The 144,179-nt window shown below is 38.8% G+C and overlaps 5 protein-coding genes across 12 annotated transcripts in view; 3 read left to right on the top strand and 2 right to left on the bottom strand.

Annotated features, from left to right (window-relative positions):
- Nucleotides 1-24,930: 24,930 nt before the first annotated feature.
- Nucleotides 24,931-42,445, top strand: NMU (neuromedin U; the record flags this gene model as incomplete). The annotated part of the gene is made up of 9 exons (XM_082051250.1): nt 24,931-25,069; nt 28,344-28,402; nt 32,188-32,235; nt 32,334-32,393; nt 32,936-32,965; nt 33,072-33,122; nt 37,101-37,175; nt 41,072-41,125; nt 42,410-42,445. 9 exons carry the CDS (start codon nt 24,931-24,933, stop codon nt 42,443-42,445), a joined length of 552 nt encoding a protein of 183 aa, XP_081907376.1.
- Nucleotides 42,446-47,714: 5,269 nt separating this feature from the next.
- PDCL2 (phosducin like 2) lies at nt 47,715-52,120 on the top strand (the record flags this gene model as incomplete). Its single annotated transcript, XM_082052173.1, has 6 exons — nt 47,715-47,720; nt 47,848-47,968; nt 48,462-48,552; nt 49,942-50,085; nt 51,372-51,580; nt 51,927-52,120. 6 exons carry the CDS (start codon nt 47,715-47,717, stop codon nt 52,118-52,120), a joined length of 765 nt encoding a protein of 254 aa, XP_081908299.1.
- Nucleotides 52,121-56,678: 4,558 nt separating this feature from the next.
- On the top strand, nt 56,679-121,269 carry CLOCK (clock circadian regulator). 7 transcript variants are annotated; one of them, XM_082051774.1, is made up of 26 exons: nt 56,679-56,809; nt 67,718-67,819; nt 71,190-71,277; nt 76,281-76,339; nt 78,431-78,503; nt 85,144-85,260; nt 87,231-87,321; nt 88,855-88,914; nt 89,322-89,470; nt 93,755-93,846; nt 95,307-95,396; nt 96,854-96,974; nt 97,822-97,935; nt 100,428-100,546; nt 104,312-104,394; nt 104,611-104,717; nt 105,361-105,508; nt 105,731-105,806; nt 106,836-106,977; nt 107,378-107,478; nt 108,371-108,460; nt 109,288-109,446; nt 111,370-111,576; nt 112,767-112,975; nt 113,274-113,538; nt 115,732-121,269. In XM_082051774.1, exons 7-26 carry the CDS (start codon nt 87,275-87,277, stop codon nt 115,915-115,917), a joined length of 2,565 nt encoding a protein of 854 aa, XP_081907900.1. In that variant the 5' UTR covers nt 56,679-56,809; nt 67,718-67,819; nt 71,190-71,277; nt 76,281-76,339; nt 78,431-78,503; nt 85,144-85,260; nt 87,231-87,274; the 3' UTR covers nt 115,918-121,269. The 7 variants fall into 7 exon arrangements, with proteins under 7 accessions (XP_081907900.1, XP_081907899.1, XP_081907904.1 ...); XM_082051773.1 differs by lacking the exon at nt 78,431-78,503; XM_082051778.1 differs by lacking the exon at nt 78,431-78,503 and having other exon boundaries at nt 111,418-111,576.
- Nucleotides 121,270-126,261: 4,992 nt separating this feature from the next.
- On the bottom strand, nt 126,262-137,455 carry TMEM165 (transmembrane protein 165). Its single transcript, XM_082051505.1, has 6 exons — nt 137,156-137,455; nt 135,481-135,706; nt 132,808-132,983; nt 131,781-131,963; nt 128,628-128,733; nt 126,262-127,188 (listed from the first exon to the last, which is right to left on the bottom strand). The coding sequence occupies exons 1-6, from the start codon at nt 137,330-137,332 to the stop codon at nt 127,112-127,114; spliced, it is 945 nt and encodes a 314-aa protein (XP_081907631.1). The 5' UTR covers nt 137,333-137,455; the 3' UTR covers nt 126,262-127,111.
- A 247-nt stretch (nt 137,456-137,702) lies between these two features.
- Nucleotides 137,703-144,179, bottom strand: part of SRD5A3 (steroid 5 alpha-reductase 3) — a 7,179-nt gene continuing 702 nt past the window's right edge. Inside the window, exons 2-6 of one of the 2 annotated variants that reach the window (XM_082050577.1) lie at nt 141,649-141,800; nt 141,051-141,245; nt 139,640-139,762; nt 139,217-139,337; nt 138,980-139,114 (exon numbers count right to left, since the gene is read on the bottom strand). In XM_082050577.1, coding sequence (XP_081906703.1) covers nt 139,246-139,337; nt 139,640-139,762; nt 141,051-141,245; nt 141,649-141,800 — 562 coding nt within the window. In that variant the 3' untranslated portion in view covers nt 138,980-139,114; nt 139,217-139,245. Of the gene's footprint in view, nt 139,115-139,216; nt 139,338-139,639; nt 139,763-141,050; nt 141,246-141,648; nt 141,801-144,179 lie in introns of both variants that reach the window. The other variant, XM_082050576.1, reaches the window with a different exon arrangement.

Genomic DNA, 144,179 nt, shown 5'->3' on the forward strand with positions numbered 1-144,179 from the left:
ATAGAGTAGTGAGGTGGGTTGCAAACTGGCTTAGGGAGAGAAGCCAGAGAGTGGTAGTCAATGGTGCGGAGTCTAGTTGGAGGCCAGTATCTAGTGGAGTGCCTCAGGGGTCAGTGCTGGGGCCAATATTATTCAATATATTCATTAACGATTTGGACGAGGGAATTGAGTGTACTATCAGCAAGTTTGCTGATGACACCAAGCTGGGAGGAGTGGCTGACACGCCGGAGGGCTGTGCTGCCATCCAGCGGGACCTGGACAGGCTGGAGAGTTGGGCGGGGAATAACCTAATGAAATTTAACAAGGGCAAGTGTAGAGTCCTGCACCTGGGCAGGAACAACCCCAGGTTCCAGTATAGGTTGGGAGATTACATATTAGAGAGCAGTATAGGGGAAAGGGACCTGGGGGTCCTGGTGGACAGCAGGATGACCATGAGCCAGCACTGTGCCCTTGTGGCCAGGAAGGCCAATGGCATCCTGGGGTGTATTAGAAGGGGGGTGGTTAGTAGATCGAGAGAGGTCCTCCTTCCCCTCTACTCCGCCCTGGTGAGACCACATCTGGAATATTGTGTCCAGTTCTGGGCCCCTCAGTTCAAGAAGGACAGGGAACTGCTGGAGAGGGTCCAGCGTAGGGCAACCAAGATGATTAAGGGAGTGGAGCACCTCCCTTATGAGGAAAGGCTGAGGGAGCTGGGTCTCTTTAGTTTGGAGAAGAGGAGACTAAGGGGGGACCTTATTAATGTTTATAAATATATAAAGGGTGAGTGCCATGGGGATGGAGCCAGGCTCTTCTCAGTGGCAAACAATGATAGGACAAGGGGTAATGGGATCAAGCTGGAACACAAGAGGTTCCACTTAAATTTGAGAAGAAACTTCTTCTCAGTAAGGGTGACAGAGCACTGGAACAGGCTGCCCAGGGAAGTGGTGGAGTCTCCTTCTCTGGAGACATTCAAAACCCGCCTGGACATGTTCCTGTGCGACCTCACCTAGGTGTTCCTGCTCCAGCAGGGGGATTGGACTAGATGATCTTTTGAGGTCCCTTCCAATCCCAAACATACTGTGATACTGTGATACTGTGATATAAGGAGACTTGTTTCTGTAATAAATGGCTTAGCGTGATTCACATTGAATCGACTGGTTTTGCTGAGTCCTTATCTCGCTCTAACAAATGGTGACCCCGACGTGATACTCTGAATGGCGTACCACTGAAGTTGGGGAAAAGCCTTAGAGCGGCCCAGCCGGAGGCGGATCAGCTGGACTGAAAACCGGGCGGAGTGTACGGACGCTCCGCGTTAATTGAAGAAGTCACCGTAAAGGGTGAGCGGCTGGGAGCGGGAGGAGGGGAGAGTGAAGTTATGGGGCAAAATATATCCTCGAGGAAGAAGCTATAGTTAAACTCCTCCTGCTTATTCTCTCTATGAGAGGACTTAAATAAGAAGAAAGTAACATATGTAGACTATTAATTCAGTACAGAATTAATGGCTACCCGGGAGAAAACGAGAAGGCTTTTAAACGTTAACTTTGGGATGATAAAGGGCAGAAATTATGGAATAAGGTCAACAATGGAGATTATAAAGAAACTAAATCATTAGTGACTACATAGAAGCTTAAAATTTCCACCTTAAAAGACTTTAAGGCCGAGCGGGCTACCGTTGCCAGAATTTTTCCAGCGTTGCAGCCTGATAACAAACCTAAAAATGACTGTGAAGTTTACCCGGATCGTGTCTTTTGACCCCCTCCCCACTCCATCCCCTGTTGTGCTGTCGGCAACCCCAATAATACAGCAGTCTGGGGCGGGGGGAGGAAAAATGCCGAGCGGGTGGCCTCCTGTACCGTCATCTAACCCTGGTGAGAACAGCAAGTCCAGAGGATTGGAGTCAGACAACTTGCTCAAAGAACCTGTGACAGATGAGAATGCTAAAGTCGTAAACAAGTGTACTATCAGTCCTTTTACCAATTTTACCAATCTGCTTTTACTGTCTTTCAACCCTCTAACTCCTACGAAAGAGCAGAAGGAGTCGCCGGATTAGAACTGGGCAAAAGAACTCTGTGAAATGTAACAGCTATAGATCATCTAGGACAGAACAATGCGGATTCTTTGAAAGGGGCAGGTATCCCACAACTCCTGGAAGAGACACTAATTGACACACTGCAACTACAGACACGATAAATTTCTGAAATCCTGAGGTAGTCAACAGATCTTGCATATTAAGCTATGAGAGAGGTGTCTGAAACCAACAAAACAGCCAAATAATTTGCAACTGTTAATCAGGGTCCCAATGAGAATTACATGCAATTTATTGACTATCTTCAAGAGGCCATCAGTAAGCAGGTCGAAAACTTAGAAGCTAAGGAAGCATTGGTGTTTAAATTAGCAGTAGAGAATGCTAATGTTTGCTATCAACATGTTATTTGTGAGTTTTACAGTACATATTATGTGCTCCTGTGTATTGCCTCTCTGAAAATCAAGCAGCTTGTCAGGAATGTGAGTTAATTGTTTTCAAGCAGACCTGTGCGTTCCCCCCCTCCCCCTCCTTCCCTCCCTCCCTCTTCTCGAGGTTTTTACTTGCAAGATGGGGTCAGGAATAATTGTTTTCAGTTGTGTTCCTAAAAAATCACTATTGGGAGGTGTTTTAAAACTTGGGAAAGCACTCGGAATTATAAGGAAGGAAGATCTTGTTAAATATTGAAATCAGTGTTGGCTGCTAAGTGTCCGGAGAATAGAATCTTGTTGCAATTAATGTTGTTTTTGAGGCCAGCAGAGCAGGACAAAATAAATCTCTACAAGAAATCATTAAATCATTTCAGACAGTTTTACAGGCGGGGCGATTTGAACTTCAACAAGCTGAGAGAGTTAACTGATAACACACAGGTCACAGCAAACTTGTTAGAGTCTGCAAGATGCTTTCCTTATTAACCTGTTTTCTTTGTGGGTATCTGTTTAAGTATGTTGCAATTTTGGTAGGTCTGTGCTATATGGTATGATAAGTTCACAGCCTGTTAAATCATGAGAATCCGTTGACTCAAAATGTGCATTTTGTGATAATTCAGAAGATCATGAGTAATTTAGTTCTTTACTGCGTGAATGTGATCGTAAAATTTTGCGTGTGGTAGCTGTTATTTTTCTCTCCAGCATGCTAGCTTTATTCCAGCATTCAGACTTGCGCAGCTCTATGACAGGCTGTCTCTCATGTCGGTGCACTAAATTTGGCTTTTTCGTATGCACATCAAGTAAAGAATCCAGGTTTTGGAATAACAGTTGTAGCGCACCAGATGAGACACTGAAAACAAAACAAAGCAAAAAAGAAGGCCTTGCTCAGTCCGGCAGGGGGGCTGATGGAGCTTCAGCGCGCACTGACCTTTTTTTGTCAGGGAGACCCAGAGGTACCTCCACCTGGCTGAGCAGTGAGCTGCCCAAAGGTGCAATGCAAAAATTGAGATATTGTCTTAAATTAGTGTGACTGTGATCCATCTGCATATTTGAACTGGGTATTTGGTTTTTACATCTGAGCTCAGTATTTTGGTTTGCATATTCATATTTGGTACCAAAAGAATCTTTTCTGGGGAGATAATTACAAAATGGGAACCGGTTCCACTGCTAAAATTCCACCTTGCTCCCCCTTAGGATGCATCCTTACATATTACAGTAATTGCTTATATTGTTAGAAAAGCATTTAAATTGTTAAAATGCTATGATAGATGTGAATTTAGAAGAGGTTGTATTTAAAAGTTGCTAGAATATTAACTGATTTAGATTTAGGAAAATAGAATAATGGATTGATGTTTATTATACTGGTTTATACTGGTTTTTGACATCTCTAATTTGTAAAAGGTAAATGGAGCTAAGGAATGTAACTATTGCTGAGCTACTTGAAATTGCATATAAAGTGTATTATGGCTGGAATGAAATGGGAAAACAAAAGACCAAAACATCCCAGGCCTGTGTGCAGCTCATTGTAACTGAGAAGTTTCCCAGAGCCTCCCACTTCGTACCAGCCATGATGCCAGCTGCGTGACCTTGGTTATCTCTAAACTGCAGCACGAAGAGAAAGAAAAACAAAAATGGAAAAACCTGGCTGCCTGCTTTTAAAGCAGTGAAAGGGGGGTTCTCTCTCCCCCCCCACTGCAGCGATGTAATACTGAATGGAGCAGTCCAAGGGTGAAGTTTAAAGGCATCCTTAGTAAACCTATAGTTCTAATGAAACTGGAGAATTAAACCAAAAATTTGTTGATAGACTTATTCTGTGGTAATTAGTTGTAAGAGACTTTTTAGTAAATTCACCATGCTAGTTTTTGAGGTCATAGGAGAGAACGAAAGAAAGGCCATTTTTTGAGAGCAATGGAATGCCAAATTTGGAACAAAGTTTTAATACATGAATTCTTATAGTTGCCAGAAAGTCCTATAGCTCTCTTAGGTTAAGATTTGTTAAGTAAATTAAGCTCAAATAATGTTTTCTGAGAATTCTGTTTAGTTGCATGGCCTATAAGAAGATGCTGGGATGGTGCAGATCTGCTTGCTGCAAGTGAGAAATCTCCAAGGAAATTTCAAATGCTGTATTTCCACTAGTATTAACAGCCAATGTTTCGATAAAGCAAATTCTACACTGATAGATCTGAAACAGGACTTCGATCCGGTAAGGGAAAACAATATCCAATAAATATGACAGCCAAAATGGAGTTAGACACTTTGAGGAATGAATTTATGACAACCTTACAAGCTGGCTGCATTCGATTGGACTTGCAGATTTGTCTATAGCTACAACATAGAAACAACCTGTGGCTATTGTGGGACAGTATGATGAGATTGCTAGCAAACTGATATACCGACTGTTATATACCAATTGTCACTCTGATCAAGAAAATGCAGAGAATGAATTTAAGTCTTAATAGGCCATGATCCTTTTGTCATATATGTACCATTTGTGAAATTTAATTCTGATTTTTTTCTTTGTAACCTATGTCTTTATAAATTGCACTAGCTGGTTTTCTTAACAGCACAGCTTTTGCCTAAATGTAAATTGCTGCAGAACCTGCAAGTCTTTAACATCAGGTCATAGGCCATACTTGTATTTGGTCTGATCTTACATACTTGCAAAGTTTTTGTTGATGGTTCTGGGAAGTCTCATAAAGCTGTAGTGGTTTGGTGTGGAGATAACAATTGACATCATTCTGAAAAAATTATTGAAGGTTCAACCCAATTAGCAGAACTTGGCACAGCTTTAAATTACTTAGAGCTTTTTAAGGAGGAACCTCTAAATTTGATTTGTGACTTTGAGTACGTAATCGGGATCTAACACACGTATCTGGTTCTGAACTTTTTGTTTGTTTGTTTGTTTTTATAAAAAAAAGGGGGGAAGTAGGGGAAACACCACAAAACCAATTGTCAAAAGCATTGTATGTGATGAAATACTTTGCAAGTATGACCCAAAACCATGCTAAATCAGAAAGAACCTACATTAGTTATGGTCAAATCACTAGTCAATGGAAAAGGCCACATCAATTGATAACCTGGGGAAAAGGTTATGTTTGTGTCATTACAGGCCGAGGATTGAAGTGGATTCAACAAAGATTCAACGGATGCAGATGGACAGGAGGGAGATAAGTTGTGAGGACTGTTTCAGATGTAAACCATGGATCCTAATTCAGTGTTACAGATGCTCGCAGACCTGGTGGTCTAGAAGCCTATTAGCAAGCAGGTGGTGTACCTTCTGTGGAGAATGGCAATTTGAACAATCAGCAGGAGATCCAAAAGGGTGATATTATGATTAGATAGTTAATGCATAGATAAGGTAAAATTATGAGATATCTCTACCATAGTAATCTAAGTTTAGCAACTGATAAAGTTTTAGAAGGGTTATTAAGGTTAAGCTATTGATCTTTTAAATAGGTTAAGATAACTTTTAAGATATTAATTCAATTATTAGTATATGCTGATGATATTAAGTATGTTACCCTATAAACTGCACAGTTATAAATCTTTTAGGAATTTAAGAGAATATATTGTATTAACTTGTCTGGTTATTTTGAATCTATTAAAATAGTGTGTTAATAAGGTTGCCATAGTAGAATTAAGGTTTTAAGAATAGGCAGGTAGTAGTTTGATCTTATTAAGTAAGGTTTAACTGCATTATATGTAATTGTAATTATGTTGTTAATCACGTGTTCTATGTTGCAGTATATTTCAAAAATGATGCACCATGCGGTTTAAGGGGCCTGACTAATTCAGGAAAAGAAAGGGGGAAGTGTGGAGGGGTCTTGATAGATAAAGACCTGTTGCTGAATTAGTCAGGCTCAAAGGAATCTCAAGGCCTATTCAAGAAGCTGAGATCAGAGTCTGCTGTGAGAAAGAGGGGCGTTCCACAATCACCGGGGTCCTGGCGTGGCGTGAATCATCAAACGTATCATCAGTGAGACTCCAGAGCACGGACAGCCCACGATACTCATTTAGCAAATCCATGCCTGGAGCGTGGACGTGTGATTAGAATATAGTTACGTATATAAGGAGACTTGTTTCTGTAATAAATGGCTTAGCGTGATTCACATTGAATCGACTGGTTTTGCTGAGTCCTTATCTCGCTCTAACAGTTAGGTGTCATAAAAGGGGAGAACGTTAGTCTGGGGAATCATAATTACAGTTTTGAGCCGTTCTTTAGTGTCTTGTAGTTCCAGTTGCAACAACTTAAATTGCTAAAAATGTAAATGGATTATTGTTCAAATTCAAATGATTTGTTGGTATTATGAAATAAAGGAATTCAAAGCAGGCTGAAAATGGTTATTAGCTCTATTTAAATAAATTTTTAGTACTACTAAGTTCTACAAACAGCCAAACTGACAGTCACTTCAGCATTTGTGCTGCCATACCTGCTTTGCAAATCTTCTCCTAACTAAGCAAGGTAAAGCACATGTACCTTTCCTTTCCTTGGAAGTTAATTGAAAGCCACCATGAAGCCTTGTAATGGAAAATTCTTGCTTGCAGCATATCCTTTTGTGACATTTGGTAAGAAAAGAGAGGCAAAACAAGGTTTGCTAGAGAACAAAGAAAGCTGTCCTAGCAACACAAAGTTATTCACCTTTAAAGTGTCTTTTTTCAGCACAACATGTGCAGTGTAGGCTGATATTCTTCAGTGTCCTCCATTTAGATGCTGATTAAAGTGAAGTAACAACTGCAGTCCCAAGGTACCAGAAGAACAGTGCAGGAACAGTGCAGTCTCTGCAGCACAGTCAGAGCTGATGCACGTTGGTCTTTGTCAAGGGTTTTGATTGTGGGGTGACAATAAAACCCTGGCAGATGTATTGTTAACCTCCTCTCCCCACCCCCACATCCCCCTTTTGACCCTCCCTCTCTCCCCCTTTCCAGTAAGGACAGGTGATCAGGAGGAAAAGAAGGACAGAGAGAAGAGAGTTGGAAAAATTAAAGATGTTTTACTAATTCTACTAATAAGACTAGAGAAAATAATACAAAATATACAAAACCAATCTTCAAAGTCTCATCAACTACAGAGCTGGCACCCAAAGTCCTGGATTGGACTCTGCAGCCAACTGGAGCTGGATTCAGTCTGTCACTAGGCCTCAATTTGCAGGGATAACTAGCAAGGTCCTCTCCTAATGTCAGCCATAAGCAGAGGGAAAAAAGAGCTGAGATCCTCATGATCTCCCACTTTTATATGAAGTATTCACATGAATGGAATGTTATACACAGTCGGTCAGTTTCTTGGCCACCTGTTTCTCATTGCCCCTCTTGCGAGATGTGAATCTGTCCTTATCAATAACTTCAAATTCCATTACTATGTTTACCAAAACATGTATCTGGTTCTCCAGGAAAATGCAGCTAATATGAAGCTTTAGCTGACAGGCAAATTCACTAAAAGAGAAACTTGTTTTTTAACAAAACCAGGACAGTCTTGTACTGGTGACCAGCATCAGCATCGCATTTCTTAGCAGCAAGAGGGAGAAGGGCTCACCTCGCAACTTCACCTGCCTCTGTTTACTTATGCTGACAACAGTTGCTGAATGCAGGATTTTGAACTCAAGGGCTTATTTGACAACAAATTTACTCCTTTAATTGCAGAGATGCTTCACCTCTCACTATGTCTAATTTCTACTTGCAGAGTAAAAAACAGATTGCATGTATGTATGTTACTCAAGTTCCCATTTGTTTGATTTGGCTTTCTGCAGTCCAGACCCTTGGCTCATATTGCTGGCATCACACCAGCTGTGGTGTCTTAGGAAATGATTTGGTGTGAAAGTGCAAGATTATGGGGCAGTGTTAATAAAAAAAAAAAAATAAAATTTTGCTTTGACAATGGACTACATATGGGTCTGCTATAAAGATATAAAAATGAAAATTGGGGTATCAGCTTACTCCATGCATAAATTTAGATCAATGGCTCAAGTTTTTTCTTACTATAATATTTTTCTTTTCAATAATAATGCAGCTTCCTGGAAGTCAGATACTTTCACACACTGCTGTCGTGAACATTGTTGCCTAAAAACTGCTTTCTTAACATCTTAAACATTTATCTGTTATTTCAACAGCAAATATGGGCAAAATGCTGAGGTTTTCTAACATTCATCTGATTTTGGAGGGAGCAGCAGGGAAATCTGTAAAATTAATTCAAATCAACAAGCTTTTGCAATCAACAGGAATGTTTTTCCTAATTTTCTTCCTTCACAAAAATGATTCCTATTTCTTAAAATCCATTTGATTTTAGCAAAAAAAAAAAATCTTGTTTTGAAGATATTGGCAATAAAGAGACCTCATCAGACATTGCTTTTTGAAAGCTCACTGAATTGTTTCCTTAGAACTATATTGAGAATAGGAAATAAAACAGCTTTTTGTTTGTAATAGGTGTGTGGGGTGACTCTCTAAACTGAAGTAAAAAGATCATACTCATTTAACAATGTATCTGCCTATTTTCATCAGCCAAATTTCCAACTATTTCTCCCACAGGTATTCCTCACCTATCTGAAAATACAACTGAAGTTAAAAATCTCAACTTAGAGCCCTAGTGCAACATGACAAGCCTATGGACCTTGCTTTTTAAACAGCTTGAACACAACATTATACTCCAGGTCCTTGGGTTTGAACTATTAATGTCGCACTGTCTCCTTGACCACAGGAGGAGTTTTGAGCAATGTCCTGCAGTCAGAAAGCAGAGCCACAGTGGCAGAAGTTGCAGCCCTTATAAAAGGCATTTCAAAGACTTAGACCTGCCCAGAGAAGAGCGACATCAATTCATGCTTGACTTTTAGCATTGGCTGAGTTCAGGGGCATTATTTTTTAAGCTTCTTTTTTTTTTTTTTTCCTTTTTTGGGGGGGTGGGGGGTGATGGGGAGGGAGAAGCACGGAATGGAGATGTTGCACAAGTAACCTAATCATGCCACACGTCTGCAGTAGCAGAAGAAGAAAGATGTGCTTTCACATTGTTACTGCAAGATCAAAAAATGCTCTTGAGTAATTAGAGATGATGGGAAAGTAATAGACTTGTTAGAAAACTGTGGTGGTTTGACTGAAAATGAGTTAATTTTCTTCGTTCAGTTAGAAACCTTCCTTTTTCATAGCAAGCGCGGTCATTATTTGGATTTAGTTTGAGAACAAGAGATAACACCCCAGCACAGAGCTAATGTTTTTAATTGCTCCGCTCTAAGAGCCAAGGACAGCCTGAGCGCTCTGCCCACAGGTGTGAAGCATCAAGGAAGGAGGGCGGAGATGGGGCAGAGCTTGACTGATATCCAGACTGATCAATAAGAGTATTCCATCCCATTAGCATCATGCTTTATATTTAAGGAGAGTTGAGATATTTCAGTCTTTCTCTCTCTTGAGCATTTCTTGCTCTTGCTCTCGGGCATTTAGTTTGAGATGTTTAGTTTGGCCTTTTGCCATTTTCCAGAGGCCTCTGAGCTTTTCTGCCTCTTTGCTTTTCTTTCTCTCTCTGGCTCTTCAGGACCAGGTGCTGCTTCCTGGGACTGGCTGCTCAGTTGTGGACAGAGTTCGTGAGGAATTGCTCTGAGTATTTTTTATTTAATATTCTATTTCTATTATATATATGTAAGTTGGGGAAAGACCTATTAGATAGCAGTGTAGGGGAAAGGGACCTGGGGATCCTGGTGGACAGCAGGATGACCATGAGCCAGCACTGTGCCCTTGTGGCCAGGAAGGCCAATGGCATCCTGGGGTGTATTAGAAGGGGGGTGGTTAGTAGGTCCAGAGAGGTTCTTCTCCCCTTTTACTCTGCCCTGGTGAGATCGCATCTGGAATATTATGTCCAGTTCTGGGCCCCTCAGTTCAAGAAGAACAGGGAACTGCTGGAGAGAGTCCAGCGCAGAGCAACAAAGATGATTGCGGGAGTGGAGCATCTCCCTTATGAGGAAAGGCTGAGGGATCTGGGTCTCTTTAGCTCGGAGGAGACTGGGGGATGACCTCGTTAATGTTTATAAATATTTAAAGGGTGAGTATCACAAGGATGGAGCCAGGCTCTTCTCGGTGACAACCAATGATAGGACAAGGGGCAATGGGTACAAACTGCAACACAGAAGGTTCCACTTAAATATGAAAAGAAATTTCTTCTCAGTGAGGGTGACAGAACAGGCTGCCCAGGGAGGTTGTGGAGTCTCCTCCTCTGGAGACATTCAAAACCCGCCTGGACACATTCCTGTGTAGCCTCATCTGGGTGTTCCTGCTCCGGCAGGAGGACTGGACTAGATGATCTTTTGAGGTCCCTTCCAATCCCTAACATTCTGTGATTTACTAGTAGTGTATTAGTAATTTTGTTATTTTATTAAACTGTGTTTATCTCAATCCAAGTTTCACCCTTCCCTTTTGATTCTCTCTCCTGTTTTGGGGTTTGAGGGGGGTGGGGGGTGGGGCGTGTTTCGGCCGTGAGTGAGCGGCTGTTGTGGTTGTATTGCTAGTTCAGGTTAAACCATGACAAAAACCTAACCTAATTTTTCAGATTCCTGGGTACACTTATTTTAAGACTGTTCTTCTAAACAAAGTTTGTCTTCAGATAGTGAAAATCATTATGTAATGCTTAATGTAAGATGAATTATAATTCAGGATGAACCAGGATTTGTAAACTGAAACAGGTAAAGAGGTTGCACAGATCTCTCAAAGCTACTACCTGCAATGTTTGGGAAACAGTTTGCAGCCACAGAAGACTGTAGCTGGGGACATTTCAAAGCATCATACATAGCCGGGGACACATCAAGGAATCCCAAAGAGAAGCCATGTGTGTTTGGGACTGCAGAAAGGGATGCTGCCAAAATAGGGGAACAGATGGGAATGAAAAAAATCTAGGTAAGGAAACTTTATTCTCAAAGAGGGAATGTATCATAAAACAGTATTCCTAGTTTCAGGTACTCTACCCATTGCACAGGTATAACACACATATTGCTGTTGCTTTATGACAGTTATCAATATATAGATTTTAAAAAAGGAAAAAATGTTAGAGTTTGAGTCACCCACAGTGTATGGAATTAACCCCATTTGAGCATTAAAACTTTATAAGTGTCCTTCAGCTGGGAAAGGCTGTAAATCTGCCTAACATGCAGAAGCATTTACAGTTTTTCAGAACTTTGATATGGAAACGTGCTATGTGATATGAATCAATTCAAAATGTCTGGAGTGGATCATTTTTTGTGGAAGATAATATCCAAACTGCCACTTCTGAATCAAACTTTAAAAAAAAATTCAGAAAAAAGTAGCACTTCAATCCCAAGACAGACCAGAAGATTAAGATTGACAGTCATGAAATCATGCCCATTGAAAAGGGAAAATTGTAAATGACGATGATCAGTCATTCTGCAGAGGCAGCCAGGGCATATTAATCACTTGATGTTACCAGGAATTTCTCCAAGTGCTGCCTCCCTTCCAAACCCTTTTAGAAGCAGCACAGATACAGGTCCACTCTGCTGTCCCACGTAGTAGCCTCCTGACTGTGCACAGAGCCTTGTACCAGTGGAAGGAAGGAGCTTTTCATTCCTTGCCTCTTTTTTGCTTGCTTGTTAGCTACAGCAAACTAACGTAGAGTGTGTGTCGTAGTTCGTGTCTTCTCTTTTTGTCAACTAGGGGAAGGGAATATGCTTGTATATTTTGAAAAAAAGAGCCAAGGAATTCAAGCCATGGCTGTACTTCTTTGCCTTTGACAAATAATTTCCAGCTTCATTTTCCATCTTTGAAAAAAGTAAATAGTATCTATTTTGTTTACCTTTCTGCTTAGGGGACACTAGGAGTAATTAACCTTTTTAAGTATCTGTTGCTGTAAAAGGACTATCCTGTACAAACATGTTTGTCTATGGGGCTGGAAAATGCTCACAAATCTTCAAAACCATGTAGTCCAGAAAAGGAAGAAGGGAATGACAGTGTGTCCTTACCTTTTCTTTGAGTACATTTGGGTTAAAACAGCATTTCTGCTTAAGTAATATGTTGTTAATAAAGCTCATAAAACTGTTGAATGTGTAACCGTGGTTCCTTTATAAAGGGTTGCTCTTAGCCTTCCCTCAAATACACACCATCATCACTACCCAAACCCTGTTCCCCATGTTCGACTGCTCTTTGTAGGCTGATACCAACTTTCTTCTGCTTTAGGTGGAGCTTAAGGAAAGAAAAGGAATTAACTTGCAACTTCTCGTGAGGGTCCACTGCCAGCTTGTCGGGTGGAGGAAAAGCAGAGCCTTGCCGCCATGTTATGGGTGAGTGGATAGAAGTTTGCAAATGTTTGAGGCATGTGGCCCCATACTGCACCTGTGCATGGGCTGAGGGCAGAGGGGAGAGGAGACCAGATGACTCTCTGTTTTGCATCCTCCTTTGGGGCCTGAACACCAGCTGACAGGCAGAGAGCCCTGTAAATATCTCTTGAGCTGCTTCAGTCAGTGCACTAGTGTTATTTGAGTCTTAACTGTATTTGTAATCTTTTAATTAGAAGATTAGATTTACAAATGAAGAAGAATTTAATAAAAATGGATAGTTGATTGGACAATTAGACTAGGGAGTATTTCTATGCAGCTTCTTTGGCATTTCACTGATACTTCGGTCAGTGAAAAATAATACTTTGAATTTCAGCTTCACAAATTTGGTTTGTTAGCATATTATATCATCCTGTACACGGCAGATGACTGCATAACTAAAGGAGTGTTTCACAACGCAGGGCAATTCACCCTGTAGCTGTCCCTGCCCTCAGCTATCTGACCAACACCAGCCCGAGATGTCAAAGCTGGCGCCGGCTGCTAAGGAAAATCAGTCCTGGTGCTCCTTTGCCTTGCTGCACCAGCTCAAAAATTTCTGCATCTAATTGGGAGGAAAATGGAGAAAATTTTATATGCAATATTCTATGTAAAATTCTACAAAAAGAAAAAAAAAACTGTACAAAAACTCTATATGCAGCATAAAATATTGTATACGCACATAGAGAAAAACTTGACATAGATCATTGTATATAGAGCTCAGCCCTGAGTTATGAGGCATGAAGACTGTCTGGAGCAAAACTTCAGCTAGTGTAAATCAGATAACTTCAGTGGTACCTCTCATTAGTGTAACTGTGTGGTTCATGCCAACAGAGCACCTGAAAAATTTTTCTCATTTAAATATTTTCAAAAGTCAGAAACTGTCTCTAGATTCAGAGCGCTCATCACAAACGACTAGCATCAGGACCTGTCAGGTCACGTATGTCTACAGAAATGTCTGGGCATATGTTAGCTCGCCAACCCTGACATACACTGAAGCAGTAGCTGTAAAATAAAAATTTCTGGAACAGAATATCTTAACAACTAGTTGGGCTTCATCATCTGTTATATCAGTTTAAGGTTAGTGTAACTCAATTATTTCACTGCTCCACCTGTGTCAAACCAGAGTAACAGAGCAGCAGATATTTTTTCACCAGGGACTGATTGACTGATAAACTGGTGCACATATCCTATGTCTGTCTTCTTAGATATTCAACTATTCAAGTGGAAATTGCATTTCCATTAAAAAGTCTATTACTATGTTATAGTGCAATAAATATATTTTCATTAATTGCAATCCTCAGTCTCTTTCTTTCACTCCTATTGCTATTTCTTTGGTGACATTTTTTCTTGTCATGGAAAGGTCATGACATTTGAAGGTGTTCACTTCCTGAAGCATGATTCCTTGAAGTAATGAGATTCAGCTGATCTGTCAGTAAAAATCTGCCACGAGTGAAAACAAGCCCAGCAAAGGCAAAGCTCAGAAGCATTGACTCGTGGTGGCTCCTGATATGGCTGTTGGCTGCTCATGTTCTCCGAGTTATTACAAGATTGTCCAGAAAGGAGAAGAGAAACATGCTCACATGTCACTGAGCACTGTTAATATTTGAACCTCTGTTTTCAAGCGTCCTGTTAATTTACATAGTGATTCAAACTAAGACAAACTTTGTTTTAACCTTAAACAACATTGCATCAAAAATTGTTGCAAAGAGATTTTCAGTTCCTTAGCGAGTATAAATAGATTTCAGACTACATATGTTAGTCTGAACTTTCCCAACTGAATTTTTTACATCTTTTTATGGGTTGTTGTTATTCAGGAGAACAATACTGAGAACTTCAATCTCAAAGGTAGGTCCTTTTAATGCTGTTATCTCCAGAATGTAAAAGCATAGCATGGCAGTTTAAAAGTAGATTTCGGCTTGATACAAAAAGTTGGTTGTTTTCTGTCCCAACTTTCTTATTGCAGAAAAAAATGCATAGGGTTTCCATTTTGATTTAGCTTTTCACCTGGGAAAGTCTACATCACATTATTCTGCAAAACTGTGCTCAGCCCAGGGCAAGTCTGAAACTAACATTTACACCTCCCCTTTGTGCTAATATACACAGAAGTGGTAAACCATCTTCTGGAGAGACAAGTATGCTCTAGCCCTTTTAACCCCTACCCTCAAAAGAGGGTATTTTAAGGACCCAAAAGGGTATAGGTGGGCATTTGGTATAGCAGCTGTGGACACTGAGAAAATTGAACAGCTGTCTGATTTGCGTGGTCTTTCAGATGGTCCTTCTGTTGTAGGACTGCTGATGGTTGACGATCAGCAGGTGCCAATTGCTACCACGACGGTGCATCACCGGCAATATCGCACCAATCGAGACTCTTTGATTCCTATCCAGAAGTTGATCCGTCAATTGGAAAGCCAGGGTGTGATCAGTAAGACTTGCTCACCTTTTAACAGCCCAATCTGGCCAGTGCGTAAGTCTAGTGATGAGTGGAGACTAACTGTGGACTATCGTGGCCTGAATGAAGTTACGCCACCACTGAGTGCTGCTGTGCCTGACATGCTAGAACTGCAATTTGAACTGGAGTCAAAGGCAGCTAAGTGGTATGCTACAACTGACATTGCTAATGCATTTTTCTCTATTCCTGTAGCAGCAGAGTGCAGGCCGCAGTTTGCTTTCACCTGGAGAGGCATCCAGTACACGTGGAATCGCTTGCCCCAGGGGTGGAAACACAGTCCTACCATCTGCCATGGACTGATCCAGACCACGCTGGAGCAAGGTAAAGCTCCAGAACACTTGCAATATATTGATGACATCATCGTATGGGGCGACACAGCGAAAGAAGTCTTCGAGAAAGGTGAGAGAATAATTCAGATTCTTTTGGATGCTGGTTTTGCCATAAAACGAAGCAAGGTCAAGGGACCTGCACGAGAGATCCAGTTTTTAGGAATAAAATGGCAAGATGGCCGTCGTCAGATCCCAATGGATGTGATCAACAAAATTGCTGCAATGTCTCCACCTACTAATAAAAAGGAGACACAGACTTTCTTGGGCGTTGTAGGTTTTTGGAGAATGCATATTCCTGACTACAGCCACATTGTGAGCCCTCTCTATCGAGTGACTCGTAAAAAGAACCAATTTGAGTGGGGCCCTGAACAACGACAAGCCTTCGAACAAATTAAGCATGAGATAACTCATGCGGTGGCCCTTGGACCAGTTCGGACTGGACTAGATGTTAAAAATGTGCTCTACACCGCAGCCGGAGATAATGGACTTACCTGGAGCCTCTGGCAGAAAGCACCAGGAGAAACCCGAGGTCGACCCTTAGGTTTTTGGAGTCGAGGATACAAAGGATCTGAGGCCAACTATACTCCAACTGAAAAAGAGATACTAGCAGCATATGAAGGAGTTCGAGCTGCTTCAGAAGTGATCGGTACTGAAGCACAGCTCCTCCTGGCACCGCGACTGCCGGTGCTGAGCTGGATGTTCAAAGGGACGGTTCCCTCTCCACATCATGCAACCGAAGTTACGTGGAGTAAATGGATTGCACTGATCACGCAACGAGCTCGAATTGGAAGTCCCAATCGCCCAGGGATCTTAGAAGTGATTACAGACTGGCCAGAAAGCAAAGACTTTGGGATGTCTCCAGATGAGGAAGTAAAACGTGCTGAAGAAGCACCACCGTATAATACTCTTTCAGAGACCGATAAGCAGTATGCACTGTTCACAGATGGATCCTGTCGTCTTGTAGGAAAACATCGAAGGTGGAAAGCTGCTGTGTGGAGTCCCATACGACAAGTTACAGAAGCCACTGAAGGACAAGGTGAATCTAGTCAGTTTGCAGAAGTGAAAGCCATCCAGCTGGCTTTGGACATTGCTGAACGAGAGAAGTGGCCCATACTTTATCTCTATACTGACTCATGGATGGTAGCAAATGCCTTGTGGGGGTGGCTACAGCAATGGAAGAAAAGCAACTGGCAGTGTAGAGGTAAACCCATTTGGGCTGCCACACTGTGGCAAGACATTGCTGCTCGGCTAGAGAGCCTGCCTGTGAAAGTTCGTCATGTAGATGCTCATGTGCCTAAAAGTCGAGCCACCGAGGAACATCTAAACAATCAACGAGCGGATCAAGCTGCTAAGATTAAAGTAGCTGAGGTGGACTTGGACTGGCAACATAAAGGTGAACTTTTCCTAGCTCGGTGGGCCCATGATGCTTCAGGGCATCAAGGTAGAGATGCAACATATAAATGGGCTCGCGATCGAGGGGTGGATTTAACTATGGACACTATTTCACAGGTTATTCATGAATGTGAAACTTGCGCCGAAATCAAACAAGCGAAACGGTTAAAGCCTGTATGGTATGGGGGGCGATGGTTAAAGTATAAGTATGGAGAAGCTTGGCAGATTGATTATATTACACTTCCACAAACACGTCAAGGTAAGCGTTATGTACTTACAATGGTGGAAGCAACCACTGGATGGTTGGAAACATATGCTGTACCTCATGCTACAGCCCGAAATACTATCTTGGGCCTTGAAAAGCAAGTCCTTTGGCGACACGGTACGCCAGAAAGAATTGAATCAGACAATGGTACTCATTTCAAAAACAGTCTTATAGACAATTGGGCCAAAGAACATGGTATTGAGTGGGTATATCATATTCCATATCATGCACCAGCCTCTGGGAGAATTGAAAGGTACAATGGTTTGCTAAAAACTACACTAAAGGCACTTGGTGGTGGAACCTTTAAAAACTGGGATTCACATTTAGCAAAAGCCACTTGGTTGGTCAACACCAGGGGATCAACCAATCGAGCCGGGCCTGCCCAATCAGAAATTCTACGGACTGTAGAAGGAGATAAAGTCCCTGTAGTACACATGAAAAACATGTTAGGAAAGGCAGTCTGGGTTACTCCTGCCTCAGGCAAAGGCAAGCCCATTCGTGGGATTGTTTTTGCCCAGGGACCTGGCAGCACCTGGTGGGTGATGCTTAAGGATGGAGAAGTTCGGTGTGTACCTCAAGGGGATTTGAGTTTAGGTGAAAATATGCAATACTGAACTGCATGATGTGAATTGCCATACTAACAGTATTTAATAAGTGTCTTTCAGATCAAGACAGTGATGATGAAACCAGAGCTAGCTTCTTCGAGTGGCGCCTAACAAATTCCTCGAAGTTGATGTCTTTAACCCACAAACAGTGGTCATGAGATGCACTTGTACCATTTTTTCCTGCCCTGGGAGACTGTTGTGACAAAATGAACTTAATGAACTTTTTAAAGCATTGGTCCACTGATTAATTACTCCTGTGTATATATGTATATATATATATATAGTAGTAGTGATTAATTAGATTGTGTTGATAGATTGTATTGATAAGGTTTAAGTATTCAGTGAATGGCATATTATAAGGGGTGGAATGTCCTGGTTTTGCTAAAAACAAGTTTCTCTTTCAGTGAATTTTGCCTGTCAGCTAAAGCCTTCATATTAACTGCATTTTCCTGGAGAACCAGACCCATGTTTTGGTAAACCTAGCAATGGAATGCAAACATATTGATAAGCATGGATGGACATCTCGCGAGAGGGGCGACGAGAAACAAGTGACCAAGAAACTGACCAACTGTGTATAACATTCCATTCACGTGAATACTTCATATAAAAGTGGGAGATCACAAGGATCTCGTCCCTTTTCCCTTTTCCTTATGGCCGACCTTAGGAGAGGATCTAGCTGGTCGTCCCTGAGAACTGAGGCCTAGTGAGAGACTGAATCCAGCTCCACTTGGTTGCAGAGTCTAATCCAGGACTTTGGCTGCCGGCTCTGCAGTTGCTGAGACTTTCAAGATTGGTTTTGTATATTTTGTATTATTTTCTCTATTCTTATTAGTAGCATTAGTAAAACATCTTTAATTTTTCCAACTCTCTTCTCTCTGTCCTTCTTTCCCTCCCGATCGCCTGTCCTGAGTGGGAAGGGGGGAGAGGGAGGGGCAAAAAGGGGGAAGTGGGGGGGAGAGGGGGTTAACAATACATCTGCCAGGGTTTTATTGTCACCCCGCAATCTTAACCCTCGACACCTGCTATCTAATAATATTTGCTAAATAATCCTTGCAGAGAATTTCATTGTGTCTTCTCAAATAATAAAATAAATCTGTATTTTTAAGCATGCACTGCTTGAATTATTTTGTTACTTTGTCTTGGAGCTCCCAATGTCATAGTTTGATTGGAGTTGTTCTGACATCCTTGCTTTCTGCAGCCTTTATTTTTTATATTCACCAAGAGAAACAAATAATAACTTTTAACAGATCTCATGTCCCCAGTAAAACTGGTTTTTTATGTAGATTGTATGTGTATTTGGGGAGTTCTGAGAAGAAAGCAATACAAAATCAGAAGTCAAAGAATTTAGGAAGGAAATTTTTTTGTTTGTATAAGGTTTTAGTAATTTCTGAGTTGCTGGTTACCATTATAAAATCACTGAAAAGTTCATGGGGCAGATCATGCTGTCTGGGAGTAGATAGGTAAGACATTACAAAATTCTGCTTATGATACTGTTCAAGATATTGCTATGTAGGCTTAAGACTGTAATGCAGTTGATCTCAAGCAAAGCCAACAGAAGAATTTGCCTTCCCAAGTCCAGCTTTGCAGAGGAAAATGTATTATCTAATAAACTTCAGAGTTAGCACTAGCAATCTCAACTCCAAAATTTAAGAACTACACAAAGAGCAATTTCTTCAGTTTTGAGATTTGGAGGGCAGGGCTAAAGACTCTACTGATGATTTTTAGCATTCTTCTGCATTTGGTGGTTGGTATAATAAAAAAACAGTTGCAGGTTGTGTCCAGGAAGAATATCCTGTCAGGTAAGCTGCATCACATGGTAAGAGCGGCTTCGTGGTAATGGGAGAAAAATGAAGGGATTGATGGAACTGATTTTTGTTTACCATTATTTTGACATGAGAAAATACATTAATTATTCATCTGTTGCCTGCTCTATTAATAAATATGATTTCTAAGTATAATTGCTGTCTACTGAGTGTTCTGGTCTCAGGAGGACAGTGAACAGATCAGCAGGCCAAGCAGCAGACTGCTGCGATCCCACTGCTGAACACTTTAGACAGAGAATCTCTGACAATTCAGGCTGGAAGAGACTAAAGGGGTTTTAGTCCATTTTTACAAAATATTTCCTTATGGTCTTTCCCTCCAGACTAGCAAGGGAATGCTTACGTGTTGCATCTATGCGAAGAAATTTCCTGCAGTTGACATTAGTTGTACCTCACTAGCAAGCTGGGAGGAAACCAATAGTGACTTTGAGAATTTTCTCAGCTAAGGTTCAAAAATAAACCAAAACATTCAAAAGTGCTTGCATCCCTTCATCTTCCCTCTTTTTGTCTCCCCAGAGAAATATAAAGAGTTTAGACAATATATTGAATTCAGCCCCAGATTGTAATTTTTTCTGAAGCCAATGGGAGTTCAAAACTTTTGGCAAAATATATTGGAGTTTATAAGCAATATTTCCAGGATGCCTCCCTTCCCACTGGATTTATGTACCTGTTGTGAGTAGATTAGACTAAACCACTGCTAGGTTACAGCATAGGTTTGTCTCTCTTTAAAAAGAAATGATCCCATTGTAAAATCAACACAGCTCACAGATGTGTGGAAGGCAGGATGACATTTTCTAAGTGTCAGTAGTCATCCACCTTTGCTTTTTTTCTTTCTCACTTAAGGTCTTTTTAGTTATAAGACCTGTAGATTCTGAAAGCAATATTGAGGTTTTATTATTTTATGTGTCAACAATCAACAGGCTGCTCAAAGTCCTCTGTTTCCAGGTACATCTAATCACGCTGGTTTTGAAATAATCATCAGAGCTGTTGATGTGCTTTGGTGTGTATTAGAGAAAAGTGAGCTGGAAGTACTGTGAAAATTAGCCTTTTCTCAAACAATTTATGTGAACATACCCCTTACACAGGAATGACAGTAGATGATTATTGCTTTTCTTTGGATTATTATTCAGTTGAATAATATTGAGGTCAACTAAATAATATAGAATTATTATTTTGGATTATTGCTTTTCTTTAGCTTTTTTATATAGTCATCAGGACTTCATAAAACAAATAAACTGGTTTGTTTCCAGTCTCATATCTTTTACAGAACTAATGAGGAATGTTGGTGGAAAAATTGTAAAATGGTGTAAGCAGGATGGGAAATGTTTATCATCTGTGACCAGTTCTGCCACTAAGACAAACACAAGTCCACAAAAATTATATACTTCAGTTGAGTGTATTTCTTACAAAATCTGCTTACTCCGAAGGTGGAGATTAAATGTTATGGACTAGGCAAGGGATGTCTAATGCAAAGCTTTTTATTTCCATGGGACTGATTTAGAAACATCTCAGGATTAATAAATGAGGCCATGGAGTCATGGCTTCCAGGTCTTATTCTAAGAACTGGTTAAAAGTAATTCTTCAACTTCTTTTACATAGTTACCAGCATGTATGTTTATAGACCTATACTGTATCCCTCCTAGTTTCAGCTTTCCACACTGAAGAGTCCTAGTCTTGTCAAACTTACCTTATACTGAACTTACTACAGTTCTCTGCATTTTCATCTGGAAGGAGCAATGGGATCATAATTGCAGTAATCCACAAGCGGAAGCTCTAGGGGCTTGAGTAAAGGCTGAGTAATGGTTTTTATCTTGAGGTTTTTATCTTTTTTTTTTTTTCTTTTGTGTATTTATAATTATGATAGCAGTAATAGTACTTCTTTCATAGTGATTCATAACAGCCTATATCACTTTTTTATATAACTTACCTGGGAAGTGTAGAAAGTTCCATGGTGATTCCAGCATCTCTTTCCTACATGATGGTGGCTAATGTACTGCCTATTGCATAGGTACAATAAGGGTTATTGTTCTCCACATGCATTACTTTTCACATAGGAACACTGATCTTTCTGCTGAGACTACAAACAGTGCAAAGAGGAAATTCAGAGATCTATTCTACCTCTAAGAATTCCTCCAAGCTAAAGGAATGAGGAAATGAAACAGGTTATGCCCATGCTCTGTGTCTGTGAACAGGAGACTTCAGCCTCACCGTACACACTGGGCCAAACCCAGCCCTAATTTAAACAGGTACCCACTAGTTTGGAAAGATTATTATGTTTTTGCTGAATTTGCTCACTATCGTCTGTTGACAAAGTTTTCTCTAGTCATTAAAGATCTCAGCCATCTCTCTTTTATGCAAGAACATTTTATTCAAAACATTCTGGGATTTTGAAGAGAGCCCTGAACATTTGCTGCAATCAGTCCCATCACTGTCCCCAGTGAAGTCTCTCTCAGCCCTGGGGGCTGGAGTTTCTCTGCTCATTTCCAGTAGTTCAGACAAATTCCCCTCACTAGTTTGTTGGGGGCTCCTATGGTCATTTAAATTTTACTTATTCATAAAGGAATAGCTGAGGCATTATCTTGGATAAAATTAACAAAAAATATTCTGAGAAAATACGGGGCCTATCATGCCTTATATGGCTTGGTGTGGTTTTTTTTGATATGTTTTTGGTTTTGTTTATTTTTTTGTTTTGTTTTGTTTTTTCTGTTTGTGGGGAGATATCCCTAAAGACTTTGACTGAGTGAATTTCTTTTTGTGTTAAGTCAACACTGTAATAAAAGCCCATTCAGAGATGCCGATTCTTTAATTGAGTCTCCAGTGACTTTTCTTTGTGGATCTTCTTCTGTTCTGATACAAGCTTTCTATGCATTATTAGTCAGTAATGTATGGAGATAATACCTTGAAGAAGTGCTATATCCAAGCAGGCATGAATCAGTTATTGAGACTTGCCTCAATGAAGTTTAATTCCCTAGAAGATAAACAAGTAAGAAGAAAATCCATGTACACAACTTGTTCATTGCACAGAAAGGAAAGAAATTAATGAACCCATCTGAAGCCATAAGAGACATCAGCATGGTTGCACACCCTGACCCGTTTCAAGCACTCTTCAATAAGTTTGGAATATATTGGTAAAGAAAGTACAGTATGGATAAAAGCTCTCTTGGTGCTTATGTTCAGATGTAGGTGGAATGATTTCTCATCATTTTTATTGAAGTCATAGTAAATACAGTGTGCATTGACCTCTTCTCAGTCTGCGTGTGCATGTATGCAGCAAGGGAGTGGATTCAGTGACATATCTCCTGACCTCATCTTCACTGAAGACAGAGAAGATGATGCTTTAACATCATCAGCTGTTTGATTTCCTTTCCACTAGCCATAATTAACATTTATTCAGGCAACATTAGGAAGAACATAAATATTTCAAAGCAGCTAATTACAGCATCGAAAACATCCTCCAAGCTATTCGTTTAATGAGGATGTGCTTTGTTCCTGCAATAGTGTAACATTAATCTCATCAAGCAATTAAACAAAACAAAAACAGATACAACAGAGAAATATGTATTTTTTTTTCTCCCATTTACAAGAATGTTCACTTGCACTTCAGTAAGTTCCTTCTGACCATCATAAGCTATCTAAACCTCCTATAAACTGAGATTCAAACTTGAAGAACATACTCTGTGAAAATTTGCAGATTTCAGTAGAAATATTGTTTTGGTATAAACGTGAGTTTGGGCTATAATGCAAATCTACATTTTAGTTAAAAGTTATATTGTTTCTTTCTAGTATGTGACTAGGAGAATTACAGTTATGCCCAAATGAGTTTACCTCATCCATATATCAGGAAATGCAAAACTACACTGATGCTCATAGTAAAAAGGCGTAATCTAAAATTGATACTGGGCTGGAAGTACTGGAAGAGAGTAGCCTGCTAGGATTCAGACAATGTATCTGTTGGCGCAAATAGGATTGTGTGTTTAACGGCTACTGCTTTTGCCTATTAACAGGAATCTGCTGTAAACAAAATTTACATTTCAGATGTAAGATTATGGAGTAATACACATCCAAGCATACAGGGAAGATTTTTTTTTTTGCTTGTTTGTTAGTTTTGTTTTGTTTTCTGGTTAATGGAAGACCAGAATTTTTCTGTCTGGAAATATATCTCTTCATCTTCAAAATCTCTTTTAATACATTCTTGTGCAAGCAGACTCATCAAAATGTTTTCAGTCTGCAGTATTAAAACACATTGCACGAAAATGCAATTTGTGGACTAATCAGAGTACTTTCAACTGAAAATGAAGTTTTATTTGAGATGTATCTTTTTTTTTCACTTTTCTTAAAACACTCTGCATCTGCGTGGGTACAGAATGTTTACAGGTATCTCACTGTTGAATTATTAAAGACGGCAGTTTATTTTATTTCACAATCTATTAAATATTTAACAAGAAATTAATAATAAAAATGAATAACAAATTAAATCTTTCCTTAAGCCAAGGCTCGGAACACTGATTCATTTGAATCAAGACAGTTGAGGGGGTTACCTTGCAGTGCTGATTACTTCCCATTTATGATAATGTCTTCTAAATAACTGTCTTCTGCTTCTGTTAACAGAAAAAAAATGCAGTTCCTCGATTTGGATTGTTTTAAAACAACTCTTTTAATGAGGTAAGCATAAATACGACAATACATACAAAATACAGGCTTCTTTAATTTATGTACTGATCTGATAACTGGTTTTCCACTGACAAAAGGGTTGGCTCTGTCCCCAGCCATATTAAGACAAGTTTTACTACTGAATCTGATAGAGAAGATACTTCTATTACTAAGAAAATTTGATACCATCTTAGCATGCTGCTTGACAAAGCTTTCAAAGTTTTGATGGCCTGTCAAAACGTTCGGGGTGGCAGAGCACAATTTGTAGCACCACAAGTGATAAGGGTGAAGGCAAAGAGCAGATAGCAACGCCGTAGGGATAACTCAAAGTTTTCTTTGATCTCACAGTAACAGCCACCGCTCTTGTCAGGTAGCTTTACTCCAGCACCCACCGTTCACCCCCCGGTCAAAACCCACTGCAACCGTCAAAAACTGCCCAGCAGGGGCACCCACCGCCCCAGCAAGGGTCATACGTGGATCTGCCGCCCGGGGTGCGAGTGGGGCTGAGTCACGCGGGGGAGGTGGTGGGGGTCTGGACAGGGGCGGCCGGTGGGCGGCGGGCAGGGCGGCTGACGCGCCCTCCCTGACTCAGGCTGATGCTCGTCCACGTGTCAGGGAGATGTTAAAAGTTTGGGCAGGGAGGGGGGCATGCCCAGAAGAGCTTCTGGCAGGGTGGCAGCGCAGGGGACACCGCGGCCATGGGAAACCTCTGCCACCAGCAGCCCCCCGCAGCCCCTCCACGGCGAAGCCCGAGGAAGGCAGGGGACGGCGCGGCGCTGCCGGGCTCCCCGCTGCTTCTCCTCCTCCTCCTCGCCTCCTCGATGTCTGCTTGCAAAGGTGAGCAGCATCTCTCTCGCAACCCAGCCCCGCATTTTTTTTTTGGGGGGGGAGGGGGTGTCCCCAGCAGTCTGCCAGCCCCGCCAGGGTCTGCACAGCGGGGGGCTGCTGCGTGCCGCCGCCTGGCGCCCGGCGGGGCTGGGAGCGGGGCAGGGACGTGCAGGAGGCAGCAACTGCCTGAGCACGGCTTCGGGGGTTGGTGTTGGGGGTTTCCCTCGCGTATCCCGGCAGGATTACTTTGTCCTGACAACTGTGCACTCCAGAGAAGTGGGGACGTGGGTTTCGTTAAAAGGGATTTCATTTCATACAATTTACTCTGGTTTAAAAGCTAAGAAAAGGGAAACGAGGTGTATCGCTGAATTGTAGGAAAATTTAGGACCCTCTGGGAATCCCTTAACCAAACCTGAAGCAAGATTTATTGCGTGAGGAATGCCTGGAGGAAGGGTTAAGTGGGAGAGGATAGAGCCGCTGAGTGGCTTAAAGCATAGAGCTTGATTATCTCGATTTAATTTGAAACGTTGTCTTGCACCTGAAAACTGCTGGTTTTGTAGCAGAGTGCTTGTGGAACGAGCACAGCTAATGGGCTTTTTAACGAAACATACTGTCTTTTCTATTCTGTTTTCCCAGTCCAGATAGATTAACCACTCACACCTCGTGAGGTAACACTACAAAATAAGTTACTGTGCAAGGAATAGTTCTGCTTTGTTTGTATTATATGGTATGAGTGTGTGAGTTGCTTTCATTAGGAGCTTTTCTTCTGATTTGTTGTGGGGTGTTTTTTGTTTGGTTGGGTTGGTTTTTTTGGTGTTTGTTTGTTTGTTTGTTTGTTTCCATATCAAGAATCAAAGAAAATCAAAGTACACCATACATGACATTCTGTTAAAAATAAATTCTGGAGATATGGAAGAGAGGAGGGAAGGAAAAGGATGGCAAAGAGGTGCAATGGCACACAGTATTTCATCATTGTTCTTAAAAATATTATTGCCTGGATCTCCTGTAGGGAGAGCAGTGGAGGGAAGAGAAGATTTAAGAAGTGAATCCCAGGTTGAAAGCTGAATGAAGTTGTGCATCTGGCATTCTGCTGCCTTGGAAGAAGCTGAGTTTTTATAAGTCATCAGACTATATCGTAGACCGTCAGTTTTGTAGGACTTCCTCCTATATGCTCCTTTTGAATAGGATTGTTTTCCTCAATAGCACTCTTTTATTTATTTTCCCGTCATATGGGTATTTTGTGTATATTACAAGATAACTTACTGTTTCCCTGTGTGTGCTGTTGTGTGTAAATGACTGAAGTCCCAAGGGCTGCAGCACTGTTCTGGATGGGGTGATGAAGGGACACTGCTCAGCACTGGGGGGCACATAGTCCCAGGTGTGAGCACAAAACAGATGGGACTGCACATGAAATAGGAGTTTTGTGAATGAGTTAAGAAGAGTAAAGGAAAGTTGTGAGCTAGTGAAATAATTACATCTCCTCTGTCCAAAAGTTTATGCTCTGGACAACAATGACAACAACAAAGTGCAGGCTCTAATATTTAGGCTTTATTGCCTGTTTCCTTAAGCTTTACAGGCTATGGGATTTCTTCTGCTCACCCTGGAAAGCCTTGGGAAACAGACAATGGTAGAAACAGTGTTCAGTGACAGGCAGACAAAGTTTTAGTGGGTAAGGTGTGTTAATTTGAAGTGTCGCCCAGTCCCACTTTTGGCAACCAGGATACCAGTCCCAGGCAATACTTCTTCAATTTTAACATATTAGTTTAAAAATTGGGAACAAATGAAGAGAATTCTAGCACCTTTAATTTATTTGGTGTTTTATTTGGTGTTCTTTCTTGAACAAAAACAAACATCCAATAAAGCAAATTTTAACTGAAAAGCAGTTTTCTTGTTATGTTATCCCACTTCTACATAATGTAAAATTAGAATGCTTTTTTTTTTTTTTTTTTTTGAAGCATCCAGAATTATTACTCATCTTAAATCTGCGCCAGTAGCAAAATGTGGTTTTGAAATCCACCCCTAAATGCCTGGAACTAGCTACTGTTGCAATTATTGTTATTAGTGGTACATGCAAAACCAATTGAGATGATGGGCATTCATACACTGCTAACCTGGCCATTCTAGCTAAGTCTGCCTTCACCTCTTTGTTTAATTTGGTTCGATTCTTTGAAAAAAAAAGTGACCACAGGTAATTATAGACTGTTTGGGAGGTTATAAAATCTCTATTGACCTGAGGTCTTTAAGAACAGCGTATAAAAGCGTCAGGCATGGGTAATGGGCAGCAGCTTTGGGCAGGGGGATAAACTGAATGACTTTCCAGGGTTTCCTGCAGTGCTCGGACTGTAGAGATAAAGCACCAGTCTCCACCCCAGTGAGTTACAACACATCCTCTCACCAATGTGCTTGTGTGGCGTCTACTGTACTCACAATTCAGTGATGCTCATTTCTATTATTTAGAGAGACTCTACTAATACACCGCTAATAGAAATATATGTCCAGATAAAATAACAATATGGAAAGGTGGGTATTCTGGGCACTGAGTTGGGAGGGACATTACCAGGTCTGCAGCCTCGGTAGGCAGAGATGGAGAAAGGAGCTGCCCCCAAGCCAAGCATGGCATCACTGCAGCACTACGCAATTAATAACATATTTAATCTTCTAAGGGACTGAGCTTTTCCACATTACATATACCAGGCAAAGGAAAAAAAAGCCATTTACGCATATAGTGTTTTTGAGAAGGTACATCCTTATAATTTCTATTATTCATATGCAAGTGTACATTACATAGCACTTGTTTAATTGTAACATACAACAAAGCAGAAGGTACAATCCAGATTCTCAACTTGTTGGAGGTGAGCTGAGTTTTTGGAAAGCTTGAGGCTGTAGCTGCTGGAGTGTGTTTTCCTGAGCAGGTCGTAGCATCTGAGAGCTGTCCCACAAGTTTTCTTGCCTTCTACTTATTGCTGAGAATGGACTAATGTTAGCCTGACCCTTGCTGAAAGCTGGGTAACTTCCACACTAGGAGATGTGAGCAACTGTATCTGCTTTGAGCTTGTGAAGAAGCTTCCTGCTGCAGTGCTGCAGGCAGGAAGCACCGGACAAATCCCACGACACCTGGGGCCACAGGCCTCCTTAGACCATACAGCTCTCAGACCTCCCAGTTAATAATGAGTGTGCTGGGTATCATATTGTGGTCAAAGTTTTTATTGAAATCACTGACATGGGATAATTGTACAAATGGCCTTTGCTGTACAGCATTGCTAAGCACGGTTTGTGGTTCCAGGTGCACCAATGCCACCCCAAGCACTCGAGGCAGATCAGGATTTGCAGCTGTGGAAAGAGGTAAGCAGGATCGGCCCTATGGCAGACTCTCATTTCTGCTGTGTACATCCTTGCTACAGTCACACCTCAATCTCCAGCACTTCTCTTGCACGTAGTTCAGGTGCTGCTTCTTTCAGTCCTTCTTCTCCTGCACTTCTCCTATCCTGACATCAACAAAGAGGTGAAACATCTTATTTTCCAGGTTTTCTGAACAGTTGTTCTAGGAAGATGTTGAAGCTGCGTGTTGAGATGTTGTTTGGAGAACTACATTTGATAACTGTTGTCGTAAAACTGTCAGTGACCAGGCAGTCACTGTCCCTGAAAGCAACACTGTGTCCCGCCTGGTATTTTCATAGTCTGTACAGGATATACAGTAATTTTTTCCCAACTCATCCAATCTTCTTGCTTCTTCCATTCCACACACAGGGCTGGGATGCTGTATTTAACTCTTTCCTGGCCTCTCAGTTTACTAGGTAAGGGATAATGTACTGTGTCAATTAGCCCCTCTAACTTTTTGCTACTGATTGCTATCATAACTTCCACTGTCATCTTTGAAATGAACATTTGTTTTGACTTTAGGATGTGACACATGTGTTAACAAGGGCTCTGCATAACATGCAGAGAGTGTCTAGCCAGCACCTTGCATGCCCTGGCATTGCTGTAACCTTTAAGTATTCTGTTGACATTTAGTTTTGTCTAATAGCTTCTGATAATAATAAAAAGCAAGTGACTCACCAGGGATACAGATACAGAGAGTAAATTTCTTCCTATTGTGGCCACTGCAGGAGACACATCCCTTGCCGCCAGTTCCCCTGAACTCATTTCAGAAGCCTCAAACACCAACATATTTCTAGACTGGCACTTGAACAAGCCCTGGTGATATTTATATCTTGGGCGAAAGTGTTTTTTTGGGAAGTAAGGTCCTGATAGCTTTTAGGAGTTCATGAAAAGGAGTTATTTACATTCTGGATTGAAAAATGCTATTCTGTACATTTCTGCATTTATTGCTAAGATTCACTGGTTGTAACACAAGGATTTGTCCCTACACCAAGTGTAAGGCAACGTTTTCATTGATTTTGGTGAACAAAAAAGTATGCATAAGATACTAAATTCCATGTAAGATTGTGTAATGTAAGCAATATAAAACTTACCATTACAACAAGAATCATGCAGGACTGGGGAGGGTCTAAGGAAAAAAGGATTAGTTGCATTGTTATATAACCGGAATCAACCTGATTACAGAATCATACTGGTTCACCAGAGTTTCTTGGAGTGAAAAGAATCAGCTCTTCCCCGTTTGTTACTTTATTAGTGGACCATTCAGGAGAAGTTGTGTCTCTAAATTAACCTAGTATTTCCCAGGAATGACTCTGAGTGTATAAATATGGGAACTCTGTAACTAAGTGTTGTGTTCCTTTCCTCTCTCTCACATCCTTTTGTTTCTTTGTTATTTAACCAATCCCAAACAATTCACAAGTTCCCACCCTCAGGCCACATTTCTGAGATAGGAGAGAAAATTACTAAGAAGATGCATCAAGGATGATAGAAACTATTACATTTTTATTTTTATTTTCTGTGGCTTTTCCTCAGCCCTTGCTTCATCCATGCAGGTTTTAGCTGAGGGAGACTTTGCCTTGCACTGTGCCCAACACAAAGCAGTCTCTGGCTTGTCCTGCTACTGAATGATGGTAGTTGTCTAAGAGTCACCTCCAGCTACAAATCAAGCACATATATGAACAAACAAAACCAAAACAAAACAAGACAAAAAAAAAAAAAACCTTCACCAAGAGGAAACAGCAAAGTTTTAACTTAGGCTACCAAAATGACTTCAGCTTGTTTTGTCATTCGCTGCTGATTTCTCCTTCTACATTTTCTTACTCTGAAAGTAGTGAAGCTGAACTAATATACCCAGAGATAAAAAACTGCAAGATGAAGGGAAATGAGAATGGAAAATATGTGTTACCAACAAAAACTATCTGAAAGGGGAATTCTGTGAGCTATTAGCTTTCCCACTATCTCTGCTAATGCTTTCTCATGGATTGTCTCTAGAGAAATGAATCATCTCTTGTCTTGAAGTACTCAGATATGCACTATTTGTTTATTGCTTTTTTCATTTAATGTTTTCAATGCTAAAGAGTGTTGTTTAGGGCTTTTTACCTATAATGAAATAATAAGAGTCATTGCATTGCCTACTCTTTATTAAAAACAAAAACAAAAAACAAAAACCAACCAACCAACAACAACAACAAAAATGCAAAACAAAACACCAAACCCAACACATTGCTTTATGCAGTCTGTGAACTAGATGATTGGCAATGCTTTTTGGCACCTAGACAAACAGTATCAAATATTCAATGGAAGAAATGGTGCATAACAATGCAGGCTGCTATTGATACAATTTTAAAGTTATATAATGAAAAGTTAAGCCTCTTCTTTCATTATTATTAAATCTTCAGTTGGAGTACTGGCAATTTTTTCTTTTCCTTGCAGGATCCTCTGAGATTTCAGCACTGACAATATTACTTCCATAAATTCAAATACCCATAATTCCATTTATTCTTCCTCCCCCATGAATAACTTAAAAATATTCAGTGTTATGGGACTCCTAGAATGCCATATTAGAAAAGAGACAACAGGAGGATGTAATTAATTGTCTACACAAGGTTGTGAACAGAAGGGAGACAATGGGTAGGAATTCATTACTTCTCCCAAGACAAGATGGTGATAGCACCGCATGAAGCTGGTTTGGAAAAGACTGATCCAGACAAACACAAGGGGTATTTCGCACAGTGTTTAGGAGACCCTCACCACAAGACATTGTGGATGCTGAAAGTTTACAATGCTTCAGAGAGAGATTGCTCAAATTCACAGCACAGAAATCCTGTGTTTGGAGAGCATGGACTTTACTAGACCACTGGTCTCTTTTTAAGCTCTTCCTGGGTGGCAGTGCATGGCCATTTTTGGAGATAAGATGCAGAGCTAAGTGGACATTTATTTTGATCCAGCTGAAGTGGCTGGTGGGGGGTGGGTCTTTTTAGTTTGTTTTGTGGATTTGTTTGTGTTTTTTTTGCGTCCATGTGTGTAACATTCCGTACCGTGCCGACATGTTTAAGTTCAACAGCAGTGACTTCTTCCACAGTGCTCTTTGAGTTTAGATCCCTTGAAATATATCAAATATATCTCTTAGTAGCACTGTGATTTGGGAACCACCTCCTTTGAACAAAATCTTGTAAGGGTCCTCATTTGCCTAAGAAAACAGTGCAGACCTCAGGTGTTGGCTGCTTGGTGACTCACATAAATTGGCTGGCATGCATAAGTTGTGCTGGCACATATCATAATAACTTAAGACTTGTGTGTGTCATATACCTGCAGGGATGGAGGAGTTGTGTTTGAGGACTGCTCACTGAATCACTTGCTTTACTTTTGTCATTTTCTTTGCAGTTTTGTATAACCCAGTGATATCACAGAAGATATTTTATTTCATAGCCCATATCCCACATGCTTAAAATAATAATTTGAAATATGACTTAGTTTGAGAAGGTTACAAATAAGAGGGGCATGAGGCAGATATAAGAATAAAGGACACAAATATGTATGTGTTTGTTCAGCTCAAGCAAGTATGAAGATTTTTACCTTGTAAAGGGCTTTTTCTCCCTCTTGAAGGCAAAATATTTAATTAATGTACCTATAAAGATTCCTTATGGTGGACAACCTTTAGCTCCACTGAACTGTTTCTGAAAATACACATATTTCACTTATTTTTATTAATCTGACTTTTTAAAAAAGGACTGTGTGAACTTTTACAGATAGACGATGCATGTTCTGCCTACCTGTCCAGAGATTCTCAGCCTCAGGTGAGTCACACTGAGGTTACTTTGCTATTTTGATACTATTTGCTATATGCAGTAAGATTGGAAGTGTGATACCTGAATTCATGTTTTCTTTGCATTAGGCATCCAGTGCACTGGAAGAACTTTGTTTTATGGTCATGGGATTTCTCCAGAAACCAGAGGTAACACACTCAAAAGACTACTTAGCATTTCTGAAGCCTGATCTCTCAGTGTGCCAGAGTCTACAATGAATTCTAAGGACTCAATATCTGAAGTGTCACTTGGTGCTGGAAGTAATACTATCGGTTCTTACTCTGAAATGCTATGTGTCCTAATCCAACACCTGTTAGAAATAATGAGGAGACTTCAATGTTTGGAAAATAATGTCCAGGTTGGATATAAGGCTTTCTGTGTTTTTATTGCTCTAGATTAGAAGAATGATGAGCTCTCAATTGAGAAATGAATTTACTAAGGAAAGTATAGGGATATACAAAGAAGCAACCACCAAACCCATCAACTCTTCTGGAGAGTAATCAATGCTCTCTAAAGAGTTTGAAAAGAGCAGTCACATTGATAAGCAAAGACACGTAATAGATCTGTCAAGGAAGGATGATATTCTAATCCAGTACTGAAAAGTTTATAGTGTAATCAAAATTGCCCATTGCTTTTTTTTTCTTTTTTTTTTAATAAATAAAAGCTTCTCTACTGATTATTATTCCTACAGGGTTTAGATGAAAAAGACAACACCAAAAGGGTAAGATTTCTATGTATGTTTTATGATCACACTAAAATTGTCAAGAAAATAATAACACCCTTGCCCTGTTTTGTAGTAAAACCCCACTTTTAATTTTTTTGAACAGTTCTTATTTCATTATTCTAAGACTCATGACTCAGGCAACTCAGACAGCATGGTAAGTGGCACAGCATCTCCTTGTGAGTACACATGTGCTTTTGTGTAAAAACAAGGTAATGTTCCTTTCTCCAGTAGTCTCTCCAACCATATAGCAAGCTCAGAACTGGGAGCTTTGTGTTTGAGATATACGATGTGTTTTAATAACATGGGAGAGGATCATCAATACTGGCCAAGTGTGCAAAAAACCAACCAAACACCCATAGAATCCAAACTGCATCTTAATCTTGTAGTTACAACATTTAAGAATCAGATCAAATGCTTATTTTTGGTACTGGAACATAACATATGCAGTGAAACTGTGGATTTATAGAAGCAGAGAACATGACCATAAAGATAAAGAATTATTAATGATTTTTATTAATTATTAATTAAACTTTGTGTATTTATTTGTGCATGTCAAATATGTATCAGGCAAAATAAGTCAGACTTTGGATTATATTTCAAATGAAAAGTATGATTTTAAAAATAGCCTAGAATTGTTGCTATAAAAATATTCTCATAAGCCAACAATATAATCCAAAGTATGTGTGACCCATTCTTCCTTTTATAGTGCAAACATAATTCGTTATTTCTGTGTATCTATGTGTTTTTATATGTACAATAGGATTTTGAGAAAGTTAAACATATTCATCACTGTAGGGAGGAAATTCACACTGTCAAAGCTCAATTAGAACTGAAGCTGGCCAATACTGTGAAGGACAATAAAAAAAGGCTTTTTAAAATATATTAATGGCAAAAGGCAAACTGGAAGTAACATTGGCCCATTACTTGATGAGCATGGTCACCTTATTAACAGGGACATAAACAAAGCTGAGACATTTAATGCTTTTTTCACCTGGGTCTTCAACACTGGTGATGGACTTAGGAACCCACATAACCCAGGGTTGGAAAACCATGACTGCGAGAATGATAAATTCCCAATTAATCCAGAACTTGTATGGGATTCATCACTCCAGCTGAATTCCTACAAGTTGATGGAGCCTGACCGGATTCATCCAAGGGTGCTTAAAGAGCTGTCCAACATCATAGCGAGACCTCTCTCCATGATTTTTCAATGCTCCTGGGAATCTGGAGAAGTTCCAGTTGACTGGAAGCTGGCAAACGTCCCAGTCTACAAGAAGGGCAACAGAAATGACCCTGTCAGCCTCACTTCAGTGCCTGCCAAAATCATGGAGAAGATTGTTCTGGGAGTTTTTGAAAAACATCTGAATGACAACGCAATCATTGGTCCAAGACAGCACGGCTTCATGAGGGGAAAGTCCTGCTTAACAAACTTAATTTCATTCTACGATAAGGTTACCCACCTAGTTGACCAATGGAAGAAGTTCAACGTGATCTTTTCGGATTTCAGTAAAGCCTTTGAGACTGTCTCTCACAGTATCCTCCTGTACAAGATGTCCAGCATTCAGCTGGGTAAACACACAATGCAGTGAGTGAGCAATTGGCTGACGGGCCAGTCTCAAAGCGCTCTAGTAAATGGGGTTATGTCAGGCTGGAGACCAGTCACTAGCGGAGTTCCACAGGGATCCATCTTAGGGCCAGAGCCCTTCCATGTCTTTATAAATGACTTAGACTGAGGACTTGAGGGAATACTTAGCAAGTTTGCCGATGACACAAAATTAGGAGGAGTTGTCAATACTCTCAAGGGCAGAGAGGCCCTGTAGAGGGTTCTGGACAAATTGGAGAACTAGGTGATCACCAACTGCATGAAGTTCAACAAGGGCGAGTACCGGATTTTGCACCTGGGACACGGCAACCCTGGCTGTACATACAGACTGGGGAATGAGATGGTGCAAAGCAGCTCCACAGAGAGGGATCTGGGGGTTCTGGTTGATGGCAAGTTGAACATGAGCCAGCAGGGTGCCCTGGAAGTCACAAGGGCCAACTGTGTCCTGGGTGCATCAAGCACAGCATTGCCAGCCGGGCAGGGAGGTGATTGTCCTGCTCTGCTCTGCACTGGTGCGGCCTCACCTGGAGCACTGTGTGCAGTTCTGGGCACTACAGGATAAAAAAGATATTAAGCTACTAGAAAGTGTCCAGAAGAGGGCTATGAAGTTGGTGAAGAGTTTGGAGAGGAAGCTGTATGAGGAGTGGCTGAAGTCATTTGGTTTGTTCAGCCTGGAGAAGAGGAGACTAAGAGAAGACCTCACTGCAGTCTACAGCTTCCTCACAAGGGGAGGAGGAAAGGCAGGTGTGGAACTATTCTCTCTGGTGACCAATGACAAAACCCAAGGGAACGGCAGGAAGATGTGCCAGGGGAGGTTTAGGTTGGACATTAGGAAAAGGTTCTTCACCCAGAGGGTGGTGGAGCACTGGAACAGGCTCCCCAGGGAGGTGTCACAGCCCCAAGCCTGACAGTGTTCAAGAAGAGTCTGGACAATGCCCTCAGACACATGGTGTGAACTGTGGGTTTGTCATATGCAAGGACAGGAGTTGGACTTCATGGTCCTTGTGGGTCCCTTCCAACTCAGGACATCCTATGATTCTATATTAATTTTTTCTCATTTCTTAACAATCATTAATGTCCATTCTTGCCTTGTTCTTTACATTTCTTCAGAAATATGTGGTATATTTCCTAGAAAGTGATATTGGTGGCATTGGGGTCAATGTTTTCATGATAGAGCAGCTCTGGAGGTTTTAATGGTGATCAAGGCACAGTGAAATGGACTATTTCTGCTGCTGCTCCTGCTCCAGAGGTTATTGCACCCCCTTCATCCCCATCCCCAATACCTTTACCCCTGCCTGCCTCCAGAGATCACTGCTTTCTCACTTCTTCTGCTTAGCTGTTCAGGTGACTATTTTCTAGCCCAGTTCTCAGAGACCCTAACTTAGGTGAGACCCATCATTGTTTGGCTTTATTAACTTTTCTCTACTAACTGCAAGACAGATCCCAAGTGGCCAGCTGGGGTGACCTTTTAACTCCTCCGCTACACATCAGACCTCTACTTTTCAGCTATTCTGATGCCACACTGCCTACCTTAAGCAGACATTGCAAAATTGGGTCCAAGTGGGCAAGCTTATTTTATCTATTAAATATATTATCAGTTCAGTAACTCTAATTATTCCAGAAATTCTATTTGCCTTTATCACTTTTCTAAGAAGAGTTGTATAAAAAAAAAAGGGATTATTTTAAAATTATGTTTATATGAGCTGAAAGTTGAAATTGGTTGACAGAACATGGGTTTTCTACTTTACTTCTCTCTGTGGACCTCTCTCCACAAGCCCACATGGTTGTGTTTTGCCAGGGCGGCACTTACATTTCACACTATGCCACTGTGCTTAACCAGCCTGCGTGCAAGCATAAAGTCTTGTTGAAATCAAGGAATTTTAGGATTTGAGCTTGTCTTTTAGGTAGAGTAACCAGTGCCATGGTTACAAATTTTACTTGAGAATTGATCCCTCCTGCAAACTATTTTCTTGTAAAAAACAAACAAAAACAAAAATCAAAACAATAACCACAACAAAACACAAACAAAAACAACCAACCAAACAACCCACAAAAAACCAAAACCCAACATTTGTCTTGCTGCAATTTAAGTTACTTTGAAGTAAAATCAACTTTTCAGTACAATGGAGATCAAAGCTGCTAACTTCCATTGGCAGATAATAATAGAAGTGCTAGTAGGAGTGGTGTATTTCTCTGTACCAATCGAAGAGGTGGACCAAAGTCTGAATAATTGCAATTGCCTGGGCAAGAAGTCTGTAAACAGTTCTGAGCTTTCAGTGAGTCAAGGTGAGGACACATAGCTTTTCCCGTCATTGCTGTTTGAGTCCCATTCATAGTGTAAATATAAATGTTGGTTCCTGTTTGTTGTCAAGTCAGAATGTTTAAAATTATGTTTCTCAATTAACATCTTCAGTTCTTTTTTGGTGCCTCTTTGGTCCATAAGTCAATATTGCGGGAAGAGACTTTTTTTCTGCATCATAAGGTCTGAATTTCATTGTTGCTCATGTGTCTGTGTTCGTGTCCTCTCAGTCGTCTGTCCTGCATCCCTTGCTGCAACTTGTTCCCCAGCTAAATGAGAGAAGACTGAAGAGATATGAAGAAGACGTATGTATCTTGAACTCTGCATGCTTGCTTTCTCACACTTTGTGATTCATCAGCTCTTCTAAACATGTCCTTGTAGACCTTTCTGCTCATAACATTTTTTATTTTCATGATTTAAAAGTAACTCTATAGTGTTTGGGAATGAGTCCAGGGTGGGCAGATATAACTTTGTGGCAAAAGGCAAGCATTTTATCAAGCTACTTTTGGAAGTTATATTATTTTCATCAAATTTTTAAAGTAGAAATGAATGAATGAATGACTATGAGTATTACATGTTTCCTTAGTAATTTTTTCAAGTGGCTGATTTTTAAAAGTCCTGTCACTTATGATTTGTATTATTGTACTCATAACTAGTAGTACATGGAAATATCAACAGTTAGAATTCCAGCCATAACTGCTGTGATAACCAGCAGTCTTCAATTTGCAATCATGACGTGACACTTATGTTTACATGTTAACCCACCTACACACAGAAGCAAGTGCGTAACTAAGGTTGTTATTTCAGTGGGACTGTTCACATGCTCAGTGACAGGCTCTTGGCTACGTAAGAATCATAGTTCCACCTAAAAGTTTGAATGCAGAATTTGTGGCACTTTCAACTCCCATGTTGAGTAACAGTAACCCATATTTTGTGAATTACAGATACAGGAATCTTCTAGAATAGTCAGTGCTATCATAGGTAATTGGATTAAAGTAGATGGTGCAAAAACTTCATCAATCCTTAAGCAGAATAAGGGTTGTAGTCTGACTAGGATTTGTTTGAAAAGGAATGGAATACAGTCACAGTTGTATAATAGTAACATTTTTAAGAAAGAAGGTGTAATAACAAATGCCTCACTAGTTCAGGCTATATTTAATCAGTCCAGTAACCTGTGTGAAGCAGTGTCTTGCTGTGCATAGACAGGAAAAAGGTGGAAGGACCAGGGGAAGTGTGGAGTGATCAGTCCTCTGGTATCCTCTCTAGGTTCTGGCAGGGACATCCTAGAGAACTTCTGAGCTGAAGGCTTCATCTGGACTATTATGTAAAATAGTTAATGAATTTAACCTCCTTTGATTTATTTTTTTTTTTTTTACTATGTGTTTTCAATTATTATTTATATTGGAATATCTTCTAATTTGGCATTTAGGCCTAGAAAGTGAAGAGCTCGTTAATTCCCAATGAAGACGTCTAGTAGTAAATACATACTTGCATTCATTTTCTTCTGTACAGCTGAAGCCAAGAGAAGAAATGACATGGCCAACACTCACAGAATATAGCCATTTTAAAATATTAATATAAAGGAAACAATGAAAACAGCTCTAAACTGAATTGCATTTTATAGAAAGCAACTCTTTCTGATTTCCTGTTCTCAATTCCTGCAGTGAGTATCAGTTCCCTTGTTAAAGGTGTTGTTTACTCCTGTGCAGTGCATAAACACCAGACATTTACAAAGGGCTAGCACCTTCTGGAATCCATGTCCTTCGCACACTCTATTGGCTTTGGTATTTTTGCATTCACCTTATTTGTTTTAATGTCATAATTAATCTTTGAAATTAATCCATATTATGCTTATCGTATTTGTTTGTTTATATTTCAATATAAGAGTTTAAAATCCATTCTAAATGTTACTGCTGAGGCCCATAGCAATTTTTAAGAAAATTAAGAAAATACTGAAATAATCTGCCATCAAAAATAATTACCGTAATTATTCCCTGACTGTGAGGAAGCTATAAATCTGTTTTTCCAAGAGAATCTACCAGATGGGCTGATGGGGATATGGCCTGGGTAAATGTTAAAGCCAGTGGAAGATCAGAACAACCCTGCCTCAGATGAGCAGAGGAACTCCGGCCCTCTACGGATCAGGAAGCCCCAATGTCCTGTGGGCTGCCCACCTTTGACTGGACTGTCTGACCCCGGTGTCACAGAATGTGCTTCAGAAAGGGTCAGCTTGCTGACTTTTTTCTTTTTTCCTAATGCTGGAAAGAAAACCAGAGCCAGCTGTACATGAACACACTCAACTCTCTCCCCGGCCAGACAAGGAATTGAGAAGGTGGATTGGTGAAGGATGCTTTATTACATTGATTATTTTCCCCAGTTTGGACTGACATCAGATTTTGTCATGAATTTGATTCCTCTTGAGCTCCATCTTGACTCAAATAATGTAATCTAAGAAGCAGCAAGAGCACTTTATTGACAAGTCAATCTAAGAGATGAAACAAGAGAGCTTAGAAGGCAGGCACTAGGTTCTAAATAAACGTACTTCTTCATGAATACATATGTTTCTGTATACATGTATACATGCAGGCTTGTGAATATACATGCTTGTACACTATAGCATGTATTAGTTATTTTGTAACATTTCCAAACCCTTGGAAGTTCAGAAGGCATGGCTTATAATGAAGACATATTTTAGCCTCACTTGTTTTCTAAAACCAACCTCCTGACATGAAACCGAACAAGGAAACTGTAATCTTCTTTAAGGGGTGTCTGGCTGTAAGCAGGCAATCGCATATTAACATAAATCACAATTCCTTATTAGTAATTGTGCTCTTGATTCCTTTTATGTTCAAGATCAACTTCCTTAATTTGCAACACTGCCTGTTTTGTTCGTTTTTACTTTTGTTGACACATAGAATAGGAAAGGTAGAAAAATAATGAAACATAGCTAAGACACTCAAATGACGATGTACAAGACCCCATTAACAGACAAACTTTTAGCCTTTTAAAGATAAAAACCTATAGTATTTAATGGGTATTCCAGGTGATGTTAGAATGAGGTGGACAATACATATAAAAATAATGCAGATGTTTACATGCAGCAAAGAACTGAGTATAATGGTGTACCTGATGAACTAAGTAAAAATTAAAAGCAAGACTGAAAAATGATGTATAGTTTAAATTCTACATCCTTTGAAAGCTTCACTGGGTGTAAGCTACTCTTGTGTTTGGAAATGATGGGAGCCACCCTGTTTTACACAATTCTTACTGCATTAGGATAGAGCATGGAGTAATTTCTTTCAAAGACAACTCAGATTATGATCCTTACCAAAGAGATCATATGAGTCCAGTTTTTAATTGAGAAATACTGTAATTGCTAAATAAATTGAAGTTAAATTTTATGTTCTGGTAAGCACAAGATGAACTATTTTGTTTCTCAATTGGCCTGTCTCTTCACCTGCTGGGCAGACACTCTTATCTGATACTAACACAAGCAATGAGAATACTGTGTTTTAGTTTATGTGTTCTCTAATCATGAAGGTCTCATTAAGGCAACTAGATATGTCATGCTTTGTACTCGTTACAGTTAAATGGAATTTCTATTTTCTTCATCCTTCATTCCTCCCTCCTTGCTGTACAGTTCATTAGATGGTTGTTTCTCAACGTGGGCAGCACAGATAGGATAGAACATCATAAGTGCTGGTCTTTTATTTGGGAATTAACCTGGGAGGGCTGATCATGATACACCTCTGGGAACAGTCTGGGATCTCATTCCTGGGAGGACCCCAAGTATTTCTGGTGTTTTAAGCTTTGCATTGTTGTCCTTCTGCAAGGTACAAAGACCAACTCTATTTCATCTGTAGAGACTCCGCTATGGTGAAAACTCTCCAGTTGTGTCTGGGTAATGAAACCTAGAAAGTCAAAGGCAAAGGCTGCTCATCATAACTAGTACCATTCTAAAGCAATCTGAACTGATCCAAAACTTGAGGTGGAATTTGGCCTTCATTCGTGTGTTTTCTGCTGTTTCTACATGACAACACGAATTTCTTGTTATTGATATGGAGAAATATATATAAAGTATGCCTTAAGGGGCAAGACTGTATAGTACTACTGAAGAAATACTTTTAATATGTACACATGCAACCTCTCTATATGGATTCGCTTACAAGAGTAAATATGATTGAAAATACCTCTTTTTCAGGAAGAACTTAAAGGACCTGGAGGGATTCAAAGTAGAGGCTACTTTTTCTACAGGGTATGCTTTGACTTTTTTTCTTTCCATTCCGTGATGAGTGTTACAAAACAAAACGTAGGGAAACCAGTGAATTACAGTAAGAATTACTGTGACTGAGAAAACTTGTTTCAGTAAGAGCATCCCACCATTTAGGACTGCTCAAGATCTGCTCCAGTCATTTTCTTGGATTAAAATAAAGGCACAGTAGGAAGTTTTTGTACATATCTTAAATGTTTGTGTATACATGATACCATGCCGTGTCTTAATAAGTCATTGGTTATTATGTATATAATTCTCAGAGAAAGTTCTGGAAAATATGCCATCTGGACAATCCTCCCAACGCACTGTTCAATATGGTATGTTTGCATGGGATATAAATACAATGCCATGCTTACATACTGTACTAAAACAGATACTGGGCCTGAGCTTCACATTTTCCTTGTTTTGACCAGTAAGATTAGAAACTAGATACAGAAATTCTCTTGAGAATGAAACTACTCTGTTCATCTTTGATGCCATAGAGCCTTTTTACTCTATTTTTGCAAAATTGAGCAAGTTAAAGATGGCAAGTCAAACTTAATAATAATTCTCTTTAATTTGGTTAATCTTTTATTTTTCTATTTAATTAAGAAAGTGCCTAATGAAAAGAAGGCAAGTTTGTACAGTTATACTTCTTATATATCAGGATTGGATCTTTAGACTTCTTATGACAGGTCAAAGTTATGGGTAATATTAACACGGATGCATTCATGCTAGCAGAGTGAAAAGCAAATTCTTATTAAGCTCATCAAGAGATTTCTTTTCATCAGCTTTAGTAGACATTGCATCAAGTTCCTTTGTAGTGCAAAGTATTTCTGAAATTATTATACCATGGTGAAAACGGAGAAACTCTTTGCCTATGTTAAAGAACACAGTCTAAAAATAAAACCACTGAGTAACATGTATTTCTTTGTTAATTACAACAAACACTTATAATGCAATAATAGCAACAATCTGGAAGCACATCTTAAAATGCAAAAAGAATGAGGGATAATGGTCTCTTAGAGTGACTTCTTGTGGCTTTCTCCTCCTTATAAAATCACACAAGATGGGTATAATTCATTCTTCAAACAGTATACAGTAATTTTTACTGCATAATTCTTCTCCAGAGGAGGAGACAATAACTGGCCTCAGGTTTATCTTTAATGATGATCACATTGGCAGAACTGAGAAATTTCCCAACTCCTATACATACCAAGTCGGGTGGGGCTTTGTTACTGAAACCAGGCAGTTTTATACAGTGCTTATTGGATATTTGTCTTTCAGCCACGCAATGGAAGGAGATCAGTGGATTTTCGCTAAGAAGGTATTTATTTAATGTTTTTAATCACAATCTGTATGTAACTTAGTTTATTTTATACACACTATTTATATTGACTAGTCTCATCAAGCCTTTAACTGTTTTGGCAACTCAGATTTCTGCAGACAAGCTTCTCCTAGGTGTGGTAAATTCACCTATCTTCAGGTGAAGTGACTAGAAACTGTAGGTACTCAAGTCCCAGAACTGAGAACACAAAGCTGTTTCAGGCAGCAAGAAATGGAAAATATCCCAGATCTGTAAACAGTTTGGAAAGTTAACAATGATGATAAAGCTATGTCAGGAAGAACTGATTCAACTACCTATCAAACACATAATAACATCCTGGGGGGAAGCCCCCTGTTCTTATACAGAAAAAAGTCTCGTGCTGAAACTGAGTACAGATTTCAGGTTTTAATTTCAAATCCTTCAACTCTTGTGATATGAAAAAGTTTCCCTATGCCAATGTTATAATGCTGTTTTCTAATACATCTTACATCTCTATCATGTTTTAAGTATGTAGTGTTATATCTTACCAACAGCTAAAGCTTTTTCTTATTTTTCAGGATTTTAGACTCCTGACTTAGCATTAATGCTGCAAGAATGCTGAGTACATGGACATATGGTTTTCCTTACGAAAATTATTTGTTTCTAATGTACAATTAAAAATCATTAGAATGTAAATGTTCTTAAATTAGATTCTGTTAAGGATTCAAATGTTCCTTTACTTTGTTGATTATATTAAAATTTGTTGTTTCCTAGTGTTATGTTTACAACTGTGTGTGATGCAACTGTAAAAAAGTCACTATGTATGCATGCAACAGACATTGCCTTTAACAATGTTGTTATGTACATTTATTTTCCCTTATAAATAAAGGCACTCAGTCAGAGAGTTGTTTTAATGAGAATGTTTGTCATGTAGACTGCTGTGTTTCTTCAGAATATATTGCAAGTGGTTTGTGTGGTCTTTAAAATCACAGCTTATCTAGGCAGGCCAAACAAAAGGTGTGGCTTGCTTTTCAAAATGATGTTCTCTGCTCCTGTACTTCCTTCACTGTAGCCTGTGGACTTCTGGCAATCTGCAGGGTCAAGATAAGTGCTCTGCAGGTGGTCTACAGAACTATATTGATGATAAAGGAGTTGGTAGTCCTTGATAAGCCTTAAGGTTAATAGTGTTTCATTGGCTGAAAAAAATTAGAATCTCTGTCCCGTTACCTAAAGGAAATTGAATAAGATGCATGTTTTGAAGAAATATTTTTACTTAATTCAACTAAAATAGAGTGGCTTAATGCAGTATGGCTCTTATTCAGAAGAATACTTAATTATGTTATTCACCTTCTTCCAGAATTAGGATCCATTTGAGAACTCCAGTGGTTTTGATGTAGAATTAAAGAAATTCCACTCAAAAGAACAAGTTAGCTTCGCAATTTTCCTGGCTCTTCTCTTCAAGTTTGTTTTCACACCAAGGTTGTGTTAAAATATGATGTTGAAGTTGTGTTTATGTTGAAAGTAACTAACTGATCATTCAGTGCAGATTGGGATGACTGTTTTTAACATTGTATGGGCTGCTCATGGTTTGAGCTGAGCTCAGTGTTACTAGTCCTGCTTCCACAAACTTGGATGAGCACCTGAACTTCAGAAGGTAGCTAAGAGAACAGGTGGTCTTGGAGGTGGAAACCGGCTTACAAAGTCCTGTTCCTCTTCTTACCCACTTGTTTTCACTCCACAGTTTGCTGTGTCTCCAATCAATCTGGTGCAATCATTTGTGAACTGAGGATCTGGTTTTATGTGACTTCTCGTCAGAACTGACATGTGGCCTTCGGCCAAAAACCAGTTATTAGATTGTATTAAATTGTATTAAATTAGGTTATTGGTTTAAGTTTTCCAGCCCCCCCTGCCTCACACTGCACCACCGGCAGCTTCCACTCCAGTGGGCAGCGGGACAAGCAGGCCGGGGCTGCGGGCAAGGCGGGAAGTGAGGTGGCCACCTTCAGCCACATCCAGCGCCAAACTGCCGCCTGGAGCCGCCCGGACTGAAAGTGCCCCATATTTCATTGTCTGCCTTTTTGGATTTGGGTTTTTTTGTTTGTTTGTTTTCTGGTTCTAAATGGATCAGTTTTGTCAGCAGTACCCAACAACCACCAGGCACCGCTGTTACAGCTGGTGTGGGTGGGCTGACCCCGTCCCAACGGCCACTGCTGTCCTGCCACCCACGGGTCAGGGTCCCTGTGAGGGCAGCCCTTGGCCCTGGGGGGAGCCATGCAGGTGGGCACGGAGGGTCACTCCAGCTCTGAGCTGTCCTGGTGGGGCAGCGGCTCAGAGTGATGAGGGAGCTGGGGCAATGGGGGAGGCTGCGACGGCCATGTTGTGCTGCTTGGCCAGGCAAGGAGAGAAGGAAGTGAGGTGGTGGGGAGGGCAGGGGCAGAGCCGGCCACCCAAGAGGACTCGCTCGGCAGAGAGAGCCAGTGCCACTGCCCCGGCCCTGCCTAGCCTTCCCAGCCCCTGCGGGGTTCCATGAAGCAGCAGGTGGGAGAGCAGTTTATGGGGGTTTTCTTGTGAGAGTACATGAGGAAACCTGGAGTTTCTAAGGGTTAAGAATTAACCATCACTACTGTCCTGTAAGAATAATAAAATACTCCACTTTGACAGATGGACAATTGTAGGTGTAGCATATTTTAAAAACATAATGAAGAATTTGTTTCATGTCATATGCCAAAAAATGAGAACTGCAAATTAAATTTATCAGAAGTGTTATTTACACTTGAGGATCGAAGTTTCCAGCCTGTGCGTTCCCAGACTCGATCTGTGCATCACCCCTGGCAAAGCCGGTGGTAACTAACATCACTGGCAGCGGTGAGAATGGTTAAGAGTTTTTTGGTTTGGGATTGTGGTTTGCTAGTAGAATAATACTACTTCAGTAGTCTAGCTTCATATGCTGAGACCAGTTTACGTTGGATCACTTTTGCTGTTGCTTGGCTTCTTTGCACATTTACCATCAAATATCTTCTGAAGCTTTTGATGCACGTTTTCATTTATTTCATCTGCACATATTACTGCAACCTTGAACTAATCACTTAACACTAACTTTTCACACATGGATTTAACTCAATTTTTTAAAAAATTGTTAAAGGTTTGCTAGCTTCCCATCTTCTCTTCAAGACAAGAGTTCACATTTTATGTAGGACCTAAATTTACAGAAAACCACAAAATGTCAAAATCTCTCCTGGCAAAAACTGGTCAGGGCTTATCTTCTAAGTTACCTGCATTCCAATTCTGTTTCACTAGTCCTTTTTGTTGCATGGTTTTGAAATTATTTGTCCAGTTATGATGATGATGATTTTTATTATGTTTTTTAATGCCTTGTCATTATAGTCATTCTGCTATGGAGAAGGATTTGGATTCTGTGAAGTGGAGAAATCTGGTCCCGACTTAAGTTAGGAAATCATACAGTAAAGCACCTGTGTGGAGGCTGAAGTGCAGGGGTATCACTTGTGTTCATGAAAACTACTCCTTGGCAGAGTAGTCTTCCTAGTTCTGTGGATTTTTTGATATCCTGGCTGTATGTAAGCCAAAATTCTGCTTTGGTGAAGTGTTGAAAACTTGCAGTAAGACTGTCTGTAAGATTTTTTAATGTAAATAAACCCTGAGGAATTACACTATGGCAAAATTTTCATTTGGGTTTTTCCTACTAGTGACTATCTAACTCATTAGATTATATACAGACCTTCTGTTTTATTTTTTTCCAATGGATTATATCAATTACTTTTCAAAGAAGGAGAAAACATCACTTATTTTTAATTAGTTGTCTATGTTTTCATATGTGGATAAAGTAAGTTTGCTAGACTACTGGAAAGACTTGCTGATGAAATAACCATGTTCTTAGAGGTGGAATGTTACAGAAAATTATTTTCCAAATATTATAACTAGCTAACTACAATGGAGTTGTCATTTCTAGTCCAAAATATGGATATGGGAGCTTTGCAGAAGGCATCAATTAAAGTATTCAGGTATGAAGTCTCCTCTTTGCCTCAGCAATAAGGCACTAGACGTTTGCAAAGCCAGAGAGACTATTGGTAGCAGTACCCGTGCCTGCCAGACTGTTGCAGGAGCTGCCGCAACCATTGCCTTCCCACTCCAAACCCTGCAGCGTCTCGCTCCCTCACTCAAGCCCGAAGACACTGGCAGAGGTTGAGAGTCTTATTCCAAACACAAGACAACTTAAATTTCCTGTGAGCAAGAGCATGAGTCTGTTTACTCTCTTTGTGGATTTCCCAAGTATGTTCTAATTTAAAATGCAAAGCAATTATTTTACCTTTGTGAAATTGTTTGGGGCATGTGTAGCATTTGATCTTCATTAGAATTTGTTTCATTATACTCATGCTAAACTCTGTACAAGAGCCTTGTCAAATAAAAATGAGGCAGCTGTCAGCTGGAAAGGCCAATGTAGTATTAATGGGCATGGTAGTTATCCAATGAAAGTCCTCAATGTTTCCTCAGATAAAATTTTTGTAATGTACTTTTTGTTCATTTGATGCTGCATTATTATGGAATGATGAATATCACTAAACATTTCTGATAGCTATGTATTTATACAGATACTTCTTTATGGAGGTTTTCAAACAAGTCATTGTATTTCAGGACCAAAATACCACATTTTTGATTAACAACCTGTTTTAAAATCTGCTTTACAGCTTCTAATCCATATTCGAGGCCTCCTAATGTTTGCTATTCTACCATTTCAACAGCAGTCCAGTTACAATAAACAGATTATTTTAATGTGATAATTTCAGTAGGATGCAGTCTTGTAACTAGCATGCAGTTCCTTTATCTTAACCATTTAATTAAAATTACTACAAATGTAGACTTTACACTTACAGAACTCCTGTGTTATAAACATGATGTATGAAGTAGCTTATGTTAACATATTAATCACTCATTTAAAATAAAAAGGTCTTTTTCTTCTGATTCTAGGCATGCTTTTACATGTTTATTCACAATGTCAATACCATATTCTTAGTAGTAACATAAAAATACTGATTAAAAAATCTTGCCTGTATAAAGGTTTGGTTCTGTAACTGTGTTTAAATAAGCAGAATAGTTTGGGGTTTCTGAAATAGGTTTCCATATATCTTTTAGACGATTTTTAGCTGATATTTTGGAGACTGGTTATTTCTCTATGCTTACCTTTTGAGTTTTCTTTCTCTCTTATTTTCTTGCTGTTTCCTGTTCAGAAGTGAAAAATGGCAAATAAAACTTCCTGGTAGAGAATGGCCCATGAAGGTATTGTAGCATCTAAGTAATGGTTTCCTTAATATATGTCAAAAGTGAAAAGGGGCTGGTTTTGGTTCAAAAAAGGACACAGAAGGCTGATTTGCTGATTTAGTTTTGTTTCATAATATTAAAACAGGATCCAAATCAAGATACTGAATGGAATGACGTACTGAGACATTTTGGAATTCTTCCTCCAAAAGAAAAACCAAAAGATGAAACTGCAGAAATGGTTTTACACTCACAGAAAGAAGCAGAAGGCAAGTAAAATTAAAAATGTATGCCATTAGCATAAGAAAATTTGAAAAGTGGAGGTATTTTCAATAATGCTTCTTGTAACTTAGACATTGTACAATAATTATATTTTTATTTAAATTATTCAGTTATTTTAAAAAGGATTCTGAATTAAACATACAACACAGTTAGTGACAAACATTATGGCATGTAACATGTATGGATAATTAATTTTCATAATTTCATAAAGGAATCAGTCAGTATAAGCAAGATTCATGTTCTGAAAAATGAATAGTGATCTACTCCTGCATTTCTGTGTTTTCTCATGCAATTACAGTTAAATAAATTGATTTTTTCTTTCTCTTATGCAGAGTTATGCTAAAGTTGACTGATTTCTGAAATTAGTACATCTTTTTCTTCCATTAGCTCCATGTCTTTGTAATACTTTTCATACATTTAAAATGTTTGTAGACACTTTGGAGCACAAAAGGTGACTAATTTTTTGTTTGTTGTTTGTAGTGAAACCATATGAAAGGATGAATCTTGAAGAACTGAAGGAAGCTGAAGATGACCTTGATGAAGCTGATAGGAAAGCTATTGAAATGTACAGGTATAGTAACACACAGTGTCTATAAATATCTGAATGGAAGGTACAAAGCAGGCAGAGCTAGAGTGTTTTCATTGGTGCACAGTGACAGGACCAGGGGCGATGGACACAGACTGAAACACGGGAGGTTCCCTCTGAACATCAGGAAACACTTCTTCACTGTGAGGGTGACCGAGCGCTGGCACAGGTTGCTCAGTGAGGTGGTTGAGTTTCCATTCTTGGAGATGTTCTGAAGCTGTCTGGACCTGGTCCTGGGCAGCCTGCTCAAGGCTGACCCTGCATGAGCAGGGGGTTGGACCAGATGACCTCCAGAGGTCCCTTCCAACCTCAGCTATGCTGTGATTGTGTAATTCTGTGATATAGCATATACAGTTCTGAGGCATAACTGTGGCACAACCTTATTCAGCTGTTTAATAGTACACCAATCACACACAATACCACGCAGAGGCAATATGTTTCATGAATTGAGGTTCAGAAAAATTTCGCAGCTTGTATGGAGATTTAATAATTTTAGCTATTTGGACATTCACATGTACACTTTTCTAGGTATTTTACAAAGTACTCTGCTGAGTTTTGCAGAGCTTTGTACTGTAACTACAAAAAATGAGACATGCAATTTACACAGAATAAAAATGCTAATATGATAAAAATATTTCTTCTGTCTAGATTCTACCTGTAACTACTGTTTTTGCATTGTTAAAATGACTAAAATAATTCTAGTGCAAACACAGTGTATTTAGTGTTGTATTCTCATAGGAAAATAATAATTCACATAACTGTGGAAGTTGCAAACCTAAATTATAATACATTGTTGCTAGAGTATAATAACATTGCACATGTATTATTTAATCTTTTTTGAAAAAGCCAGTTATATAGTGGCTTTCAGTTAGTAAAATTAATAACTGCTTTTAGTTCAACAAATCTGAGTGAGGCACTTGCCTTTTCTACCTTACAAATATTTTTATAGATGAAGACTGCCATCTACTGTTTTTACATACCAGTTTTCATGATTTTTTGTGAAATTGTCTGTACTGGTAGTTCTTCCTCAAACTAATCTCAGAAAAACTAATTTTGGAAAAACAATTAGTACTTGCTTGATTTTTTTCTTGCATTGTCTCAAATGATAAACCTTTGTGTTTTTTCTTCAAGTTTTTTCTTCAAGTTTCACAAATCTGATACTGAGGAATATAAAACAAAGAAAATGTATTTTACTGTTATCTTATTGAATAAATATTAGCATGGAAGCCTTTCCAGCTCTGAAATTATGTTAGAAGACCTTGAGCTAAGGTGTTACTCAAAGCATTTGTTAGAATAACAGAGAGAAATGCACTACAAATTATTTTAAAGTGCATTTAATATGTTCCAAATGCTTAATTATTACTTTTTAATTAGTCAGCAATGCTTGCAAGAATGGAAATGTCTTCAGAGGATGCAAAAATACGGAGAGCTAAGAGAAATTTCTGGAGAGCAGTATGTAAAGGAAGTTACAAATGCTCCAGAGGATGTTTGGGTTATAATTCATCTTTATCGGACAAGGTAATTACTTTCTTGTTTAAGATGTTGAATACTTCAATACAGAGAATAGAACTGGTAGTTAAAAAGCAATACCAAGAAAAATGAAATACAATAGACTAATGAAATGGCAATTGTTTGGAGGCAATGGAATCACAGCATGGGACCTCCTTGTCACTTCACTTCATGAGAATTAATCATGTGAGTTTTGCTCCATTATATGAAAGATGTCTTTTGCTATGTATACTTATCACCATGTACTGAGCCTCATTCGGATTTCTGAATTTCACTGAGAAAGTGGTATCCACTGTCTGTGCTACGGGAAGTTCCTTTGCAGACTCTTCTCAGCAGGAGTGTTCTAACAGGATTATTCTACCTTCATTTTCCCTTTGACTCAAACAAATCAAAAGCCCAATAGGAAAAGTCTCAGTCATGAAAACTGAGGAAAGCTAGGGAATTCATTAGTTTATCCGTTCCCTGATAAATTCTCTAATGGTAGCAGAAGATGTGACAGGATCCAGCACAAACATCAAAGGACTCCCACGATTAGTTCAGCATGTTAGCAACTCTATCAGATGTTTTTCAAAAGCCCTGAGAATTGGTATGGAATGTCTAATGCATTTTCTAGATTCAGATCGGCTTTCTCTTTTCCTTCTCTTTAAGCCTGTTGCGAGGAACCTTCTTTGAGTCTTTTCAGTTGTCAGGAACTGAGTATTATTTCCAGAAGCAATAGGAACAAATGAATTTGTTCAAAATACAGTAATTTAAATTTACAGATCTGAAGAAAGAAAATAGCATTTTTTCTTGCATTTCCTTGTTTTTGTTTACTGGAGGACCAATTCAGTGTTTTTTCATTGCATAAATATGAGCCTGTGATGAAACTCAAAATTCCTAAAGAAGGAGAGGCTGCTGCTGAACTTGTTGAGGGTCCACAGACTGAATCAGGTTCTTGAACTTTGGTCAGTTACAACTAAGATCTTAACTTCTAAAAGGTTAATTGCCTGGAGTGGAACAAAACCCCCCTTTTTTTAGAGTAGAAAACAAAAGTGAGGCATAATGCTTGAAGCATCTGGTAGCTTTACTGACATGTTATAGACTGTGCCTATTATGTATTTTTACTTGGGCAGCTCTTTAAATCACAATGATCTTAGAAGAAGCTAAATAAAATTTGTGGTGCAATTCTTATAGCAAATTAAAGTAGAAGCAGACTATAGGAAAAGGTACATTTATTAAAAAAATAAAGCCTTTTAACTTTTTTTAACAAATCATTTATACTGCAAACGTCATCATACTTCCTTATTCTTTTCTAGCATCCCAATGTGTTTACTGGTTAATGGACATCTCAGCCTGCTAGTCAGGAAGTTCCCAGAAGTCAAGTTTCTCGAAGCCATTGTAAACAGCTGCATTCAGAATTACAATGACAGATGTTTACCCACAATACTTGTATATAAAACTGGTGAAATAAAAGGCAGGTTCATGGGCATAGCTGAATGTGGGGGAATATACCTTAAAGTAGAAGGTATGGGAAATATTTTTAAATAATTCACATTATTAAAAAAAGTATGCTGTTTGTAATCATTAAATCTACATATCACTGCCTAAAGGTTTGGTGGGTTTTTTTGAGGAAAAAAAGACTACAAAAAGCAAAGAATTTATCTAATCCTCTAGTAAGAATGTTGACTAGCCATGGATATTTTGCAGTTTCATGGTTAGATATTTTACTGAGATAAAGCTGAGTTGTCACAAGGATGATTCTATTTTTTGTTGCTGTTGAGATGGAGTCCAGTCTTTGTAATAAAAGTCCTTTTCCTCTTAAGCGAGAATTTATTGCAATTATCAGAGTAAATTGTAATTTGTTTTTACAGAGCTCCAATGGAAACTAGCAGAAGTTGGAGCAATAGAAACTGACTTAAAAGAAACCCCCCAAAAGAGCATTATGAACATAATGACACTGGCAGTGCAAAATATTTCTGCTCATGAAGAGACCAATACAAAAAGCAGTGATGTGATGAAACCACATATTATTCGAGAAAACGTTAATGCATATCATCTGTTCTGACAAAAAATAGCTCACGTACACTTTTCTAGTCCTTCGGTAAACCTGAAACAATTGAAAAAAAAAAAAAAGTGTTTTTGTTTCACTTGTACATTCTTTAGTTTTGATTTGTGGAAGAAAATGGATGTAGTAAATGAAAGCCATACTTGCCTTTAGGTACATAGAGATGGTTGTCATTGACATAGAGTCTGGATTCTCAGTTTCATACAAACTCTGCTTAAATGGAATGGGAAAAGGAGGATATTAGCTGGTGGGCTCAAAGCCATACTTTCTTCCTCCTTTTATCCAGCATAGGTACAAAATACTCATTTAATTCTCAGTGAAATGACTGTAGTGGAACTCTGCTAAATACTTTCTCAGTCCCCCCCTTTAAAAAGGGTGACCCAAAGTCTATGATGTGCCTGGTGATATAAAATTGGGATTTGGCCCTGAATGCATTAACTAATAGTTCCACTCGTTCGACAGGTGTTCAAGAATTTTCTCCAGTGTCAAGGATAATCTTCCCACTATTTGAGAATACTGACAAGTGGATTAGTTGTTCCTTCCTAACAAAAATAAGTATATCCTTAACAAAGTAGTTTATGATACAAATGTAGGTAAGCAATGCTACATGAGTGAATGAAGAGACCACGCTCCTGATTCAACATTTTTTATTATGAGTAGTGAATCAAACTGCATTGTATTACTGTTATTTTTCCAGTGACTCATCACAAAAAAAAAAAAAAAGCAGCAATCTCAATGTGCTAATGAAGATTCAGTTATATACAGCTGATATGGTTTATAGCATCAGGATGCATAAAGGAAAGTGAGACAGAAACTGCTCACTTAACACTCAGGACACAGATACCTAAGAAAAACAATTAACATTAGCCATTTTTTTTCCACCCAGTAGGATACAGCTGCAGTATTAGTAGATACCTACTGGTAGATACTATTGTAAAAACTTATCTTTTGCAGATTCAAAGAGATAACTAGTAGATGCATTTCATTTCAAACATACTGGGTTATCTGCCACTTCAAACTAGAAAGCTAACTAGTAGTTTTAAATGTAAATGTAAAGTCACTAGTAGTGACTTTAGATAGTTCCACAGTCATGTTAGGTGAGTATCAGTGTTGGCTGCTACAAAAGGAATACTACCACCTGGTTCCTCTTAGCAGTGAACCTCCCTCCTGCTTGTGTGGCTGCTGTGAGGTACACAAACACAATACACAACTGTATCAGTGCTGGTGGTGTCACACTGGAAGTAACAGGAACGGTCAGCAGCTATGACAGGAAAGGGCCTTTGCTCCCCTTGCTTCCTCCAAGTGACCACGTGATCATGATTACAGTCATCAGATGAGACAAAGCAGCAGCAAAATCCAAGGTTAAAAGCAGATGTTTCTGGTTCTTAATCTGTTACACCATTTGTAGGGAAAGGGCCTCGGCATGAACATTAGTGACTCTTGCTTTTGTGTACATTGTGACAGGCTTTCAAGTCAGCATCTTTGTTCAGTCCACTGATTTTAGTATTCTGGAGTGGTATGAAATTTAGTTTCAAAATCTGCTTCCTCAAACAGATCCTCTTTGGAATGCCAGTGAGGATCAAAAAGAAACATTCTGAGCAGATGATTGTTTTATGACTCTGAAGTGTATCATGCACAAGACAGTGATGACAGTTCCATAGGAAACGCAGCCATAGTTAATGGAAGTGCATCAGAAATTTCTGCATTTCAGGCCTTTTATTGTCACATCATTCAATAACTCACAAAAGATTTGTTGGTCATAATTTGGCAATCTCTGAAAATTATGTTGGCTGTCATATAACATTTGTGAGTGAAACAAAGCTATCAGTACACATCAGAGCAAACTCACATTGACAATAAGAGCCAGAAAAATAGTATTTCTAGGTGGAGAATTATTTCATAAAACTACCACACAATTTTTAATCTGTCTGTCCTGTTCCTTCAGAAGCCTTTAAAATATTTTCAAAAGAAAAGATGCATTAAAAAAATGACCTTGGTTAGGCCATAACCTTGGCAGAAAATGCAAATGCATGTGATTTCCACAGCTATGTTGACTGTTTTAATCTTGTCAAGTCCCAAAACATAAGATGTGCAAGCCACAAAGGGTAAGTTGCTACTGCAACACTGAAGCAGGTAAGTGTTATGCTCCCATAAATGCAAGGTCTGAAGAGAGACATTACAGTATCTCTACTTTGTTTTCCGCAATAATTACTACTGGTTACTAAAGATCATGTGGCAAACTCCATACATATAGCCTGATGCTCTTTTTACCCTCCTCATTTCTTGGCCATATTCTATCTAGTTCTGGTAATTCTGCATTTTTGTTGAAAACATTCCTGCATTTTCTCCTGGATTTTCCATTTCTGCTGTATCTTATTATCTTTACTCCATTTCATCACAGGAACATTATCCTTTGCATGAGTAATGAAATTATTAATTTTGTTTATCACATTTTCCTCAATTGAAAGCTAGAAATAGAGCATTATGAATGAGTAAGTAACAAAAATAAGTGGTTTTACTAACGCTTTTCAGAACTCTTCCAGTGGAAAAACTGAGCACATGGTTAGTTCTTTAGCAGCACTACTCTTAAAGAGGTTCTTGTCCGTACAATACCTTTGCATAAGACTTTGGTCACAAGATGAGTCAAATAGGCAAACTGATCTAGCTGAAAAGTAATCCAGAAAGAAAAATCCATGAAATTTTGCAGCCAAGTTCCTACTTCATTCCAGACACAAACACCAATTAAGCTTCTATACACATTTGTAATTATGCTTTTAGATATATTGCTGTTTAGGAGACCAACTGAAAAAATCAACATCTTTGCAACTGAGAAAGAAAACTGGGAATATTTACATGCTATTACCACCGAGAAACATTTTATTTTACAGAAAACAGTTTGCTGCTATGTTCTGCTGCATACTCTAACATAGTCACTGCACATCTAAGCATATTCCAGTCCTGCAGTAGTAGTATGGCTGGAATCCAATACAGTTGTACATAATAACTGTGCACTATCAGTCATCTGATTAACTCTGATACCTGATGCTGTTTATTAGCTGGGCTGGTTCTCAACTTTCTCTGCAAAGTCAATAATACAGACATATCTTACAGTTTTTACAAGCCTTACCAAGACACAAACACAAGAATTCTAATATTTATTACCAAAGATTGTCCCGCAAATTCCCACTACAGCTGTGTTTTCCTCAGCTGTTTTCTGAGCTAACCTACACAACATCAACGTGTCGTTTGCCTAATAAAAATACTTCAACCCCAAACAGGGCACTTCAGTTTATCAAGTTTGCAATTACTCTTTTACCTTGCAGCCACATAAAAAAACCTCCAAACTGTAAGGTCTTGCAAACAATAAGAACAGACTTAAATTGCTGCTTTTCAGTCAGAAAGTAGGAGAGTTACTTGCTGTGAACCCTTCATCACCTTGGTGGTCCAGAAACCTCCCAGACATCAACAGCCAGTATTAGTACTCCACAAACTGTACAAACAGTGCAACATTGGTACGGTAATTTTAAGGTTCTAAGATTTTATTAGCTGTCGATATCTTAAATTTAGCTATGGCCATTTCTTATTTTTAAAATTTGGTAATACTGTTTTATAACACTGGTATTAAAAACATTTCACACAGGCAAAAGGACTGAGACGATCAAGTCTGTTCTCTGCCCCTCCGTTAAGCTTTACCAGCATATGCATAAAAAATAATCCACCGACTACCACCCGGAGGGATCGCCTGTATCCCAAAATAACTTGTGGTAGCACGTCTGTTCCCAGCGAACACCGAGACGCTGTTTATTCCCCTCCGGGTTCCGTGCCGAGGCTCAGGCGCTGCCGTACGGCGCTGTGCACCAGTTTCACTGTTTCACCTCCGTTCGCGGAGACTCTTCCGAGCTCTCGGCTCCGGGCTCTGCGCCCGCCTGCAAAACAAGCCCCCGAGCATCCTGCACGGCAGCGGCGGCAGCCGCCCCGGCCGTGCCGCAAAGCGGTATCACCCGCAGCCTCCCATGGCGCCGCTGTCAGAGGCTGAGCGCGGCCGGGCACGGACACCGTCCCCGCTCCCCGGCTCCTCGCCTCGCAGCCCAGCTACCGTCAGCTCAGCGAGCCCTGACGTTCCAGGCCGAAGACATGATGCTGCCGGGTCTCGCCGCGCCGGGTTTCCCCAGTTTCCAGGACAAGATCCCGCAGGAGCGCCGCCCACCGCGGCCGACAGCCGCGGCAGCGCGGTCACGGCCATTTCCAGCCCCGGCGGAGCGGGGTGAGGCGAGGTGAGCCCAGCTCGGGGGGGCGTGGCGCCCACTGCGCCTGTGCAGCCCCGCGCGCCCAGCCCTACGCTGCCCGGACGGCTCCCAGGCGGGCGGCTGCGCACGCGTACGAAGGCGGGCGGAGAGCCGGGGATCACCTCCCCGCGCGCCGCCGCTACTGCGCGTGCGCGATGGAGGCGCCGTGCGAGGGGCCCGTTGCTGCGGGTTGCAGTGCGCCCCGGCGCACGCGCGGTGGCGCGAGGCGCCGCTGCTGCCGACGGTGGGCTCGTCGGCGCAGGCGCGGTGACGGGGGAGTCCCGGGCCCGGCTGCTGGTGCTGCCGCTGGAGGAGGCTCTGTGCCGGCGGCGGGCTCGGGGCTGCGCGCAGGGAGCGGCTTTCGCCGGGAGAGGTCGGGCGGGCAGCGGCCGTGCGGGGCCGGGTAAGGAGGGCGCTGCGGGGCGGGCGGCTCCGCCGGGCCCGGTTGCGGCGGGGAGAAGGCGGGGGACGCCGCGGAGCGGGGCCGGTAAAGTTTGACAGCGCCGGCGGGTCCCCTGCCGCCAGGGCAGCCGCGGCGCGCGAGGAGGGCAGCGGCTGCCCTTGGGCCGGGCGCGGGCGGGGGCGGCCGCCGCCGGGGGCGGGGGGCGCTCGCGGGGCACCCGCTAGGCCCGGTGACCCACTTTGCTCCTGTCACAACTCCCGGGCACGTTTGGAGCCTTGCCCGCCTGGCCCAGCGCCCGCCCGGCCGCTCCAGCCCCCACCGCCTGGGCTGCGCGCAGGCAGGGCGGGCGCGGGACTCCCCGGCATCCCCCGCCGCCCTGTCGAACCGAGCCGCCGCCGGCCCATCGGCGGTGCAGCGGGCAGAGCCGCGGGCGGCGCCTCACCCCGGGGGACGGCCGCCGCTGCTCCCCTCCGTGGGGCGGCTCCCGGAGGGGCTCGCCCGTCCCCGCCGCCCTGCGCGTGGGGCAGCTTTTCCGCGGCGGCTCCGCGCAACGCGGTGAGCGGGGAAAGTGTTTACAAGGCGCGCAGGCGGCTGCGCGGGGACCGCGGCCGTAGGTGCCCGCCCGGCGGCTGGGCCGTGAGGAGGCGGCTGGGCCGCGGTGGCCCCCGGGCGGTTCCTGCGGCGGGACAGCTCTGCCGGGCCCCGGGTTCCCGGCGGTTGCAGGGTGCCGGGCGCTGCTGCGGCGCCAAGGCTCCCTGTGGCAGGTGGAGTAGAGCCGCGACGTACAAGGTTGAGTTACCCACTTCGTGGGCTTATTTTTTTATTCTCTGATAACTTTATTGTATTTTCTATAATGTATCTGTGCTCTTAAACATGAGAACTTTTCAATAGCCCCCAATCGTCTCCCGACTTGCATGCATCCTTAAAATCAGTGTGTCAAATACTCCACGCATATGTGTGTGAAGTATGGACAGGTGAGGGATTAAGAAATCCGTGGTACTTCATTTTTGTGCTTCTGTTAAAATAGACTTGGATTTTTCGTTGGCTCACTTTCAAATTTCGAGTAATTTAGGCCTGATTATAAGTTTGAAATGTGTTTTTCGTGCAGAAGAGTGCTTGTAAACTAATCAAGCATATTTGTAGTGAGATTTTTATAAGCCTGTTGTTTATAAGGCCGTTGTTTTTATGTGCATGTTAAAAGTTGACCTACCAAGAGGCACAAGGAAAGTCAGATATAGTTCTAGCTGGATATGAAGCAGCATGTAGAGACAGAGTGCCTGATTGTAGATCCTGATCCTCTAAATCCTTAAAGTAAGGTGTTTTTTTGATGACACAGTTTGACAAGCAATGCTTTTGGTAGCAATGTTGATTTAAACAGGCCTGTCTGTTGTTTGCTCCCAACTCTCACCTCTTTGCTGCCCCCCGCAGCTGTGCCAACACAACGGTTCACGGAACCCTGTCCTGTAACAGGGTTGGGGAAATGATCCAGGTTAAAATTAACTACCTTTTTTTTTTTTTATGTGGTTATATTTAGCGTAGATCATTTATCTGTGTGACAGGTGTGGCAGAAGGCAAGAGGATTGTTTAAGTAAATACCCTAGTGAAAGAAATACTTGAGAAATACACCTGAATTGTGGTAGTCCTGGTGAAGTTCAATGTAAGCAGTTGCAGTTGTTTTGCACTGTTCAATCTTACAGGATTAAAATTGATTTTGTCTATGAATATCTGTGGGTTTCGGGCCCGTTGTTTGAAACTAGCCAGTATTTGTTAAAATAGAGAGGAATTCTACTTGACAGGACAAGTAACCACATTTTTTTTTTATAAATTTGATTTTCATATATATCTATTTAAGATACTTTCTCAAAAATGTTACAGATGCTGCTTTCAGATTAGCAGAAGTTACATGGTTGGGTTAGCGATTATTGGTTGAACATGGGTGCTAGCTTTTTAAAGTCTGAGAGTTTTGTTGGTAAGGCAAGAGTTACTCCTTCTTAAGAAACAATCTAAAAAGGAAAATAATAACTCCCGGGTTGATATTTAGTAGTTTAAGATGTCATTCAGCCATGTCTTGTTTTTTATTTCTTCCGCTTCATGTACTTGCATAGAAAAGCTTAACACATATAGGTAAAATAAAAGGACTTGAGAAAAGCAGAGAGTAGTTTCTTTACTAATGCTCTAAGGACCCCATAAACACTCTGTTCTAGCTAATTTTTGTACTAAGCAATTTAAGAACTTCAGTGGTAATTACTTTAAATGCAATTTGTAGTGTTGGTTAATTGTCTTGTTAGTATAGAATTTCATCAGAGTCCTGAATCTTCATGGATAGATTGGTCTTGCCAAGGCAATTCCTGCTTTCAGGAGCTTTGTGCTTTTGCTATTTTTTTGCCCCTATTCTAAATTTGTGCAAAAAGTTGAAGGTATAAATTAGAGGTAGAGATATTGACCCCTACCCTCCCCACATGTTCTTTATGTGAAATGTTTTTTGCAACTTGAAAAGCTGTGATTTTTTTTTTTTTTTTTTTTTTTTACTAAAAGTAATAGACTTGTATGGAAAATAGTTGTGAATCAAAAATAGCGTTTTCTTCTCTAGGTAATTTCATAATTTGAAAACAGCTCCTTTTTTAGGTATGCACCTCTTCAGGAGAGATGTATAATTTGCTGTCTAAAGTCTCACAGTTTCAGTCTAACTTTGCAGATTGAAGAATATGGATAATTCTCTTAAAATAGAAAGTCAGTACCCTAATACGGTTTTTAATACAAAACACACAACATAATTAGGAATTAAGCTAAGATGCCTTCCTTTGAATTACACTATAATGAGTTAATTTTTCTTGGGAAAAAGACTTTGAAGTAAAGAAAAGCACATTTTAGTGTTTCACCCTTTTTAAAGTACCGGTTTCTGTATGAACACTAGAAATGGTAAAGGCCAGATGATGAAGCAGATCTAGAAATGTTTCTGAGGATAGGTGGTATTAGTAAATAGTTGTATGACAAAGACAGTAGTATTTGTTCCTGCCATTCTTACCTTCTATTTATTTATTTTACAAAGTATTTTTAAACTTTCTGTGCTAATTGAGCTGGTTTACCCTGTAGAAAGCTGTACTGGCACCACTGGAGAGGTGGCACAAGAACACGAGAGAGTCTCCAGGCTGCTGAGAGAGCAGTAGCTGTTTTAAGGTAGATTTATCTCTGGAGGGGAAGAAAAAATATCTGTGGGACTATAGACGGAGAGTGGCCAAACCATTCAACTGTCTTTCTCATCTTCTACTAATGCTGAATTATCATTAATAGTATTGGTAGTATTTGGAATTTAGTGGTCTTTCAGGATAGAAAGAGGTGTAGGAAGCTCATCTTCAGCTGTGTAGCAGAGTCTGAAGTGAAAGAGTCCAGTGTCTCTGTGTAACTCTGGCAAAGCAAATTGGTCTATATCCATTGGGAAGGGATGTCAGGCCCAGGTCCTTTCCCAGGTCTACCTGGGGAAAACAACTTAGAGTTGCAGTAGGTTATTTTTTTAATTTGAAACCGTTTGTTGGAGGTTCCCATGTTAATTTGTTGCAGGAGTTAAAGGTGTGAAATGCAAAAGCACAGAAGAGGAAGGAGACTCGTGGTTAACGCAGTTGCTTGCTGCCCTGAAGGACTGAATTCTCAGCCCCTACTGCTGCCACAAAATTCCTTTGTAATGCAAAGGCCGCTCTAATTTGGGCATACCTCATGCCTGAGTGTTTAATTTTATAGTCTTAATATTCTCTTACCCTACTTTTTGTGTATCATATAAATTCTTAATTATAGCCGCTTTCAGAATATATAATTACATATGTAAAAAGTTTTGTTACTCTGCGGTTGTCATATATCTAGTATTATGTAGAAGCAACAAGGCTTCTCAGATTCTTTCAGCAGTTTAGCATTGCACACTCTGGATTCTTTCCAAATGTTACATTTTGTCATTAAAATCAATTCAGTTTTTTTTCTTGTTGTGCACTGATGTTCTGAGTAGCATTGTGGAGTTTATTATAAAATCATAATTAGTAGTATTAATATTTTATTAAATATAGATCCTTAAAAATTAGACACAGCCTATGAGATTCAAGGCTGGTAAAGACTTACATTTAAAGAGTGAAGCTTAGTAGATACTATAGGCATTACTTATCTTCATGATAAAAATGTAGCCAAATTAGGCACAAATGTGGCTACTTAAGTACTTTGTCCTTATAGTTAGTGTTCAATAATCTCGGAATACATGAGAAAATTTCAGTTTTGAAGCTAATATTGTTTTACCCATAATGATAGTCTGGTACCACAAGATAAATGGTGCTAGAATATTATGCTTATGTTAAAATGGAAGAAGATAATTCCTGGAGTAAGACAGATCCATTCAAAGTAGATTTTTGAAATAATGTGCCCTTGTTCGATGGAGGCCCTTTAGAATTCCATTAAAAAGGATATTTGCAGATATCACTAGGAAGTTTTTTGGTGTATATTATTTTGGTGTACAGATCTATGAAATAATATAGTGAAGTAAAAACTGTGGTTTAAGTGGGTTTTGGATTTCTAGTCCCAACTAAAATTGTAGCCATGCATTGGCTAAATTTTACAGATCTCTAGAGTTTTACTAGTAAAGCACCTTGAGGTTTTGTTTTCCCTCAGATCTTCCATGATCTTGTCACAACTGAGCATCTTGGCATCTAAATCTGTTTACTGAGGAACGATGCAGTTAATTATTCATAAATTAGGCAATCTGTAAATTAGGCATTCACTTGTCCAAAGGCATGTTCAAACCACACCTCGGGCACACCTGTGGGATTGGACTCAGACCAAATCCCTGTGGTGACTGTCTCTTTTGTTCAAAAACACAAAAGGGAGGAGGAGAAGATGTTTTGTTGGTGTCTTTAAAAAAATAAATCTAACCACCCACCCCCTCGAAAAATAACAAAAGAACACCAAGAAACCAAAAAAACCACAAACCCTAGAAATCCACTTTTCCTTGTGCACAAAATTATTGAAGTCTAATTGGGACAAAGAGAAATATTAGGCCACTTATTTTCTTGGATGAATTGGAGGTGAGTGCCTGTGTTCTGGCCTGTGTTCCAAAAACTATTTTGTATTTTCTTCCATTTAAAATTTTGAATGCCATTAGAAACTGGAAACCAGGACTCCATTCTCTCATTTGGGTGCCCTTCTCCCTTGGCATGCACACTGCTAGTTTTGCTCTGTCCAGCAAATCTTTACTTTTAATTTTTCTTCCATGTTCTGAAGATTGCCACTGAAATGAGAAGCTATAAATTGATGCCTTACCCCACTGCAATGTGGAGCCTGCTGAAAGATTATGGTTTGATCCCCTTCTGGCAGAGCAGAGATTGGCTTCTAGATTTCTCTGTTCCAAGTTACTGTGCTGTAACCCTGTGCAACTGGAAAAAATTAGAGCATGCACATCTTTTTCCTCTTGCTGGCATGTTAAAGGAATATATTACTCCTGTTTTGATGGGAAAAGCTTATCTATGTACATAAAGGACATGGACTAAGATTACGAGCACTAACCTTACCTGTGTCCTAGGCCTTCAGAAACAGGTGAAAGCAGAGGCATAATATTGCGTTCACTGGTTACCTTTATGGTTTGCGTCTCTGCTAACTTTCTCAAAAGTTTTGCTAAGTGAGGAAACTCCCCCTGGCTTTGGTACTTTTGAACTATGGATCCTGTTGTATGAAGTCCCCTTTTTGTGTCCTGCTGATATTCTCTTTTGATGAAGACTATAGTTTAGGGTAGTATTGCCTGTTAGAGGCAGAGCAGGCAGCAGAACTTAATTACAAATTTATCACGTGGTAGTGATGTTGCTGTGGGACACTTAGAAGAGGAGGAGTACTTGGAAGTGGACTGATCATCCAGCATGATGTCTGAATTTTAAGTGCTTTATAGTAGGGTATAGTATTGCTAATAGCATCATCTGCAAGAGTTTTTAGCTTGCAGCTCCACAAGTTTGTGAGTATATCTCAATTGCTTGTACAAGGATGATCTCAGATCCCACAAACATCTGATCTGCTGAACTGGTAGATATCCAGGAAGTTCCAGCACTTTCTTTTAAATACCATTGGGGCAAGTATTTGTGAGCACAGAGTAGGCAGGCCTGTAACAAGTGGTTCTTGTAGGAGGGAGGAAAGATAATGTGTGAATTTCCTAACGTGTTAGAAATCTTGAGGAAATATATATTTTTACATATTAAATTGTGAAAGTATGAAATACTAAGTTGGCTCATAATAGAAGGATGCTCCAAAATAAATTGTATTAATTTAACTAATTTCATATTTTGAATTCTGAGAATGCTACTGCTTTTTAAAATAAAACATAATTATCTATTTTTACATTTGACTAAAGCTTTTTTTAATGATGTAGTAAATATTAGTTTCTGGCATTTAAGAGCATTTGTTGTGTTTGGTGATTGTTTCATTGCACATTTAATGTAATGTCAGAGACTGGTTTTTGCCTTTTTAGTTGTGGCTGTTACTGGCATGTACCCTGACAGAATAATATTCCAGCAGTTTGGCAGCTGCTGGCAAAAAGGTGTTTCTGAATTTGGAAATGGTAAATTCCTGCTTGTGTGTTAAGATAGAAAGTTTGTAATTTTTCAGATGGATCTTGTCAGAGAAATGCCAAAGGTTTTTTATTATTGGAGTTTTCATCTGTCATCCAAAAGCTTCAAGATATATTAGGGCAAAACATATCTTGTCACACGGAGTATCTTTCCCAGTCCTTAGTCCCCCAAAGGTATATTTGAAACCCAAGTGTGAAGCTGTGAAAAGTCAGAGAAATCAGGAAGTTTTTGCCAAAATTTGCTTATTTCCCTTGGCTGAGTGAACAACTAAGAATTTTTTGTCATTAAAACCTGTAGGGAGTTGTCGTTGTTGTTTGTTTGTTTTGTTTTGTTTGTTTGTTTTTTGTTTTTTTTTGTGTTGGTTTTTTTTTTTTTTTTTTTTTGTTTTTGTTTTTAAAGCCTGATTTCTTAGGGAAATGTAGCTTAGGCTTTCCATTCTCCTTGTTTTCTCTCACTTATGTATTCACCAACAGCTTTGTAAATTGTTGACCAATTGCCACCATATTTGTCGGAAGGATAGAAATCTCAAAGGCTATAATGTTCCTACAGGTTTTTGGAAAACAGGCAAACCGGACAGAGAGAAACGTGTCACTACCCTCTCTTGAGAGAGAGAATACAATATGAGTTTGGTACTGACCTGCTTTCATTCAGCGCGTGCAGGGTTGAAGTTGGACAGGAGAACAAGAGGTGTCTGTGTGAGCCAAGAGGGCTTGAGGAGACAGGCAGAACATGGGGCTGTTTTGGAAGATGGGGACTGAGACTGTTGTGGTGTCAGAGGGGCAACACAAGGGGAAGCTGGCTTCTTGTGGTGGGGGGAGGAGAGTGTTGATACAGGGTAGATCTCTCAGAATTGCGGTGTACTGCTCACTGAAGAACTTGCTTGATAATGAGATGGTAAAAGATATTTTGACCATTAACCCAGGAATTACTGTCCTGATCAGAATTAGATGATATGATACTATGTTTCACTGACTGCAGGGTTGCCTGACTCTTGATTTGGTTTAGTATGTAAAATAAATCCTTTTGAAATTCACAGCAGAGCTGTAAGCTGTGATTATTTCAGGGTTTTGGTGTATTTCTTTGAAAAGACTAGAACTTGGACCTCACTTTCAGTAGTAAAGAGGAAAAGAAAGTGTAACTTAAGCTTAAGAAATAGATTTTCCTATTTAAAGGCCATGGTGAATAAATGCTTTTAATAGTGGAGAGATAAAGCTGAGAGGATGCTGTCTAAAAATTTCTGGTGATACTAGTTACTGTATGTAATATGTCAATTAATGGCCAAATAATAAGATTTTTCAGCATAAGAACAAAAGATAATACCTCCTACGTTGGATTTCCTGTAAGCCCACTCCTCTGTCTTGTAACATTAGTTGAAAAGCTGGGTTTCTGTCTAGAATGACAATTCTGGTTCTTTCCTGTCTTGCCTATGTTTGCATTACCTATTAATCATGATGAACAGCAGACTGAAATTTACCACATTAAGTTCAACTTGTAAGATTCTATCAAGTCTCAGTGGAGGACTGTAGAACCTCCTGTTGAAAGGTTTAGAGAAACTTCTCAGGGACAGTAGTGGTGGAAATGAAGAAAACTTTACTAGCTTGCTCTTCATTTCTAGATAATTCTCTGCTCAATAATGTCAAATATACTTTTCAGTCCTTCAGTAATCAATGTAGTCTTCACAAGTTTTATAGTGTTCGCAAATTTTAATTCATCAATTTAGATTATTAAAATACTTCCATTTAAAAATATTATAATGGACTGCAAAATAGGAGATTTTGACTTGTGCTCATTTTCAAGGAGTTTTCATAGTAGCAACAAATATTCTAAAGGAAAACAGATTTTCCTCTGTCTCTGAGTAGAAGAGCAAGTAGCAGCATGAATCACAGCTTCCAAGAACTGTCAGAATAGGAATGCAGACTCTCCCTCCACACACTTTCCTTGCTGTCAATTTTAATGTAGTAATGTGATTTAATAAAGTTTTTCTTGCCATTCACAGCAGCAACATTCATTATTTGTAATCAAGCTACTACTAGCAGTTGTGCGTTTGAGGATGAAACCAGTATAGTAGTTCGAATGATTAACATCTCAGCAGTTTTGCTTAAAATATGTTTTCTGAAAACGTTTCTGTAGCTAAAATACTGTACTTCAGGGTTTTTTTTTTCAGATTTTTTTTTTCAGCTCAGAAGCATTAGTTAAACATTTTGTGCTTTGCTAAAGCTTTGCATGATGCTTCATAGATAATAAGATATAGTTCCAGCCTTGAACAGCTTGTGATCTGAAATTCATTGACATAGAAAATGAGGAGAATGACCTCAGAAAGCGGGGAGAGGATTCAAATGAATAAGTGAGTCATAGTGGGTGAATTAAACAAGTCATTTCTCAGAACAGAGCACGGTAGGTCAGCAAGGAGGAAAAGGAGAATATAGAAGCAAAAAACAATATAAAGTAAGTCCAAATAGTATAGGGATTTGAAGGAAAAGTGGGAAAATGTGATATTTTGTAGGGTCTGGAAAGCACGATAAAATCAGAAGAGTAGTTTGAATCAAGATTAAGAGTAACTAGAGGGTGTTAGGAAATGGGACAGGAAAAAGATATGTAGAAACTTATGAATTATGTTGATGGGTTTGGCTTTTATGAAGAAAAAAATAAGATGAGTCAGGAAAAGGATTTCAGAGTGTGCTGGTTTGATCGGTTTGGCAGGAAAGTCAGGACACAAATTCTAGTCCCAAGATTGTTTTTTTTTAACCCCTTAGGAAATTTAACTGTCAATTTAACTTACTTTTAAAGTCAGTGGCAAAACAACAGGCAACTGTGCCTGAAATTTCTATCTCAGGCATTTGTGTTGCTCTGTTACTATGTTCTATTACATCCAGTTTTTGTACAAGTTGGAGGACTTTTCAGTGCAATTGCGGTAGGGCTGTAGAAGCCTCTAATATCAAAGGTAATTGCGGCTCTATCACTTTAAGTCAAAAGGATCACAAATGTTTTTTCATTAAAATAACTGAAATTGCTTTAAAAAATATTTCAGTTAAACTGGTACTACGTTTATATGGACAATTAAATTTGTGATTGATTACACTGAGTTATGTTAATCTTTGTATTGCCAGCATAAGACATGAAAAATAATCTCTCATAGCTTGGATAGATTGTTATTTTTAAATGGCACCTAGGCAGTTTTCCTGCCCCCTGTAGTTTGCCTTTTCTTACCTGTATACTGCTATTTGATTCAAAACATTGATTTCTAACATAAGAATATTTAATTTTACTGTAGAGTAGATAAGTAGATGATAATGATCTACCTTTCTTATTCCATTAGACTTGTTCAGTAGACCTTCTTCAATCATTGGCATTCTTCCTGCCCAGCTTGACAGCTGCTTCTTCCTGTGTTATATGTACTGGGGGACAAGGTGGTAAACAGCAAGGGGTTTGATGTTTCTATTTTTTGTTATCGTATGTCAAAGCAAATCTGCCTATCCTTGTGTACAACAGAAGAAAATAGATTTCTGTATATCTTAAAGGATATACTTTGCCACATGGGAGTGCTGAATAGGAAGTATCAATGGTGCTAACTAGCAGTAGTTTTCCCAGCAGGATTGTCAGCAGTGAGATTATGTTACAAAATTGGTGCCTGCATATTTAAAACACAGCACTGCATGTAGGGATACAGAATTTGTGATCTGTAACAGACGGGGAGCTATTTCTTTGTGGATTAAGTAGAGTGTTTGTGTATAGAAATATCTGTTATATAGTTAGCTTCAGTACAGATTACTGAAATTAATTTTTCATTAGTGAGGGGAAGGTGTTTGAGTCTTATGCTGTTGTGTGCTGTGTTCTCTGAGTTTTAAGCTGTTCTGAGGTAGATCACATCTCCTGTTTGAACCAAAATACATACACACAGTTAAGATTGTATTGATGCATTTTCTTTCCAGAAATTTGCCTGGTGTGTTATTGATGTTCTGCAAGGTCATAATATAACCTGAAGCAATTTTAGTATAATAATTGTAATATTCATGTTTTGTAGGCAGTGTGTTAGAACTGTAATGTTACCATTAGGCTGTTGGATTTGTCTCTCAGATCTGGATTTTGGGCAGTGCCAGAGCTGTGTAAAAGGTGGTATGCAGTTTTGAAGTTCTCCTTCATGTGTATTTACTTCTTAATGTTGAATTGAGGAATTGGAAAGTAAAATTGTGGATAGTTTAGGGATGGAAAGGAAGTGACTGAAATGGCGGGAGATAATAGCAGAAATCAAAGGCTCACCTCTAAAAGTTGTTTTGAATGGATTCATCTTTATAGAACTGTGGGGTTTTTTGTTGTTGTTTTTCAGAAGACTGTGCCAAAGAAGACTTTTGCGCAGATGACTTCACATTTGGACTACTAATGCTATCCGCCCACTCTACAAGGCACAATGCATTTCTGGGTAGTTTAAGTAAGTATGTAGATTTTATTGCTACTAGCACAGTAATGCTTTAAACAGAAGCATGTCTTTTTCAAACTTAGGCAAGGTAGACATTCTGCTTCAATTTGACACTGAAATTAATGTTGTGTGGGGGCAAAAATAAACTTCAGATAAGCTTCTAATAAGCTTTTGTCCTGTACACTGGAGCATGGAATGAAACAATTGAACTGGCTGTACCTGAGCTGCCTTGGAAACTATAAGGGGAAAAAAAACAGGCCTCATGATGGCACTGTCCCCAGCAAGGCACTGTGCTAAAGTGGTGTTGTGGTATCTGGAGACTGAATTAATATCTCTCCCAGGGATGTGCTGCAGTGTATGAGCTTATGTATTGCCATGCCTACAGCTTTTTTTGGTGTGGTGTTTTGTTTGTTTTGTTGTTGTTGGTTTGTTTTTTTTTTTTTTTTTAGATGCTCTTTTTAAAGTGGATGTGGGCTTAGTATCCATTAATGTAAGAATATATAGAAAGCAAAAGAATGCATCTTAATAGGTTCAAGTAGCAATATCTCTGTTCACATCTTATTTGTGAATGAGTTGCATCTCCCTGCTGCCTTGGTTCGATGCTATGTACTGTCCAGCTGAAGATGGGCCAGAAGGTGCAGATTGTCATCTTTGCAAGATTTGTTCCTGTCTTACCTTGCAGTAAGGTTACTTGACTGCTTTGTACATCCATAGTCATGCAAAGAGAAGCACACGACAGTCAGAGAAGTTTGCTTAAGGTTTGTTTTATGAGTGACAAAGGGGTTTTGATTCCATGTGTCATGAGGATAGCAGCCATGCTGCTCTGTAGCCTTCATGTATGTGTTTATGTGCTTTTTCTTTGTAAGTAGATATTGTTAAACTTTTTAAGATGTTCCGTTGTTTTTTGACTGGGTCAAAAAATCCTTGGGAAACTGATTTATTCAGACAGTGTCCCAGTCTTGCTGCAACTGGATTATTTTGTCTTGCTGGCAGAAAATCTTTCTGTATTCCTAATGGCTTATCATGCACTGGAGATTTTTGATCGTGCACAAAGGAAAGTGAATGGAGTTACAATTAGCAGGGCTTGTAGTTAATGATGCTTAACACCTTCTGTTCTGTGACTCTGGTTTTAGTTGTTTATAATTTAACAAGACTTAAATTGTTGAGCAGTAGTTCTTTGTGTTATATATCTGCTTCAGCTAGAGGTTTACCAAAAGTCAGCCTGTGTCTGAGAATGAGGTGAGGGGGAGGAGCGTACTGTTTTCTTGATTCAAAATGCAGTGAAAATCTTACTGCTGGAAAAAATAAAGCACCTGCATATATTAGAACAAGTACTTTAGGTTTTAGGAGGAAACTTAAACTGTTATACTCCAGTATCAGACTGTTTTTTTTGTGCCATCCCAAACTCTTACATTAGGCAGCACGATAGATTTCTGAAAATATGGTTTGTACCAGTTCAGTGATTTAGCTATTAATAAATCCGTTTCATCTGTGCAAATCAGATGGAGTAGATATACTCTAAATCCTTTTAGTCATAACCAGACAGAGCTACTGGGCATGTTCTAGCTGGACTGTGAGAGGTAAACAGCCGTAATCTCCTCCACTCCAGTGTAATGTCAGGTACTGTCCCCCCACATCCCCCCATTGATGCTGTCCTTCAAATGCTATTTCAGTAGTATATTTCCATAACTGTTGTACATTTTTGATTCAACTTTTCTATATTCTTTCATTTTTTTTCTTTATTGCTGCTTTTGTGTTCAGAACAAATAGTAATATTATAAAATAGATTGTTTTGAACAATGCATATTGTGTGTGGTTAAAAGTTACAAAAGACTTATCTTTGAGCATCCTGAAAACTTATGTGTGCTTTGCATCTAGGATGTTACTTTTCAAGTAACCTTTTAAGACCATAAGGATTGCTTTGTTTTATTAAGAATTTATGCCTTCCAGGGCGTACTTCAGCTTTATTTACTGCTTGTCTCTTCGGGGGCCATTTTCCTTTGACTTGTATATCTTCCTCGGGGCATTTTTAAAATTTCTGCTGAAAATCCTCAGTCTAAAACTGTTCTTAAGTTGCAGATCTTTTGTATTTACATATATAAAAATATCTTTTTATACGTTTTTTCTTAATGTTTGCATCGAAGCGTGAAAAGCAAATAACTAGATAGAGAGAAAATACTTTTGACACTGATTTGTAGAAATAGAAGAGAGAATTGGAAGTTTTTGTACTCTCACTGACTTGTGTGCATGTGTGAGTGCTTGCAGTAGTGCCTCTGTGCTTCTCTGGAAATGTGGCCATGTAACTGCTTGTGCAAATACACATTTACTCAGGACAACAGTGAAGTCAAAGCATTGTCTTATTCAGGTTTGTTCTTACATGCCTACTGTGGAAGTGCAATGAATAAGGAGTAGCAGCAGCACCATCAGAGCCCATCCACAAGGAATGGAAAATGTAGTATTGTAGGACAGTTAGTTATGTTGGTTGTAATTGTTTGGGCTGTTCTGCCTATCACACTGAAGAAAAATTGCAACTCATTAAATCAAAATTTGTTTAGTAAGGTATAGAGAGCTAATGATCTGAAAATGGTCTCTTGGTTCCTGAGTTACAAAGGAAAAAAAAGAGATTGTTTCTGAGCAAGCTAAGAGATCCTAGGTTTTACATTTGGATCAGAGGACTTGACTTAAATTAATGAAATAAAATAGTGGAGTTGCTGACCACCGTGTTTGTCTAAATATTCAAATTATGAAACAAATGGAGACAGATTTACAAGACAGGTTGGAGATTGCTAGTTCCACTTTCTTTTGCTGAAACTAGAATATACAGTGTGGAGGATTATTTTAATGTTCCCAGGCTTGCCTTTTGCTTACCATAGGACTGCACTGAACCTTCTTTTCAATTTTTCTTTTGTTTTGTGTTGAAATGACCCAGGAGTGTCTGATGTTCACGAGTCACAGGAAGATGGAATTTGTGTTCAGTATAAGAATAAATGGAATGATTTATTGCTTCTTAGATTTTTATGGATTAAAAATGTAGTACTGAATTTGTATTAAAATTCTGTAATTGCTTAGTAGGTTTAAAAAAACTTAGTGGAATAAGTTGTATTGAATGTTGATGAAAATTTCTGCTAACTGAATTTTTGTTATTCAAACCATAATTATGTTTAAATTCTGGGTTTTGTTTTGAAGCCCAGGTCCACACAGAAGGAAGCTTCTGAAATGAAAAGGATTCTCATTATACTTCAAATGTTCAATTTATGTACATATGACAATATGTGTAGTGTTGTTTCATGGATTGTTTTTTGTTTTTTGTTTTTCTTAAAAGACAATGTTTCTTTAGGAGTTGCTTTAAAGAGATCTGATTTGCTTTTCATCTAAATTTTAGCAAATGCAGAGTGAAGCCCATTTTTTCATTTGCAAAACTCTTCTGGAAAATTACTTGGATGCTGTATATTGAATGTAATTGAAACTAGGTGAGTCTCTTTTGATTATTCTAGGTAACTAATGAGTTAACCATGTGTGACAAAATCCTGTTTAAACTTAGAACACTAAGAGAAACTGGCATTTAACCTAAAATCTAGAAGATTAAATTGTTATATAAACAAATGACATTAGCTCAGAAAGACTAAAAAAAAATAAAAGACAAAGATTAAGCAATATATTCCTGGCTTTACTCCTAGGGTAAAAAGCTGTGTATAAGCCGAATATATTTTTATCTAGTGTTTCTGTAATCAAGTTCTTCCATGATATAAGTTGCTTCATTGTTTCCCTTAGCATTTCTGTCATGGTGTTCCTGTGGCTGTTCTCTGAGATGATATTTAGAACCAGGCTAACTTCAGTCTTACAGTAGACTGATATTCTTATATCATTAATCTGCTTTTTCTTAATTCACATAGTTGCTTAGTGCTGTATTTAGAGATCAATTTGAATGATTGAAGGAAACGCATGTTCATCTTTAGCCCTTAAAATTTTGTCTGAGTTAGGGCAAGTTAAATCACTGCCTGTGTCAGTCTACACTGTGTGAATTTCCAAGGGAAAAAACCAACACTGATGGCTCTGTCTGAAAGCTCAGAGGTACCAGAATCTTTATTTTTCTCTTGCTGTGTTAATTAACACAGGTTATAGGATGAAATAAATAAATAAATGAGAAAAAAATCTGAAAGAAATAAGGGAGAAATAAAATATTTAAAAGAAAAAAAAAAGACATAAAAGATGGAATGAAGAAATAAAGCAAAGTGAAATGAAGCCAAAGTGATAGTGCTGAATTCTGAGACAGGGGAAGTAAATTACTTTTATGGTAGACAGTAGGATGCCATGTACTATGATCTCCTTTTTTTTGATTGTGGTATTCTGTTTTGTGAGATGACACCTGCTTTGTTTACTCTGGTTTGGAAAGGTAGGATACCATTCCTGTGATTTGCCATTGCCATTTCGATTTGGATCATTTAGACTATTTTGGAGATAATCTCTTGATTATCTCCCGTTACTACAATCTTGCTCAGGGTTTGAACGACATTGCTTACCTGGAAAACTAGTTTCTAAGTTTTGCTGCAGGTTTCAAGTGCTCTTCTGTCTCTGCCAGGGTCGTGCAGGTCTTAATCAGTTATTAAATCCCTGGAAAAACTTTGAATGGCCTGTGTGATGGTGATGTTTGCTTCTGGAGACTGAGATCTAATCCAAAACAAACCCTCTTGAACAGCTAGCACAGGAGTGTCAGCACCAGCTGCTTTATCTACTGATCCATTTCTGCTGCTCCAGATTACTTGCTAATAGAGACATAACCAAAATTGTTCACTTTCGTTATCGGTTAGTAGACGAGGGCAATGGACATCTACTATCTGTATCTATTCCACAAATCCAGTTATAAGGTTCAGCGCTAATATTTACAGCTTTCAAAGTGCCATGAATGTTCTTGTCAACTTGTGTTCATACAAACTGTCAAGGAAACATATAAATACAAGTCACAGTGAATCAAATGGCTAAGTCATACTTGCCTTCTGAAATGTTGATTGTTTAGTCTGTTTTTATTCCGTTTGTTTTCTTAAATTGTTAAAAATAGGCATCTCCTGATTTCTTTCATTTCATTCTTTTTATACAGAATTCTAAAACGTGTATACTTCCCACCCCACATGTTCTGCTTGAGCTGCTCATCTACAATGAAAAAAAATAAAAAGTCCAGTGTTTTATTGTAGTCATTAAATAGGAGCAAGACAATAAATGAAAAAGAGATGGTCTGCAGAGGTTTTTGCAGTTACTATGATTTTTCTGTGCATTGAGCTGTCATGAATAAAGACAGATTACTTCTTTATTTCACCTGGACTGAATTCCTCAATGTGAGGTTGTAGATGGCAGGTGTTAAGGTTTTGAAAATATAAGTAATATTTAGCTGCCAATGTTAACTCATTTAATCTTGAAGTAACAGTTTTAAGAGTTTTCCCCATCCGCGCTGTATAATTTTTAGTTCAGAGATTCCCAAGAATTTTGCACGCTTACTACTGGTGTAATATCCTACATGTCTAAGCCAATGATTATAAACTCACTTATATTTCTTGTTTATTAGATCTTTGCAGAATCTAGGCCTTAGCTTTCAACATTTTTTCCAGAAAATTTCCAATATTCAATTAAGATTTATATTGATAGAGACATTTAAAACAACAACCCTTTCATATAATCATGAAAAGAAATCTAAGGTTGTAGTAGCGCAAGTATCAGCAGCATTTTGGAGAACTATATTTTTATAATTAAAGCCAATGATTTTTTTCCAAACTGAGTTATTTGCAGTGTTACTTACTCAGTCTATTCGCTCGTGTTGTAACTAGCATAAACGTATTATAAAAGTTGGCGTGTTTTAGTCTCCTAGGCTTAAGCATCTCTCCATTCAGTTTGTGTAATTCTTTCTAAAAGAGCAATTATTACTGTTGTATGTATAAGTAGCACTTTAGCTAGCAAAAAAAATAATGCATTAAGTGAAAATCAAAATTTTGTACTCAGCTGCTTTATATAGCAGCTTTGGGAGGAGGCCTCATTGAGACAGGTACAAGCCTCAATTTAAAATGAATAAAGATGTTGAGAGTCAAACATGAGAATTGTAAGACAGCAAGTTATGAGTAGTCCTCATTATTTTAAGTAATCTTGCCTTATGAATATTGCATGTTATGTTAAAGTGTATTTAATTCTTACTCTATTTGCATATTTTTTAGTGTGTTAGGCATCACTAAACTGTTTCAAACCTTAGTACGTGCTTAAATACAGTACAGCTGTTTTCAGTTACTCTGTTAGCATGTGGCCTTAACATGTAATTTATATTAGTTTCAGGATTTCCTGTGAATATTGGTAGCTCTTGGAATCCCATTCCTCGATACAAGTGCTAAATAGGCTACTAGCAAGAACCTGTGTCATTGAAACCATATTCACAGTGTTCTGAGCACAAGAAAATTGCCATTTAACATAAAACCTGTTTGTAGTTTTACTTTTTGTTAACTGTTATTTTAATTGAAAATGGAATTGACTATAATGCTTTTATAAATATTTTCTTAATGTTTCTTTTCAGGGCTTAAGTGCTGGATGATCTAAGTCAGGTTCTATTAATGAAGTGGGAAAAGAGGCCATATGGGGTGGATTACCGCACTTGCTTTGATTTAAAATATTGCGTAAAAAAATACATCTAGTGCAACTTTATTTTTAACTAGGTCCTACTTGCTAGTTGAGATGGCAGTCTTTTAAGCAGTGCTAATTTTAGCATCTTCAGTAATGACCTGGAAAGGAAGGTTCTAAATGTTTGCAAATAAAATATGGTGATACTAATTTGGGAGGTGTTAAGATCCTGAGAGTGCAGAGAAAGCTTTGAGGGGCAAGAAGTAAGCATAGCGAAACATGTGGTTTGGTAGATAGAAATAGTGTGGTCTGATCATTCTATGAAAGAAAAGCTTAAGAAGTGGTAAAAGAGAAGAGGAAAAAAGCTGAGGAAAAGAGTTTGAAGTCATGCAAATGTAGTATGGCCCTAAGCAGCTGATATGATTACATGTTGAGTATTGTAGATGGTAAAAGGGACTACTAGTTCTCAAATAACTTTGAGGTTTCATTTGAAACTTTTAAAAGTTTATAAGGAAATATCAGGACAGAATCTGAATTTCCAAAAATAAAAAAAGAGCTGAATCTGTGACCTTCTTTTTCCCCATACCTAATCTTAAAAATTCTTATCTTAAATATGATAGCAGCAATGCTTAAAAAAGATTGTCTTAGAAATTTCTCAGTTATATTATGTTTTGTCTTTCAATCAGTATTATGATCTTAAAATACTTTTGAAACAGCTGGGGGAATGGGAAATAATTGACAGAATTTTTTCTATAAGTGGTGAATTAATCTACAAGGTCCCAAAAGCCTTCATTAAAAAAAAATTGCAAATGCCTGAAGAGTAATATTGTAATCATAATGAGTCTACTAAATTTACAAGTAAATTGACTAGGCCAAACATTTTGAAGATCGCACTGATCTACGGGAAGAAAGAATTTGTTAGTGGTCTTTTGCTGCTTCTCTGGTGACCCTCAGAAGGTGAATTCAGTAGGTTTTCTGGGCTTGCTTAGTCAGCACAAGCTCTGAAAGCTTCTGTTCATGTCAGTAGCAAGCCACAAAGGAGGAATGCACACTGCTGCTGCTCAGGAGAATGAAGAAAGAATTTGAGCACATTAGATATCTACATAAATTGATAATATTTTAGAAACACAATGCTAAAAAATAGGTGGCTAAATGTTACAGTGTTCCTTCAAAATGTAATTTTTCTTTAAACATTCAGAAATGAAGGTGTATTCAGTGCTCTAATAGTTGAATATTTAAGTAAATATTTTATTTTTTATTTCAATATATATAAGAATATATATGCAGAATGGTTACAGTAAAATAAATTTAGAGTTTATATGTTTTTTTCTAGTGCTGCATTGCTGTTTCTGCTTAACTCATGAAGAACAGTTCATTTTGTTAAAATGATGCATCATCTTTCCTGCCTGAGCAAGTCCAATTATTGACTAAATGCTGGCTGATGTTCCATTTCCTTTTGATTCTTGCTTATAGAGTGGTCGTGGAAGAATACCTCACATCTATCCCAGAAGTGGTTACAAAGTGTCTTGCAAATAGTTCAGGGACAAGAAAAGTAAAGTCTTTCTGCCTTGACTTTTTCTGTTTCTGTAGCCAAGATAACAGTTTAGCTGTTTCTTTGTACCAACTGCAAAACTTTTTTTTTTCCCCTTTTCTATTAAGGTATTTCTTGCCTACATAATATGAAGGACTTGTACTGTATCTCAAGTTTTGCAATCACTGTAATTCCAGTTGAGCCTGGATTGTTATATTGAAAATTCTGACAAAAGAGTAACTAGTATTTTGTTTAATGAAATTAAGGAGTAGTGTGATGCAAGGATTTAGAATTCTGTAACTGTAGTATTGAAATTTTGTTTAATGTATAAACTTGCCCTTTCTATAACAGGTATTTGTATTGAGGGAAAAACTGAAGGATCCACTAGCAGACACCAGAATTTTAGAAAAGTATGTCTTCTGTTAAATCTTGTTACTCTTATGAACATAAGCATGCTAATACAGAAGTGTATTTTGCCACAACATTTTTTGAATGCACTGAAGTTAGCATCCCCTAGTGTTTCCCTTATTTTGTTTCATTCTGTTTTTCTACCACCTTTTTTTTTTAATCACTTTCTGTTCTCTAGGATGATGTGCAGGACTTCCAGGGGAAAGGAGTGGGGGGAAGTGGGAAGGAGGAGCTGCTCATTTGGTAATTTCTGACTTGGACTGCGCTTCATTGTTGATGCTTAAAATATTCCTACTCTCTCATTGTATGGAAACAGGAATGTGAAGTCTCCCTTCTTGCTTTATGAAGACACTCTCTAGTGAAGTGCACTGCCTACTGTGTTCTTCAGGCAGTCAAACAGTCTACTCTTCACAAAAGTTTTACAGAATAATTTAGCTGTGAATGAGTCACCCACACTGGGAAATATAAGCATCAGAATCACTTCCACAGCTGTACAAATAGAGGATTGTGCAATTAACTTGGAAAAAAAATGATGCCTATCGCTAAATATTTTTGAAGTGTTTTATTTACATGTTTGCATTTCTGCATGAGACAGATAATTAAGTTTCAGGTTAAATATTAGCTTTCTGAAACACCTGTCGCTTGTTCTTGGTCATTGCTGTTAGCAACTGACTTAATATTATTTTATTTATGTCCATTTGGTACACTTGTACAATTCTGAGAGTTACAAGTAGCTGTTGTTGAAATAAATAATTCTTCCATTAATTTTTCTTAGTTTCATATTATTCATTTAGGTGAATACCCTTGTATAAGTATCTGTGCTGAGTATCATCTTAGAATAGTCACATTTCATGCTAATTAATATGTTGTTTGATAGAGAAGTTGATAACTACTTAGCAGCATGTCAGGTATATATACTCCCGTGTTTTACATTTTGCTTGAGTTTCCCATTGACTTTAAGGCTGAGTTCTAGATTTGTTTTCATACCCAGAAGCTGATCCATGAGTCTGGATCACTGTTTATAAACAAACTTCTTTCTGTCCAGCAATTTCATTTGTCCCAGGTTGCCACATGAGATGCAGCAATGTATGGGAGAGTACAGCTGTTTCATTTAAATACGAAGCAGACTTCTCAAGTAGTAGCTATATCACTCGTTTCTTTGAGCACAAATTTGAATCTAATTTTTCTTGATTTTGTTTTCTGGCTGTAATTTAACACATGGTGCAGGTCAGCATGAAATAGCATTGTTGCCAGAAGATGTCTAACCTGGTGATTCACTGTTTCCCTTCTCCTGTGCCAACACAGCTTTTGAGCAGCCATATGGTGTAACAAATATAGTTGATTTAGCTAAATGAAACAATATTTGGGTTAGTTCTAGGCTGGACCATTTTTAGGCTGTGTTGGCTGTGGGATCATGGATACTAATGCTAGCAGAAGAGAGGGAATTTAATATTGGTGTGGAAATGAGTGGGCAAAGTAGTGATCAAACGCTAACATTATGAAAAGTTTCACCTTTACCAAGGAGTTTGGTAAAAGTGCTTACAAACATAAATAACTGTTAGGCTGTGAAATGCCTAGTATCTGTAGCTGTGTAGTTACCTGCATGGTCTATCTATATGTCTTGCTATCTTGCATGTGGTAGTTCTTCACCTGTGGACTGATTCAGAGAAATTGCTTTGTTGCTCTCACAACCTAGGTGATCACCCCATCCATCAGTTAGGAATACCTTTTTCTTTATTATATTAAAAAAAAACCCCAAACCAACCAACCAAACAAAACTAACAACAACAACAACAAAACTGGAGTTCATTTCACCGAGTTGTCTGGCATGGCATGCTGTTTCCCCTCTGCCCCCTGCATTCCTTTTTAATGTGTGTGTAACTGAGAAGCAGTAAGATGGTTCTGGATGTGCTAGATAATGGCATTGTAAAGGAATAAGTTGTTGATATGAAATAATTGGTTGTGTCTTAAGGGTGAAGTAGATTATAAATCAAGCAAAACTGTTTCAAGGCTCATAGCTATATCCTTAAAATTTCTCCTAAATAGACTATAAAGCCATTGGGTACAGAAATAACTTCCATAACTTCTTACAGACCCTCTTGGCCATCTCTTGACTTCTTGAATTGTTGAAGACATTGGAATGCAAGAGTGAGATATGTAAAAAGTGTAAGTGTTCATTTGGATATAAAAACTAATACATTTTCATTAGGTAGATTTTTCTGGTCTGGGATAGAATTTTGGAAAGATTTATTTATGTGAATTTCAAAAACTACTTTTCAGCCACATTTCCCACCTTGCAACACACATATGCACACTAAAAGTCTGGCAGTTGAGGTGCTCACCTAACATGTAGGTTCATGTTTTTCTGCCCAGCTAATGGTAGTGGAGAGAAATGAGTGTTTGTTTTTGTTGCAGTGATAATAATTGTAAAGTCTAATTTCTAAGTTTGTACAGAAGTTTATGTCAGCACCAAGCAGAAATTTTGTATGGAATGGAAGAAGAATTTACTTGGTGGTGTTGTGCTTTGAATGTGTAATAATTATGTCTGTTGCATTTGGTAATAAGTTTTCTCCAGGATAGTTTTCAAAAATTAGTTGACTTTCTATATCTAGACATTCTTCCCTCTTGTTATAAGGGTACGTGAAAAACTGTGTTTAACTCCTTGATCCATCTCATTACTTGGTGAACTTTCATCTACATTTTTCAGTTTAGGAATAGTATTTACTTTTTCCTCCTTGGTAAGATTTATTAGTATGCTTGGTATTATTTACCCTCTGAGGAAAATGTGACAAACCATATTAGAAAAATTGTTGTTGAAACTCATATCTGTATCTGATACAAAACACTTAAAATGGCTAATGTTCTGTTTCATAAATATGCACATTTGTAATTGAATGAATCATTTCAAAGTGTTGTTAACTCCAGGCTAGGCATCTTGGTACCATATTTCAAAGTTTTTCCTTAAATTTCTGCTGGTATTGAGAAGTTATCCAGTGAAGAATTTTTTTTTTTGGCTGGTAACTTTTTTTTTTTTCTGTAGAAAATCATTATTTTGTATGTAGCAGTTATTTTTCTGGGATAATTAATGATATTCAGTGGGAATTCAAATTTTGAGCATGTGTGTGTAGTATTTTTTCCCCTTTTGAACTTCAGAAAAAAACCCTGTCAATTGCTTGCTCTCTCAGTTTCATGTAAGAACCTGGAAGAAGGGAGCTGGGATTTTATCTGTTTATTGTAAAATATACAAAGTTTAGATTCCACTTGGTGGACCAAATAGCAGAATCTGCAGATTTTACACAATTTACAGCATTTTTTTCCGCAGCACAGTGGACATTAATTTAGAATCTGTGTTTGAGCTGGCTGGCTTCAGGTTGTTTCTGCCCAGAATCCCATTAAGGGAAATGGAGATTTACACAGACGTGAAGATTTTCCGCTTTGAATTGTGACATTAACAGGTTAGCTTCTCTTGATTAAAACTCATGTTGTGAAGTACTGTTTTTTTGTTCAGCACTGCTTCAGGAGGCAGTAGGTGTATTTTTCAGTGAGGCTTGATGATGGGCTAAGTTGTGTTTTAGATGTGCAAATACAATGCATCCATTTAAGTCTAACCTGCTCTTCTTTGTAAAGGAGTACTGTTGATCAGCTATGCCAATTTCAAAGGTACATGAAGCCACACTTTTTAAGAACAACAACATAATAAAGATTGTATTTAAAACTGTGAGGTATGTGGGTTATTTTAAACACCTCATTTCACAAATCCGCTTCAGTGTGTGGCCAGAGCTGAAGGGCTGCTCTGCTCCAGTGAAAGCCATGGAAGGGTGGCAAGAGACAGGGTGAAGCTTAATAAATAATGTATCGTGTAGCTGATCGTGTACTCTTGTACAGACTAGTTGCACAGGATTTACAAGCATTATTTCTGCCACACTTAATGGGTTTGTTGTTGAAGGGACTATCCAGTAAGGAACTGTGAATACAAAGGACCGAGAAAATACTTTAAATGAGAATACAGGATAATATCAATTGTTTCTGATGGCCAGGTCATTAAATGCTACCTTTCAAATTTTTATCCTAAACTTAGTTAGGTTTGTACTACTTTTTGATTATCCTTTATGCTTTTCTGAGACAGGGAGCATGTTCACTGACAAGCTCTGAAAATCAGTATTATAATAACTTTCTTTTGATATCTTCGTTAATAGCTTGAAGAGAGCACATAAACAGCACCTCAGATGTAGTTAGTTTGATTAATTTGGATCCTAAAAGGCAAAGATAATGTAGAAAGCCTGGAAAGGGCTGAAGGGGGAAAACTGACGGGAGTGCTTCAGCACCCCACTGCCAAGGACCAGTTTTGTTAGAAGGCCAGTGATCTGCTGAGTGATTCCCCAGTCCCTCCCAGGGAGTGGAGGGGCAGCTGCTCCCAGGGCAGGGCAGCTGGGCTCCAGCAAGAGCAAGATCACCAGCACGTTCTGGTGACGAGGCACATGTGAGCACAAGTTGAGAAGTCAAATCAGCAAGTCAGAAGCTGAATCAGTAGGGTACATGGACAGGCATGAGCTAGGCTTCAACATAGCCCAGCCAAAGAGTTTGAGGCTTCTTACAGCTTTCTTGCACATATCTTCACTGCAGTTTGAACCAAGATTAGAGGACTGCACTGTACTGTGGAGTGAGCCGTGGGCCCATTTCTATAGTGAGGAAGGGGAAGGAGTTGCAGACTCCAGAGAAGAGTGGCAGCAGAACAGCTGGTTGAGCAGAGATGAGCCCAGATACCTGGAACAGATGGGTGGTGGACAGGGGTGTTTCCTCTAACCATGAGCTAGAGAGATGGAAATTGCAAACTTCGTTCAGTCCCAAGTTACAGTGCACAGTTCTCTCCTGATGGTGAGACAGACTAATATGGGAAGAATGCAGGAAAGAATTGTCTGACAAACTGTATCTAAGAACTTGGGACTGAATGCAGTTTGCAATTTCCATCTCTCTAGCTCATGGTTAGAGGAAACACCCCTGCCCACCATTCGTCTCAATTTCACTCACAAATTTTCCTGTTAAAAGGCCATTTGAGTTAAAGTTGTGTGGATGTCTGCTGGAAGCAGCCCTCTCCTACTCTGTTTTCCTGTGAAGCAGGTGAGGGTGTATACCTGTGGTTATAAAGTGTTCAGCGACAGAAAATGATATTTCTGGGATGTGTCAGCTCTTCTGTATGAGTACAGACCAAGATTGCAGTTGGTTTATTGACACGGTAGAGAAAGGGTTGCAATATATCCCTATTCCCAGGTGCTAGAATAACCTTTTCAGCTGCGAAGTTTGGACGACATTTCTTAGAATTCCTTTCAGCCCAATTTTCTGATAATTTTGTTTGTTTTGCCTTTTTTTTTTTTTTTAGGTAGAAAATGAAAGAGATATATGTCAAGTTTTAAAAACATAGTATTTTAACAGATGGCCTTTGGTTAGTGAGAAAGGATCAATCAGTCCTTACCCTAATTTGCATTCTGTTGCTGTGTATACCATTGCAAGCAAAGGAGCAAGTATCCTGAAACCTGCTAGCTTGTTCTATTAGACCTGAAACCTGCTAGCTTGTTCTATTAGACCAAACGTATACCTGATTAGAAAGCAGGTTATGGTTTACCTGTCTAAAGATTTCTTCTTTTCTACAGAAGTCGATGGTTACTAGAGAGGAACTAAACCAAAGTAAATTATTCCTGCTCTCCCTTCTACCCCACCTCCAATAGAGAGAAACCTGAATTAAAAAAAAAACGGTTGGGCTGGAAATAAACCTGTGAAACAAAGAGCAAAACGGAAGACATGAGTGATAGTGATGCACTGTTCAGGTCATGAGCCTAATGGATGGATCTCTGCTTGCCCATTAAGGTGGTATGTCCCAGTAGAATAAAACCCCAGAAGTTCATAATCCAAATTATCAGAAGCAAATGTTTCTTTGTTCCTGGAAAGGAGTATCAAGAATGTTTATAATTATCCTCAGAATCTGTACAATGTGAACAGGGCTTCTGGTGCTGTGCACATGTTGGGAGTCAGGTTCTGGCTCAGCTGTTTGCTCACAGTGTGACTTTTCTGCTCCTTGGCTTGCTTGCCCTGGCATGTAACCAGTGGCAGAGCTCTGCTGGGGCATCAGATATTGTGGAAGCGCAGACTGGCGTGCTGGGAGTTTGATTCTTTAAACAAGATCTTCTCTAAAGCTAATCCTTGGTGATTATAATAACTAGTTTGTTCCCCTGGCAAAATAGGATTATGTCACAGAGATCAGGTTGTACTACGAAGTTAATCTCTGTTTGAAAACCCTGTAGTGTTGGAAAACTGTATTGTTTCCTATATTCTTCCTGTAATCTTTCCTGGGTGAAATTATTTGACTTGATAATATATGAGATATTGCATTAATTGTCTGAGGGTTGTAATCTGTAAAGTAATGAAAATATTGCTTATGAAATCAAAACATTTATAGAAAAATCGTTTTTACAATGTAAGGGCAATACCGATTCTTCCTCAGAAATATTTAACAATGCTACCATTAAGGTGCAGAGCTGGAAACACAGGGGTTTGAGTCACTGGCTATATAAAAAATTAAGGACAAGCAATGCATTGGCTTTTGTCCCATCCATTTTTCAGTCCAGTCCTGACAGTACATCTGTCATGAGCAAGAGTGTAGTGTAATGTCAGAGTTTGTTCAATCTTTGAATTTATTTCTAAGTTTTAATATCACCTATGTGCACACCAGTATTGACAATAAAATTGGATTAAAGTTACTGAAATTCCTTCCATCTAAAACACAGAATGTTTTATCAGATAGTGTGAACCTTTTGCTATTACCTTAGATTGGATTGTGGCTTTCTAACCGATGATTTATTTAGAACCTTGTTTCTTTGGCCAAGCAATAAGTTGGCACCCAGTAACTCACTGTCTCTCCTCGAGTGATAAGTCAGCGTAGTGCAGAAGTTGCAGTGTTGCCAGTTTTTGTGATTTTGCTACAGATTGAACAATGTTGTCTATTTTGAGTTTGTATATCCGATGCAGCAGCTAAGGTTTTTGATTGAGGACTTGGCTTTCTTAAACATAGTAAGTTTCTAGCCTTCTTTGTTGCAGAAAAGTTTCAGAACATGCACTGAATGTGTACAAAAGACATAGTCTCTAGAGAGAAATACACTAATTAATTGTATTTAAAAAAGCCTAATGAATTGTGGAGACAGACCTGTGACCTTTGAACACTTGTGGCTGACAATGCCGGCGTGTGGGCGTCTTTAACCTTTCTTCTGGCTTTCACCCGCGTGCCAGCTCAACTGAGTTAGAGATCTATGTGGTTTGGGTTACAAAAGCTTTTCCACTGTGATTAGCTTTCTTTTTGGTCTGGTTTAAGCTTGCTTGTGTTCATTTATGACATAAATATTCCTTTCTCCTCATCTTAAAATCCCTTTTTGAAATAGCCTCGAAAAACTGGTTCTGTGCTTAACTCCTGTGGTGTTTGTCTTAAGTGTTTAGTTGCGATTTCAAAAATAATACACCTCTACGTACTGTGGAGATGAGCTCTAACATTTTCCTTGTTAGAGCTCTGTTAGGAGCTGGGTGAGAGTTGGCAGAGTTGTTCGACTCCAGGCGGTTTAAAAACACAGGTTTCATGTTGCAGCCTCTGTAATCCAGACTTCCATGGGAGTCTTTGTCATTATTAGCATTTGCGCTTGTCAGATGGAACAAAACAGAACAGGAGAGGAGGCTGTAAGAACCTAAAAAAGTAGGTCAATGGGCCAGCAGGTTATTTGGCTAGAAAAGAACAAGTGGCTTCATTGAATCATGCTGTAATTGTTTCTCTTCTGTTGGCAGATTGTTCTGCTGTGCTTTAATTTCCTATGCTAATATTTGCATCTGTATTTTAACCACTTAAGAGCCTCTGTGAGGTGCAAGGGAAGGAGAAACTTAACTTTTCTGATAAAATAAGAAATAATTCTGGTGTTTTCCATAAAATCCTTTAATGAATTTAAGAGTAGTATAAGCTTAGTTTTTAACTCCCAGCCTCCTTTTTAGAATTTAATATGCTTTCAAATAAAATGTTTCTGAAGTGGTACAAGTAGGTTGTATAGTGAATACATTTTATTTTAAAAACAGTAAGCAAGGCAGAGAGAAGCAGGATAAAGATGGGAGAAGAAACTGGTTTAATGTAACTTAGAAATGTAGAAAACAGTGTGCTTAAGCGTGAAAACTCTATACATGAAAAGTAACAGTATAAAGAGACTGGAAGCTGGTCATCACTTATACTGGTGTCAAGCTTTTTTTATGAGGAAAAGTGCATTTGTGAGGTAGGTTTTTGAAAGTGTTTTTGAAGTGGGTTTTGAAAGGAGGAGTTAATGGCTGTGTCTGAGGGAGCAGCAATAATGCAGCTGGGCAACTTTGCTAGTTGCCAGCGGCAGCATTCTACACATTCTGGAGTCCTGAGAGTGGCAATTTTAGTAACTGGGAGAGGAAAAGACATAACTGAGAAAGCCAGTGGAGGCCCAGGTAAGTGTTTCAGCAGTAAAGGTGTTGAAATAATGGTATAAAGACATACATTGAAGGTAGCAAGTGGAAGTGAAGATGGTGTGGGAGACACTGAATTCAAAAGTAAAAATGACATCGAGATTAAAGATCAGCATAAAATGATGGCTTAAAGCAGAGATGAAACAGCTATTTTATCAAGAAGAGCTTTAAAGCAAGGTAAATTCAGATAGTGAAATACTTGGGATATTTTACTTCTTTTATATATATATATATATAAAATAAGTGATCATTTAAAAAAACTCCTTAATTATAAAATTTTAAATTTCATTTACAGTTCAGAATTTAATGCTTTTCCGCAGAAGAGGATACATCTGACTCTCCACATTGTTCTTCAAAGGAACCAGGTTTAATCACTAAACCTCACACTTTAACAAGTCCCAAAGTGTAAAAGGTAAAGTTGTATAATTAAAAAGGTTTCTATGGCTTTCAGTCATAAACACTGAAGGCCTGAATAGCAGTGTTAAGTACTGTCTTTTTTTTTTTCTCCATAACGTGACTGAATTGAATTATTAGAAATAGATGTAGTCCTTGAGTTCTGTAGTGTTTGTGTTGAACTTAACTGGTTTCATTGGAATAATCTCTGCAATCTTTCCCAGTGGCATGTAGAAGCGCTGAGAATGCTCAGGGTATTGCAAATCTGGAGGCAAAGACAGAAAGGTCAGACCTTGAAGAGGGAGAAACAAATGCACTACAGGTGCATTGCCTGCAGTCTTTAAGTTATTTTAACTATTTGTCATGAATACTGAATCTAAGTTGCTGGTCCTGACGTAGGACCTGTATACTGTAACAAGTGAATGATTTTGTTGAATTCTAGAAATTGAGGGCTTTGTTAAAGTGAAAATACTGACTCTTAAATTCTGATTTTGTGTAATGAAGATGGCAGTCGTGTCACAAGTAAAAGTTTTTCATATTCAGGTGTACATGTATTTTTCTTTTTTATATTAATGGAACAATATATCATTTGTCCTACAGAATTTCATGTTACTCTTGATCCCTATAATGTTGGGTAGTGGATTAATTTAAAACTTAAGACCGGGCTAAAAATGTAATTAGTACATACCTGTATTAGTGCATACTATGTAAGCTGAACGAAAACAAGTTCCTAACTCGTGCCTTGATTTTAAACCTAATTCTCTGCCAGTGATGGTAGTTTCCTTTTACTGCTGAGCTTTCTTCCTCAATTTACCCTACTATTCAACAGCTGGAATGCAATTTTCCTGGAACATTTTGCAGGCTGTCTGGATCATGGAATTGTAGCTGCCATATTTCTTGTGGTATTAACACTGCAATTTCCACTGGATTTGGCGCTTTCAGAAACAAACAAATCCGTAGTCTCAGAAACTATGAGTCACTAGGGTGACTAAATCTACCTCCTTTGAAATAAACACAATGCCTTTTTACTATTAAGTTTATAACATACTAAAAATTCCCAAACATCTGCCTGTTCAGCTCATATCAAACCCCTTGCTGCATGCACTTGTTCCTTAATCGCTGACATTGTTACAGTCCTGCTGCTCCCTTTGAGCAGCTTCTGACATCTGACTTTTCTGTATCGAGAAGAAAGGCTTAATTGCATTGTTTCATGTTTTCATAAACATTTCAGCTCTTCCATACAGTCATATAATTTTTTGGCACCTAAATGTAGGTACTTGTTGAATTAAATACTTACTTTAATTTTATATTCCTTCTCTCACTATTAGTATTTCATTCACATTCCTTATTCAAAATCATATGTACACTTGACAAAAAAAACAACAACTTCCCTACTGAATCTTTTTAGTGAATAAGTGACTGCTTTAAGAAATGGCCAGGTTAATTATAACTTTCTCAGAGTATACAGATCACATTCTAATAGGTATCTTATTGTCATTATTTCACAAGTCTATTATAACAATGTGCTCAATAAAAATATAGCAGGAAATAAATAATAGCTGCGAAATACTATATCTCAAATGATTTCTGTTCACACAATTTCTATATAGAATGTATTACTACTGAGGAGTGTATTTTTCATCTGTTCAACCTTCAGAGATATGAGAGTCTTTTAGGGAAAAGTTCAAATAAAAATTAAAAGCTATATCTGAAATCAAGGTTTGTATGGGTTTTGTCCAGACTTATTTATGGTGATTTAATAAACAAAGTTCTCTTGAACTCTCTGTCACGTAAAATGAGATACTGAACTCCAGGTTTTGATGGTAATGGAGACTGTATTAGAGAAGGTAGGAGGGCAGAGCAGCAGGTTGTAAGAGATGGGAAGATTAAGAGCAGCTTATAGAGCAAATGAAGACTTCAGTATGCTCTAATGAAGAATGTTTGTTGGCCCTGAGTCACATTCCCACGTTCCTTCTTCTCTCTCTACAGGCAAACGTACAAATGTCTACCACAAGACTAAAGTGTGATATGTTATGTTTTTTACCATAAGCACCCATAAAATGAGCTCCATTGCAGACAGGTATGTTAATAAACAATAAGAGTTTGGGGGGAATTACTGTTCAGTGCTTTCTTTGTTAATCTTTTTTTATTGTTAATGTATAGAGAATTTTAATGTATGCAAAGGATAAGACAAATGAGGTTTTGGCTATTTTGGCAAAGTTACTTTGATAGTTGTTAGATGTGTTGCTTTGTAGTAAGTTGATTTTTAATGTTATTTGAATGTTTGTTTTTGAGTACTTCAATATTTGCTTAAGGAAAACAAATACATTTAAACAATTAGTGATGCTGCAGATGATAGTAAAGTGACCTGCTAACCTATTTCAAGGGAAAAGTAATAGCTGAGACATGGTTTCCACCTGATTCCTTGAACCAGACTTTCTTAGCAGCTTGGGTGAACATCTGTCCTTAATATTTCTTAATATTTTGAGACTTCGGGAAAAGAAACTTATGTTGAATTTACAGAAAGTTAAACCCATTCTAAATAAATAACAATAAAAGCAAAGGGTAAAACTTTAAAGTGCTTGTCTGGGTTCTCAATTATTCTAGTGAAGTTTTGTGGCATTTCACTGAAACTTCAGCCTTTTGAATACACAAATTCCTTTTAAAAGATTTATTTTTATGTAGTAGTGTACAAAAGAATTACTTCCTAGCATAATTGGTTATTGTAGTGTATGACTGTTTTATGACAGTTACTTGCGTTCAGGGAAGGAAACATTAGGATGAAAAAATTAAGGGTTGACACACAGGTCAGAGTGGACAGCACTAAATAGACAGAAGGACAGAAGTTAGAGAAGTAAAATGTGGAAATCCATTATACAGCAATTTTGGAAAACAGAACAGTTTTGACTTGATTTTGAAAACAAAAGAAAATGAAACAAAGGTGGTGTATGAAATATACTGAGGCATCTTCAAAGGGAAACATTCTCATTTTGATACCTCTTTAACAGTGCATGGACTGCTGTCAGCTGAGGAAAAATTTCTGTGATACTTGGTTAGGAAGCAAATACAATGAATACTGTTTAATGTTAATATTAATTGTGTATTTATAAGATTACATACATGGAGGAAGTATATCATATTCATCAGTACTCTTCCCTTAATGATACTTCAGTATTTCAGAAAAATGCACTTTTTTATTATTATTTCCAGTATTTGTAACAGAAGTTGCCAATAAATAAAAATAAATTATATTTGTCCTCTCATGTTTTGAAAAGGGTAAGAAAATGCAAATAATCAAGAACATAGAAAAAGAAAATTAAGTAATGTTCAATTAAGTGCATAGGGTTATAAGTTCACATTAGAAATAGTCTGAAAATTCTTTGAGTTGTATTAGAAATGTAAGGGTTTTTGCTTTCTATTTAGTAAATAGCCTAGAAGAAGAACTTAGAGCAGACTTGGCTTCAGCTAATTGGAGATGGTCTTCGCATGACATAACAGTAAAACAGTGCTTCAGTTTCTTGATGTAACAGAGATGATTAATAATTTTTTTTCTTTTGTGGTGTTTGCACTCCACAAGAGAGAACTGTTACACTCTAACATTTATTTATTTCAGAAATGATGGAAGCATTTTTGATGGGCTGGTGGAAGAAGATGACAAAGATAAAGCAAAAAGGTAAGTTTTAAAGTTATTTAAAGCTAAGGAATGTCCTATACTTGTATACTTAGGCTTACCAAGGAGATTTCTAAGCAATAAAAATGTGATTCTTTTCTAAATAACCATATCATTCAACAGCATTTCTTTTACTGTCATTATTCAGATATGTTGCATATTTATAACTGTGTTTCAATTATTTGTGTCAAAGGATGGTTTACTCCAAAGGCTTAGCTGCAACTCTTCATGAGAGGGAGGAAGCCATTCTTCAAAAACGGTGTCTGGGATTTGGAGTAGGTGTTTTTGTGACAGTTATCACGGCAGAGATTCTCAAGGTGCTGTTTGCATCAGGAACCTGGCAATAGTATGCAGCTTATTGTACAATGGTGTCATTGTTGTTATAAAACGTTTTCTGCTTTGTTTTTCAGAGTGTCTAGAAACAAGTCAGAAAAGAAACGTCGAGATCAGTTTAATGTTCTTATCAAAGAGCTGGGTTCCATGCTTCCAGGTAATGCTCGGAAGATGGATAAATCCACTGTACTGCAGAAGAGCATTGATTTTTTACGGAAGCACAAAGGTAATTCTTTGTAATAATAATAAGAAAAGTTTGTAAGCTCTTAATTATTTTAATGATATCCACTTAGTATATAAAATATTAACAGTTTTGCAGCTCCTTTAAGGAAATTATCAAAAAATGTAGAGTTCCCAATAAAATATATTCTTAAGGTCCTAATTTAAGTAGCAGAGACATAATTGGTTTTGCTAGTATTTTGCAAAAGCCAGTACTAATATTTTTTGTTCCATAGTTGTCAAAGAAGTCTGTTTCATAAAGAGAAGCATTTATTTTTGAAATAACCATCAAGTTTTTTTGTTGTGGACAGACTTCCATAATATAGTTGCTTCATAAGACGCAAGTTGTCGAAGTTTTACTTCACAGAAAACTCTGCTGATACATTTCAGTGGAAAGTACTTACTGGAAGTACTTATTTTGATATTTAGATAAGACTGGTTTGAACAGTGGGTTCATCTCTCTAAGTTCCACATAAAGCAAGATAAATCCCTGAAAAAGCTAGTCAAGGGAACTTAATGCTCCCTCTCTTCACGTCAAGCATCTACACAACTGGCTGCTTTAGCAAAAGTGATAAAGCAATAGGGTATTGTGGTCTTCAGCAAGCGTTACTGGGTAGGTTGTTTGAGAGTGGTGTGCTGACCAGGATAATGGGCTTTTTCTATTTTCCTTTTAGCTGGGAAAAAATCCCCAGAAAAATCTGAAAATATGTTTAGCTGAACTAATTTTCAAGACATATCCACTGATGTATAAGTGAATGGGTGTGTGTTTGTTGTTCTGTAAACCATCCTGTGAAATGGCAAAATGATGAATGTCTTTGAACATCCTTGGTATGTTTTGTTTCTCTGGTTGTTTGCATCAGCTGATGGTGGAACATACCCAGCTATGTTGTACTGAAATTCATTACAGAACGTTATTTCTGCCACGAAAAATTTCTTCCACTAAGTGTACACTTATTTATGGCTGTTAGATGTTTCTGTATATAAAAATTCCCTGTTCCTGCTCCTACACTTGTTCTTAATATGGCATCTTGTGGTTTACACTGCCAAAAACAAGATTAAAAATTCAAAAAATGAGCTCTTTCACCAGTCAACCTGTTTCCCCAAGTAATTCTAACCATGCATGCTAACTAGAAAGCACTAGGGACGAAAGAAGCAACCGTTAGGTTATAGAATAAAATAAGTTAAGCTATTAAGTGGATGGGTATATATGTATTTATCAGCAGTATGTGTGCCAATTTAAGGTATCTTACGGTATGAGAAATATTTTTGCATACCCTAGCACCTCTCTTCCGTTAGTGTCACGGTTCAAATAGCACTAGATGTGTATCGAATAGTGCTGTGAAAAGGTAAACATAGCAATTAAAATGGAAAGGGAAGGAGAATCATTTGTGCACGAATTCACAGGTTTGGGGTTTGTTTTTCCAATTAAATATTGATTATACTCTTTTAATTCTCTTAGACTCGTTTTTCTAAAAAAGAAAAACAGTATGGAAGGCTCTTTTTCTGTAAAAATCAGTTCTGTAGGTTCTAAGATCTTAATGAAAATTTGTTCTGTTTCAAAATCACTTTATCTTGTGTTGATGATTCCTATCATTAAACATAGAGTGTAGAATGAACACGTGTCAGCCAGCCAGCAGCACCAGTCATACTTTTTTCCTTCAAAGTGCTTTCTTAGATTATTCTTAAAATTACTTTTATTTTCTTTCATATAAAGTGGAAAAAAGCAGCTGTGGAGATGGGTACCTTTTAGGGCATGGTCTTTTGTCCATCACCTGATGGGGCAGAGTGCAGCTTGTATCATATTAAGGTCCCTAAATCTCTGACTGTTAGTGCTCACTAGTGTTGTTCTGCACTGGTTTACATTAAAATGTTTTGAACAAAATATTGGCGAAGGTCAGAAGCATGCTTTGCCTCCTGAGGTGCTTGGATCTGTTTGTTGCCATAAAGCAGAGTGACCCCAGCAATAAATGAATTGTTGAGCAATGATTATCTGCTTTATTGCTGAAAATCCTACTGTGTTCAGCCACCAGGTTTTGATTAACTGCAATGCTTCTGGTTCTTTCTGGACCATTTCCACATTGGCCAGGCTTGGTACTCTGGCAGCAGCTCCACATGAACTATCCGAGCTGCTTTTTGGCCAGTGTGGATTCTGGTTCTTCTTGGGAAAAAACGGTCGGGTTAGCAGACTGGAATTATATTACTGACAGTGTCTCAGTTGCTAATATTGCCTGTCATCCTCCTTTGAATTTGTGAACAAGATTTTTTTTAAATGGTGAAATACTGAAGAATTTCACTGTTTATAATTACAACTAGTAGATGGCTATTCCTACAGCCCACAGATAAAAGATGCTACAGATCCTGGCCCTGCTGGCAATTTCTTTAGGGGATGCTTGGTGCTGATGCAGAGTTGCTTTAGATCAATGATTTGAAGGCTTAATGAGTGTAACGTGCAATCTAGGTTGTGCTGCTTTGTCTGGTATCTAGTTCCAGAATGTGACCTCAGTGTCATTTATCTTTGAGTGCAACCTTCTGCTATAATTTTTAAGCATTTCTTTGAAGTATCCAAGTGAAACAAGTTTTTTCCCTGTTTCTTTGGCTCTGTTTTTCAATACCATACTTGTTTTAGTTAGGGGGAATGTAAAAGAACAACCACACTTGTGGTAACATAATTCAGAATGGTTCATTAAAGGCATAAACTTCAGCTTTTCTTTAGTAGAAATGATTTCTGCTGTAGAAGCCAGACTGACTTTTTTTTTTTTTTTAATTCTGAAGTAGTATGGTTATGTGGACCAGAATGAGCCAATGAATCAGGCTTTTCCAGTTCTAAAATTGAGATTACATGTGTCCTGTGGACTAAATGATTTGAATTTTGAAGTTGTCATATGCAGGGACAAGATTTGGACTCGATGATACCTGTGGGTCCCTTCCAACTCAGGACATTCTATGATTCTAAATACATTAAGTTCCTTGAATTTTGCCTCCGCTTTGGTGCCAGAGCTTTTAATTTCTGTGTCCTTTGACTTCCAATTCAGTTCTCAATGTTTGTTCTGAAAAGTTAGGCTTGGGCTTATACTTATGTTATCCTTATTCTCCAGCCTGCTCTTCTTGCTTTATGATACCATTTCAAAACAGATAGCAAAGGTGTGATTAATTTATGTCTTTTTGTGAGATCTGATCATTGGAAATTCTGGTCTTTTTTTTCCTCTCTCCATGCAGGTCTCCACTTCTTGGCAGTTTCTTGTGTGGCGTTACTGCTGTTTACTCTTCTTTTGCTGTTTTGCTCTTCTAATGCTGTTTTGTAAAGTTTTTTCCCTTTGGTCTCAGAAACAAAGTTTATTTAACTCAATTCCAGGTTTTCTGTGCTCTTGGAGCCATCTGAACTAACAATCTATCTTATGGCCTTTATACAGACTTCTCCTTTAGAAAACAAAAAGCCTTAAAGACATGGTTTGGTTCTTTCAGTTCATCGTAATGCTTGATTCACAATTACTTGTTCAAGGTTGTTCTTGCAACCAGTACTTCTGTAATGCCCTTGTAACTCATCAAAACTCAAGTACCACATGGTCCTGCTTCTTGTTTCAGTTACCGGTTGATAAGGAAGCATCAGCTTTCAGAGCCAGAGGTCTGCTTAGCAGCCGTGGCTTCACCCATGTGTGGGAATTTATTCTATATATTTCTCGTAAGTTCTACAGGAACATCTGCTCAAAATTCGTCTCTGTGTACGACAGTAATTCTGCAGTGGAGTGTGTCATACAGCTCCTAATAGTCTTTATTGCAAACCTACTGTTTTTTTAATATAGTCTTATTTCTTTACAGAAAAGGGTGGGAAGAAGAGAAAGGACAGTGACAATTTTTAGTGCAAAGGTTAGAATGACTGGGATTGGGCAGGATACTTGAGGATTAGCCATTTTAATGACCTAAACTGTTGAGGAATTTTGGCTTTCTAAATTTTGAATAACAACACTCGCAATAATACATTATAGTCTCAGAGGGAAGAGTATTTTTCCATTGTCAAAATCCATTACTTACTGTCGTTAACTTCAGCATTACCCTGAAGTCTGGCAGGACTGTAGCACAAAGTGGTAGAAGGAAAGAGAAGGCAAATCTCACTATGACATAGGAGAGAAGGCGTTTATTTTCTTTTTAAGGAGCAACATCTATATGTAATGAATGAACAACAGAGAAGGATGGAGAACAGTCTGCTATTTCCAACTGTGTATGTGTAACTTAGTGGGAAAACAATGTCTTTTGCAAGTGTGAATCCTTATATTGTATTTATGTTTGATTGTAGAAATTACTGCACAATCAGATGCCAGTGAGATTCGACAGGACTGGAAACCGACATTCCTTAGTAATGAAGAGTTCACACAGTTAATGTTAGAGGTATATTATTTCTGGTTTTCTGGGAGTAGACTATTTTCTCATGGGCAGTCGTTCCATGATAATTTTTTTTCAGTTTGATGATACAGTTTTTTGTTTTCGTATCTTAACTATACATTTTCATGAAGGTAAACACTGAAAATTCCTATGCATACAGAGTAATGCAAAATAGTTCTTTTAGCTGCATTTTCAATTACATAAAACATTATAACAAAGCAAGTCCATGAAATAAAGTATTTACTGTCAAAGTGGATATTTTAAATTATTAAGGTACTAGTCAAACAAATAATTGTTGTACATAAATTAAAATCTTAATTAGAAAAGAGGCTCAACACACCCATGTAACTTGTGAGCAATAGTTTTTAATTTGTTTGCATGTTGCACTTTCCAAAAGTGGTGTGTGAGCATTACTTTGCTGAAGAAGATCACATGAGTAGTTGAAATACTACTAGCAATAAACTTTGAGTATAATCTGTTTTTTCCTTAGAAATAAGAGTAAGTAGTTTGTATCTTGTTAGTGAAACAATTTCTAATAATAGTTGAATGGAAAATATTGAAGTAAATGAACAAGTACATTTTTTTTTTAGTCTGTAGCTAAACTTGTTCTTTGAGGCAGAGACTTAAAAAGTAAAAATTTCTCATTTTTTGTACTTAAAAATTTTCCATTAGTCCTTTTTGGTGAATATGCGTATTTTTTTCCAAGAAGTTAGTGAAGTAGTTGTTTCTGGTTTGGAGGAGTTTTTGTAGCTGTTTCTGGTGGTTCACAAGTCCTTCGACAAAATATGTCTGCAACTAGTGACTGTAAAGCTAGAACAATATAAGAATGTTTTTCAAATACATGAACTTTGAAATTTCCTATTTAGAAATACAGTTCTGTCATGCTTTTATCTTTGTTAGTGCTCAAGTATAAGGTAATCACGTTATGTTCAGTGGAAACAAGTTTGAGTTAAGTAGAAAATATGGCAGTCAGAACTGTCTCTCACAGTTTTCAAGTCTCAGTAAAATATTGCTATGAGTTTCTTTTATTGAGACTGGGAATACTGAGATATTAAATACTGAAATGCATTGATTTCACCACCTGTTTTACTTGGTCATCTCTTCTTTTTTCCCCCCTCTTTATTTTTGTCTCTATCTCATTTTTCTGAGTTTTTGGATGTTTAAAATTATGATGAAATTGAAAATAACAGGCAGGCAAATTGAGAGATGGGGGCAATGGTGACTAGCTGTATATTGACTGAAGTCTTTCTTCTGAAACCACAGATTATTTGAGAACAGAACAGTATGGGAACTGTAATGCTCATAGTGTAAAAGCAAGGCTAAGAAGTTTTAGTAGCGAAAGACATTCTCAATTTTATATTAAACTAAACTATAATTGGTCTAAATTATTTTCTATGTTGAATATAGCATAACATTTTTAATATTTTCTGTCTCTTTATTTAACTGCCTGTTATGTTTAATTTCAGGCTCTTGATGGTTTTTTTTTAGCAATTATGACAGATGGAAACATAATATATGTGTCTGAAAGTATAACTCCCTTACTTGAACATTTGCCAGTAAGTACAAATTGCTTTCAATAACGTATCGGTTTGTTTGTGGATGGTGTTCTACTATGAGTACTGATTAATCATTAGGCTTTTTTGCCTTATAAGAACAGATGTATGCTTTGTTATAATGCTTCTGCTTTTTTTCAGCATAATTCTGAGCTACTGGTTTGTCTCCTGTATTAAACATTTCTTTTGGAGAAATACAGAATGTAGTCAGCACTCTGTGAGGCAGGATTATGAGATGCCAGCCTAGCATCAGTTTCTCTTCTACTTAACTGAAATAACACGTTTACTGCAGGAGACCCTTTAGAATTCACACCTATCACACAGCCTCTGCATGAGTCAGAAGAGTATTGCTAAAGAGCTATATCCTTGGAATTTTTTTTAAACTACTTTTTAACTTTTCTCTTGCCAAAGTCGTCTTATAAGAAATATATTGCTGCTGGTTCTTCTAGGTATATACTTTGGGTTTTATCACATTCATTCATCTTCAATCTTGGTGGCACTGGTCACTAGTAAAAGTAATATTCTAGATTTTTAAAGTTACCTCTGAATAATGCTTTTTTGAAATTCAGCAAATTAGTACTCAAAAATGCAAACAATTCATGAGTGAAACAATGACCTGTTTCTTAGAGAGGGACAAGTTATTCTTACAGGCTAGATATCTTACTGTGATAAGAGTATTTTTTAAAACTTCGAGTGGCATATTTAAAAATGATTCTGCAAAACACAAATTCCACTAAGGTATGCATGATACCATCTTGAGAATTTTGAAAAATATACAGGTAGTTGCGGTTGTTTTAAAAAAGTAGAATTTACTGAGTTCTCAAAGACACATTTATGCTGTGTTTTTAGGTGTGATTTATGTATTTTAAACATATATTTTATGATCCCTCCTTTCTGAGTACTTAATAAAATGCATTTATGCATATAATCAGTTATTCAGTTTTATTGCGTTCATCTCTATTGTTCCCAGTTTTGTGTACATAGTTGTGGAACTGATTATAGAATTTATTCATAAAATCAATTGCAATTGGATGTAATTATTAGTAACATCAAAACATATATGATGTAGAACTGTCTTTGTTCTGAGATATCGTTCCAATGTATTGATTGCCACTGAGAGGTTACAGTGTCCTACAACAACACACTATAATTTTGAATTAAAATGCTCCTTTACTTAGAATTGTTGCATCCTAGGGAAGTTAATATAAGCTCCATTGTACTTTAATGTATCTGCGGCATTCATGGTGTTCCTCACTAAATGGTTCATGGTGTCAAAATTAAGACAGATCAAAGTGAGATGTTTTTATTGCAAAATCCTTGCGTGTATTCCAGTAGGTGGCTTTGTTGAGTCAGTAATGTTCTTCTAACTGTGAAGAATTGTTTTGCATTAAAATAGTAGTAGGCTTTGTGACATTGTACGTCTTGCATATTTTAATGCTTATTAAATGTTTTTCTTTCAGTCTGACCTTGTGGATCAGAGTGTATTTAATTTTATCCCAGAGGGGGAACATTCAGAAATTTATAAAATATTGTCGTCTCATCTGCTGGAAAGTGATTCATTGACACCAGAATACTTAAAATGTAAGTAGTTATTGTGAGTAAACTCAGCTTTTATTGCTGACCATGGTGTCACACTGTGGGGTATCCCTTAGGTCAACTGTCCCAGCTTCTTGTGTGCCCCCAGCCTACTCGCTAGCAGGGCAGTATGAGGAACAGAAGAGGCCTTTGCACCGTATAAGTGCTGCTTAGCAATAGCTAACACATCCCTGTGTTGTCAGTGCTGTTCTAGTCACAAATCCAAAACACAGTACAGTATGAGCTACTATGAAGGAAATTAACTATATCCCAGATGAAACCAGTATGGTAGTTGCGTTAAAAATAATCTGCTTTGTATCACATGAGATCAGTTCTTTTCTTCCAGTGTTATTTAAGCAGAGACATATGCTTGAGCCCTGAAGAACAGAAGGTTCTCCCCCCACCCCTCCCACCCTGAAGAGTAAAATTTTCATTGTTACATTGCATTTCACTCTATGACTTTCACATGTATTAGAAATGTGTGTCTTGTTTATATAGCTTTTATTTAGACAGTTGTAATGGTTGGCAAGAATAAAAACATAGCATCCTAATGGGTTTTGAAAATGCATGCTTTAGTAAACAGCAGGTGCTTCTTTAAAAATAACTCTAGTTTTCAGGGGTTTTCTGTGTCATTAGCATTCAGGCCCTTCATACACAAATTCTAAGAGTTCTCCTTTTCTTAAGGTTAGTTAGGATCACGCTGATTAAAAGCAGAGGCTATAACAATTTCTAATCACATCATTTACAGTACCTCAGCAAGTGTGCAGCTCAATTGTTCCTGATTTCTGTTTCATGTTGCCTGTGTGCTTCATCAAGTGTGTGTAGCCTTTTAATTTTTTTATTCTTTTCACAGCAAAAAATCAACTAGAATTCTGTTGCCATATACTGCGAGGGACAATAGATCCAAAAGAGCAACCTACATATGAATATGTAAAATTTATAGGAAATTTCAAGTGTTTGAATAATGGTAAGTAAGTTCAGCAATGTTAGAGTGGAATACACAGCTAAACAGGCTTTGGATCCTTACGCAAAACTTAATGATGAACTAAAATCAATCTTTCAAAAGAAGACCTTGAAGCAGGGTTTTTATTATTCTATATCACTTTAATGAAAAATAAGAAAAACTGCCTATCAGGTATTACATGTCAATGCATTCAAATGCAAAATGTATTAATTATGTCTAATGCTTTCAATTAAAGAAAACGAGCATCTTGTAAAACAGTTTTTAAAAGAATGTAAGATAAATTTAAACAAACACTTTAACACAAAGAGCATGAATTGAGTTAAATGCAATCCATACTTAAGGAGGTGACTAAGTAACTTGAAGATCAGTGGCACTGAGTACCCTCAGTTCTCATTATGCAGTGAGCTGGGAAAGAGACCATAGGTTTCCCTTCCCAGTTTCAGTTCTGTGCTTCAATGGACAGGAGTTATCACTCTGAGCAGATAGGCCATTACAGTTTTCTGCACTGAGTTCCTTCTCCCTCCCATTGAAGTAATTTTTATTAGTTACATACTAATATTATTCCTCTGTACTACATTTCTAATCTGTTTGGCCAGCCCATGCTGACTATATACTCGAGAGGCATGTTTATTTGGTCAGCCAGGCAAATGGGTTGTGCATCATGGTCAGTAGTAGATGTTCATAAAGATTACTTGCAAAAATATTATCAAAAATTGTAAGTAAGCCTCTTTTTTAATGTGATTCCAGTATTTTTCTCACAAAATGGGGAGAGGTTGAGTTTTACTGCCAAGTGCACCTATATAATATAGAAAAGACAAGAAACAGGCCTGATGAAGCCAAATATGGTCCTGGTCTTAGAACGATGAGGAGTTGGGAAACTGCAGACCTATTGATTTTGTTTGATATTGGGAAATATTCCAGGACAAATAATTAAACTCTGTGAGCTTCAGGAAGCTAGCAAGGAATTGAATAGCAGCCACTTTGTATTTTTCAGGTAGAAATAGCATCAAATCAATTCAGTTTCGTCTATCAAAGAGTAACACACTGTGTGAATAAAGAGGACAAAGCACAAATAAATGATGAACTTTTAAAATATGCTTTTGACAGTTATCATATTCTGTTCTCATAAACATGTAAATGAAGCACATGTTAATTGAAATTTCTGGAAAGTAGCTGCAGAAACTGATTGGAAAGGTTACCCATGTTACCCATTATTCAAAATGGAGTTTTAATGGGCAGCTTCTGGATTTGATCAGTATTTTCATTAATGTTATGAAAATGTTAGGGAAAAAAAACACCAGAGATAATGACTGAGAACAAATGCAAGTTACTAAATTTAGGAATAACAAATGGTGTGAACAGGGGAAAAGGTTACATTCAGCTATATAGCGGTCCTTTAGAAAAAGGAGTTGCTGTGGCATTTAAACTGGACATGACCAAATCACCGTGACCAGTCACCAAATTGTGAATATGCAGAAGCTTTTCTAAAATATAATCTAAGTCACATTAAATAATCTCCTTGCACTTCTTAGCACACATATGTCCTCATCCAGTTTGACGCTATTTGTCAGGAGTAGAGCAGTTGGAGAGAGTTCAGAGTAGAGCAGTGAAAGCGATCAGAAATTCAAATGTCGAACTTACAAGGTAAGATAAACTCTGAAGAACAAAGGAGAAGGGATAAGACAAAGAGGAAGGAAATTACCTATTTTCCTTCTGATGGAAAGAGCAAGGAGCTATGAGCCTAAATTGCATGATGAAACTTCAGTAGAAGTTCTAATCTAGGGTCGAATTAAAACCAGTTAGGCTTGGGAGAGCCTGACAGGGTTTTAAAGTCACCGTCGTTAAAGCTTAGTAAAGACAAACTAAATTGACCTGCTGGAAATGAAGGATTAGGTTCATCTGGTTTGAGGTCTAGTCCATCCTTTGGCCCCTTATGGTTCCATCCATCTCTGTAATTCAGTAAGTGGGAATTTGTCCTCAGCTTGATGTCCTGATTCTTTCATGTACATAATTGTTGTGCATTTGATTGTTCTATTACTCAGTGTGTCTTCAGCTTGTGTCATTTGAATGTGATGGAAGCCTGGAAGAGAAATTCTGACCTCAAAGTTCAAAAGAAAAAGTTAGAAAAACCTGATACAAAAGAGAAATTTTAAAAATATTTTTGAAGAAGGTATATTCCAGTCATTTTTAGTAGTTACCAAGAAGGATTAGAATTGTTATTAGTTATTAGTATCTTTGTCAGATAATATCACGTTGATGATAATTTTAGTTCTTTGAGAAATTTACTTGATGGTTGTGTTCCCATAACTACTCTACAACTACTGTGCCTGTGCAAATATGTGTATGTATTATATGTAGCATTTTTCTTAATGTATGTTAAGTTGGAAGGAAACCACCTTAGATAAATACTGGGCCATTTCTCTTAAGATATTATTGCCATTTTCCTCCATGTTTATATTGTAATGTGTGTTGATCTCTTCTCCCTCTTCCCTCAGTTCCTAACTCAGCGCACAATGGTTTTGAAGGAACTATTCAGCGATCACATCGGCCTTCATATGAGGACAAAGTTTGCTTTGTAGCCACAGTTAGATTAGCTACACCTCAATTCATCAAGGTATGTACAAGTCACTTTTGTATCATTTTAAAAGGTACTCTGAACAGGAAAACTTGAGAGAGAATGCACGTGACATTGCAAATATTATTGACAACCATAAGGAATTTATTACATGAAAGTGAAAGTGTCTGTATTTCTTACTTCACATATAGGTTAAATGTTTTGCAAAGCATCAAATGAAGTTGTTATGGTGAATGCCATTTTTAAATAGTCATATAATAATACGCAATAAATAAATTCAGAAGAAGTCCATAGGAATATAATTTAGACAGTTTAACTTAAACGAGATGAAAGATAACATCAGGATTCCACTTTCACTGGAGAAGTTAATAGTGAATGTGAATTTCATGGGTCTTGCTGTAGTTTGACACAGAAGAAAATCTGTTAGGGCTTAATGAAAGCTTACATCACTTGACAGTAACCGAGAGCTGGGTTTGAGGTAATAGAACTCTTTTTGTTTTGTTTCAGTACTGTGATTCAGTAACCTGGTTGTTTAACAAGACCATTTTACTTAACTGCTGATGTACAATGAAGGTATCTTTCCAAGTTTAGGATTGGATGTTTATGAAATTTGTAGTTTACTAAGTATAATCCTCTTTCTCAACAAAATCAGTTAAAATAAATACTCAGGATACAGTACATGGTAGTCTGTGATTGCGATTCGTATTACATGTTTTACACAAATGTGCTAATCAAGGTTCAGAATAGACTACTATCTAATATTTGTTCTTGCAGTTCAGTTGTAAAGAAATGCCATGAAATGTATATGACACATGGCTAAGCTGCTGTCTGTCCTGGAGAACTCTTTGAACATTCAAGTGTTCTTCTTATAAGCTGAATGCACTCATGTCTTAAGCTGACGATTGTTGCCTCTAAAGACATGGTCTATATACTTTGCATTTTGAAAGTGTAGTAGGGAGCACTTGGAGAAATTGTATAAACTTCAGTTCTATCAGGCTGAACAGGAACTGGATCTTTGCAGACTGCGTGCCAGAGAGAGTTTGTTGTTTGTTTTTCCTGAAGCCATGGAAATCTTTCATCACTTTTCCCATACCGGTCTAAATAATGTTCTTCCTGCTATGCCTACAGTTGGTAGAGATGTTAAATGTGTGATGGTTTTGCTTAATGAAATAGTTGGGGAAAAAAGACCAACTCAGCAGGACTTGCAAATACTTTTGTCTTTTAAATTTTGACAGTTTAGAATGTGGTATAGTATGACTTCTGTGTTTCCTAGTTCTGGAACAGTACAACTGGATGTTGAGGAACATCCATTTATGATCTTTCAAGTCTCTCAGTCTCCTGACGGCAAAAGCCTTACAGATTATACTCTGGCCAAAGTTTCATTCCTCTATCTGAACTTCTGAGCCCCTAGTGCTGAAGGAAGCTTTCGTGTTACAGAGGTTTTAAGATCCCCTCAAGGGTTTTGATTAGTGCTGTTCATCTGAGAAATCTTCTTGTGAAGAAGACTAACATTAGACTGAAGACTTTTAATCCGACAGTACTTGTTTATACTCTTTTGGTACCTTCTGTTATTATTAACTGTTATTAACTAGGCTCTAGCAAGTAAGTGTTATGTCAGAAACTTTACCATCTCAGGAACTTTACTAACAGATGCATGATGCAACCAGTAATGAGATGTGTGTTTTAGTACTGGGTTGCCTTAATGGAGGTAGAACTGGTCTGCTCATCTGCCCCTTTTTATTTCAGGTGGTATAAAGTTCTGGATTGTTTTTTACCTAAAATGTAATTTCTCAAGGATATACAGTGCTGTTGCAGAAAGTCATAGTATTCATGAGAATAATTTCTGAAAGTTTGCATTTTTATTTTCTGCATATGACCCCGCCACTTTTGTAACAAAATATGCCACAAATTTTGCTTTCCACTTAAGGGATTTGGTTCTGCACATTGTATAAAACATTTGCCTTGCATTTTGGCTGGTGAATGATTGAATCCTATCAAGAAGACAGGGTTAATCCAGCCAAAGGGATTCTAACAGAATACTTTTTGTTACAAATGAAAGTCCTTTCTTTTCTAGATGCCTTGTTGACAACTTCAACAAGATGTCTTGTTGAACAAGATAGCTTCTGCCCAGGGGCATTTTACAGTGGGAATCTGAAAATCATTAATATAAATGCATTGAATAATCAGATACTAACCTGGTGCCAGCTGCTCTCTAACAATGATGTTTTTACTGTGATTTTACTGCCTGCACTTAAGTTATTTTTACTTTTGTTTTGAAATGTACCAAAATAATTAGATTAAAAGAAACAACAAACCAAAAGTATATCTTAAAGATATACGTTTGCTCTGTCATTTCTTTTACTTTGCTATGAGTGGTGCTTGATTAAATGCTGTAATCTTAGGAAGCTAGGTGGGCTTTGGGTTTTAGGAGTAATTTCAGTTTTGAAGGTTAAGTCTTGCTAACTGGAAGTCACACCAAGTGTAAAAAATTCATGCCCAGAGTGATTTTGTTCGTTACCTCCATGATATAGCTCCCTGTGTAGTCATTGTCTTTACATTTTACACTGATGAAAGTGAGGAAAAAACATTGCCTAGATATGCTTGCTTTTTTCTTTTGCAGAAAGAAAACTTTGAAATATCTATTTAACGAACTGCAAAATATCCACTTAGATTCTTTGTATTATAACCTGAAAGAATGAAAAGGAAGGTGTTCCCTTTGCAGGAACTACAGTCAGTGTTCTACTGTATTTTTCTGCAGGACTGTTTTAGTTATAGATGTTTGCAGAGCAGCAGTGTGCTCATCCGCACACACCTGTTGTGACTATTATGTCAGTGCAGCAGTGGCCTCTGTGTTGTAGTCTTTAGGAAACTGTTGTGGTATCTGATCATCAGCAGATTCTACTGTATTCCTGGCAACGGGAATACCACTGCAAGCTCCTACAAGTGTGACAAACCTGTGCGAGTGTCCAAAAAAAGGAAAGATATACTGATCTTCAGCTTTATTGTAGTACGTTGAGAGGCGTCTTTGTGTGCATGCATGTATTCCATCACTCATCCTTCTTCTTGGAAGGCAGTGCAAGAGGAGTTTGCAATAGAACCGACTGGCTTGGGGTACTTAGCTCTGTCACTGTCTCAGCATGAGGCATCTTCACCTCTGTGGAAGGGGACAATAGAAACTGACTGTGACATGCACTGATTGCACATATGTCTGAGCAGAACACATGTAATACAATGTACAGAATACGTTGAAGATTTGTTGTCATTGTGGAAATACAATTGTTCTCTTACTGTTCTTGAGTTCTAAACATAAGAATAATATTGTTGTTTGTAATACATGCCTGTGCCCTCAAGCCAAAGTGATTTGGAGTACTCTGTATTCACTAAAAAGAGGAATCCAATTCCTAAACTCAAAATAAGTGGCCATCGTGCTCATTGTTGGGTTTTACCCATTATAATCAAATACTGTAATCAGGGAGTCTGGTGGGAGTGTTGTTACAAGTTAAAAGCATAACTGCAGGATCTATTGATTTCTGCTTGTACTACCGTGTTTACAGATACTGAGCTTGAGTTTAATCTCATGCCAGGATTGTTGCATTTAAATCAACTGAGTGCCAGCCTGCCACAGCTGAGATTAGATTCTACCTCAGTACTATGCATCTAAACAAGCAAAAACAATGAAGCTGTCTAAAAATAACCTTAGAGCTCTTGTGGAGTTTTCTACTAACTTTAGGTCTGAATTTCAAAAGAGCTTATGAATTAGAATAGAGCCTTTTTGAGAAAGATTTTTATTTTTTTACTTTTTAGGAAATGTGCACTGTTGAAGAACCCAATGAAGAGTTCACATCTAGACATAGCTTAGAATGGAAGTTCCTATTCTTGGATCACAGGTGCAATTCCTTCTATGTAAAACAGCAATAGTAGCTGAATGGGCTGTAATATTTAGAGTTCACTAATCAGCATTAACTACTCATAGCTTGTGTTGAGTTAATTTTTATTTTTTTTTAGTACAGACTGTAAACAAGAAAATTTATATAATGAAATAATTTTCGCTTGGCTTTTCTTAGTGTGAAAATAAAATGACATTTTATTTTTATATTAATTAGGGCACCTCCAATAATAGGTTATCTTCCATTTGAAGTTTTGGGAACATCAGGCTATGATTATTATCATGTGGATGATCTAGATAATCTGGCAAAATGTCACGAGCATTGTGAGTATAACTAAGTTCCTACAATGAACAAGTTTGCTTTGTAGATGCTGGTTTGAAGTTTGTTAAATGGTATGGCTGTTGTAGTGAAATTTTGTGATATATTGAGTGAAAGGTCTTTACTCCCGTTCATTTGACTTTATTGCACTGCTGATCATTATCTTTTTTCTTTTGATACTGAACTATAAAACAGATTTAACTTTTATCTTACAGAGTCTTCATTGTGTTAGCTTGGAGCACAGAGCACTATGACTAATACTTCTCCAGTTCTTCCAATAGCATTTAAAAGGCTCTGTGATGTTTAATAAATGCAAAATTTGTTTAAACATGTAATAGAACAAGCTCTCTGTTTGGCTATGTTTTTCTTTATAAAGCTGTATTTGAAATTTTTGCACATTAATTTTTCACAATATATAAAAAACTCCACAAAAATGGAAGTTTGAATTCTGCAGTTCTCGGAAAAATGCAGTGTACTTTTTTTTTTTTTTGGTAGAAATTTACAGTTTTAAACCTATTCTTAGTCATTATCATAATACTAGATTTATATATGGGTTTGGGCCATATGAAGCTGGGAAATAATGTTTATGATATGATTGTAATATTTACAGACTGGAAAGACAGTAGATTTTATTCTTTACTTTTATAGTAATGCAATATGGGAAAGGGAAGTCATGTTACTACAGATTCCTTACAAAGGGACAACAATGGATTTGGCTGCAAACACATTACTATATCACGTATCACCAGTGGAATTCCAGGCCAGAGTTTATTGTCTGTACGCACACTGTTGTAAGGTAAGGCATTTTAAAAAAAAATCTATATTAAAGAAATTCTAATGGCATGGAAGCTGTATTGCTGGTATTTTTGGAGGTAGAGAAATCACAGCAGTTTAAAGAATCATTGGAAAACTTCACAAGATACTTTGTAAGCAAGGTAGCTCCCAGGAGTTTGTTTTTTGAGGTATGTTTTTTAAATCACCCAAGAATATAATAGTCATATTCAGTTTGTTCTTCTAGTTATGCAGAAGTTAGAGCAGAAAGACGACGAGAACTTGGTATTGAGGAGTCTCTTCCAGAGATAACAGCAGATAAAGTGAGTGTTTTATTTTATTATACCTCTTCTTTCTTTCATACTAAAAAAAAAAGTAGTAAGCAAATACACAGCAGCAAGAAGTGTTTTGTCCTGTTACAGAAAAAGTAATTATTTTTGTACTCTAAATAATATGACTGACTGAAATGATCAAAGAAGTCTAGGAAAGGTGTTGGTTTAAGTGTATTCTGCCCTGAACACTTACCCATGTCTTTTCAGGAGTTCATGTACATGTAGTTATACCATGGCAACATCCATAAGTCTTTGTTACGATCTGATTTCTGCAGAGTTTGATTCATAAGTAAATGTTCTTCCATACTGGAAGCACTCCTAATCTGAAAAACCAAGGTCAACACACAAAAATGGCTTAAAGGGGTTCACAAGGGCAAAGCAGGAGCTATTGCATTTTGTGAATGTCCCACTTCTTAGAAGTGTACAAAATTAATTTTGAATTAATGTCCTTGGAAGCTCAGTGAGTCTTAGATAAGCCAGCTTGTGCAGATCCTCTGTCTGTTTTCCCTTGGCAGTTCAGAAATGTTTTCCCTTGGCAGTTCAGCAAGTTTCATCTGACAGTGCTCTTTCTAGCGCAGGGATGTCAAACTCATTTTCACCGGGGGCCACAGCAGTTTGCGGTTGCCTTCAAAGGGCCAAATGTAATTTTAGGACTGTATAAATGCAGGACTAGAATCTTGTGGAATTAACTTACACTTTCTCAAAAGAATAAGCAATTCACTCATTACACTGGTGTTCAGAGTGAAACGAGTTGCTAGAGGAGGTGGTCAGCTCAGCAATCAGTTTGTGCCCTGTATCTGCATGCATTTTGGTCATTTGACTTTGGTTTTGTTTCTTTTCCAAGGATAAAAGCTGCAAATGGTAACTGAGCTTAAAGATATCAAACAGGCCACTACTTTTGCACAGTCACCTGTGTAAGGGGGGTTGATTAGACATAGGATAATCTTAGATATTTGTTAAAAAATGTACATTGTGTGCCAAATCAGATAAAATGGTGGTTGTTTCTGTGTGTCTCTTCAGAGTCAGGACTCTGGGTCTGACAATCACATAAACACAGTGAGTCTCAAAGAAGCACTGGAAAGGTTTGATACCAGCCCCACACCTTCTGCTTCCTCCAGGAGTTCAAGAAAATCTTCACATACTGCAGTATCGGATCATTCATGTAAGCACCAACTGTTGAAAATATAATTTCCTTCCTAGGGAAGGCTTTCTCTGCCTTATCTACTTTAATTAAGTGCATAATGAGCAGTTAATCGTCATTTTATGAAAAGTGTGCAAATGAAAATGTCCTTTTTGATGGTTCAGAGATCTGCTGACCACTCACATTTTCGGAGGCTGTAAATAGTGACTTCTGCTTCTATAGGTTCAACAGGAAACCCTAGAACACCTTGTTTCAGTCTATTAGATTGCGTTATTATTGGATACTCAGGGTAAAAAGAGTCCAAGCCTTAAGCTTTTTTTTTTTTATTCTTGAAAAGTTTCCTGTGATTTGAATATTGAATTGCATAATTGAGATTGCTATTAACATGTCTCTTTTTTTTTGTAACTCTGAACATTGTCAGCAACACCTACTAAGATGACAGTGGACACTAGCACTCCTCCAAGGCAAAGCTTATCTGGTCATGAAAAGACTGCGCAAAGAAGATCATCTCTGAGTAGTCAGGTAACTCTTCAGAGAAAATTTTGTCCTTAATCAGTGTTATTCACTTCTAAAAGGCATTATTAAATCCATATAGCTTTTGTTTTATTTCTTCTGAAAACAAATAATTTAAGCTAGTATTTGCACTTGTAATACATAACTATCAGAATTGTATCAACATGCAACTTCAGTATACTACATTTTAAGGGAATACAATAATTAAACATATAAGTATTTTTTGGTACTAGGGTTTGCAAGATTGTGTATGAATCTCTGCTTTCACTCACACATAACTTCTTTCTACGATTCTGCATTTTTAGTACATATATGTGGATAAGCAGTTATTTACATATATAATTTCCAACATAATGCTGTGTGTGTCCTTATAGAGAATTAATATAAATTTATGAGTCTAAGAATACTAGTGAATACTTTTATATTGTTTCTGAAGTCTTAGTAATGTGAGAAGATGTCATGCTTCATGTACTTGGTGCTCTTGTTCCAGTCGAACTAATACATGCACTTCAAAAATAGAATGCTTATTAAAATATGCATTTTTAAAAACTGATAGTTTAAGAACAAATCAAAGGTGTCAACTTCCAAACTTGTTGAAAAAGTTTTTCCCTTACTACAAATAAGACTTCTAAAACAGTTGTAATTTCTGTTTTTCCTCGTTCATACCTACTGCTTCTATATATTTTTAGCAGTGGAAAAATTATATATATGTATAAAATGTATATAATCAATTGTTCTTATGTTCTTAATTCTCTAATATTTAAGGTTAGATGTTTCAGGAAACATTTACTTGTTTTTATCATATGATGCTATTTTGGAATTGACACTATGTAAAGAAATATTTCCTGTCAAGTATGAAGTTCGTTCTCTTCCATTTACGGAACAATTTTTTAAATCCTAGTCTTTAAGCTCCCAGTCTCTTGGACAACCAGTAACACAGCCAGCGATGTCTCAGCCTGCAACTTTACAGCTCCAGTCTGGCATGTCCCAGGTATGGATTAAGTTGGTTTATTATTTTTTGAACAGTCTTGTTCTGAATATAAGGTTAACTTCTCTTTCAGAAATTGAGTTATTTGGTGCCAAAGTCAACTTTATTCTCTTGAAATGAGCAAATTCCCCTTTATTTTTTTTAATTTGTGTTGCTTGTGTGGATCTAGTTTTCAGCCTGGGCCATTAGAAACACAGATGTAAACACAATTTAAGATAAAATGTTTTAGGACATGAATTTAAAAATCTGTCAACTATGCTGGTAAATTTCTACACATATGCTTGTAACACAACTCAGCCTATGAACGGTGGTATCAGGTCCAACTAAAGACCTCTGTCCTGTAGACGGCATGTAAGTATCAGAGAGTTAATTGACTTGTGGCCCATAGCAGATGTCTAGGGAAGAACAGAGGTGGCAAACATGGTTTCTGTGTTTGTCACTAAGGGTATTCCCAAGTTATTTGTACATGTTTTAGCTCTGGGTGATTTTTTTTTTGTAAACAGGTACAATTTTAATTTTAACCTGAGAGATCTTTAACATCTGCAGTACCATGTCAGTTGTTAAGGCTTTTTGTAGAGTCTTGGCGATTTGGATGCCAGTCAATTTCTTTTGCTATGGATTTTTTTTTTTTTTTTAGTTCACCAGTCTGATGCACCAATTAAATGTGAGTTCTGTGACATTTTCATACAGATGAATTTGTTCTCAGATTATGGTTATTAGCAGCTTAAAAAGCAGTGCTGAATTTCTTTGCTACTGTGGAGGAGTGTATTTACTGCTTGCAAATAAAATGTTATTTTTGCTCAGCTTTTAATCTATTAATTGCACTACAGCCTGTGTTTCAGTTTTCAGCTCAATTAGGAGCTATGCAACATCTGAAGGACCAGCTAGAGCAAAGAACACGAATGATAGAGGCAAATATTCATCGACAGCAGGAAGAGTTGCGTAAGATTCAAGAGCAGCTTCAAATTGTCCACGGTCAAGGGCTCCAGGTGAGTAAGTGTAACTTACAGGTTTGATCTGTGGAGAATTTAGGGATCTAAAAAGCTACTTGGGCAGTTAATTCCACAAGGTCGTCCTCCCTACACCCTGTCAGCTGCCATCTGGACTTAATGTGCCTAAAATCCATAGCACCCAAAGAGGCTGTTCCTGCGGTACCTGCCATTTTGCTTCTGAATGTATCTGGAAGTGCCACAGTGTGTCTTTTCTATGTTGAGTGGCTCAAGCCAGCTTATGCCTGAAGCTAAATGTGAAAGGATGCCATGGTTATTACTTCTTGCATAGTTTTGTAGCCATTAGAATATTCATCTAAAATATGTAAGATAAGCATTTAGTTCCCCTTTTAGCTCAAGGGTGTCAAATTCATAGCTTTTCTTTCTTAGACTGTCCTGTCTGGCTGTGGTCCTCCTACACGCCCTACTTTGCATGGCATACTGAAGAGGTTACTGAGCCAGAAAGACAAGTCTAGAGGATGCATTACATTCAGTCTAGCAGCTGACTATCTGATTCTTGTATTTTAACCAGTATATTTTTTCCAATTTTGTTATTCTTTTTTCAGCAGTTGCACTGGGAAGAAAAGAATTACTCTATTGGGTTTTTCTAGTTAAAAACAAAACAAAAAACAAAATAAACAAAAAACCACACAGACCCAAAAAGAACCCACACCACCAAAACGTACAGGCTGAGAGAGCTGGCGGTTTTCAGCCTGGAGAAGACTCTGGGGAGACCTTATTGTGGCCTTTCAGTACTTAAAAGGAGCCTACAGGAAAGATGGGGACAGATTTCTTAAAAGAGTGGTTTATGATAGGACATGGGATAATGGTTTTAAACTAAAGGAGGTGAGATTCAGACGAGACATGAGGAAGAAATTTTTTACAATGAGGTTGTTAAATTACTGGCACAGGTTGCCCAGGGAGGTGGTAGATGCCCCATCCCTGGAGACATTCCAGGCCAGGCTGGACAGGGATCTGAGCAACCTGATCTAGTTGAAGATGTCCCTGATCACTGTGGGGGTTGGACTAGATGACCTTTGAAGGTCCCTTCCAACCCAAACTATTCTATGATTCTATGAAAACTAAAATACACCTTAAGGAAATAATCTAAATATTTTCAGTGTAGATTGTGAAGAAAGAGTAGAAAAAATACTTCCTGGAAGTATTGAGTATGTGCTTAGATTCTGTTGAAGAGTGGGAGTTTCTGGCATGTGCCATTTTCAGTGTTTTATTGTGTCTAGTGTAAGCGTGCCAGCAGCAGACTGCCTTATAGATGCCTCAAGAGGAGAAATTCACAGTTCTCTTCCCATGCACTGTGGAATTTATTCAGGACTGTGGAAACTGGAAAAATATCTACATTCTACCTTACTCTGTCTCATTGCAGTCTTGGGCCTCGCAAAAAGACTCAAACATTTTTTGTGCTGAATTCAGGTTATTACAACAAAGTCTGAAAGTTCAGTATAATCATTATGATTACTTGATTGCCAAGTAAGATTACGTTCTTGATGCTATGCCCAGATCTACTGATTCTGAGATTTTCTTCATTTGAACTAGTTTAACCGCTAGAGATCCTACAAATAGAAATGTGATCTCTAATACATTTTGACTTTAGACAGTTGTAGACTACATTACAAGTTAGTCTCTAAATGGTACTTTTTCTTTAAGAAGAAATATTAAACCTTGATGTTTAGTGCTCTAGGAATCAGGATTCTGATTCTTATCAGTTACAGTAGAGTCTGAGTACTAACCCTATATGGGCGTTTGGTCTCTTGCTCTTGGTGGTTGCAAGGCTGTTTCAACACCTCTAATAACTAAGATGAAACGTTATCTTACATCGATTTGAAATAATTAAGCTTAGTTTCTCTAAAAGATGTTGAACAATTAAGATTTTTCTTAAAAGCTAACAGGTGGATTTTTTTTAAGATGTTCTTGCAGCAATCAACTTCTGGACTCAACTTTGGTTCTGTGCAGCTTGCTTCTGGAAATTCTTCAAATGTTCAGCAGCTTACGCCAATAAGCATGCAAGGTCAAGTTGTTCAGACTAATCAGACTCAAAGTGGGATGAACACGGGCCATATAAGTACTCCACACATGATACAGCAACAGCCTTTGCAGAATACTGCAACACAGGTAAAATTATCTTATTTATTTGGCTGGAACACAACAATAGCTTCCATAACATCCCCCTCCCAAATTTTTTTCTTAACAATATCCTCTTGAGTCATCTTGATTTCTTCATGTTCCAAGTTTTGTAATTGAAATGCATAGATGTTCTTGATAATGCAATTTCAGATCTTGTTTTTATTTTAAGACTTAGGCCTGTAAGTAATAACAAGTAGCTTTTTTGAAAGACTAGTATCAAGAAAATGTTTAGCTTGCCTTATGTTGAAGGTCTATGAATTTTCTGTTGACAAAACACATAACATGAAATTTGTATTGTGTGCTTGAAATGCAGTGTCCAGACAGCAAATAACTAGAAAATCATTGCAACAGGACAAGCATATATTGGTGCCCCTGCAGTTGACTTTTGTACTCTTCAGCAGTGTCAGTCAGATGCCAGATGTATATGACATCCATAATGTAATAGTATTTTTCTTCTATGAGTTTATTCAGTTTCTTTCGATTCCATGTAAAGTTTTGAAATCCACAGTATCTTGTAGTGAGTTCTACAGCTTTACTTTCTGTGAAATATGATTGTTTGTTTTTTTAACTTGCTACCCAGCTCATACACTCATATGCTAGAAACACATTGAGCAGCTATTCACTTTTTGTCTTCTCAGTCACATGTAATTTCAAAGTCCTCTGTCACATGTATCTCCATAGAAGCCTGAACACTTCTGTTGGGTTTGACCATTTTGTGCTTGGAGGTTCCTTGTATGTCCGATCTCTGTGGTCATCTTCCTCCTTTTATCCAAATTCCATATTCTCTTTTTGAGATTTGTGAAGAGGCAGACCAGTGGTGGACAGTGTTACCATCTCAGCAGTGAGCTAGTTCCAGATTTTCATGTAATAAATTGATTGTGGTGTGGCACAGAAATGCCAAAGGAGTAAAAAACAGCATCTTGAAGAAACAGTTTACAAGTAACTGAAAAATTAACCTGAAGAGAAGAGGTTAATCTAAGAGATTTTCAGATGTCTGAGGGCCCATTCCCTCTCTAAGTCCCCAGTCAGTAGAAATGCTTGTGTACTTCAAATTAAGAATTAATTTGTAATAGAAAAACATTAGCAGTTGTAAACTATGGGCAATGACAATGAGGAAGGCAGCTGTAGTACCTGGCTATTTTCAAATTACTATCTCATAAAATATTTTTTCTTTTCAGCATAATCAACAAAATGTACTAAGTGGACACAATCAACAGTCTTCTCTTGCCACTCAGTCACAGAACACAGTCTCGGCACCTTTGTATAACACTATGGTGATTTCTCAGCCAACAACAGGAAATGTGGTCCAGGTTCCTTCCAGCTTACCACAGAACAATAACCAGAATGCTGCTGCAGTAACCACTTTTACACAGGACAGGCAAATCAGGTAAATCTTCAAGACCAATATTCAGATGATTCACTTATACATAGCTACATCATATACAAAAGGAGCTAGAGTAGCATTAAAAAATTCATGTGATTTACTATTTTCACTATATAGACTAAACTTTGCCCAAGCTAAGGTGACAAAACCCATGTTGTTATATCAAAGTATGAAATTGACATGTGCATTTCTCCAGTGCACTTGGTGCTTGGTGTTTTGTTTTTTTTTTTTGTTTTGGTGTGGTTTTTTGTTTTTTGTTTTTTTTCCTAAAAAGTCTCCAAATGTCTTTTCCCATTAACAGATTTTCTCAAGGTCAGCAACTTGTAACAAAACTTGTCACGGCCCCGGTAGCATGTGGAGCAGTAATGGTACCAAGTACTATGTTTATGGGACAGGTGGTGACAGCTTATCCCACTTTTGCTGCCCAACAGCAGCAGCCACAGACTTTGTCAGTAACGCAACAGCAGCAGCAGCAGCCAAGTCAGCCAGACCATCAGCAGCAGCTCACCACAGCTCAGCAACCAGCTCAGCCGCAGCTGACCCAGCACCCTCAGCAGTTCCTACAGGTAATGCAGCGTTCTTGACAAATTTTTCCAAGTCCTGACACTTTCAGCCTTCGTGGCATGTCCTAGAGGTGCTTTATCTGAAAACTGAGCCATAAAAATAGTAACATATGAACAAGGCTGATTCATGAGATAAGTTTATTCTGTAGCCTTTCTCTAAAATATTGCTACTTAAAGGAGTGGTGGTCTTTCCTGCAGTTTGACTCTATGCTTTGTCCTATTTTATATCCTCTTCCCTTTGAACTGCTGCTTTTGATTGAGCATGGGATGAAGAAACAGACATTTCCCTTTAAAACAGCCTGTATTTTCTTTGCATTCACATATTAATGCAAGAAGCTATGAAAGATGATATCAAACAGAGTTGGTTGATCCGGAAAGCAGCACAAAGCACAGAGCAAGACATAAGGCACGAACATCTGTCCAGGCTACAGGGGAGGCTGAGCAGCGAGTAACCTTGTAAGCAGGGAGTAATGAAAAACCTTGGTTTAGCAGAGAAAGGAGATTGGATCAAAAGAGAAGGAAGGCAAAACCTGAGGGGTTTAGAGATAGGAAATCTTGAAAAGAAAATAACCAGAAGGTAGGAAGAATTGATGGGGAAAACTGCCCCCATATGTTAACTCCAGTTAATGGGTGGCACGTAGCTCACCCAGCAGGTGATGCTATGGGGGAAGATGTAGTGGTAGCTGGAACAATAGAGAAGAACTGCCTTCAGGAAGGCATGGGTTGAAAAATCTTAATTGGGCCTCTGATGTTGCCTTCTCCAAAGAAAGATAAAGTCCACGTAACTATCACAATAAAGTTTGTGCACATTCTTAACATTTTTTATCTACACTGGGAATGTAATTGCTTTTTTTATTCTTTCACAGTATACATAATTAAAAATCCTTATTTTGCAAGTATTTCTTCCTTCTTACTATGTGTGATCTCCCACTTGCACTAAATGAGCGACCTTGTGCTTAGGTGGAATACATACAAATGCAGTAAGTACTTGGAGGCTTAACCTACATTTATATGCACAATGGTTACAGTTCTATTTAGGGCTGAGTAAAATTTTCTTTCATTAGGTCACTGATAGAAAATACTGACTTGTTGAAAAAGTCTTTCATGGAAACCTACCAATTTCAGTCATGCGTCAGGCAAAGGCTTTTCACCTGCAAGCTGCCTCTCAAAAAGAGAACTGAAAAATGCCTGTTGATTTGAATTTCAGCACTCATTTATGTAGTGGGAGACTCTTGAACTGAATTAAACCAGAGTGCAGATTTGAATGTGTTCACTGACAACTCAGACAGATACTGTAACAACAGTACTGTTTAGCAGGTTGCTAATGTTTGTAGCTCTGTTTTGAAATTAAAAAGTTTGTACTATTTGGACTTAATTCTGGTGAAGAACACATGACTTGCGAAAGAGAAATATCTCCAAAGCTCTGTTTCTGTCCTAGAATTTCTTTCTAGGCAGAAGCTTAGTATTTTTTAATACGAACTATTTAAATGCTGGAATTTGAATTGAAGAAAATGCTGATTGAAAGTGGAAAAAAGGAACAGTACTTTTCCTGCCTCTGTGTGCTGGGATTTTGCACAGTCTGATGCTGTGGGTGCAGCAGGTGATGTAGTTTACTTTCTGCTGCAGAACGTGCTTTCTGGATTGAGGTGTCCAAGTGCATTTGTACCCATCCTTCATTGCTTTTCTTCAGTAACCATCACCTTTAGGTTCCGTGAAAATTAATATTAAAACTAAGTACAGTTTCCAACAGTAATTAATCCCCTTCAAAGGGGCTGCCTGCATCTGCAAATGGGGCCATTTCTTTGGTTGTTCATTTTGGCTGTGGGGGATATGTGTGATCTGTGCCAAGTCGTGCACTGGTTTTTCATTTGGCGGCAGTGACAGCCACCTGCACTTGTTCAAATAGATTCCTTATGCCCCGTTATGCTCTTGTGGTTTGAAATTGAGACAAATTGCCATGTGTTCCTACCCATTGTCATGGGAAATTACAAAGATCAGTTACAGCTGCTTTATTAATTGGTCAGATGGTCTAATTAACATTATTAGTATGAATTAATCTTTGCATTGTTTGCTCAGCTTAAATGGCCAAATTGGAAGCTTATTTTGATTGAATCCTTTTGAAAAGTTAAAAAGCATCTAGGCCTGTGTTTCTCGGAGCAGCAGGAAAAATAATCTTTTCCTATTTGCATGTTTTAGACATCCAGGTTACTTCACGGAAATCAGTCAGCTCAGCTCATCCTCTCTGCTGCTTTCCCACTACAGCAAAGCACTTTTACTCAGTCGCACCACCAGCAGCATCAGTCTCAGCAGCAGCAGCAGCAGCAACTTCCGCGACACAGAACTGACAAGATGACTGATCCTTCCAAAGTTCAGCCACAATAGTGTGGGGCTTGGCCTCTCGTTGAAGCCAACTATCAGGAGGAGGCTGCTCCACAAAGAGTTGCACTGAGGCTACAGAGGTAGCAGTACCAAGGCTTTCTGACACAACGGTGTTGAGATCTACTTCTAACTTCTGGAATCTGTTAAGAAAAGCCACAAGGTTATGGTGACGGGGACATGGCCAACTTTGATAGTTGCCCCAGTTTCTGTGTTCTAAAGAATTTGCTACCATGTGTTAATTTGTCCAGGTGAAATCTCAAAATGTGACTGAAATGAGAGGGATGCTGAAAATATTGGTATTTTTATCAATCCTGTACATTTTTAAAGTATTAAAATGGACATGGAGCAATTGTTTGAATTAGCAGAAAAAAAAATGCCAGGAATATAGTCCAAAAACCATCTAATTTTTTTCAGATGATTATGGGACAGTAAATATTTTGAAAATGTTGTGTGAAATCCAGTTCTCTGTTGTACAGATGCTGTAAAATATTGTGTATATGTCTGCATAAAAGGAGAAAGAGCAAAATATTTTATATGATGCATGAAAATGTAATCTGTTATTTGTAGGTTTGAATATGTTTCCCTAAATTCTCACGCCATACTCAGACTAATGTTTTCCTATGTTCTGCCCTTTTGTTTACAACATGATGCATCATTATTTTCACCCTTAATGTGGGCACAAGTCTCTTGTTTGTGCTTTGTCTGTGATGTCAGGGTTTGTTCGGTGAGGTGTAGTGTGTTGGTTAGTTGACTTCTCAAGGTTAAATTATTGATGAAGCTGTTTGAACTGGTGATCATGCATCAGGGTTCAGATTCATGAATATCATCCATCATTTCATAATTAATTCATTGTTTTCTTTGAAAAATAGGAATTTGCACTGCTTTCTTGTGGATGGTTAGGAATTTTATTCCCCAAAGCTATCTTTTGATATAGTTCATAGTTGGAAATATTTATGTAAAAGGTTTAAAAAAAAATGACAGTGATTTTCAAGAATGTTTCAGTTATAGGAGTAATTTGCACAAAAATATATTTACATTTAATAACCTTTTGGGCACTTTTTAACCACTTTCTCTGTGGTCAGAATTGTAACTTGTTAAAATATGTTGGAATCTTTTTATTCTCCTTCAAAAATGAGTCAGAACTAATTCAGGGTCATTTTAACAACAACAAAACCCATAGTGCCTTGATTTTAATTCAGGTGATAATGCTAAACATCTTGAATTACAATGTCTTGAATCTGTAACCATTTTCAACTTTGAAGTCTTAGTACATTGTCAACCAAACTTGTGTATCTGCTTCATAGGTATTTCTGTATCATGTTGATTTTAGCAATGGTCTGATTTGAGACCGTGAGCATTTTTGAGTGGTACTCTCCCCTTAAACACTAGCCAGAAACAGAGGAGCCTCTAAAGTCTCAGGCCTTGAAGGTAATACTCTTAAATGATCAAAATATCTAGAAGTATAGATTACCCCTTTTGCAGGAGGAAGGAATGGTAAGCTGATTTTTTTTTTTTGTTCTAGTATTTGGTTGTTTTGCAGGGGGGTTTTTGTGGTTTTTTTTGTTTGGTGTTTTTTTAAAAATCATTTTCATAGTGTTTAAGGTGTATCTTGGGGGAGATCATGATTGCATTTAACACTACCAGGCTATTGATTTACAGATATCACTGAACTAAGACTTCAGAAGGCAACTTTATAAAGAAAATAAAAAGTTCCAACAGACATGATGTGCTATTTTAAGTAAACGTTCAGTAGGGTTTTATGGTACTAGTTTGTGGAAACAAGAACTTCAGAGGAAAATTAATAAATGCTGATAGATCTGATAATTAAAAACAAAACCAGTAAAAGCAGTTAAAATTAGTACTAGGGAGAGAAAGCTGGATTAATCTTGAATACTGAGGAGGAGTAGAATGAATGTAACCAAATGGTGATGGATTATTTTGTACTATGAAGCAGTTTGATTGTATTACTGAGTGAACCAAACCAGTTTAGCCGAGCATTTGGCAGAGTTGGTTGTGTATCTGTTTTGAGGCTCGCTTTTGCCTCTGCACGTGTCCCACCATTAAATCTTTGTTTTTCCCCCATTACAAAGCAAGAGTTTGGCACCAAAAAGCACAGTAGTGACAAGGAAGGAGAGAAGCACAGTACCAAAGAGAAGTGGATCGCTTGCTGCTCCAAGAAGCTTCTTGCAACCTGGAGCAAGGAACAGATGCCAATACCAAACATAGCAAGGAACACTTTCCCTTCCTTAAAGGGATTTCTGGCTTTCTCTGGGCTGGAATAATGGTCAGAAACCTGTTTCTGTAAAGTTTCATGTAAAGAAATCCTGCCTTGCTCTACCGTCCCTACCACGCCATTCCACCTGTTTCTAAATTAAGCTGCGTTGACTGGAGGTCTGTGCTGTCAGTACTTTTGCTTAGTGGAAAATGGGTTAGACTTTTTTAACCAATTACAATAATATAGCACTAAAAAAGAAAACTGGGAGAGCTTTAATAGTGCTGTTAGAACTAGTCAATAGTGGTAAAATAGGTATATTAAGCTATTATACTCAGAATTACAGAAAATAGAGATACCAGCCAGACGCTTAATGAGGCAGCTTTTTATATAAAGCTTCGTTTAAACTTCTCTTCCCATGTCCCCCTTCCCAAACACTCTGGTGTGCTGCTCTGGGTCTGTGGCTAAAAAGGCTAAACTCGGTGAGAGAAATGAGATGAGGGCAGTAGCGTGGCTGCTGAAAGACGACGATAGAAATGTATGCTTTGATCAAGAGGCTTTTTGTAACCTCAGAGAGAGGTCATTCAATTACAGAACTACCAGCTAGTAGAGATAAAAGTATAGGAGATGGGGAAATTCAAAGAAACTGGAAAAAAATAGCACGCATTTGAAAAATTCCTGCCATGAATCAGGCGAGTTTTTTAGCAAAGCAAGTATGTAGAACTTGGTCCAGATTCTGTACAAGGATGCAGATGCTTTGTTTCACAGCTCATGACTAAAACCCATATTTTTAAAGGGTCTGCAGCTTCCCCTCTTGCTGAATCAATTGCTGAACTGTCCTCGATTTTTCAGGGGGAAGAGGACCAGGCTATTGCCTCTTTCTTCATCAGCCTTTTGCTTCTGCCCAACTCGTTTGCTATAGTCGTAGGCTTATTTGCAACATCCTAGTAAAGAGCATGATAACGGATGCTGTGATGCTGCAGGTTCTGGAGCGTAAACGTTATGGAACATTAAGGAGCCTGGTAGGAGACAATTGTATTTATGAAGAAATGGGCTGGTGGTACATTATGGAGTGGAAGAGAGGATGGAGTTTAGGAGACAGACATTGTTTGCCTGCGATGGGTGAGGATTTGAAGAAAAGCTTCTAGGATAACTTCAGAGAAAAAGAATAGAGCTATTTTTATATTTCTATTTAATATATATTATATTTGTATATAAATATGAAAGGATTCTAGTAGGAGCTCTCCATATGCCTTCCATTTCACCTAGAGGGTTTACCTTCTGTACTGTGGTTCCAGTTTGTCACCACCTCTGTGGGCATCTTGCGTGCTGCCAAACACCAAAATTAGTAACCCAGTATCCTTACAAGAGGTAGGTTTCATTTCAGCTTTATGTAAAAATAAATAAAGTTATATCAGGCAGTTTTTCACAGGAAAAGAAATTATCTTAAGATTCAAATAGCACTTTTTTTTGAGTAATAACAAGCACTTTACTGAAAAGACTATTTGAAAAACAGTTTATTTCTTTAGTCAGTGAAACTATTAAAAAGCGGGGGGGTAATCGAGGAATAACATGCACAAAACTGTCAAGAGAGACATTTCTGGAAAATGTCTCTTTAATATGGTGATCCTTTGAGGCTCAAAGTGCAAGGTGAAGAAGGCTACTAAAAGCAGTTGGCTTTGTGTTTCATGTGGCCGGGGATGGTGGTGTCCTTGGAAGGAGACGCTTTAAGTTGCACAGTTGCCTATGAGAGAGAATCATCTGGAGGCTCATTTGCCTGCTCAATAATTCTAAGTGTCCCTTAGGATTATAATTTGTGTGAAAATGTTCTGAAGGTTTAAAGATGTGGCCTTTTTCAAATGTTGGAAGTTGATTCAAGAACCGTTTATATTTTCGGAGATTTAACCCAGGTATTGTTATGAGTGTTTTAAATGTTGTGGCATCAGGAGATGGTGTCAAACATGTCAGATTCTTAAGTTTCTCTATTTGAAATCATTATTAAAATTAGATGTACAGTCAGAGGGCTGGAAATGGTTATTTTGATTAAAAGGGAAAAGAGACTAGTTTTAATAATTAACCTTTTATTTTTTTACTTATCCCTGGTGGAAAAGGTTGAAGAGAATTAAGTGAATTTGGATTTTAAAAGACATTTAAACAAATCTTAGTAGATGAGACAAATGTGAGAGAACACTTGAAATTGTCTTGGTTGTCCGTGAGACTGGATAGTTGCTTTTTCATTATCATGATTTGTAACACTACATTCCTTGTCTTTTTTTTTTAAACAGGTGATTTTAAGCTCTGCTACGCTTCATGCTATGTCATCTGCATGATTTTTGCCAGCATGATGTGCTGTATTCAAAGAAATTGTACCTAAATAAAATGGGGGGGAAGGGGGTACCAACGCAAAACGAAACACTGTGTCTGAACAAAATACTGTATATGGCCTAATATAGAGACCCCAGCTGAGACTGAGATGCTGCATTAATAGACAATCAGTGGGTAACTATTTATGAAACGCTTCTGGGAATGGTCGTAAAGATGTTCCTGCTTTGAAAGCAGTTGGTGAGTTGTCTTTTTTTAACAAGAAAGGTAAAAATTATTTATTTTCAAATATATCAGATTGAATTTTGAGTTTTTAAGCAGTGTTGATTTCACAGTGTCTTGGGTTTCAGTTTTGTTTTGTATTTTTTTAACTGGCATTAGATTTGTATAAGTAAAAGAAAACAAACAGAAAAACCCTAGTGCCGCTCATATTGACGTCAGGAAATGTAGATACAGTTCCCTGGTGTTCATGTGACCATTACTAACTGTCAATTTTTTAACTGAATAAATGTAACTCATTTTAAATTTTGCTTTTTGTAGCTTCTGAGGTTCTAGAGGTTTTTTTTCTTTCAGTTGCTTGATGTCAATTTTATCCAAGTTTCACAGTGGAGCGCGCTCGCCCTTCCCATGACTGTAACAAAGGCACTTTCTCCCCCACCCACAGAACCCACTTGTGACAAGTTGCTTGGTGTCGGTTTTATCTTCTCCCCCTACCCAGACAAATGACTTGTGAGATTTCAGTAAAAATGCAAACTGTATTTTTTTTTCTTGCCTTCTCTCTGTATCTCTTTATAAATTGATGCCCCACTCTAAAGGCTAGAGACCTTTGATTTGTGTATTTTCATTACTGCCTCAGAGTTTACTCACGCAGCCCTTGTTTGAACGTGCACAACTTCAAACTGCTCTTGTATCTTGGTGCGTCCAGTCCCTGCCCCAGGTGGTGGGGCAAGGAGAGCGGGTCCAGCACAGCTCTGCCCTCACTTTCTGGCACAGCAAAGCACCCCCAGTCCCTTCAGCTCCCCTCCTGGGTGTTTCTTCTGCTGGGGAACTGCCAAGGTATAATATTCTTAAAGCAGCAGATATGATCCGAGATGTCGGCTGTGCCACTGGGAAGGGACACGCAGACTCACATCCAGCTGAGAGGACAGTGACATGTCAGGTTGGTCTGACCCTTTCCCCTCAGCCTTTTCCACTGAGCCAGGTGTGAACACTAATAACTTGAGATTACAGGATTTCCTTGAACATTTAATTAATCAAAGCTGAATACCTGGAGAAAACGGAAAATACACGTAGCCATTTTTGCAGCCTGCAGTTCATCTCTTTCTGTAATATCCCACTAGATGCCTTTGTGAAATTACTGATCGTCTGCCTTTGGGGATTCAATGGTACGTGTGCAAGCTGTGTGTGACTTCCAGATGCCATAAACAGTGTCAAAATTCGCTGGAAAAGTGCTACAGTAATAAGCTGTTAACACCCACCAGCAGTAAGATGGATAGCATGTAGCAAGCAAGATTATCAGTTTTCTTGAACTTTGGAAACAGCTGTATATTTTTCCAGAAGCTTATCAAGAAGAGGAGCTGTAATTCTAATTGCTGCCCCACTGAAGCAATGCTGTTCAATGGCATTTTGCTGTCGTGCAAAGTCAGAGACAAAAACGGTGCTTATGAGAGAATGCAGCTTGTAAAGATTAGCAATCCAAAGGTTAGTTGCACTTCTGAGTCTCAGGCATTAGTGAGACATTAATAAATTCCAGAAGATTTCAGCTGTTCAAGGGTAACATACAATAACAAAAATTTTCACCTTCTTACTTGCATTTGTTGTAGCACACAGTCTCTTATGCACCTCTATTTTCATTTGGGAAGTAAATTTAAATCATCCAGAAGAAATACACATCTATAGCACATGCCACATACATACCAAAAATGTTGCAGGTTAAAAGTCCCCTGTATCTACATTAGCAAAGCCCATGACTGTAATTTGCCAAGGGCACTGGCTCCAGGGGCTGTATGAGGACATTGGTGGAAAAAGGCCGTGTCAGTACAGCAAGTGCCATCACGGTTTCCCTGTCTGTGGAAATCAAAGATGATAACTTGGATCATATTAGGATGAAACTGCCCCATTCTCTTCACTCAAAAACTTTATTTTAATATACAAAACCTGGGACTAACAGGTAGGGAGGCTCAGCCACCAACCCCTTTTCTGGAGGGGTGCTGCACAAGCGCACAGGTGGATGCGGTGGCCCCATTGCAGCCGCCGCACAGCCTGTCCAGGCTGGAGCTGCAGCCTGTGGGGCAGCCGCTGCCTCCGACAGCACGGGCTGCACAGAGCTCATCACCAACCTCCACCTTTAGTCTCGGTATCTGACTGATCTGGCTCAAAGCAGCCAGCCCAGCACATACACTCCTGTCTGCATTGCCCGAGAGGAGCAGGCTTGCTGGTAAACCGTGCCTGTGCTCTGGTTCACGCGGTTTCCTTTGAAATCTTTGTCCTGGCAGGACCCAAGATTATAAGTAAGTTTACGTTAATCTTTGCTTACTACACTTTGCCAGATAGGATGGAACGGGGCAGGCTTTACCTACAAATTTGGGAACAGGCACTTTTGAAAATAACAAGCACAAGGTCTTGCTCAGTTGATGTGAGATTTGGGTTGTTTTTTTTTTCCACCCCAGTAGAAGGGACCATCACCATCTCCACTTTGTTCCTGTTGCCTGGCACTGAGCAGGTCAGGCACTGTGCGCTTCTACCCCTCTGCTGCAGTCAGAGATGCAAACTCCCGCGCTGCACACTGCTGTGGCGGTTCCTTTGGCAGCGGCTGAAATCTGCTGCATCTCACCCCAGCAGGATTGCTGCAGGATGGCCAGGAAACCTGTTGGATGTTTGCCTGCTTCCCATGTTGCAGATGGAGCTATTTACAGCGCTTCCCCTTCAAAACAGAAACACTCACTGTATTTCACATTCTCCAGCTACGCAAGAACAAGAAACTGCCTAGGACAGTGGCAATTAAAACTTCAGATAGTTACTTAAAGTGCTGCTTTCATATTCCAAAATGTGAGGCAAACCCCAACCCTACCTCCATTTAGAAGGGAAAGAGCACTATTATTTAAACTCTTTCTATATTTTGTTGCTGAAAATCCAGGCTTTGGGTGCCTGATGTACCAACCAGCTCCTGCCCCAAAAGTATCACCATCTGGAGTGGCTACACTTAATGCTTCATGACTGAAGGAAGCATTTATACAGCCCACCAGTACAGCATCAAGCCTGCGCTGACATCCTGAACATCAAGATTTTGCAATTCCCAGCCCTGCAGAGGCTCCTCCAGCGTACCTGAGAGCAGCTCAAACACGGCCACTGCAGAGCTGAACTAGATGTGGTTGTGTTTCTTCCACATGAGCAACCTGATGTGGCCAAAAGCACTAAGTCAGACCTATACCTGGCACTTCTGACTATCCGTCATATTTTTCTTTGCTGCTTTGTGTTGTTCTTGTTTACACAGCAAAACCAAATCAATGCAGATGATAGTTTTACAACAAATTACTGAAGACATCTATGCATCTGAAAGGAGACTGACTTTTATGTTATCTTAGTACCTTCACTTTTCCCATCCACCCTCTGCAAGTGCTTGGCTACAATTTCATGGCTTGAGCACCTCTGTAAAACTTACAGCTTCTTCCCCTCCCTGACTCTGCACAGATCCTGCTCAAGCCTTTGTGCTTAATGCACAGGCATAATGCTCCTGCACGCTGGTAAACACCTTGTCAGGACAGCAGCTCCAAAGAGAGGAAGCCAGCACTACAGGCAGCTGCTGTAAAGACAAAATAATCTGTTCCCACATCCCCAGCTCCATTGTTAGACACATTTGAGGATGTTGAAAGAAGTAGTTGAGGTGGAACACGAGCTGACTCAACTGCACAGCTCATTCAATCACAAAGAGATGCCCCGCAGTTCCCACTTTATCTCTTGGAATAAGGAGAAGCAGAGAAACAAGAGTTTATTTTACTAAGAGATCAGTAACTTCCACTTTGGGCACAGGGTGGGGGACGGAGGGGCAGGCAATGAACTATTGCTCACGTGCATCAGCATCTCAAGCATCAAACACCAGCCCAGCTCCCCACCCTCTGCATTCAGAGGACACCATGAGGCACCGCAGCTTCTGTCCCCATCTTCTCGCCCTCCAGGGCTTCAGCCCAGGGGCCAGGCACCCAGCCCACACTCTCCCAGAATGTGTTTTAGCTCTAGCAAGCAGACTCACTTCATCTTACCAACAACATACCTATCTCTTCCATTAGGACCCACTACTTCAGGGGAAGCATAGGCAAAGGAAAGGCTTTAACAAAAACTGGAAGTTTTTGATGCAAACTCACCCTAAAGGGTAAGAAAGACACTTCTTATACATACATATATATATGTATGTATGTATATGTGTGTTTGTGTGTATGCACACACACACACTCCTTAAGATAATACCTATTATCTCGAGTATCCAGGTATTTCAAAACACAAGAGTGCCACACACGTCTCCAATGGCAATGCACCAGAAATACAAGAAAGAAGTACAACAAAAGCTCCTAAAATCCCAGCCCCTGAGCCCGCCAACAGGCAAGAGAGATTGCTGGGGTGTGAGTGCTCTGAGACGCTGTGGGAGGCTGCCATTTGTGCTAGAGACAGCACAGTAGACACACTCCTGCTAAAAATACATCAGTGGAGTCCTCCCTCACCTTCACCAGGCTTTGGTTACATCCCAACTAGATTCTTTAAATTGTGAAAAGTTCCAACATGCACTTGACAACATTAAATCACTGCAATTAGTAGCAGCTACGGAAGCACCATATAAAGTTTGGAAAGCTTCTATATTAGAATATAGCCAATTGGTTTGGCTGTTTGGATTTTGAGCGAGAGTTTTCAGTAGGATGAACTGTGGCACCAGTTCACCTGGGACACACGCGTACATAGGTACTGTCGTCCAGCAGCACCACTTTTGATCAATACAACAGGCAGTCATCCAGTAAACAGTTGGGAGTTTATGCTCTTCCCTATTTTGGCCTCTCTGTTGCTGCCCTCCTTTAACACGACCTGTACTACCAATCCCCTCCATACAGGAGCTGAAACACAGCACGGACAGAGTGTGTTTCCAGGCTGTGGGGAAGACGATGCTGCAGTTTTTGGCTAAGATGTTTGGTTCAAAAGAGAAAACAAACCAACAAAACACACCAAAAAACCACACAAAAACCACAAAACCACAACAAACCAACCAGGAAAAAACCACCAAACGAAGGCTGTGTGTCACCCAGCAATTAGCAACAGTACTGCCCAGCAGTACTCTCCCTTCAGGCCAAGACACAAACATTTCTACCTGGAGCCTGAAGTCACAGCCCAATTTCATACCATTGTGCGTGACAGGCACTGCACTGCTGTGGCCTTGGCACTTTGAGAAAAGTGGCATTAAGGGTTTTTGTGGGCAGAGAAACTCTCTTTGTGAGTGACAGATAGAATGGTCAAATTTGTAATGTTCCACATTGCTTTAGCTTCAATGAGGCAGATTCATAATATTAGAAACCATCTCTTCTATTTTACTGAGTAGATCTTGGTGCGTTATTTACGCTGTTAGCTCAGAATTGAAATCATCCCTGAAGAGCAGAGATAAGCATGTGTTTCTGCAACCCCACATGTCTTCAGTGGACAACATTTTCAAAGTCTCTATAACTGGCATTTATAACATAAATTTAGTAAACTTTCCTCACCTGACGTACATAATCACTAGGTAAACCTTTATGGCTAGAATTAGGGGAACCATCGAAAACAATACTGAAAAAAGCTCAAATAAAGACACTATATTTTATTAATGCACTTCCAGATTACATTTCTATACCTAAAAAGAAAAATAAGAATACATTTAAAACTAAGAATTCCGTTACTGTTCAGTCCTGGGAATGGAACATTGTTAAGCTGGACCATTTTATTACTTTCCTTATACTTTAATGTTTCAAAATTCAAAAAAGAAAAACGGTCAAATAATATTAGCTCCAGATAAGATTGCATATTGAACACAGTAGGCTGTTAATCACGACACATCAATTTCCTGATAAAAATCCCTGATTAAGTTTTCCCTCCAAATACAGTTTATAAAATTCTCTGTTGGTGGCTCAGCCACTCAAAGGTATAGGAACCGCTCCCAGGTTTCTTGTTGCTTTGATTATCCAGCCTCAGGCACACCTGGAACCGAAGTCCTGGGAGGTGGGAGCCAGCAGCTTCCTCCAGAACACCTCCCGCTGAGCAACACGGAACAAGACACCATCTGCTTCGAGAAGCCTTAAGAATCAGCTCTTGATGGAACAGGAAAGGCGGCCATGTGTAACAGAGGAAGAAGAGAGGAAGCCTCAATATTTGAGAGTAGGTCCTCAAAACTCCAGCTGAGTCAGGTCCAGCAAGCAGGAAAACCACGCAAATCCCACCAAGGGAGCAGCACCATGGAATAAACAAACCAGTGAGCAGACCTCCACTGCAGAAGCCATCCATACATGTGTCAGTCCCATGAATCATTTGCTATAAAAAGTTCAGTGTCTCAGCTTCAGTGTTTAACTGTAATTCTGTACATTATATACAAAAATGCACAAGGACAGCTGCTGGATTCTTCCGATCCTTGTTCTTTTGCAGTGATGAAAAATTTTAAAAACCAGAATCTGGACTTATAAATAGTGCAGAAAATGCAAATGCTAAGAAGACAATGCCTCCTATGATTGTCACTGAAAAGAAAACACAAACCAAAAAGAAATTAGATACTGAATTGTAAATATTTTCCATGACACATGACAGATATTTTTTAAATGTCTAATTCCCTAATAACTTTACTTTAAAATTTATGCTGCAAACAGTGGACATTGTTTCTAGCTCAGTGTCAGGATACCCATATGCCATCCCATTGTTTAACTGCATCTACAGTAATATATTCTGGTCCTTAGAAGGAAGCTTTGTTTCACCCTTCTTACTTTAACTGATACAAAACTGAGGTTGGCACCTGCTGATGAATATTTGGCTGTATGGAAGAAAATAAGCTACAATATTCTCATGCTGCAGCAAGCCACCTGTTAAGAGCAACATACTAATAAGCATTTTTTGCACAGTTTAGGTAACTATATTGAAAGAGACAATATCAAAAACATTAGCTGCTTGCAATGGCCACAATCTGCCAGAAGCTGGGACAGTATTTGGGAAAGCACCACTCTATACATTCTTCCTGCTCTTCTCTAAACAAACTGATGGGCTAGATGGATCTTTGGTCTAACCTAATAAGGCTATTCCTGCAGCCAAAGATCCACGTCGAGCTTATTAGGAGCACATTAAAACATTGTTAGTTTAGTATTTTGTCACCAATTTCCTTGGCAAACAAACAAGACAGAATGCACACTTCACTTTCTACAGTGAAGTTGGTTTTTTACAACCTCTGCAACTACAGAACAAATATTCTGAATGCACAGAAAAAAATATTCCAAGAACAGCTTCACAGAATCCTTCCTGGGAGCAAGAAATCTCACGACATCACCGGAGTGACAGCAGAAGCAGGCTGCCACCCAATACAAGGGAAAACAAAACACCCAATAAAAGAAAAATTATGCCACACACAGAGCAGCCTTTGAAGCTTTCATATGGCTGGCATAACTCACAGGTATGCAATTCTCTTGCCGACTTAAAAGTCTGCACACGGAATTTCGACTGAATTTGTATTATCCCACTGCTGAACAATACATACTGACTACTCAAATTGCTGTATTTCCTGCTTCTGGTCTCCTACAAGCTAGCTAATAGTGAAGCAAAACTTGTTTCACCCATGCCTGTCTTTAAACCTGGAGCTCCAATACTTATTTTGATTCTTTAAATCAGAGTCAGTAAACCATTAAGCTCAGTTAAGGCCAGAGCCCTTACAAGCACCCTGTGCAGAGTGGTGGCACACGCTGGGACTCTGCCTGGCAGGAGGAGGACAGCCCAGGGAACAGCCCAGGGTCACCCCCATGAGGGGAGCTGACTGTGGAGCGGTGTGGGACAGAAGACACAGACTAAAAAAAAAAAAAAGTTATTGGGTTTTCCAAGAGCTTTGAGAAACCCTGTTCATAAACATGTAGTCATTTACATCACAGGCATTACTGGCATTAATGCATTTTTTTTGTTGGAGTGAGTTTTCACTTACCAGTCCTAACAGAAATTTTTTGTGCTATCATTCTCCCTCCAATAACTGCTAAACCAGTGCAAAGGCAATGTCCCACTGTTCCTCCTACTGCCACACCATAGGGATCCTGAGGAAAAAACACAGAAGGGAAACATCAGCACAGTCCAAACCCCACTAGTCCTTCAACAACCTCCTGCCATGAAGGAGCAATCCCTCAATTCCCTGGTTGCACACTGTCAAGCAAGGAGGATACTCTCTGGTGTTTGCTCTGCTCTGCTATCCATCACTGCCTTAACGACTAGTAACAGCATACTTCAGCTAGCGAGACAGACTTACATCTAAATCTGACTAATACAGGAACATATGGCATGTTTCAACTAAGAAGCATCTTTAAGTGGTTAAATATAGATCCAGAAACCACTCTGCTGTACTTAAACAATTAAGCAACCTCTAAAGGGAAGGTGGCAGCTGTTGAGAAACACAATATACATCAGCTGGAAGAACACCAACCTCATTATAAAAAAATAGAAAAATAAATCCATGAACTGCAAATGAAAAACTTTCAGCAGCTAAAATATTCTGACTCCTTTGTCCAGCTTCACAAGCTTGTCCTCTACACTCTGCACCCAAATCATCCAAAGAGGGAAGTATGAAAGAACTTATGTCCAGAGGATAATAAACTTTTCAAAATCGATGGTCAATGCCAGCTTCCACATGATCACCTAACAAGCAGCCTACTCTCAATAAGGGAACAAGTCTACCACATAAAGAGGTTTCTCAGATCTACTTACAAATTACAGAGTTAGGGGCAGCATATGCATTAAACGCCTCAGTAAACAGAAGATTTCAGCATTAGAAACAAAAAGAAATGTTCTGATGACCGACACTGAAGGCAAGGTAGGAGCATGCCTGTCTGCTGCACAAAGATGAATGAGGGAAAGTGCAGTTGAATTCTGTGTACATTTCTAAGTGAGACTTTTAGCTCTGAGAGGAAAAAACAAAAAAGCTGCTGTCACATGAGGAATGCATGAAATCTCTAACAGATAAACAGCAAACTGTCTGGGAAATGGTATGGTATAAAGAAAAGACAGTTTAACCTGGTATCCCTCCAACATTTCTGAGTTAATACAGTGACATATCTCCTAGCACACCCCTCTGGAAACTTCTGTTTTTAATGGTTTCTGCAATAATGAAAGAAGCAAGCAAAGTCTGAAAATGTCACGGTCAGCCCACCTGGCTGAATGTCAACAGACCTAACTGCTGCGTACTGGATGTCCTGGCTGCTCCTCGTAGACAATACTGTCTCACCAAAAGAACCAAAACCACAAGCCAGTGAGAAAAGGTGGTGAGCACCAAGTAGAGGACAGGCAGGGAACTACCAAGAAGTGCAGGCAGAGAGCCAGGCTGTGCCAGCAGAACACACCTGCCTCCAGGATCAGGACAGGGCAATCTCCATTTCCCTGTGGCCAGCAGTTACCTGTACAGCCCCACTGGCAGAGGGTGATCTCACCCCCCACCCCACTCCCTAGGGCTGTTCCTGGAAGGTAAGAAGTCATGAGTTTCCCTCAGCCTGGTCTCTTCAGGAGCAGAAGTGCTCAGATGCAGCAGCTGATGCAAAGCCAGTCTAGTAGGACTCCAGAGAGTTTCCTTTTCTATTTCTTTGAATAGATGAACAATTCTTATACACAGTAAACTATTAATGTGTAAAATCAAGTTCTTAAGGACTGCTGTCAGGACTAGGTTCTCAAAGACAGCCTTAACTCCTTCTCCTCATGCATGCACTGAGACAGCCAAATTATCACCATTTTTTCCTCCAAAGGAGTCCTGTTTGTTGTGACAGGATGGACACTACTTGCTTAATGAATAGCCATGTAGTAGTTCGTTTTCTTTTCACTGAAGAATGTACAGTCACAACTGACTTACCATACTGCTCAAATCTCCATATAGTTTCTTTCCTCATGAGCATTTCTGCAATGCTTCTGCTATGTATCTTAGTAGTTCACAGACAAGGATTCATCTGATTATGAAAAAAGAAGTATAAAACAGTCCCACAGATAAAATGAAAAAAAGATCTAGATCATAATCACTCACTGATTTTGAAAGCCAAGATCAAGATATCTTCAATTCCTCTCTTACAGTATTTGCTTTGGTAGTACTTACACAAACACTTAATATGATAAAGCCACAACGTTCCACAGTCTTTAGTTGCAAAGCTCAGCACTTACAGATCAGACCACGGGGTCTGATGGACACTTCCCAATGGGACACTCAGAAAACGCAAACCAGAAGTCAGCAACCACCCATGAAAAGACGGGTTTAAGCAACTTGCCTAGCACCACACGAAAACTCGGGCAGAGGCAGGAATGATTCCTCATTTTCCGAGATGGCATGTAGCTGCCTGAACAATGAGATCATCTCCTCGTCCTGTTGTTCCCTGCCTTGTTAGCTCTAAGCAGCTTCCTAACACTGTAACAGCGACAAGAGGTTCCTACAGATTACAGCCTCCTTCATTACACAGCCCTGATTTGTCCCTAGGGAAGGTCAGAAAGTGCACTGAAAGAAGCATGAGTCCGAGGGAAAAAACATAAATATCTCAACGCATGAAAAAGCCCAGGCAAGTTACTTATGTTTGCTAAAAGGCTGACTGTAGACCTTATTTTTCCTTTAAATATAATACAGTTATATACATTCCAATCACCATGCTGAATGTAATTTCATTTATGGTATTATTACACAGCATTTTAGTTCTATATATCGTACCATATTCACTCAGATTTTTAAAAAGACCCATCTTTTTAACACCATTAAGTTTGCTAACCTGAAGTTCTCTTTTTAAAACTACTGTGTTAAAGTTGTATGACCACAAGGATCAAAGAAACATCTGTTCTGTAACATCTCTCAACACTAACAAAAAACAATTGTATTCAGCTGCATGATATAAAACAACTATTTCCAGAAATGTCTGTGCAGTCCAAATGATGTAACAATAGTTTTAATATTACACAGAGCTTCAGTGCATTTATTTTCAGCTCTTGGCATAGCTCTAACACTAAGTGAAGCACAGCAAGGCAGCAGGTGTGAATCTGACACCTCCTGTGAGAGTATTTTGTCTCTCCCGCTTCTCTGCGGGCAACCCAACGAGGCAAAGAGCAGCGGGTGCTCTGCAACACTCACCTCTCTGGCAGCCAAGACTATAGTTGTTAATTGGGAACGATCACCCCATTCTGCTAAAAACGTTAAAGTAAAAGCTTGAACAAAGATCGGAGAAATAAAATGCAGCCACTTCTTCTGAGGTATAGTGGTGCCTGGCCCTGATTCCACATCTCCTGGCCCATTTAACAGTTTAGTTCTCTGAAGCTGTGGAGGACAAGGGAAAAAAAATATAAATTAGAAATGTCATTTAAACAACCCAAATTAAATACTTAAACTGTAAACTAGCCATTTAGCATTTGGAATGCTATTAGCCACTGACTGCTGCATTATCAATGTATTATTTATATTAGACAACATTTTAAAAAACTAGTTACACATATGGGTGTGTGTATATATACAGGCTGTAATCACCCCTAACTGCCAGTTATTGTCCGTCTTTTATTGCTTGCACTTACACGACAGCTTCAGTAGAAATGACACCTGTTTTTCAACCACAGATTTCCTCCCACTTTTAAAGCAGGGATCCCCCTTTTCCCAAGCAGTGGCTCTCAAACTGAGATTTTACAAAATTAATGAGAAAAAAACCACACCACTTATGAGAAATAAGATTAATAGTCCACACTATTCCTTAGAAGTGGAACAATATATTTAGAAAGTTGTTAGAACAGAGAACTTTGCTGCAATGCTACAAACCTCAGCATTAATCTGCCTGACCACAAAAAAAAAAAAAAGTAGAGGCAAGAATAAACTGTTGATGTCTTCTCTGCTAGGAATGCATTTGAAAAACTAATAAACAAAAACAACCACCAGCCACTCAAAACATACTATGGAGAAAGTCCTTTTTCTCCTGAGAAGCCAGGCTTGCCACAGAACTGGAATCACCTGTTCGAACAGTCTCCAAGGGCCACTTCTGTCCCATTTACCACACGTTTTCTGTGTCAGATTATCAGTCAGACACAACTGAACACCAAACACGACAGTGCTGTTCTGCAGTTTCATGGCTGTAACTATTTCATCAGCCTTAATTCACAGAAAGTTTATGACTTACTTCTTCATCTTTTTTTTTAATTTCTGCTTGAACTTCCTCCAGCTCTTCCTGACCCTCATCTGGACTCATTTTCAAGCCTTCCCGAAGCATTCGGATGCCAAAAATCGCAAACAGTGCCGTTGACACATAGTATGTGTACACACGAGGAATAACTGTGGTGGCATAGCCAAACAAAACTGAAAAGAAAACAAATGTATCATTTAAAAAATAAGCATGAGGATCATAACTGTTTTTCCCACATCTAAGACATGCTGGCTAGCAAAGTCTGTGATTCAAATAGTCACTGAAAAACAAATATTGTGGGTTTTGTTAGATTATATATATATATATTTTTTTTTTTCTGAAGATAACAACACACTGGAAACTCCAGCCGTTACTGGTCATGTCAGAGACTGAAGCCCATAACACGCAGACAAGGCACACCAGGCAAAGCTGATGTGCTGCTATTCCCAAGAGCCAGTCCAAGCAACATTCTCTTTCCCATCAAGAATTATGAAAGTCCTGCCTTTCTCCAAGCATGCCTTGAAACTATCATCTGTAATCACCTTAGATGAGTTACAGTGTATATCAGCTAATTCCATTTTTATGCATGACTACATGTCGGACAGCATCTCTTTCCAACCATTTCCTTTATCAGATAAAGTTCGAAAAAGATCTTCTACAAGTTGAATCTACTAGACATGCCACAAATAATCCAGCTGCGTGAATCCATGTCTGTCTTCTTTTGCCAAGTGCAAATACCTGCATGTTACCATTCCCTTTCTTCCCACACTCCCCACAAACACGCAACATAACTCTGATCTTCCTTTAATTTAAAAGTACTGATCCCACTCAAAGACCAAAAAGCTACCTCCATGGTGCATCTACTTTTTACAGGTATCAAAGGTCGTCAAGCTAAGCCAAAACTAGTTCTCAAATGAGAAGTAACACATATCCATGACAAAGTACTTACTTCTTCACAAAGGAAAACCAGTTAGCATTTCTGGGAAAAAAAGGCCTGTGTAAATGAGAGGAAATTAGAACTCCACACCTAACATTCAAGGCTGCTGGGACCACGCACTCACAACTGTGTCTGTTTTATTCCACGTGCAATTGGCTAAAAGGACGTATGTTACCATGTGTGTTCTCTTGCACACAAGTCACACTTGGAAATTACTACATAATCTGGAAATTCATCCATACTGCCACTACCAAAAATAAGACTATGAGACCGAAGTTAATCAGTTAATAAACATGGCACATACATACATTAACAACAATATTAGTTGCTCAGCGAAATAAACCAGGAGTTAAACTTCTTTTTAAAGACGGAAAATATTAAAGTAAATTACTGCAAGAAACTACACAAAAATATATTTTTTTTAGCATTACTTGCATATACAAGCGTGGACATAATGAAATAATCAGAATGTAGTTTGTCAAGCACAGCTTGCAAACCCCCCCCCCACCCCAAGAAGTGATTACTTGGAGCTAGTGAGTTTAAGTGACCATGTTTTCATGAAATCAAGGTGGGCAAAAACCCCAGGAATTTCCAGACATAGCTTGTACAAAAAAAATAAGGGCAGTGGAGAGAAGGGAGAAGAAAAAAAAAAAAAGAGGTGGAAAAAAAGGCTAATTTCTGAAAAGGAAGAAATAGTTGGGAACCTCTAGACTTGGGGATAAAGCAGAAAAGAAAGCTTTTATGAAAAAGCATCAAGAAAGATTTGAAGAAAGACTTCATATAGAAAAAGGGAAGAATCAAAATGGGCAGGAGAAAAGATATCACAGGACTTACAGAATTACCTATGGTATTTAATAACATCAAATGAAGCAAGAAATGCAGAAGTGGAAGAGTTGTCAAAGGCTGTTATATTAAGTGAGTAACAGAAGAAACTCATATAATGCTATCACTACACACAGTGCAAGCGGCAGCTGCTTCAAGACTGCAATAATTATTGCAGCAGTGTATATAGTAGTAGCTACACACCCAAGAACCATTCACAGAAATGCTGGCCGAGAAGCCTAAAGCCAGTTAATTGACTGTCTTCAGCGCATATAAACCAACAAACACTACTTAAATAATTTCTGAAATAGGCATGGTTAGAAATGAGCACACATACAACAAAATCTATGCTGCATCTGATACACGTTAAGGCTGCTTCATTTCATGATCACAGCTACAGGTTCTCCAAGTGACACCTGACACCTCACTTCCCGCCAGCTCTTGGCTCTGTCACTACCACCCATCCTAAAGGACTGAGGAAGAACATCATCGTCTACTTATGCATCTTCCAGCACAAACCCAAACAGCTACACATATAGGGATACAAGTCAGACAAGGGAAATTTGTCATTCATATTAAGAAACTTTCGCTTTAGGAGGAAAAAGAGCAGTCATTCCCACATTCCCTTTAGGCATGCTAATTTAACAGGAGCTAAAAATAAAAAGGAAACTAGTGGCCCAAATATCAAAGAAGTGCTTTGGCTCCTAATGTGATTCCTCTTCCTTAAACTCATATTGAGTTCTACAGAGTGCAAACACCTCATCTGAGCCATGATCTCCAGGAAAACCTTCACACTCTCCTCAAAACAGAAGACTGCATATACCTACTACCATCATTTTCATTTCAATCAATATTTATTGATAAATACATACTCAGCACATTTTAAGATATGAAAGCAAAAGAGCACTAACCTGATAAACATGTCATCAGTCCCAAGGCAAGCATAGCACCAGCCAGTACAGTCAAACGGTTGTACCGCATTGCCATGATGGCTGCAATGAAGAAGGTCTTATCCCCCAGTTCTGATACAATGATGACCGATATAGCAGCCACAAATGCATGAATAAAGCCCAAATTAGTCTTGTCAGCTGACTCTTCATTGACAATGTGAACTGGAGCAACTGGCGAGGACCCCTTCTGTAAGAGGTGGGGAGAAAAACAACAAAAACCCCACCAGTTATTAGGCTTGAATAGGTAAGTTTGCAGAAGTACTGGGCCTTGTATTTCTCCTGTCATATCATACTGCGTGGTGTGACATTTTAAGTATATACTTCTCACACAGCATTAATGATCATTAACCAGTTACTGGCTGCCACCTACCTCAAATTGCTAGTTAGGCACTCAGCAAGCAGATCAGATTGTGCACCGATTATTAAAGCAGTACTTCACCATGCACACAATTACCAGAACATTAGAACCAGTAATACAACAAAACATGGGGAAAGCTGCTTTAGCTCAGCTCTAACATTGCTGCCTTTACAATTCTGGTATTTACTTTATGACCTTGACCAAACAACCAATTTTCTGATACGAGTCTTAAGAATTTAACTCTTTGAACAAAAACTGGGCAACTAGCATAACTTAAGAGAAACCCAAAGCCCTCTCAAATATTGTCAGAATCACTTTATTCCCATGCAGAACCTTTGCATTTCAGCTGCATTAAAATTTTACTAAAGTTTTCATCGGCTTTCTTTGTGCATGCTCAATGTTCGTTGAAACCTGGCTTTAAGACTTGCCAGCAGTCAAACCATACCAACACACTCCAGACCTCACTCACCAAAGTGTTTACTTTCGCAGAAACTAAGATGTCTACAGTCAAAAGCAAGACCCAAAACAACGAAGTCGATGTTCACATGCTTGACCAGAGATGGCTGAGAAAACTTGTTTCAGCACATCTACCAGCAGAGACAGACTGAAACGTGTTTTAACACAGCAACTTCCCAGCATTCCACTTTTCGCAGCGGAGTAAGTTTTTAGGTCTGATATTTAAAAGTTTCCATGCTCTATAAGATACACGGTGGGTTCCCAGAGTTCCTTCACCTGTGCTGTAAATTTTTTGGGTTTTTGATATTGAAAGCTTGGCATGCTCGACATGCTACATCAAGCCATATGTTAGTAATTTTATCATCCCTCTGTGCGCTCACCGGGCACTAGAACCCCCTAACCAAAAACCCTATTTTAGAAGTTTTAATATGAAGAAACTAATCTTAAACACTGAGAAAGCTGGCAGGTTTTGAGTCGCAACAAAGCCTGCTTCCATCTGCTTCTGTGAGGAAGACCTGCAGAGGTCGGTTCCACCCTCAGCATGCAAGCAAGCGGGGCGCAAAAATATCTATCTGGTGAAAAAAGCATTAGCCCGTTTTTCGTAACGGACCTCAATTCTCCTCTTCTAGCAGAAAAAGGGAAAGCTACACAGTGGCCCTGAAGCTTTCCCTTTTTCTGCTAGAAGAGGGGGGATCCAGCAATCCAACGGCCTCCGCAAGGGGAGGCATCCTGCAGGCCGGGCCCGCCCCGCCGGCCCGGCTGAGGGCGGGGGGGATTGAGCGGGCAGCCGGCGCGGCCCGGCCCGGCCCCGCCTCACCTCACCTCAGCCCGAGGTTCGGCTCCCTGCGCCGCCGCCGGCGGTGGTGGCGGCTCTTTCTTCCTACTGGGTTCTTCCTCCGGAGCGGCGCGCAGCCCCGCCGGGGCTGCCAGCAGCAGCGAAGCCGCCAGCAGCAGCGCGGCGGCCCGCAGGAACGGCGGCGCGGACGACGGCGAGCCCATGGCGGCCGAGCGCGGTGGCAGCGCGCAGGCCTCTCTTAAAGGCGCCGCGTCAGCGCCCGGCCCGCAGCGCCGCAGCCGCGCGCCCCGCCGCCGTCCCTCTACCGCTTCCTGCAACGGCCCGGACCGGGGAGGCGGGGCCGCGCCGCCCCCATTGGCTGCAGCCGCCGCTGACGGGCGGCTCGTCCCGCCCTCCGCCCCGCCCGCCAGAACGGGCCCGAGCCGGCCCGCGCTGAGGTGCCGCGGGGAACTGAGGCCACGGAGGCGTCGTTTGAGGCAGGGCTGCCAGAGCCGAGGGGAGCACAACGTTTCCTTCAGATGGCTTGTGCTCTGCAAACATGTAGCTCAGTTTTGAAAGACTACACAAAAAGAGAAAGCGTAATAAACCGGTTTAATTAGAGAAATAATAAATTTTAATTGGATAAATAATAAAAAAATTCTTCTCGTATACAAAATAATATACACATGTAAGTAGGAAACATGCTGAAACACCAGTGTCCATACGCTACATCACACAAACTGATCATTCACCCCTGTATCATGAGAAGGACCAAAATACTGAACGGTTAAGTGCAAAAAACCCTCTGTGCTGAGTGACACCATCTCCCCAGTAAAGAATGTCTTTGGAACACTCGCGGGGTACGGGCTTCCATGTGTCCGCTGCCTCAGCAGTTCATTGCATCTGCTCTCAAAGGCTGTTTAAAAACCAGCGTGGCCACGGTTACAGTCACCCTGCGGAAACGTGCCCTCTGACACACGAGGGACTCCAAAAACCTGCAACGAGGATGGCAGAACTGTAACTGAGAAGATTAATTTCCTGCAAGTTCTATTGTGTCTCTAAACAGAGAACCTTCCCTGATTTTCCCAGTTTAGGGATAAACAAGGAGTTTTCATCAATGAATACTGACTTTGGTGCAGAACAGATAATGCAGAGAACGGGTCTGTTTATCTCCGTTGCTGAGCATGAGTCATTCCTCCACCGCAGCTTTCCCCACTGGTTTTTGCGCTTGCAGTCATAAAGCAGTTGCTGCTTTTAATTATCAACAGGGAAGCACAGAAAGACAATACACAATTCGCCTCCCTCGGAAGTGATCCAAAGAAAAGAGACTAGGAAAAAAAATACACTTAAATATTAAATGAGGCATGAAGTACAGTAGCTCAAATTATTCTCTGCACCCTCTTTTCACTACGGAGTTTTCATGTATATGTATTTTGGCTTGCTGCACAACAGCGAGCATTTTATGCATAAGATACAATTATAAAACAGAAAAGAGCCAATTAGCACATCTTCACTTTAAGATCCTCAACAATCCTTTTTTTTTTTAGCTTGTACAATACGCACAGACCTTGCATTTCCCCATATAAATTGGTAACATGAATGAGACCATCATTAAAATGATGAACTTTTAAGCTGGAATTAGATAAAATGTGCAATTTTACCTTGGCTTCAGTGAAATGTAAATCTCTTATTCCCTTATAGAACACATTTCCCAGTTTGCATTAAACATACTTCAGAAGAAATACTCTAAAAAATAAATGGTATTAATGCTTTTCGATGCTTTGGGTAGGAGCTGAAGTTTTTCTGATAGAACTCATGACACAAAACAGCAGCCAGTGCCTGGTTAAAAAGAACATACATCACTACGCACCACCACGTCACGTTGTGAAATCCAAGTGTGATGGCCATAGATACATATATCAGGAGTTCTGCAAAATAATGAGGGCAAGAAACCCTCTCAAACCAGTCTCCAAATGGTACACTGTGGCTCAGACTTATGACCTTTCCTGCGAACAAATGGAATCAAATTAGTTGAGAACAACATGCATTAAGCTTTTCTACTCACAATTACAGAACAACATGCTCATTAAAATTATCATCTCATCCACCTTTATCTGATCTGGCAGCTTTGCACTTCTTAAAGAAATAAAGATGCCACCTCTGGCTGTTGGCACAAATGCAGAGCAAGGAAACCTGTTCGTAGTCCACATGGAGACAGACGGAAGGTCCCTGCAGAGTGGCACAAGTCCTAAGCCTCAGCATGTGTCTGTCCTTAAGATATCAGAAGCCAGACCTTCAGTTTAAATTCTATAAAACTCTATATACAGACACAGAGAAACACGCACCACTCAGCCATACGATCCCTTTTCTTAACAGCCTCATTTAATCTACTGAAAGTCTTAACAGAGAACACTCCACTACAGGAACTGAAAAATGCATGTGGTTTAAGGTATTAGAAGCTACAGAAGCCTATTGAAACAACTAGGAAAAAAACACCTAAGTAAAGCGTTGGCAGAAATGAAAGCTCTTACCCGATTTACTTTTTCTAAGATTAGCTAGAATCACAAGACATCTGTGTTGGTGAAGAGAGGCCCAAATGTACATCACAACTCCTACGACGTGATACCAGGAGATCTGCACAGAAAGCTCTTTTCCTGAATGAAATACGTTTCATTAATATGTGGCCAGGAAATATCTTCCCAAGCATAATGCCAAAATATTGTATACATTTTTTAAATGTTACTGTCTTAAAAAATTCTAGTAGTGGGTCTCTAATCCCCTGAAAGATGCTTTTAAATCCTGCATCATTTACGTGCTCAGCTTCAACCTTCAACCACTAAAAATATCTCATTTTTAATCCAGGAGCTTGAGGTACACTACAACGTAAAACTGGTACAGAATTGATAGTCTAAGACCTCACTGTTCAACACAACTTATAATTATCATCCTAATTAAAGATGATGTCATGGTTCAGGTCAACGTCTTTAGTACACAGCTATTTGTCTTGTTTGCAGTGAATGATATATATACATACATTTGGGCCTTCAAAATAGTTTTAACTATATTAATTTCCAATGGAGAAGCCAATACATCATGTCTGAGAATCTACAAGATGTGAAAAGTAGAAAACAGGTCCAGAAAGATAACATCGTTATCTACACATAGGATATCTGAAGGTTCTTTTTAAATAAAAAAATCACTGGATTAAACTAGAGCTGATGTGGTTGGAAATGGTTAAAAACTTCACTAATAGTCACATACTTGGCAATGACCACCTTACAAATATTAGTAATGGGAGAAGTGCTACAACCAGATCATGATTCATCTGTGCAGGGGAACAACAGCTCAGCTGTGAGACTCAGTGGAATGTGTTGGCAGAAACAGGTCATACAATTGAAATTTCTGCTGTATTAATGGAGATATTACAGTACTGAGGGAAGGAAGAGACTGACTGATGCAAGGCAGAGCAGTGGCGAGTTCTCAATGGAAAACAAAGGAGGTGGCCAAGACAGCCTTGCAGATTCATCTTACATGAAAGCTTAAAACAAACAAAAAAAACCCCTCCAGTTTAAGAACTGAGGTTGCACAGTGGCATTTGGGAACTGGTACCTATTACTGTCCTTCATAAAGCATGTGTATCTCCAAGCAAAACTGATCAGTAATGATCCTGAAAGTATCTATGTTGGATGTCTTTCAGGAAGTAACAGTGGTGGTTAACATGAAAATGTGCGTCAGTGTCTGTGTGTATGTATAATGCTGGCTGACTATATGATCTACTGAAATGTAGTTACTTTGAACTATGCCAGTAAACATTTTTATGCTTCATTGGTTAACACCCTTCTAACACAAGCAGCCCTCTATGAAACCACGTGAACCATTCGCCGCGATGGAAACAAATGGGAGCAAAAATGAATCTTTGATAGTAACTAAGCAAGCACTTACCATTCCTGACATTAACAGGCACTTGACACAGCACCGTTGTGCCGACGGCAATGTAGTAAACAATTCCAAAGCAGTACTGCACGACATGGATGACGCCACTGGAAAACACACTGGTCCAGAGGCATTCTGCAAGTCTTCGACAGCTATGCAGCCAAAGCAGCAGGAGAACCAGGAGTGCAGAAAAGCGCTCACTATCTGCTTGCACATAAAAATAGCAACTTTGAGACAGATAGGAACAATTTAACCCTGACAGGGCTTTGAAAAGGCTATTTTTTCCCCTCTCCACTGCAAAAATCTTACCCTCATTTTAAATTAACTGAGCACCAGGGAAAACAATTGTACATCTGAGGCACTGCTGACCACATCAAGATTACTTCTAGAAGGTGCTAATGGCCCTTTCTACTGAAAGGACTGCTGAAAGCCATCTTATCAATAAATTAGAATGACAAAGGGACTTGATATTCCAGGAGAGTCACTTGGCGCCTAGTTTAAGAGCAGCTAATGAAGTAGCACTCAAAAACCAGAAATTCAGCACAGAACAGTAGTAGTGCAGCTTTCTGTATTTAAATGGCTGCTTCATAATAGCCGGAATACTTGCCTGTGCCCTCGCTCTGAGAATCTCTGCCAAGAGCACGGTGCATGGGCTGAATCCATGATGGGAGCGACTCTCCAAGGAACTCAGCTCGGAAAAGCCAGATCAGCAGAAAGCCGTTCCAGAGCACAGAAACCACATAAAAGTGAGTAAACCACCTGTCGGGACAAGAAGGGTCTTCATTAATGTTCTCATCATTCCTTAGTTGGAAATGCTTGTAGGACATGCTTGCCTCACGGTGAGTACATTCCCTTTCGGTCCCCACATCAATGATCAGAGAACTCTGGACTCCTGTGGTACCACCAGGGAATAACCCAAACACCTTCTTCTGATGTCTGGAACAACCCCTCACTTAGCTTACCTTATTTACCACAGCTGCACTAAAGAGGAGAAAGTGTAGACAGCACATTGCAACGTATTCCTCAATGCTTACAACTATAATAATACACCCAACTTTTTCTTTATAGTTCACGCTATTGGAAGAACATCCAAAATAATTTTCTGGGCATTTCCAGGCTGTTATGTCTAGCAGCACCCCCACTTTCCTCAGATCTAGTGAATGCATTACATGACATTAATGACAAATGCAAACAATAAAAGGCACTCAGAAGTAATGGCTCAGCTGTACACTAAAATATCTTGTCCCTCTGCAAATTCAAGGCCTGTGACAATCACAGAAAAAGGAGAAACCAGCAATATTACTGAGTGATTACACAGCAAGACCACGTTTTTTTGAAAAAAACAAAGAGCCCTCCAATCCCATAATGCACTTATAAAAGTACATTATGCATTACTGAAACACAAGACACTATCAAGACAGGTAACTGGATGGAGTTAAACATTCTATGATATCCAGCTCAAACTAGGTGATCTAGTATTTCCTTTTAAAACTGTAAGTCCTTCTGGCTATGAATAAAAATCGGGACCTCAGGAAACACCTGCAAAGAGATGAAATACATACCACACTAAGATGCTGATGGCCTTGTCTTGACAAGTTAACTATTGGTACAAAACTGAGCTATAGCTGTATAGTCAAAGAACTGACTAAGTTTCTCTTGAACACGCAACTTTCTTATGGAGTCTGGGGGTACAACACGCTTGCTTAGTGAAACTAAATAAAGTGACCCCTCCCAAAGCAGCTCGGGTATCTCTCAACAGCAGAGGCCAAGTAAGAAGCATAGAGGTAACGAGCATCCCTGCATGCCTCAGAGCACTTTGCCCATTAGCGGTTGGCAGCGCTTTCAGACAATGACTTCTCCTTGGTTCCTTCTCCTACCAAGCAGAGACAGCAATATGATTTGCATGATTTGCAACAGCAGAAGTAAAATTTAGCCCCACTCTCTCATTTTCTGCTTAGAAGGCAAATATAACTTGTATGTTCATAAAAACTCATGGCCACCTCCAAGTTTCAAGCTCTTCCCTTGGTGTCCTGTTACTTGGTAGACTTCTTTCCCATCACTCCCCACAAGAGAACCTTTTCCACATGCATTGCTTGTTGCTACCAGCACAAAAACAAGCCCTGCCAGCTTAGCAGATACATGTCCTGCAAGCTTTCAGCAACCTCAGTTACCCTGGGGATATATCTGACCTACAGAGCGATCCAGCACTGCAGTAAGTACATGTCATCTCTCAAGGGCCGGAATGTTCAGCATTTGCCAAACCAACCCAAAACCATTTGTAACATCTGACCAGATGGAATGGCAAAGTTAAAACCAAGCTGAGGTTAGTGAAAATACAATGCTTGTTTGGAAACACGACACAGATTAATGAAAATAGAAAATGCCTCAACAGCTACCTTCAGGATCTTCCCTATTCCTTCAGCTAGCAGGGTTACATACACATTGACTACTCAAGTAATAGAATCACGTTGTAGATGTCGAGAGCTCGAGAACAATTCATTGAAAAAGTCACGTTTTTCAGACACCCTCTTCCCTATGTGGTGGAAAACTTTTATTGGTTAAAGGTCAACTCAAAGGAGAAACTACCTCAAGAATGTGGCACTTGGCAGTGTACTGCAATTAAAGACAAAGCCTTTATGAGGCCTTATTTTCATTGAAGATATTGCAGAATTTAAACATATCCCCAGAAATTTTCTGTAACCAGAAGCCTGATAACGAAGATACTACATTTTAGCCTTTGCATGAATAATATGCTGCGTCACAAAACTTTTTTTTAATATTTGGCTTGAAATCTATGTATGCAAAATGTGTCAGTGATAACAAGATTGTTACATTAGGAGTATATCAGATTTTTGAGCTAAGAAGCCTCCCAGCCCTGTCTTGCTGGCCTTGCAAGATCCTGTTGTGTTCATGTCAAAGGCTAGTTCTAGTCAAGAATCTCAGCTGATCAAAAACTATGAGATCCCAGAAACATATAGAAAGCTGTAGGTTTTTCTCTTACCCACTTCTATCTTATTAAATATCTATTAAAAGATGTATTTGGGTAATGCAGCAGTTCTTTTGCCTTACTACAGACTGTTCACACTGTGTCCAGCCAGTTACATTAAAACGTTGTTCTATTTTATGAAGAAACCTTGA

The sequence above is a fragment of the Streptopelia decaocto genome, assembly GCF_964273445.1.
Source record: "Streptopelia decaocto genome assembly, chromosome: 4".
In the NCBI taxonomy this organism is placed as follows: Eukaryota; Metazoa; Chordata; class Aves; order Columbiformes; family Columbidae; genus Streptopelia; species Streptopelia decaocto.

What these genes read in the sequence shown, in the direction of transcription:
- CLOCK (XM_082051774.1), top strand. Translation starts at nt 87,275, where the DNA reads ATGTTTTTTACCATAAGCACCCATAAAATGAGCTCCATTGCAGACAG. An exon ending in CCTTACTTGAACATTTGCCA is followed by an intron (nt 95,397 to 96,853) that starts GTAAGTACAAAT and finishes TTTTTCTTTCAG; the next exon opens with TCTGACCTTGTGGATCAGAG. An exon ending in TGCAGAATACTGCAACACAG is followed by an intron (nt 111,577 to 112,766) that starts GTAAAATTATCT and finishes TTTTCTTTTCAG; the next exon opens with CATAATCAACAAAATGTACT.
- TMEM165 (XM_082051505.1), bottom strand. Translation starts at nt 137,332, where the DNA reads ATGGGCTCGCCGTCGTCCGCGCCGCCGTTCCTGCGGGCCGCCGCGCTG. An exon ending in TTAAAAAAAAAGATGAAGAA is followed by an intron (nt 131,964 to 132,807) that starts GTAAGTCATAAA and finishes TGTCCTCCACAG; the next exon opens with CTTCAGAGAACTAAACTGTT. An exon ending in AAAAATTTCTGTTAGGACTG is followed by an intron (nt 127,189 to 128,627) that starts GTAAGTGAAAAC and finishes TTTTCTTTTCAG; the next exon opens with TGACAATCATAGGAGGCATT.